This window comes from Esox lucius, chromosome 2 (genome assembly GCF_011004845.1).
Source record: "Esox lucius isolate fEsoLuc1 chromosome 2, fEsoLuc1.pri, whole genome shotgun sequence".
In the NCBI taxonomy this organism is placed as follows: Eukaryota; Metazoa; Chordata; class Actinopteri; order Esociformes; family Esocidae; genus Esox; species Esox lucius.
Genome location: NC_047570.1, coordinates 11,428,774 through 11,572,952, shown reverse-complemented (window position 1 = coordinate 11,572,952; position 144,179 = coordinate 11,428,774). Strand labels below are relative to the sequence as shown.

At 40.4% G+C, this 144,179-nt stretch overlaps 4 protein-coding genes, 2 long non-coding RNA genes and 1 pseudogene across 32 annotated transcripts; 2 read left to right on the top strand and 5 right to left on the bottom strand.

Annotated features, from left to right (window-relative positions):
* LOC114828927 overlaps nucleotides 1-6,281 on the bottom strand; it is a 9,170-nt pseudogene extending 2,889 nt beyond the window's left edge.
* A 1,900-nt stretch (nucleotides 6,282-8,181) lies between these two features.
* Nucleotides 8,182-9,437, top strand: LOC114828937. Its single transcript, XR_003777291.2, has 2 exons — nucleotides 8,182-8,214; nucleotides 9,255-9,437. It is a non-coding gene; the product is annotated as an uncharacterized LOC114828937 (long non-coding RNA).
* Nucleotides 9,438-25,178: 15,741 nt separating this feature from the next.
* LOC114840462 lies at nucleotides 25,179-30,755 on the bottom strand. 25 transcript variants are annotated; one of them, XR_004576592.1, is made up of 14 exons: nucleotides 30,647-30,755; nucleotides 30,312-30,424; nucleotides 30,069-30,162; nucleotides 29,940-30,001; nucleotides 29,484-29,596; nucleotides 28,648-29,326; nucleotides 28,397-28,490; nucleotides 27,812-27,924; nucleotides 27,440-27,662; nucleotides 26,984-27,096; nucleotides 26,491-26,826; nucleotides 26,148-26,260; nucleotides 25,897-25,990; nucleotides 25,179-25,744 (listed from the first exon to the last, which is right to left on the bottom strand). It is a non-coding gene; the product is annotated as an uncharacterized LOC114840462 (long non-coding RNA). The 25 variants fall into 25 exon arrangements; XR_004576582.1 differs by having other exon boundaries at nucleotides 29,940-30,162; XR_004576591.1 differs by lacking the exon at nucleotides 29,940-30,001.
* Nucleotides 30,756-36,597: 5,842 nt separating this feature from the next.
* On the top strand, nucleotides 36,598-40,494 carry tk2 (thymidine kinase 2). Of its 3 annotated transcripts, none has more exons than XM_010901735.4 (10): nucleotides 36,598-36,825; nucleotides 37,366-37,403; nucleotides 37,503-37,577; nucleotides 37,701-37,754; nucleotides 37,834-37,923; nucleotides 38,747-38,820; nucleotides 39,154-39,242; nucleotides 39,400-39,479; nucleotides 39,592-39,672; nucleotides 39,925-40,494. In XM_010901735.4, the coding sequence occupies exons 1-10, from the start codon at nucleotides 36,642-36,644 to the stop codon at nucleotides 40,009-40,011; spliced, it is 852 nt and encodes a 283-aa protein (XP_010900037.1). In that variant the 5' UTR covers nucleotides 36,598-36,641; the 3' UTR covers nucleotides 40,012-40,494. The 3 variants fall into 3 exon arrangements, with proteins under 3 accessions (XP_010900037.1, XP_010900038.1, XP_010900039.1); XM_010901736.4 differs by having other exon boundaries at nucleotides 36,713-36,825; nucleotides 37,277-37,403; XM_010901737.4 differs by lacking the exon at nucleotides 36,598-36,825 and adding an exon at nucleotides 36,844-36,926 and having other exon boundaries at nucleotides 37,277-37,403.
* A 701-nt stretch (nucleotides 40,495-41,195) lies between these two features.
* LOC105028771 lies at nucleotides 41,196-43,865 on the bottom strand. The gene is made up of 2 exons (XM_010901738.4): nucleotides 43,362-43,865; nucleotides 41,196-42,960 (listed from the first exon to the last, which is right to left on the bottom strand). The coding sequence occupies exons 1-2, from the start codon at nucleotides 43,695-43,697 to the stop codon at nucleotides 41,659-41,661; spliced, it is 1,638 nt and encodes a 545-aa protein (XP_010900040.1). The 5' UTR covers nucleotides 43,698-43,865; the 3' UTR covers nucleotides 41,196-41,658.
* A 1,394-nt stretch (nucleotides 43,866-45,259) lies between these two features.
* On the bottom strand, nucleotides 45,260-107,288 carry bean1 (brain expressed, associated with NEDD4, 1). The gene is made up of 7 exons (XM_020052058.2): nucleotides 107,269-107,288; nucleotides 107,115-107,176; nucleotides 105,429-105,503; nucleotides 104,230-104,358; nucleotides 72,483-72,680; nucleotides 68,362-68,503; nucleotides 45,260-48,270 (listed from the first exon to the last, which is right to left on the bottom strand). The coding sequence occupies exons 4-7, from the start codon at nucleotides 104,252-104,254 to the stop codon at nucleotides 47,877-47,879; spliced, it is 759 nt and encodes a 252-aa protein (XP_019907617.1). The 5' UTR covers nucleotides 104,255-104,358; nucleotides 105,429-105,503; nucleotides 107,115-107,176; nucleotides 107,269-107,288; the 3' UTR covers nucleotides 45,260-47,876.
* Nucleotides 107,289-121,515: 14,227 nt separating this feature from the next.
* cdh5 (cadherin 5) lies at nucleotides 121,516-133,349 on the bottom strand. Its single transcript, XM_010901740.5, has 12 exons — nucleotides 133,194-133,349; nucleotides 130,707-130,928; nucleotides 130,304-130,583; nucleotides 130,095-130,211; nucleotides 128,280-128,447; nucleotides 127,896-128,074; nucleotides 127,461-127,711; nucleotides 127,132-127,265; nucleotides 126,901-127,010; nucleotides 126,680-126,782; nucleotides 125,240-125,485; nucleotides 121,516-124,527 (listed from the first exon to the last, which is right to left on the bottom strand). Exons 2-12 carry the CDS (start codon nucleotides 130,926-130,928, stop codon nucleotides 124,034-124,036), a joined length of 2,304 nt encoding a protein of 767 aa, XP_010900042.2. The 5' UTR covers nucleotides 133,194-133,349; the 3' UTR covers nucleotides 121,516-124,033.
* Between the last annotated feature and the right edge of the window lie 10,830 nt (nucleotides 133,350-144,179).

The window sequence follows — 144,179 nt, the reverse complement described above, 5'->3', positions numbered from 1 at the left end:
CATATATGGGCAAAAACAATCTGAAATAGAGGAAAGTCATATTTCTCACTCTGATACTTTCAGATTGTGGTTAGTGCTATGGTAGTGCAATTAATAGATGTAGTTAATAAAAATGGCCAACATATGTTTGCCTTATCCATTGCAGTGGGTAAAAGAGGAGTCAAATAAATATACTTTCAAACCTTTTTAGTGAGTAATGGTGTGTAGATTGAATATTAATTGTTACTGGTGTGACAGTTCTGACTGTTATGTACATTTATGTGACAGATATGTACATTTAAAAATAGTTTATTATCACATAGCCTACTGTACATCCACCCTGGTGTACGTTAGCAGTTTAGGGTGCATATTTGCAGTGCAGCTCATATAAATAAACATGAATGTGATCAAAAAGATGACACATTAGTCTGCATATGAGTTTTTCAGTGAGAAGTGTTTCGCACCACCCCTATCACGACCCCTTTTTTACTTTTTTTTCCCACAGTTGAGATGAAAGTCTTTGCAAAAAACAATATGGAGAGGTTGATTTTGTTTAATTAGCCTTAAGCGGCCAAAAGTAATAGTAGTAGCTAATTAGCTAATTTATCATGGCAAAATCTTTGCGGTTAACAACAAGCAGCCCTGCAGAGTACCTGATGATCAGTCAATAAATTAATGGTAGGTTTATTTGAACAGTGAGAAACAGAGAAATCCAGAAAAACACATGTCAAAAATTATCTAAATTGATTTGCAGGTGTCTTTTATACAGGTAACAAGCAGAGATTAGGAGCACACTCTTAAAGGGTATAAAAAGAAACCTGTCCACAGTCGCAATCCATCAATCAGATTCCAAACTCTCCACCATTGCCAAGACCTGCCCAAGGATGTCAGGGACAAGATTGTAGACCTACACAAGGCTGGAACCTACACAAGACCATCGCCAAGCAATTTAGTGAGGAGGTGTCAACAGTTGGTGCGATTATTCGCAAATGGAAGAAACACAAAAGAACTGTCAATCTCCCTCGGTCTGGGGCTCCATGCAAGATCTCACCTTGTGGAGTTGCAATGAACATGAGAACGGTGAGGAATTAGCCCATAGTCACCAAGAAAACAATTGGTAACACACTACGCCGTGAAGGACTGAAATCCTGCAGCGCCTGCAAGGTCCCCCTGCTCAAGAAAACACATGTACAGGCCCGGATGAAGTTTGCCAATGAACTTCTGAATGATTCAGAGGATAGCTGGGTGAGTGTTGTGGTCAGATGAGACCAAAATCGAGCTCTTTGGCATCAACTCAACTCGGCTTGTATGGAGGAGGAATGCTGCCTAGGACCCCAAGAACACCATCCCCACCGTCAAACATGGAGGTGGAAACATTATGCTTTGGGGATGTTTTTCTGTTAAAGGGAGAGGACAACTTTACTGCATCAAAGAGACGATGGACGGGACCGTCAAATCTTGGGTGAGAACCACCTTCCCTCAGCCAGGGCATTGAAAATGGGTTGTGGATGGGTATTTCAGCATGACAATGACCCAAAACACATGGCTAAGGCAACAAATTAGTGTCTCAAAAAGAAGCACATTAAGGTCCTGGAGTGGCCTACCCAGTCTCCAGACCTTAATCCCATAGAAAATCTGTGGAGGGAACTGAAGGTTTGAATTGACAAACATCAGCCTCGAAACCTTAATGACTTGGAGAAGATCTGCAAAGAGGAGTGGGACAAAATCCCTCCTGAGATGTGTGCAAACCTGGTGGCCAACTACAAGAAACGTCTGACCTCTGTGATTGCCAACAAGGGTTTGCCACCAAGTACTAAGTCATGTTTTGCAGAGGGGTTAAATACTTATTTAACTAATTAAAATGCAAATAAATTAATAAAATTTTTGACATGCGTTTTTCTGTATTTTTCTGTTGTTATTCTGTCTCTCACTGTTCAAATAAACCTACCCATTAAAATTATATACTCATTATTTCTTTGTCAGTGGGCAAACGTACAAAATCAGCAGTGGATCTTAATGTTAAATGCCATTAAACTGAGGCGTCGCTAGGATCACAGTACATTCGGTCCACACTCCGCGCCCCGGACGGGACAGAAAGTACAGGGTTTTGAATGTACATGCAGATAATTTTGATGTACACACTAACAGTCTACACGTCTACTCATAATGTGCGATCGGAATTATAGATGAATTGATCAGGGGCTATTAATTTATTTTTGGTCAATTTGAGATCCGGGGCTATTCATAAAAGATGCAGGGCTATAGCCCCGGACACCCAGGCCTAACGACCCCACTGCCATTAAATGTCGTATCGCTGTGTAGCCGATTGACATTATTATCGTATTGCTGTGTAGCCTATTGAGCTCACTTGCTCCTCTCACTCGCCATTGGTGGGTATTACACAATATTTGTCCGCTGGCCGGTGCTGGGCTCATAATCCGCAACAACTGCTTGAATGCCAATAAATATTTTTAACCACGAGTGGAAAATGTGTTGCTTTTGATGAGTAGGTGCCAAAAAGCCCAAAAGAACAACTATAAGGTATTTAGTAGCCCGTTTGTTAAAGGAAATGTTGTGAGGCAAACCTACCGTGCACTGAAAGCTCATTGACTTTATGGGTTAGTACGGCATTGTGACGTAGAACAATTGGAATGTTTGGAACGTGTTCTGAAGAAGAGTTGGTGCCACGGTGCTCAACAATCAATCAAATGTATTTATAAAGCACTTTTTACATCAGCAGTTATCACAAAGTGCTACAAAACACCCGGCCTTAAACCCCAAGGCGCAAACAACAGTAGTGTTGAATTTCAGTGGCTAGGAAATCTCCCTAAGGCCAGAATTTAGGAAGTAACCTAGAGAGGAACCTGATTCAGAGGGGTAACCAGTCCTGGATGTGCCGGGTGAACATATTAAAGAGTACAAATTGTAATAATTAATAAATGCATGGGGAGTCAAGAGTCTATTTAAATTGAGTCCAGGTCGGAAGCATGACCAGATGGACAAGGACAGGGACAATACCGGGGAGGAGGGAGGTGTCTGCACAGTGGCAGCTGAAATCGTCCGGTATCGTCTTGATCTGCAAAACAACCAGGAGGACTTTGGACAGGGACGGCAACGGGTCTTTCAAGCCTGGTACTCCTCAGGTGTGGGCCAAGACCTCATGTCCTCCTAAGTTTAAAACGGCAGGAGACTGGAAAAATTTAGAAAAATGTCCTGCCTGAGGCGGTGAGTGTCCAAGGTGATGTAATCTTTGATGGTATTCTGGAGGATTCTGGCAGTGATGATGGGGAGAGTGTCCTGTTTGTGAAAAACCTTAACGTTTCGTGTATCCCAAATGGTCTGCTTAGTGGCGTTGATGACCCTCCAGCCATTCCTCTCCTGGGGTGATTGGAGTCCCGCTGATGGTCCGAAGAGGATGCCCTGGAGGGTCATCGCAACCGTGCCGGTCAACCTTGTGAGAAGAGCAGAGATCCTGAGCCAGATGTCTTGTGTCACCCTGTACCGCCAAAGGATGTGATCTTCATTTTCTGTCTCTCAGCAGCCGTGCGGGCATTGATCGGTTCTGGCTATACCCCTTTTGTACAGAAAATGCCGGTTGTGGAGGCAGCATATTCCTAGCCACTGAAATCCAACATTACTGTTGTTTGCTCCTTGGGGTTTAAGGCCGGGTGTCTCTGTAAAGCACTTTGTGACAACTGCTGTTGTAAAAAGGGCTTTATAAATACATTTGATTGATTGATATGGCAGTTATCCACGCTATGTCCGTGGGTTTATTACTAAGTGTAGGTAAAGCTATGTTTGTCCAGGCTGTAGTGCATTGCATTGTGGGATTGTTGACATGCTGTACTCTGCCTGATGTTACCTACCTGGCTACCTGCCAAAGTTTTTTCGAATTTACATTTTTAAGAGTTTTACCAATGCAATATTTATCTGTTGACTTCTTACCCAACTTTTCTACACCGGGACTCTTTTTGGACATAATCAACAGAACTACTCACCCCTGAACACCCGAGGCTAAGTATCATTACAATGCCTTATCACTGTAATTGTTGTAGCAACAACACGGAGGAGAATGTTCGTCTTAAGTTAAAGATAGCAGAGTTAGAGGCTCGGCTTCTGATGCAAATGTCAGGCAAGGATTATGCTAGTGTAGAAATAGAAAAATCTGCGTCAGTGCCACCAGGTAGAAACTATAGTTTTGTTAGCCCCCCGGCACAGCTCCTGCAGCCGGGCAATAACTTTCTCTTGGTCACTGGGAAGAAATGCAGTCGACCAGTGTAGATGTATTTATTGTATAAGTTAGTGAACTGTTATAAGCTGTTGTAATCAATGAAGCAAAATATTAATTGTTTGTAATATGAGCTGAAACTGAAGGAGCAAGTAGGAGAATAGGAAACCCTGTTCAAGCGGTTGCCGGGAAATAAAGATTTAGTATGTCTGTTTTGTGAGAAACAGGTCACAGGTCAGAGACACACACACATAGCCGGACAGACAAGACAGAAACCAGAAGGGGGGGGCAAGGGGATACTTGCAGTTATCCTATAAGGAATAAAACTGGGATTGGGCCAATGGCACACACTTTGTAAGTTAACACCTCTATCTTTTTGGGCGTAGTAGAAGTATAAAAATTATGTTTTGACTGTTGATCCTTAGACATTGTGCGGCGACACTTGTCTCCAAAAGCTTTTGTAATAAACGGAATAAGCGGTATGATAGTTGACCTGACTCCTGGTGTTTTATTCTCCTTTCCAACAAACCAACTCGGGGAAGTGTTAGACTTCAACACCAGTTAAACCTGAATCGTTGCAAAATCCAACTGAGACTTTGAACAGGTTTTCCCCACTGGAGTCGGAGTCAAGGCCCGAGCCGTCTTCGGAGGGGAATGATCGGCAGGCATTTTCTACCGGTGACCTTGAAAAACGAAAAACCTTAGTCATCGGCGATTCCATTACACGCAGTATTAGACTAAAGAATCAGCCGGCGATCGTACATTGTTTACTGGGGGGCAGAGCCACCGACGTAGCCGCAAATCTGGGGTTGGTGCTAGCGAAGTCTAAAACTGGCAAGTATAGAGAGTACAGAGATATTGTTATTCACGTTGGCACCAACGATGTTAGGATGAAACAGTCAGAGGTTACGAAGCAGAACATAGCATCAGCGTGTAAACTAGCTAGAAAGATGTGTCGGCATCGAGTAATTGTCTCTGGCCCCCTCCCAGCTAGGGGTGGTGACGAGCTCTACAGCAGACTTGCGCAACTCAATCGCTGGCTGAAAACGGAGTTCTGCCCGTCGCAGGAGGTAGAGTTTGTAGATAACTGGCCTTCTTTTTGGGACTCTCCCAGAAATAGGGCCAGGCCTGATCTGCTGAGGAGCGACGGACTCCATCCTAGCTGGAGTGGTGCGCTTCTTTTATCTAGGAACATTGACAGGAGTCTCACTCTTAAAGTTTTAACATGAGATAGGGTGCAGGTCAGGCTGCAGGCTGTTAGCCAGCCTACTGGCTGTTAGCCAGCCTGCTAGCATAGTGGAGTCTGTCAATAGCATAGCCAGAGTAGTTAGTACAGCTTTACCTATTGCCACTGTGACTCGTTCCAGGCTGAGAAAAGTTAAACAAGGTGCTAACAAAAACAACCTTATTAAGATAAAGCCTTCCTCCATCTCGGTCAAAAATAAAAATGATTTTATCACTTCGCATCTCAAAATGGGACTCCTAAATGTTAGATCCCTTGCTCCAAAGGCAGTTGCAGTAAATGAATTAATCTCTGATCATAAACTAGATGCTATTGGTTTATGTGAAACGTGGCTAAAGCCTAATGAATTCACTGCCTTAAATGAGGCCTCTCCTCCTGGTTATACTAGTGATCATATCCCTCGTGCGTCCCGAAAAGGAGGGGGTGTTGCTAATATTTATGACAGTAAATATAAACTTACTCTCAAACATATCACTGAGTTTCATTCTTTTGAAGTTTTACTCATGAAAGTTAACCAGGGCGATAAATCATTTTACATAGCTACTATAGGCCCCCCGGGCCATACACATTGTTTCTCAATGAGTTTCCAGAATTCTTGTCTAAACTTGTAGTCATGGCAGATAGTGTTCTAATTTTTGGCGATTTCAATATTCATATGGAAACTCCAATGATCCTCTTCAAAAATCCCTTGAAGCCATAATTGACTCAATTCGCCTTTTTCGAGAAGGGTCCAACTGCAGCTTGCAGCAGTCGCTCACGCCAGGCCCCCTGCTCATGCCACGCCCGCTCACGCCGCGCCCCGTTGGCACGCAACTTCCGACTTTCAGACATGTACGGTTTGTTTACAAGACGCAGATGTACCATATTGCCATATTGAGTCATGGCGGCAACAACTCCCGGGAAGCACCTGGTAAGTTACTGATAATAGAAATATGGAGTTATTTAGCCCGTTACGGTTTGTTTAAAATTAATATTAGGCTACTACCGATAGCTATTGATTTCAGGTTGACGATTGCTTATAGTTAAAAGGGTGTTTTAAAAGTATGCTAACGTTAGCTAAAATTACCTATGTGTATGCACATGTATGCTAGCGTAGTGTGTGTGTGTGTGTTAGTTAGAGAGAGGTACTTCGCATGATATTTTTGGCTTTGGCGACCGTTGTTATCATACCATCTTTAGGTTTCGTAACATGACAACAATCAGCCCTGTTCTGGGGCTTGTTCAGTATTGAAATCCTATAGAATTCATAGTACTCCAAAAATGCAGGTACAGATTGTCCAGATTTGGCCAATAACAAAATTCACAACCAACAGGTCTGCAACAGGGTACTATGATTTGTATTTGGATTCCATAAGCATGAAAGTAAAGCCTCGTTCAAAGGCTGTTTTAAAGTTTAGCCTCGTTCAATGGCTATATAAGTTAGTTTATTTTGTTTAAGCCCTGTGGGTGGCTATTGTAACTCTTCTATTTCAATAGCATACAGTGGTATTTTGAATATAAGGGAATCGAGTAATATGAATTGTCTTCAGTTTTCTGATACTATTACAAGTATAAGGTGTGTAATTTGTATTTCTGATTGATTTTGACAGTCACATTGCACTGGGCCAGTGGACAACTAAATTTGGCAAAGACATTGAGGTGCATCTCTCCAACAACTTATGTACCTGGATGCACATGTATATATTTCTGATTTGACCCAAAAACTTTTATATTGCTTATTTAACACTTTGCCCAATTGTTGCAGGGTTTCCCTCATCAAACTACTGTAAATTCTCGTGGCATCTTAATGTTGATGGTAAATTGCTTTGTAGTCTCTGATTAAAGTTTTTTTTTTTTTTTTTATATCTGAAAATGATATAACCTCACAGATCTTTGCCTTTTACACTTTACAGTATGCACTCAGCCTGAGCACAGAGGCTCCATTTTGGTTCATTGAGGTCAGTATTGTTCTTCTCACATAGGAGCAAGTATAAGAGGAACTTAAATCCACCCTAACATGACACTGACTTTGGTTAATTGTTTACAATTTCCAGAAGTCTAACTAAGCATGATCTATAAAGTACTTTGCACTACAGTATTAACCACACATCAAATAACTGTTTGTGGGACTATTTAACATGGCTCTATAACTTTTTGTACTCTGCTGTAATTGACATGCCAATGGTTTGCAGACAAATAGTGATTTGTGACTGAACATGAACATTACTCAACTTTAATATTCTATTTCTTTTAGAGGGACATGTATGGGCTGAAATATGTGCCACCAGAAACTGAATTTGAATAATTTATATTTGAATTGCTAAACTTGAATAATTGCATTGAAAAACTGAATTTGAATCACATAATTTGAAATTGTATTGTTTAATTTGAATAATTGCATTGAAAAACTGAATCTGAATTGTATAATTTGAAATTGAATTTATTCGTTTGGATCCGAAGTCCGATAAAAAGTGATCCTCACTGAAAATTAAACTCTCTATATATCTTCACATTCACTTCTCACAATTCAGATTCAGTTCTCAAATTCAATTTCAAGTTACTGAGACAGACATCCGGGTAGTTGGAGGATGAAGGAAGAGCAATCGAGCGCAGATCGATAGATAGCGTTCATTGGCGCACAGGACTCCTCTTGGGCCAATCAGCACCTACGTTTTGGAGCATAGTACATGAAACAAGGAAGAAGCTCTTGCCTTGCCAGTGGCCGGCCTTGACCCAGAACGCCCAGTCTGGCGTGACCACCATGGATTCGGCAGGGATAAATATGGTAATTACAATTTCACATATCTACGATCTTTTGTTTAACTGTCGTTAATGTTATAGCTGTTTTGTAGAAACGTTTCGTTTAGTCCGCGAGCATACACAAATCATGTTTACAATTACATTAGACGACTAGCTAGCACCATTGTTCTATATTTATGACTAGCACGTTAGCATTGTTTCTGCTATTATTTTAGCAACGCAGCTAGGAGGCTGGAGCTAGTCTACAAACAGCTGTGCGTACAATGACAACCCTTTTTTTTAATTTTATTTTTTTACTGTCAGTGAATAGCACCGAGTGAAAGTCAATGATTTATTTATATCTAGTGACAGTGATCATGTCGTTAGCTCAGATAAGTACCGGTAAACTTAGTAAGATCTAGAAATAGAAGGCATCGTGCTAGCTTACTTGCCAGTCCCACCTGTGACTTAAAACAACCCAGCTGTTCTTTTGGAGATACATTTTTGACCAACTTATGCTGTGATCTGCACAATGTTTAGCAAGGTGAAACTTAACGTTATAGTGATTATGGGCATGATCCAACCAGTTACAAATTAGTTTTTACTGTTAACATGGTATAGGAAACATATCTGGCAATATTGTTACATTCATAACTAGTTGGCTTGTAGTCACATAACAAATATAATTGGTTTCCTACTATTCCTTAATTTTGGTGGTTCCTCATCCATCACATTTGATATTAACTTGACATGAAATCCATAGCAATCAGTGATGATTGAATCTGTTTATGATAAAGCAATTACATTTCTTGGCAATGAAAACCTACTACTTTCAACCTTTACCACTTCTAGATTATGTATCCAGCTACCTCTCTGTAGCTCACATCTCCTATTTGGAATATTATTAGTTCCACAATAAACATTAATACCCTACTATTAATGTATGAAATAATGTCTAATCTAATACATAGTATGTCAGTGATTCTCAGTGACATACGAAAAGAATAGCTCCAGCTGATGAAATGGGTTGCATTACTAGATGATATATGTTAACAATTTATTAATACTATCTTCTGTTGGTTTTAGGGAATCCAAATTGAGGATTTTGATTGGGAGAGCTCAGGGCTCTCTCATACCTCTGCCAACACAGGTGTTACCATGCCAGAAATGGAATGTCCATTGAAGACCGAGGACATTGAATCTCTACGCGTTGCCATTGATCCCCTTTCTCATTCAAATAGTTTTGGAAAATACATTTATTTGACCACACTTGCACATGCATTGTACCTACTTCACCATCATTGACAGTCATGCCTGTGCCAATCAGAGGACTAAAGGCTTTTAATAATTCATGATTGCTTAAGTCCAGTCTAGGACCCCATGTATCCAGGCACCTTCCATTCACAGCAATTTTTTTTAAATCGGACTTCTGTCTTGCTGACACAACCACAGGGAAGCGGGAAAGAACGTAGTGAAGGACATCTTCTCTGACAAACATTGTAATGGTGCGATGCACATATGGAAATGCTTTTTGAAGTTTAACATTCAATGTGGCTAACAATGATTTATACTTTCTAAAATATCAAATCAATTAGCCATGCACACTGGGTCATTTAATGCACACTGGGTCATTTAATACACCCATGAACAGTGAATTGGGTTAACATATACAAACTGGATTTGACAAAAATAAGACTGCACAAATATCTTATCTATTACTATTTGAGTCTGAATGTACAGGTGCTGGTCATAAAACTAGAATATAATCAAAAAGTTGATTTATTTCAGTAATTCCATTCCAAAAGTGAAACTTGTATAATGTTTACATTCATTCCACACAGACTGATCTATTTCAAGTGTTTATTTCTTTTAATTTTGATGATTATAACTGACAACTTATGAAAACCCAAAATTCAGTATCCCAGAAAATTTGAATATTGTGAAAAGGTCCAATATTGAAGACACCTGGTGCCACACTAATCAGCTAATTAACTCAAAACACCTGCAAAGGCCATTAGATGGTCTCACTGTGTAGCCTACAGAACTAGACTATCATGGGGAAGACTGCTGACTTGACAGCTGTCCAAAAGATGACCATTGACACCTTGCACAAAGAGGGCAAGACACAAAAGGTCATTGCTAAAGAGGCTGGCTGTACACATAGCTCTGTGTCCAAGCACATTAATAGAGAGGCGAAGGGAAGGAAAAGATGTGGTAGAAAAAAGTGTACAAGCAATAGGGATAACCGCACCCTGGAGAGGATTGTGAAACAAAACCATTTCAAAAATGTGGGGGAGACTTACAAAGAGTGGACTGCAGTTGGAGTCAGTGCTTCAAGAACCACCACGCACAGACATGTGCAAGACATGGGTTTCAACTGTCGCATTCCTTGTGTCAAGCCACTCTTTAACAAAACACAGTGTCAGAAGCGTCTTGCCTGGGCTAAAGACAAAAAGGACTGGACTGCTGCTGAGTGGTCCAAAGTTATGTTCTCTGATGAAAGTACATTTTGCATTTCCTTTGGAAATCAAGGTCCTAGAGTCTGGAGGAAGAGAGGAGAGGCACAGAATCCACGTTGCTTGAAGTCCAGTGTAAAGTTTCCACAGTCCGTGATGGTTTGGGGTGCCATGTCATCTGCTGGTGTTGGTCCACTGTGTTTTCTGAGGTCCAAGGTCAACGCAGCCATCTACCAGGAAGTTTTAGAGCACCTTATGCTTCCTGCTGCTGACCAACTTTATGGAGATGCAGATTTCATTTTCCAACAGGACTTGGCACCTGCACACAGTGCCAAAGCTACCAGTACCTGGTTTAAGGACCATGGTATCCCTGTTCTTAATTGGCCAGCAAACTCGCCTGACCTTAAACCTATAGAAAATCTATGGGGTATTGTGAAGAGAAAGATGCGATACGCCAGACCCAACAATGCAGAAGAGCTGAAAGCCACTATCAGAGCAACCTGGGCTCTCATAACACCTGAGCAGTGCCACAGACTGATCGACGCCATGCCGCATTGCTGCAGTAATTCAGGCAAAAGGAGCTCCAATTAAGTATTGAGTGCTGTACATGCTCATACTTTTCATGTTCCTACTTTTCAGTTGGCTAACATTTCTAAAAATCCTTTTTTTGTATTGGTCTTAAGTAATATTCTAATTTTCAGAGATACTGAATTTGGGATTTTCATTAGTTGTCGGTTATAATCAAAATTAAAAGAAAAACACTTGAAATATAGTCTGTGTGTAATGAATGAATATAATATGCAAGTTTCACTTTTTGAATGGAATTACTGAAATAAATCTAATTTTATGACCAGCACCTGTATATGCATATTTGAAACTGCAACATTTCACTTAAACCTGATGAAATGCCTGCCCTAGATGGAAGGCCTCTGTCATCACTTGTTTGAACTCAGAAGTTTGCATATGCTTAACAGGCAGTAGGATTGTATTACTACATGCAGCAACTGTTGGGTGGCAAACTGTATGTGAACCATACAGGATGTCACAGGTGTGATTGAACTGCACAAAGACTGAAGTTTTCTTCTGGTAAGACAGGAATGTGGCCCTGTCCTGTGAGCCACTGGAGAAACGTGCTGGGGGACAGGTGACCTGGATAGTCTACTGTGTCACCCGCCTCTGGATGTTCACCTTTTCAGAGACCGAAAGCAAACAATCATGTTAAATATTTGGTTTACCTGTACAAGCACATAGTTACAATGATAATGAAATCTACATGGAAACTTAATTACCAAATAAAAAATTACAAAGTGGGATGTTTTCCATATTCCAAAGAAAATGTATTGCAAAAAGTTATTCAGGAAAATGGCTAGCTATATCAATATAAAACAACATTAATACAACAGGCACTATATTTATAGACCACAATACCATATGCACTATTACATTTAATGTAAACATGACTGTTTTTACACTAAGTTGACCAAGTATGATGTTATTATATAGTGGCAAGCACGGTTTTATAGCTACTAGCCCATATTTACCACTAGCTAGATAATACTCTCAACAAAATAATGAAAGCACTACTGGATTGCTAGTTTTAAAAACCATCACTTTTTATTTTCCCTGCAAATACGGAGAACAGCCAGCTTTCTTTCGAAGAGTAAATGTGCTATTTTTGTGTTCAAGTCAACCGGAATTAGCTATGCATTCAATTCAATTGAGTAGGGCTAGTGTTATGGTGTAATTGCCCGGAAGTTTATGGCCTTACATTATCCAAACACCTGCCAAACACAGCGACACAGACACGCTTACTACTCTCCCTCCCTCTCAGTAAGCAGTACCCTGACGGTGTCAATGACAATCACAAGGAGTAGTTATCGGAAATAATCATGCTGAAGACATGACCAGTCTACTTGGCGGCGGCTAGCACTAGCTACGTTTGCAACAACATTTTCACCGGAGGAAGAGGCAAACGCTTAGATATAATAAACACCAGGCAAAGATGTTGTTACCAGAAATAGTAGGCTACCATAAAAACGTGGGATAATAGCTACTGTGTTTGCAACGTCGAAAGAAAGATTTAATTTTCCCTGTTTCTATAAAAACAGCTATATCATTAACAACATTTAAACAAAAGATCGTAGATATGTTAAATTGTAATTACCGTATTTGTCCCAGCGAAATACATGGTGTTAACGCCGGTCTGGGTCAAGGCCGGCCACCTGCAAGGCAAGCGTTTCTTTCTTGTTTCATGGCGGGTACGTACTATGCTCCAAAACGTAGGTGCTGATTGGCCCAAGAGGAGTCCTGTGCGCCAATGAACGCTATCTATCGATCTGCGCTCGATTGCTCTTCCTTCATCCTCCATCCTCCAACTACCCTGATGTCTGTCTCAGTAACTTGAAATTGAATTTGAGAACTGAATCTGAATTGTGAGAAGTGAATGTGAAGATATATAGAGAGTTTAATTTTCAGTGAGGATCACTTTTTATCGGACTTCGGATCCAAACGAATAAATTCAATTTCAAATTATACAATTCAGATTCAGTTTTTCAATGCAATTATTCAAATTAAACAATACAATTTCAAATTCAGTTTTTCAATGCAATTATTCAAGTTTAGCAATTCAAATTCAAATATAAATTATTCAAATTCAGTTTCTGGTGGCACATATTTCAGCCCATAGAGCTGTACATTTATCATTTGTTAATATAATAATACAGACAGTCTGACTTTTCCATACCCACAGGATTAAAGGGCCTACATCTACGTACAGATACTGATCAGCATTAAGTCCTTTGGAATCACATGTAAACTGCAGTGGAGGATTTTTCTTTCAGTGCTTCGACCCAGAGAGAGCCTTCTAGTCCTCTTGTGACCAGCCCACTATGTGACAGTACTGTCACATTGTACATAACTTACATCCACATCCACTTATTAAGACTTATTATTTATTGTCATGTGTTTTTGCTTACTTCTAAATAGTTTTGTTGTTTGCAGTTCAATTTATTATACATTAGCAAATACAAAAACTAATCCAATACAACATTAACTGATTGTTTTTTTAATTGCATTCTGTAGTTCCATCCCAAACTATAAAGAACGGGCATTTATTTAGAAAAATACAATTTAGAAAAACACAATAATAAATACATTTTTTGTACAGCCAAAAAAAAGAAGGGGGCTTTTATTTTGAAGGCAAAGAAAACAAAGGGGCGCCGTGAGCGGGGGGCGGCTTGAGCGGGGGTGCGGCGTGAGCAGGGGGCGCGGCGTGAGCGACTGGTGCAAGCTGCAGTTAGACCCTATTGCCTTTTTCACCGCGCCTCCATCTTGAAATCCAAAACGAGGCTAGGGGGTACACTCTAAACCGGAAGTTCATTGACAGAGCGCAGCAGCGGGCGTCTGTCATCATGGCGATACCTGTGTGGACATCAAATCTTTCATGTCTTCCCGAAAGAACAATGGACTATGTCGAAAAAAATTGGCCAATTAGGACTGCATGATTCCCCGGGCTGTTTTTCTGAAAGGATACAGCAACTGGATCGAGGGATATGTGCACGACGTGGAAGGTAATGCACGGACGATCACTGCTTTTTTTCTGAAATCAACATTAGTTAACGTTACTTTTAAAGTTAGCTTGTTAGCCAGATAAAACAACAGGACGTGACAACATTACAAGCTAATGCTAAGCATTGTTAAGATATATTAACCACACCAGACTGGGTGTTATTGTGAGTGTTAACAATACATTTTACCGACAGTCAAGAGGAGCGAGACAGTCAGTGTGAGAGCTCAATGCGAAAAAACAAGGCACCTTACAACATTCAGGTATCATGACTGTGGATAAACTGCTCAGTTTGAGGAGTGGTGCCACTGCTAGAACAAATACGCTTGCTAAACCTTCAAATGTTCATATTGATCGTTCATATCAACAGTTCATCTTGATCGTTCATATCAACAGTTCATCTTTCCCTGCTAGACTAAAAATGTATTGGAACCATCAGTCAAAATAGCTTGTTTCCAATGTATCACTACAAAGCAAAGCAGGGTGCTACTGTTGGTTATTAAAATGATTAAATATTAAGTATAAGTTAATTTGTTTACAGGCATGGGTTGCTCAGTTCACGTAGCGATGTTACGTAGGGTTGGGGAAGGTACTATTCAGGTCTCACAGGTAACACAGATGCTAAAAACGAATCAGTAATGTCGTCTACTGGGATGCACAAACCCAGTAAAATGGATGTTACTGTTTATACGTAGTTGTGTGCTTAACATGGTCTAGATTAGCAATGGTTATTATCATAAACAGGCACAGATCACGTCTTGTTTATATTTTGCTGTAAGACACGGCTACCCATGGCAGGATGTTAGCTGACCAGGCTAGTAAAAAGAGCAACAACTTGCTTAACGTTACCCCCGAACCAGCCCTTCGCATGTTAACTTAAAAAGGACCGGTGTGTGGCTAATCAAATCATGTCTATTTAGCCGGAAGGTTTTGCTAGATATCTCTATGACAGTTAACGTAAATATGGCTAACGTTAGCATCGTAAACTAATGTTAATATCTTACCTTGAAATGGCGACCGGGATCTCTTCTTATTTTATTAATCCATTCACGGCAAAGTACAGGATCTTTGGGGAAACGATGGAAGGTTTGAACTGTATAGGATTTCTTTCTCTTTGAAGACGTACATTTGGGAACACAACAATGCTGCGGCATTGTAGGTAACGTTATGACAGAAGTCTACAGATGGGCGGGCCAACATTACTTCCGTACCCCACAGCCTCGTTTTGGTTTAAAGGAAGTGCCGTAGGTGAATAAGGCGAATGGGTTTCATTCAACATGTCTCAGGTCCAACCAAGCATGCCGCACAAGCCCTGAAAAGTGAAGCCAAAACGTCTCGATCGCCCCCTGGTGAGTGGTCCCAGTATAGGTCATAAACCCCGCCCTCCCCATGTTATTCAATGGGACGCGAGACCAACTAAACAATTAAATTACCCTTCAATTATCTTTTTTCCGAAGCTGGTTTCTGTCATTTACTGTAGTTTGTATCACGCTAATGTAAATTCAAGAGTTTGTTTTTAAAATAAGTTGGTTTTTAGTTAGTTATTTAATGCTCTAAAAACGGTGGTGTGACGTCGTGATTCACAGCTTTGATTGACAGCTATCTGAGCCAAGGAGCCACTGAAGCACCATCCTCCTTCGGAGGACTGAGGAGATTGGAGCTTAACATTTAATCTCTAAATTTCTATAATTGATATAATTTCACACGGACATAATGGGTTGTTCTGCAGTACATTGTGCTAACCGATCTGGCATTTCCAATCGATCTTTGAATTTTTTTCGGTATGTTAAATTTATAAGCTATTTAATTAGTAAATAAATGTAATGGGCTAGCTAACGTTAGCTAAAAGACAACAAGCCTCGTTAATAGCTAGCAGGTGATCGTTAGCTAGAAGTTACCAATTATTTTTGTATTAGGCCTATTCTAAATTAAGGTTAAACATGATGTAAGGTAGGCTATAACATATCGTCTAGGTTTAACAAGCAAAGGTTCTACTGTACTTGGACTTGCGATTGATTACGGTATGCGCATTCTGCGAGGGAGAGTGAGGGCGGGGCACAGGGGTGGGGCCGTTGATTTCGCGGCTTTACGGCTTTACTTCCTGCTCGCTACTGCGCATAACTACTGCGCAGAACTGGTCCCAAGATCGCTATCTGCGCAGACGCAAGTCCAAGATGTCAGCGCCGTATCGGGACACTGGCGGCTTCATTTTTCACCAATGGAAAAGAGCGAAAGGGCGTCGTCCATTTTTTTTTTACAGTCTATGGGTCCAACACATTGCCACAATCAAACCTTAGATTTAGTCCTGTCACGAGAAATAGATATTGTAGATCTAATAATTTACCCCCAAAATCCTGGATTATCGGATCACTGTCTTATTACATTTACTGTTAAAACAAGAAATCCACTTGCCCCCCAAACAATGAGTTTTAAAAGCCGTACTATAAATTCTCGGACTACAAATAAATTCCTTGATATTCTTACAAGTTCGCTCATTAACGACAGAGTAAATAAATCTGTAAACGATCAAATCGAGGATCTAAACTCAATACTGCGAAATACATTAGACACAGTTGCACCACTAAAAACTAAATAAATACGCAACAAGAAACTTGCTCCCTGGTACACAGACAACACTAGAGCACTTAAGCAAGCCTCCAGAAAATTGGAGCGAAAGTGGCGCTCCACCAAGTTGGAAGTATTTAGACTAGCCTGGATAGACCGTACCCTACAATAACGAAAATCACTCACGTCTGCTCGATCAGCTTATTTCTCCAACCTGATTGAGGCGAACAAAAACCATCCAAAATCTCTTTGATACAGTTGCAAAGTTAACAAAAAAGCAAAGCTTAGCAAGTGAAGTGGGTCTTCACTTTAGTTGTAATGAATACATGAACTACTTTGATGAAAAGATCATCACCATTAGAAAACAAATAACTGACTCCTTAAATAGTTATGGTCCTCAAAATCTCAGTTGTCCAAAAAATTTCCTGAACCTCCCTGACCAGGTGTCAATGGGGACACTTGAATTTTTTGATACCATATTGCTCGACACATTTACAAAATTTGTAATGAGTTCTAAACCCACAAACTCTCAGCTAGACTCGATTCCTACAAAATTACTTAAGGAGCTATTTCCTGTGTTAGGTCAGCCAATGCTGAACATAATAAATTGCTCCCTTTCCTCCGGATGCGTACACAAACTCACTAAAAATTGCGGAAATTAAGCCTCTTCTAAAAAAATCTAATCTGGATCCCGACATATTAAACAATTATAGGCCAATATCGAACCTCCCGTTCCTCTCAAAAATCTTAGAAAAATGTTTTTCCCAACAACTGAATGCCTTCCTAAAGACAAAAAACATTTATGAAATACTCCAGTCCGGTTTTAGATCCCATCATAGTACTGAGACTGCACTCGTGAAGGTCTTAGAGAGACTGGAAACCCATATTGGGCTACGTGGACATGTTCTAGCCTGGTTTAAATCTTATTTATCTGAAAGATATCAGTTCGTTTGTGTGGATGGCATATCCTCTGTCAAGTCAAAGGTATTCTTTGGTGTTCCTCAAGGCTCGGTTCTGGGCCCATTATTGTTCTCACTATATATGCTCCCTCTGGGCGATGTAATCCGAAATCACAATATTAACTTTCACTGTTATGCTGATGACACAGTTATATATTTCAATGAAGCATGGAGAAGCCCCTAAATTAGCTATTTTGGAAGCATGCGTTTCAGATATTAGGAAGTGGATGACAGAGAATTTCTTGCTCTTAAACTCAAATAAAACAGAAATGCTCCTTTTAGGACCCAAAAAACAAAGTGTTGTTAGCAGATCTCACTGTGAACCTCGACGGCTGCATGGTCGTATCCCAAAAAACTGTAAAAACCCTTGGCGTTACCCTTGACCCTGACCTCTTCTTTGAAGAACATATAAAATATGTCTCAAGAGTTGCTTATTTTCATCTTCGAAACATTGCAAAAATGTGAAACTTTCTATCAAAAACTGATGCAGAAAATGTAATCCATGCTTTCGTTACTTCTAGACTAGATTACTGCAATGCTCTTCTCTCAAAGAGATTATGTTCTTCTCACAAATTAATAAATAAACTTCAATTAGGGCTGCACACGGCTGCTAGAATCCTAAGTAGATTTTTTTTTTTTTAACACATTACTCCTGTCCTAGCGTCCTTACATTGGCTGCCTGTAAGGGTTAGGGCTGATTTTAAGGCTTTACTCTTAACCTATAAATTAATACATGGACTTGCTCCTACTTACCTTGCTGAAATGATCCAGCCATACATACCTACACGTAACATACGATCGCAAGATACAGGCCTTTTAATTGCACCTAGAATTTCTAAACAAACAGCTGGCGACAGAGCCTTTTCTCATAGAGCTCCACTCCTGTGGAATGATCTGCCAATTAAGGTTAGAAATGCAAACTCAGTGCAAACTTTCAAGTGTCTACTAAAAACTCATCTCTACAGCACATTTTATAATTAGGTGTAGCCAGGCACGGGGGCGTGAAGGTGACCAGTAGGCTTGATACTGTCCACCCTTGCTGTCTTGCCAGGTGGGCTCTCGTCGCCACTGGGATGCCCTCCCTCCAATGCCTTTCGGGGGAAGAGTCACTGGCTTGTTGTTGACTCTCTGTTGCGCATTTGTTTAATTGGGCTGTACGCTGCTAGCAATACTCTGCCCTCATTCAGGGGGGTTGCGGTTGGTGGGTGTCCCTTTGGTTGATGCCTGGCAATGTGGGTGGATTGATTTCCTGCCTGTTGGGCCCTGTCCGGGGCCTCCCCCGGGTAGGGCCACAGTGTCACCGGACCCCCCCGTCTCAGTTCCAAGGTGTTACACTGCTATATTATTGTGCTGGGGGATATGAAGGATGTACTATTAACTTTTCTCAGCCTCCTCCAGTTTTAAATTTTAGGAGGAGATGAGGTCCTGGTCCACACCTGCGGATTACCTGGTTTGGGGGGCCCGTTGCTGTCCCTGTCCGTGTCCACCTGGTCATACTTCTGACCTAGTCTAAAATCAAATAGACTCTGGATTTAGCCCAGAGAAATGTATTTATTATTCCAATTGGACTCTTAATATCTCACCCGGCACAGCCAGAAGAGAACTGGTCACCCCTCTGAGCCTGGGTCCTCTCTAGGTTTCTTCCTAAAATTCGACCTTCTTAGGGAGTTTTTCCTAGCCACTGAAATTCAACACTACTGTTGTTTGCTCCTTGGGGTTTAAGGCCGGGTGTCTCTGTAAAGCACTTTGTGACAACTGCTGTTGTAAAAAGGGCTTTATAAATAAATGTGATTGATTGTTCAGGTGTTAGTGATGGTATTGCTGTAACTGTGTCCCTGTCCATGAAGTGTTTTAAATTACCTGTCCTGACTTGTGTGGGCATGTAACTGTTGAGAGGTGATTACTTTTTTCAGTGCTTTGTTGTGCGTTGGCGGATCCCAGGAGTAAGGGGTCCCGTGGTTTAGGGTGCAGAGCCCCAGTGGTCAGATAGTTGTGGCCAAACATAATGTGTTAAAGGAACCCGCTTTATTGTGCTGTTTGCATATGTTGGAAATGGTGTAACTGAGACCCTGCACCGCTATGAAGAGTGGAATATTTGGGATCCCCTTACCCCCATTGTTCTATTTTTTCCACATTGGACTGACCGTCGGAACTCACCCAGGTGTAGCGGGGGGTACCATGTCCCTGCCTAGATCTTGTAGTCGGTATTCGTTGATAATGGCTGAGCTCCCTTAAAGGGAGTTCTCCTAATCTCAGCTTTGTTACATGTATAAAAGACACCTGTCCACACACGCAATCAAACAGACTCCAACATCTCCACAGTGGCCAAGACCAGAGAGCTGTGTAAGGACATCAGGGATAAAATTGTAGACCTGCACAAGGCTGGGATGGGCTACAGGACAATAAGCAAACAGCTTGGTGAGAAGGCAACAACTCTTGGCGCAATTATTAGAAAATGGAAGAAGTTCAAGATGACAGTCAGTCTCCCTCGGTCTGGGGCTCTATGCAAGATTTCACCTTGTTCAGCATCAATGATTATGAGAAAGGTGAGGGATCAGCCCAGAACTACACGGCAGGACCTAGTCAATGACCTGAAGAGAGCTGGGCCACAGTCTCAAAGAAAACCAGTAGTAACACACTACGCTGTCATGGATTAAAATCCTGCAAGTCCCCCAGCGCAAGTCCAGGCCCGTCTGAATTTTGCCAATGACTATCTGGATGATCCAGAGGAGGAATGGGAGAAGGTCTTGTGGTGGGTGAGACAAAAATAGAGCTTTTTGGTCTAAACTCCACTTGCCGTGTTTGGAGGAAGAAGAAGGATGAGTACAACCCCAGGAACACCATCCCAACCGTGAAGCACGGAGGTGGAAACATCATTCTTTGGGGATGCTTTTTATGCAAAGGGGACAGGACGACTTCACCGTATTGAGGGGAGGATGGATGGGGCCATGCATCGCGAGATCTTGGCCAACAACCTCCTTCCCTCAGTAAGAGCATTGAAGATGGGTCGTGGCTGGGTCTTCCAGCATGACAACGACCCGAAACACACAGCCAGGGCAACTAAGGAGTGTCTCCATAAAAAGCATCTCAAGGTCCTGGAGTGGCCAAACCAGTCTCCAGAACTGAACCCAATATAAAATCTTTGGAGGGAGCTGAAAGTCCGTATTGCCCAGCGACAGCCCCGTAACCTGAAGGATCTGGAGAAGGTCTGTATGGAGGAGTGGGCCAAAATCCCTGCTGCAGTGTGTGCTAAGCTGGTCAAGAACCACAGGAAACATATGATCTCTGTAATTGCAAACAAAGGTTTCTGTACCAAATATTAAGTTCTGCTTTTCTGATGTATCAAATACGTATGTCATGCAATAAAATGCAAATTAATTACTTAAAAATCATACAATGTGAAAAATCATACTTTTTAGATTTCGTCACTCACATTTGAAGAGTACCTATGATAAAAAGGTACAGACTTCTACATGCATTGTAAGTAGGAAAACCTGTAAAACCGGCAGTGTATCAAATACTTGTTCTCCCCACTGTACGTACTGACGTTAGGATAAACATATGTTTAATTACGTTATTATTTGCCTACTCTTAAGTTTTCTTCCTCTTTTCTATTTACCTTTCTCCCTTAATTTCAAGGGAGAAAAGTAAAAAGAAAGTGTATGGTCAGGGTGACACAGATTTCGCTGTTGCCTGGCAGAAATGGTGTCCCCCTCCTTAATGAATGAAGATATTATCCACATTGAATTAAACCTATTACATATGAGAGGATAATTAACTCTATGACATTGGTACATTTAACATTATTGAGGCTACCCTTAAGCACGATAAATATATAAGCCTGTTTCCAAAAATGCTGGGAGGCTGTGTAAAATGCTAATATAAAAGGAATTCAATGATGTGTAATCCTTTATCCCTAGATTTAATTGAAAATAATACAAATAAAAGATATCAAATGTTGAAACTGAGAAATCTTACTGTTTTTGGAAATATACATGCCCATTTTGAATTTGATGCCAGCAACATGTTTAAAAAAAGTTGGGACAGGGGTATGTTAACCACTGTGTTACATCACCTCTTCTTTTAACAATACTGTGAGTGTTTGGGAACTGTGGACACTGAGGACAATTTTAACTTGCATTTGTCAATGCAGTGATATACTGAGTTCACAGACAATGGTTTTCAAAAGTGTTCCTGAGCCCACGCAGTGATTTCCACTACAGAATCATGTCTGTTTTTAATGCAGTGCTGCCTGAGTGCCCAAACATTAAGGCCATCCAATACTGGTTTTTGGGCCTTTCCCTTGCGTACAGAGATTTCTGTGGATTTTCTGAATCTTTTAATGTTATTATGTATCATGGATGATGAGATCCCCAAACTCTCTGCAATTCTACATTGAGAAACATTGATCTTTAATTGTTGCACTATTACACAACATTCCAACTTTCAACTTGATTTCACAGCATTTCAAAATGTATAAATTCATTTAAATGTTGTCCAAATGTATTTCACTGACAAACATGGTCTCATTACAACATGAATTTTGTGTAGAAAATACATGAAAATGCATTTTTCACAATGATATGTACTTGTGACTCTGGATATGACTCTGAGCCTGGTTCCTCTCTCGATTTCTTTAAAAATGTCGGCATTTAGGGAGGTTTTCCTAGCCATTGAAATTCAACACTGTTGTTGTTTGCTCCTTGGGGTTTCAGACTGGGTGTTTTTGTAAAAGTACTTTGTGACAACTGCTGATGTAAAAAGGCCTTTATAAATCAATTTTATTTATTGATTTACCTTATGTTCCTGTTATGTTTGAGTGACCTTTGTCATAGGCTAGTGTATGTTCTAGGTATGTAAGCAATCATTTCCCATCTAGTTTTCTAACCCGATTAATTTTTTACATAAAATAGTGGGTTAGAATGGTGGAACATTTGATAAAAGACAAAAATTCTACCATTAAGGCTTATTTTATTATTAGTTGATTAATTTTGTGTAAACAGTCTTGCTAATTAATGATAATTCACATGTAAAGAACTATAAAAATGTGTATTTCACCTTGAGGTGCACATGATTAGTATACTGCATTAAAAATGACATTGATGTAAGGCTTGTTATATTTGTTATCACTTCACAGCAGACCTGAATATAGAACCACACGTTCAAAATGTTAATTAATGACATATTGATAACATCCCTTTGAGCTGTTTAAATACATTTTAGCAATACATGTACTAAAGATATTCTTACGTACTGCAACTAAGAGCTGTTCTTAGGCTGGCCTTGACACAGTACTTTGCCATGTTATATTGGCCATAATACCACACACCCTCAAGCCTTATTACATTTATTGATGAGCAGAGCTTTGGGTGCAGCCTTGTGCAGGTATTTAGTTAACAGTGACATGTCTGTGGGACAGTTGGCCCATTATGGAGAGTCACAGCACAGCCAAGGAACCTGTTCAGGTGTTGTGATTTTCTTCTGTTAATTGCTGACCAGTCTACTGAACCTTTGTTCTACACCTTCTGGTGGAGAGCTTCTGTAACCGTGGGTGACCGGGGTCGGGGGAGTGGCGTGAACGCTTCTCTCCTATGTAGTCTTACTAGCACATCACACATGAAACATCTCAGAAATTGGCCTCAAACTGTTTTAGGGCTATAATACAGTAGGTCTGTCATGTCTCCCCTTAGCCCAAAACTTAAAATGCTGGATATGAGCTCAGGAAAAGACTGAGACCTATCCACAGTTTCAAAAGCACTGCAACTGGCTTCTTCTGAGTGTGAATAAATAAAAAATCCTGCTTTCTTTTCAGCCCCAGATTCTCTAGGGCATCCCTCATGACCCATTTTCTGGGCGAGTGTGTTAATGCCCCATCGACACAGCCAATGTCCACCAGTGAGCCTGCGGGTGCCACTTCTTTTCATGAACTATGAGTGGAGACCAGTGCCCCCTGCCAGGCTGCTCTTAGCTTAAACCTCCACTTGGGTTTTTTACTCACTCCCAGTGATCATCCACTTAGCCCTCTCTGTTCCTGGCTTTGCAGGGGAGCTGGCTAGTAACTTTTATTGTTGCAAGTTAGGTTAGCCACAACTTATGCTACTCCCCGACCATGAAAAACCCACCTTGTCTGGGTTTTTCCTGGCTCAGAATGGGCCTTTGGGGGGTGACTACGCACGACAGTAAGCATGATTGGTCCGCGTACAGTAATGTCAGTTACCTTATGACAGAAATCAATGCATTTTCTTTTTATTTCTGAATAAATCTTGTAATTTATTACAACATTGGAATGGGGGAGGGTGTGAGTTTGAGGGACATGGGTGCGGGGCAAGGAGAGGCAGTCAGTTGCAGAGGTCACATCCTGCTTCAAGCACCCTCTTTTTATTAATCCGCCAGTCACAGACTAGCTAGCTCGTGCCGTCTTTGACAGTTGCCATTCCTTTTCTTGTTCGTTTTTCCTTAACAAGGTCAAGACGCCCATGTATGCATCAGCCGTTCCATGGTGCTCATCTCATGAACATGTTAAAATTTCACTTTATTTTTTAAATGTTGCCACTTTTGCCTGTCTCCTTCCCAAAATGGCACCGCTACACCAATGTTTCTCTAGAATCTTGTTGGCCAATGAGAATAACGCTTCCCCTTTTGCTCGCTGTCTCTGATATTCAGCACCTCAAACTGGGATATACGCCCGGGGAATGACTCATTTACTTACAGGCCTAATTCCAACCTTAGCTCCAAAGCCTAAAATAGCCCTTTTTGTTGGTGAAGACTGGCTATCTTCTGTGGTTTACTGCACACGTTAACATACCTCACACAAGTAGTAAAGCGTGGGCGCAGTCAACATCTACTAACACAACCATGTTTTTTTTTACCGATCTCCCAATCCATAAAAAAGAAATTACCTTTAAAATGCACTTCATAAAAAAAATATATATTTTACTGAGCAACAACTCAGTCAATGAGTCAATGAAACATACCTATAAGCAGTTTGTGTCCAAATGGTGTTTCTGTTATCTTCATATCAATTCATGAAACCAGGAGTTAATGGTGGTTTATGTATATGTTCAGTAGGCTAACATGGGGTAATCCCCCCCCTAAAATTCTTATTTTTTTTTAAATACATGTCCCTTTTTAATTAGCTGACTTCCACAGGACTTTGTTATAACTATAAAACCAACACTGGTTTTACAATTTATAAAGCACTGCCTAAAACTCAAAAAGAAAGACAAATCCTTATAGTTGTAAGCCTTGTGGCCACCCCCGATTTTGCCCCAAATACAATAGAACTTTTATATGACTGCACTTGTGCAATTTTATAGGGGTTTAATCACACTGGAATTGAATGTTTAATCTTTCAGAACTGTGTACTATAGACCTATCTTTTTGTGCAATTCCACTCAGAATCCAATATCCACCAAGACACATCACACCCATTTCCACTACAGAGATTTTGAGGCAAAACAACATCTGATGCAAGCAAGGAACAAACTTTATTTTATAAAGCAATTTTTATAATGTCTGTTATAACAAAATGCACAGATACACAGCATAGAAACCCCAAAGAGCAAGCAACAACAATAAATTGATGCACAGTGGCTAGGAAAAACTCCCAAGTAGGGTCAAAAACCTTGGAAGAAACCTAGAGAGGAACCAGACTCTGAGGGGCCAGTCCTCTTCTGGCTGTGCCGGGTAATCATTTTTAAGAATAATCTTACGCCAAGAGACATACAAAAAAAATTCAAATTTCATCTAAATTACATACAAAGAATTAAGATATTTTGGTCTACACACATTAACATTAACAAATTGCAGAACAGGACCGCCAAAATATCCCAGTTTTTTTTTTTTTGCTGAGTGGTCATGGTGCTCACAAGTGTACATATATACAAACACAGACAGGTTGAGGTGGATAGCCGGCACCCCATTGGAAGAAGTCTTGCCATGAACGCGGAAGTGGTATCAACAGGTGTAATACGGACGACCCCGTTTGAAGAGGACACGGAGATCAGCATAAGAATACACTGCAGTGGGATTCTGACAGAGAAAGATGAGGCAGAGAGAGACAACAGGGTGAGAGGTCTATCATCAACCCAGGTTTCTTTACACACAAAGCCCCAAAAGATGTGGGAGGGAAACCAGGTTGTCAGACAAAGTGTTAGATAATGAGTTGGATGACGCAGACCCACCTGGTTGACAGTCCAGGCTGCATGTTATCACAGGGGAACCCCAGGAAGAAGCTGAACTGGTCTTGTGTATCTGTCGTGGTTACAACACTGCCATCTACATACACACGCACAGACACACACGTTAAACCAGGGGACACAGAACATGTTAGATACTGTATTCTACGTACTCCATACAGACAGATGCATGCCGGGACTATTTATGTGGCATGCACGTGAAAACATTTGCTGAAGTACAGTTATGATGTACAAACATAGAGACGCCAAGGCAAAGTCAGGCAGCATGTCTACCAGTAGACGATGAACTCTTCATCTGAAGATTTGGTACAATACCCATCAGCAGGAAGCCTTTTCCTTCTAGACATTACTGAAAGAGAAACGGGGATGGGTGGAATTCCAATGTCAGGCTGAAGCTATACCAATTTTAGTTCATGTAAATAATACTCAGAGAACAAAATGTGTCACACTGCGACAATTGGGTCTTTGCAGCGTATGTTATAAATTTTCCCTTCCCATCAATTAACTGAAAATACCTAATTGAGCTATTAGAGATTATGTGCAGAAGAAAACACAAGATCTGGGTGGTCATCGACTTACCAGGGTCTGGAAGGTCAACTTGTACGTAAGTTGACCTTCCAGACCAGTCCCAGTCATAAAGTTGATAGTGTAAAACGTTGCATTGTAGATTTAAGGTGTCAGAGGCAACGCACATAGATGGCAAACTCTTGAGGCACTGATGATATGTCCATTTACCAGGCAGTGCTGGATGGCCCTATGGGAGGAAAATCGGGTTGTCAAAGTGTTAGACAGAGATAATGAGTTGGATGACGCAGACCCACCTGGTTGACAGTCCAGGCTGCATGTTATCACAGGGGAACCCCAGGAAGAAGCTGAACTGGTCTTGTGTATCTGTCGTGGTTACAACACTGCCATCTACATACACACGCACAGACACACACGTTAAACCAGGGGACACAGAACATGTTAGATACTGTATTCTACGTACTCCATACAGACAGATGCATGCCGGGACTATTTATGTGGCATGCACGTGAAAACATTTGCTGAAGTACAGTTATGATGTACAAACATAGAGACGCCAAGGCAAAGTCAGGCAGCATGTCTACCAGTAGACGATGAACTCTTCATCTGAAGATTTGGTACAATACCCATCAGCAGGAAGCCTTTTCCTTCTAGACATTACTGAAAGAGAAACGGGGATGGGTGGAATTCCAATGTCAGGCTGAAGCTATACCAATTTTAGTTCATGTAAATAATACTCAGAGAACAAAATGTGTCACACTGCGACAATTGGGTCTTTGCAGCGTATGTTATAAATTTTCCCTTCCCATCAATTAACTGAAAATACCTAATTGAGCTATTAGAGATTATGTGCAGAAGAAAACACAAGATCAGGGTGGTCATCGACTTACCAGGGTCTGGAAGGTCAACTTGTACGTAAGTTGACCTTCCAGACCAGTCCCAGTCATAAAGTTGATAGTGTAAAACGTTGCATTGTAGATTTAAGGTGTTAGAGGCAACGCACATAGATGGCAAACTCTTGAGGCACTGATGATATGTCCATTTACCAGGCAGTGCTGGATGGCCCTATGGGAGGAAAATCGGGTTGTCAAAGTGTTAGACAGAGATAATGAGTTGGATGACGCAGACCCACCTGGTTGACAGTCCAGGCTGCATGTTATCACAGGGGAACCCCAGGAAGAAGCTGAACTGGTCTTGTGTATCTGTCGTGGTTACAACACTGCCATCTACATACACACACACACATTAAACCAGGGGACACAGAACATGTTAGATACTGTATTCTACGTACTCCATACAGACAGATGCATGCCGGGACTATTTATGTGGCATGCACGTGAAAACATTTGCTGAAGTACAGTTATGATGTACAAACATAGAGACGCCAAGGCAAAGTCAGGCAGCATGTCTACCAGTAGACGATGAACTCTTCATCTGAAGATTTGGTACAATACCCATCAGCAAGAAGCCTTTTACTTCTAGACATTACTGAAAGAGAAACGGGGATGGGTGGAATTCCAATGTCAGGCTGAAGCTATACCAATTTTAGTTCATGTAAATAATACTCAGAGAACAAAATGTGTCACACTGCGACAATTGGGTCTTTGCAGCGTATGTTATAAATTTTCCCTTCCCATCAATTAACTGAAAATACCTAATTGAGCTATTAGAGATTATGTGCAGAAGAAAACACAAGATCAGGGTGGTCATCGACTTACCAGGGTCTGGAAGGTCAACTTGTACGTAAGTTGACCTTCCAGACCAGTCCCAGTCATAAAGTTGATAGTGTAAAACGTTGCATTGTAGATTTAAGGTGTCAGAGGCAACGCACATAGATGGCAAACTCTTGAGGCACTGATGATATGTCCATTTACCAGGCAGTGCTGGATGGCCCTGTGGGAGGAAAATCGGGTTGTCAAAGTGTTAGACAGAGATAATGAGTTGGATGACGCAGACCCACCTGGTTGACAGTCCAGGCTGCATGTTATCACAGGGGAACCCCAGGAAGAAGCTGAACTGGTCTTGTGTATCTGTCGTGGTTACAACACTGCCATCTACATACACACGCACAGACACACACGTTAAACCAGGGGACACAGAACATGTTAGATACTGTATTCTACGTACTCCATACAGACAGATGCATGCCGGGACTATTTATGTGGCATGCACGTGAAAACATTTGCTGAAGTACAGTTATGATGTACAAACATAGAGACGCCAAGGCAAAGTCAGGCAGCATGTCTACCAGTAGACGATGAACTCTTCATCTGAAGATTTGGTACAATACCCATCAGCAGGAAGCCTTTTCCTTCTAGACATTACTGAAAGAGAAACGGGGATGGGTGGAATTCCAATGTCAGGCTGAAGCTATACCAATTTTAGTTCATGTAAATAATACTCAGAGAACAAAATGTGTCACACTGCGACAATTGGGTCTTTGCAGCGTATGTTATAAATTTTCCCTTCCCATCAATTAACTGAAAATACCTAATTGAGCTATTAGAGATTATGTGCAGAAGAAAACACAAGATCAGGGTGGTCATCGACTTACCAGGGTCTGGAAGGTCAACTTGTACGTAAGTTGACCTTCCAGACCAGTCCCAGTCATAAAGTTGATAGTGTAAAACGTTGCATTGTAGATTTAAGGTGTCAGAGGCAACGCACATAGATGGCAAACTCTTGAGGCACTGATGATATGTCCATTTACCAGGCAGTGCTGGATGGCCCTATGGGAGGAAAATCGGGTTGTCAAAGTGTTAGACAGAGATAATGAGTTGGATGACGCAGACCCACCTGGTTGACAGTCCAGGCTGCATGTTATCACAGGGGAACCCCAGGAAGAAGCTGAACTGGTCTTGTGTATCTGTCGTGGTTACAACACTGCCATCTACATACACACGCACAGACACACACGTTAAACCAGGGGACACAGAACATGTTAGATACTGTATTCTACGTACTCCATACAGACAGATGCATGCCGGGACTATTTATGTGGCATGCACGTGAAAACATTTGCTGAAGTACAGTTATGATGTACAAACATAGAGACGCCAAGGCAAAGTCAGGCAGCATGTCTACCAGTAGACGATGAACTCTTCATCTGAAGATTTGGTACAATACCCATCAGCAGGAAGCCTTTTCCTTCTAGACATTACTGAAAGAGAAACGGGGATGGGTGGAATTCCAATGTCAGGCTGAAGCTATACCAATTTTAGTTCATGTAAATAATACTCAGAGAACAAAATGTGTCACACTGCGACAATTGGGTCTTTGCAGCGTATGTTATAAATTTTCCCTTCCCATCAATTAACTGAAAATACCTAATTGAGCTATTAGAGATTATGTGCAGAAGAAAACACAAGATCAGGGTGGTCATCGACTTACCAGGGTCTGGAAGGTCAACTTGTACGTAAGTTGACCTTCCAGACCAGTCCCAGTCATAAAGTTGATAGTGTAAAACGTTGCATTGTAGATTTAAGGTGTTAGAGGCAACGCACATAGATGGCAAACTCTTGAGGCACTGATGATATGTCCATTTACCAGGCAGTGCTGGATGGCCCTATGGGAGGAAAATCGGGTTGTCAAAGTGTTAGACAGAGATAATGAGTTGGATGACGCAGACCCACCTGGTTGACAGTCCAGGCTGCATGTTATCACAGGGGAACCCCAGGAAGAAGCTGAACTGGTCTTGTGTATCTGTCGTGGTTACAACACTGCCATCTACATACACACACACACATTAAACCAGGGGACACAGAACATGTTAGATACTGTATTCTATGTACTCCATACAGACAGATGCATGCTGGGACTATTTATGTGGCATGCACGTGAAAACATTTGCTGAAGTACAGTTATGATGTACAAACCTAGAGATGCCAAGGCAAAGTCAGGCAGCATGTCTACCAGTAGACGATGAACTCTTCATCTGAAGATTTGGTACAATACCCATCAGTAAGAAGCCTTTTACTTCTAGACATTACTGAAAGAGAAACGGGGATGGATGGAATTCCAATGTCAGGCTGAAGCTATATCAATTTTAGTTTATGTCCATAATACTCTGAGAACAAAATGTGTCACACTGTGACAATTGGGTCTTTGCAGCGAATGTTATACATTTTCCCTTCCCATTAATGACCTGAAAATACCTAATTAAGCTATTAGAGTTGAAGAAAACCCAGGATCAGAGTGGTTTTCCACTTACCAGGGTTTGGAAGGTCAACTTGTACGTAAGTTGAGTCAACTTGTAGGTAAGTTTACCTTCCAGACCAGACCCTGTCTTACAGTCTTAACGTAGGTAGTTTTGTAGATGAACGTTCAGTGTGGTTATGAACCGCTCTGCTGAAAGCACTTGCATTTACAGGTCTTTTACATTGTTGCGTCAAAACAACCACATTAACTGACTGGAGAACGGCGCTTACGTCATAATCGGCTCATCCCTGCGCATCAGGTGTAATGGATTCCTTTGAGTATGTGATTCCCTAATACATTCATACTTTATACAGTTTCTTTCGATTTTTATCATATGTCGCTTGTATGTCTGTGTATTCGACACACTATAACCACAAAAAGTAACAAGTAAATAGAAAGGGGGGAAGAACTTGAGAGTATGCTAATAATAACGACATTCGACATAGTCAGTACGTATGTTTATACTACGCGAATAGATTTAAGGTGGCCTCTTTTGGTACAATGGTCTATCGCTGACGCTGGTACAGCACACGAGACCTCTGTAGCAGGTGTTCAAATAGTAACCACCCTTTCACCGAAAAATAGACTACTATTTCTTCGTGCCAATGAAGCATAAAAATGCCTTAGAAATTATAATAACGCCAATTCCCAATAGATATATTGAACACATTTTTTTAATAAAAATCAAAGCACTAGAAAAGAACAAATTATCACTGGCCCAACTAACAGTGAAATATTGTACAACTGCCTGTAATAAAACCCGCGGGAAGCTATTTTATTCATGCTAATAATTATCATAGCTATTGTTACGCTTGCCGCAGCAGAGATCTGCAAATGCGTGTTGGGGGCATAACTTAATATGGGGTTCTTTAATATTAAATTACGCTAGTTTACGGTTTTCATTGCTGTGGTGTTTTTGATTTAGTGCATGCGTTTATGAAGGAAGAATTACAGGATCAATGAAGAAGATTTCGGTAAGTGCTTGCATATGACAACCTCTAGCTATATATTTAGGGCTAGTTAACGTGTTCACTAAGATAACTGATCTACTAAATTCTTTCAGTCTGAGATTCGAATAGCTTGCCAGTGACAGAACACAGAAAACACGACAACCCCTATGGCGACGTTTAAAAATAGCTTGCTACGCGACGAGGTAGCTACTTGTTAGTCAGCTCTAGTCAATTAGGGTACGTTATAACTAACTAAAAATGCATGATGTACCTGTCACCTAATGCAAGCAGGCAAGATCCATTTGTTTTTTTATCTTCATATACACTATGTTGTCATTATTTAGAAATGTAAAAAAAATGCATGGTCATCTTCTATGCAGTGATTTAAAAAGTAGAAGTATTTTGCTGTGTTCACCAGTTTTGGGAAGTTGCTAGGATGAGTTAAATTACCTAAACATAGTTCATAACTTACCAATGACCTTAATTTTTCATTTATACTCTTCCCTTTTATTTTATTGATCACTGGTTAGGTTTGAACTCCCTTTACCTGGTTACTTAGATCTTAATTAGATATTTCCCTCAAGTGGTGTACACAGCCGAACCAAGTTGAGTACTTTTACTTTGTATTTTGTACACCTCTACTTCTATGTGATTGTTGTGATCTTTCATTTCAGTTGCCAAGATGCATTCTTGACCTGGCGGAAGCTGTTGCCTGGGTAAATGCCAACATGGGCCTCTTCTGAGACTGGGTGGAATGATGAGGAAATACAGGGTGCTCTGCAGATGCTCAGAGAGGCCTCAACTCTAGAGGAAGAACAAGAAGCTCTCTCCCCATTCATGTTTTTGTTTAATAATTTTGAAGACACAAACATTAATGGATGAAATAGAGAAAAGAGGACTTAGTGATCATTTTGAGCTTCTCTTTTAATTCTTTTTTTTGATGAGGATACCTATTAGCGGTCTTTAAACCATCAGTTAATGCTGGTTTCCACACAACAAAAATTATAAGATCCAGAAAACACAATATAGTTTGACGAGACAAAGAGACAAGAAAAATATGTTGTTTAGCAAGAGTAAACTGGACAGTCTTTTGGAAGTGTTCACCTGGCCATACAACATGATAGGATAAAACCAAAGCCTACAGAATCTGGGCAAAGCTGAATACACAGTACATAAAGAAACAGTTTAGTTTTTTTCAGTGTTGGAATGTAAAGTTTTGAATATTTGATCGGGTGATTAAATGTTTAATTGTCTAACTGGCATATCATTTAATTTTGTATTTTTAGGTTATGCCATTAACTTCATTCTTTTGGACTACATTAATTGACTTTCAGTAATGTTTTGTGCTCTTTTGGACCTGTTCTACTTGTAATTTATGTTATTGAATCAACTTTTAGGATAAGGGTTAAATTAGACCTCAGAAAATCAATTCCAAGTAACACTTACAGTCCTAACAATGTTTTAAGTCCATAACCACGTCATTACTCTAGAATTAAAAATGTGCTTGTTCCAGGCACCCCCAGAAACATTAATATTTCTGTAAACAGATGTTGACCTGACCTCTACATGATGCACATTGAAACTTGCCACCTTTCTGCAACAGGCTATAGAAAATGTAACACTTCCAGTTACCAATTTCAACTTTCTAGAACAATGCTGTTAAATTGAACAGTGCAAGTCAAAGGAAGGAAAAACCATTACAATGATTTGTATGAAAACTGGTCAGATCTACACAGCAGAACCCACAGGTCTCGGCAAATTACCTTCAGAACAGCTTAGCTGACACTGAAGTTGTTGCTCACAGGTCCACAGCACAATGTTCCTTACACAGCATGTTAACATTTGTGTAATATGTTGAATCTATGGAAAATGCATAAATGGTAACCCTTTATAAACTTTGTAACATGTAGAGCTCTAACATTGCAGTTACAACTATATTATAACTGCAATAAGCATCATTCTCAACCATCAACCTCCTAATGATGGCCCTCTACAGTATCACATATAACCAAGAAATGGCTACTCAAAGAAAAACTCACCATTGCAGGCATAGTGAGTATGACTGCATGTGTATGTATGCATGTCTTATAACTGCACTTTCTAAACCACCAGTGTCTCATTCTTGACTGTAACCAAAACATTTAAAACAATTTTTTGAGGCCCTTCAGTCTTCAAGTTAATATATTTCAGTTGTATGTTATCAAACAATTTAATCTTGAAACAATGTACAATGAAATAGTATTGGAAAATACCATTTAATTTTACATAATCAGACTAGTGCGCTTCTTCAACATGTAGTCAAAGCAAATACACTTCTATATCAGTGCTTGAACCGCTTGAACCTAGTGTTATATCTTGACAAAAGATTTAGAATGAAATTACATGGACTCTGAAATAAAGTTGTAACGTTAGTTAACTCTTCTTCCTCCATTAGCACACTCAACGTAATGATGTCATACCCATACATGACATGTAGCGTCAAACCGTGTGTCATACCAGGATGTCTCCAAAGTGACCAATGGCGAACATCAATGGGCGTAACTTAATATTCAGTGTGCGTAACTTAATATTCAGGAACCCCCATATTACGTAACGCCCCCGACACTCAGCAGGTGGCGTAGTGGTGAAAGACACAGCCTTTCACGTAGGCTAACTGCTTTCGAAACTCGGGTGGGCATCAACGATCAACGTTTGTTATTGCAGGCCGGCTGAACTAGACTTGTCTGGTTTCTTGTTTTGTCTCAAAGGGGCACCGGCGTGCACTGGGTTTGTCCTCTGCACACGCAGCTTGTGTTTCTGCTCTCTAGACTCTATTTATTCTTCTTGAAGTGGCAAATGCGTACACATTAGTTTTGAGACTGATGTGACGCCATATACAACCCTTTTTCCAAGAACGTTGGGACGCTGCGTAAAATGTAAAGATTAACAGATGGTAATGATGTGCAAATCAATTAAACCCTATATTCATAGAAAATTGTGCAAAATCAAATGTTGAAGCTGAGAAATGTTATTGTTTCTAGAAAAATGCATGCTCACTTCGAATTTGTATGTTCAGCAACTTGTTTAAAAAAAATCTGGGTCAGAGGCACCAAAAGACTGGAAATATGTGTAATTTCACAACGTAAAATTGCGAAGAGTTTGGGGATCTCATTATCTACAGTACACTATATCATTAAAAGGTTCAGAGAATCTGGAGTAATCTCTGTATGCAAGGGACATGGGCGAAAACCAATATATGATGGCCGTTATCTTTGGGCCCTCAGTCGGCACTGCATTAAAAACAGATACGATTCTGTAGTGGAAATCGATCACTGCAAATGCGCAGGAACACTTCTGAAAACCATTGGCTGTGAACAGGATCCATAAATGCAAGTTAAAACTCTATCATGCAAAGAAGAATCCATACATAAACAACAACCAGAAACCCAGCACCTTCTCTGGGCCCGAGCTCATTTTCAATGGACTGAGGCAAAGTCCTGTGGTCTGACAGATCAAAATTTGAGATAATTTGCAGGAATCATGGACACTGCATCCACCGGGGCTAAAGAGGTAATGGGCCATTGCGCACAGTGCAAAAGTCAGCATCCGTGATGGTATGGGGGTGCATTAGTGCATATGGCATGGGGGCTTGTACATACAGTGGGGAGAACAAGTATTTGATACACTGCCGATTTTGCAGGTTTTCCCACATACAAAGCATGTAGAACTCTGTCTTTTTTATCATTGGTACTCTTCAACTGTGAGTGACCGATTCAAAAACAAAAATCCAGAAATTCACATTGTATGATTTTTAAGTAATTAATTAGCATTTTATTGCAGTGTATCGGCAGTGTATCAAATACTTGTATCAAATACTTGTTCTCCCCACTGTATGTGAAGGCACCATTAATGCTGAACAAAATATACAGGTTGTGGAGCAACATCTTTTTCAGGGAAGCCCTTGATTATTTTAGCAGGACAATGCCAAACCACATTCTGCACCTATCACAACAGCATGGCTCTGTAGTAAAAAGAGTCCGGGTGCTAAACTGGCTGCTGACATTTTTAAAAGAAGTGGTGATGGAACACAGTGGTAAACATGCCCCTTTCCCAACTTTTTTGACAGGTGTTGCTGGCATCAAATTCAAAATGGGCATGTATTTTTCCAAAAGCAATATAATTTGTCATGTTGTCTTTATACTATTTCCAATTAATTATAGGGATAAATGATTTGCACATTTATCCCTATTTTGGAAACGGGTTTTACTATAAATCATTCATTTTATGAAAAACAAATCTTCTGCCATAAAACTTTGTCAATGAATAGGAGACTTTGATGTGTGGACCTCTAGTCATTAATTGTTTAGCTAATTTCTTTATTCCTTTATTCTTACTGTCTATTCATGCCACCTATATGCTCAATTTCCTTAGGGATATGTTAGAATGCTGATTATGCCTAATATTTTAAATGTTGTAAAAAAATCATCAACCAGGAAGAGTTTATTCGACACGGAACTGGTCATTTGCATTGTGGCCAATGGTATTGACGGAGTGAAACGCCATCAACAATTGCAATTACATAGTGCTCAATGATTTTCCAGCATAATTTGAGTCTACTCATTCTTCTGTGCAATACATTCACTTCTACAATACATTCACTGCGGCGTATAGAATTGTTCTTTCTATGAAGCAATGTCTATCCCATATACAGTATATTACAGTGTATTGCATTGGGGGTTGAATAGGGTGTTCAAAATATTGTGTTGCTAAATGTAGCACATCGTTCCCCTTGATAAGACAGTTTTGTCTTTACACACTCTCCTGAACATTTCCTACAATGCTTTCATTGTGGCACATACTATAGTTTTCCTGCTATGAGGCAGTATGTATTCCATTTCTTAAATATGAACAAATATTAGTTGTTAATGTTTTTAGAGGTACATTTTCATTAACATTAAATTCAATTTATGTCCGATTTTAATTAATACGTTGGCCTCTTATTATGAAATATTCCAAATGTTTGTGACCCGGAAGTGTTTCTTTAATGTTGCTTACAAGATGCTGATATGATCATTTGAGATGACCTTCGCTTATCTTTGTGTTAACATTTTGTGCAGATCTGCCCCTCAGCTATATTCTCATTCTGCTGTCACATCATGGCGATTGGTGGCTTTTCGCTGCAAAGCATTTGGCGATAGAACCGGTGCGTTTTTTCGGACAAGAGCCTATAGCAACAATTGCTACAATACACAGCACGACTCAAGTAGGTTTCCATGCAAGATGTCCATTTTGTTTTGGGTTGGGTTCTGAAGCACTGTCATTTCGGTGCGATGAAGTGTATCACCTTGTTGTAGACAGGTTATTGTATGTGTCAATATTGCATCCGAGCAAAACAGTATGGGTTTACATTCTGTTAAAGTTACAACGTATACCCTTTAGCCATAAAACAACGTTATTCCAAAGTGTTAATAACTGCTTCGCGTTAGAATATTCCTTATCGTTTAATATGACTACAAATGTTGCTGATTGATGTTATTCGGCTTGTCTATCCTCCATTTCTAGTTGCAGCATGTTGCGTTTTCTTTATACTAAATATATTTTATTAAAAAGGACATATCAAATTTACATCATACACGAACACTGCTATTTCTTAACACTTTGCTACAGTCATTGAGGAAGACTTAATAATAATCAATTTGCTCTTACCAAACTAGGCCAGAAAATTACCACTACCTTGATAGCTACAAACAAGCTGAAACCAAGAAGTCAAGTTATCTGACAATGTTGTCTTACTCCTCCCAAGGAAAGCTGGTTCGAAATGGGCAAGAGAAAAAATTAGTGGTATGAACTGTCATTTGTAATCTTTGAAATATGTAAGACATTTGCTGCCTAGTGTATATATGATCATTAAATATAATGTATATTGTTCTCCTGCTTTAGATCTGTGTAGAGGGGAATATTGCCAGTGGGAAGACAACATGCCTCGAGTATTTCAGTAAAACCAGTAACATTGAGGTAAAAACAAAATACATGTAGACCTGCTTGTTCGACATTATTGCATTCCTTCTTTTTCCCCTCAGGCAGCACTGTTTGAAACAACAGGTAAAATGAAACCACACTGGCGTTTGTCTTTCTCAGGTGCTGACTGAACCCGTTTCTAAATGGAGGAATGTTCGTGGCCACAACCCGCTGGTATGAGACCATTATAAACGGCAGGGCTGATATTGATACGTGTTATTTGCAGGCTAACATCAGATATTCCATCCTGCAGGGGTTAATGTATCAGGACCCTGCGCGATGGGGCATCACCCTACAGACCTATGTTCAGCTAACCATGTTGGACAGGCACCTCTCAACAATAGTAAGTAATTTAAACATTGCATTGAGCAGCATACACTTCTATCTTTCTGGATGAGAGTTTCTGCTAAACTACCAAAATGTAATTAGTACATATTTGTGTGTTACCCTATACAAAGATTTGCGTTAAACATTGAATAATTCAGTGGTTCACAAACAGGGAGGGATTGGTGGGGGTCTGCAACTAGATGCAGATATGTTTTATTTTCTTCGTACAACTACAGTTTAAGCTGATTTTGGCGAAGCGATCTGTGGATTAAGTTAAAGGATTTCACAAGTAATAATTATTAATGAATGTTAACTGATACATTGGTATCCATAGTACTCCACCCCTGCAAAGATTTTAACATATTTGCTGTAATTTAGTTTTTAAAAGTCTGCCTCGTCGTTAGGGATGCAATGATTATTGATAGTGATGGTATGATTATAGTCTGAGGAATAATCACGGTTTCATGATTATTATGCATTAATTCATGTGAAAACACTAGGGATGTATAAAATCACATGAGAATTCTTTAATTTAATTCTTTAATTTTAAATCGTGGTAAATAGTGAAAGAGGTTAAATGCTGCATATTTACTCATGGTACAAGTTGTGGAATTAGCAGAATATAAAGCAGTAACGTTTTCAATTGCCAAGGGGTGGGAGTTTCCAGGGCCCTTTCCAGGGCCCAAGACTTGGTTAATTCACCCATGGACTGGCAAAGTCAAAGTGAAACTCTTTGAATACTAATTGGGTTTCGCTTGGAGTGCATTCTCATTATGAGTGGGCCCCTCATGAACCACATGCATTATCAACATGTTCTATTTTGTGTTTCTTGATTCCAGTCAGCCCCAGTGAGAATGATGGAAAGGTCCATCTACAGTGCCAAGTATATCTTTGTAGAGAATCTTTACAGAAGGTAACACACACTGCTTTTTAACTGGGATTCATGTGTTCCGTGTAGTTCATTTTATACTTCAGTGGTTCTCAACCCTCTCCTGGGATCCCCATCTGCTTCCTGTATTAAAAGTTTTTCCGAAGCTAGCAACTTGTCAACTAGTTATAAAGCCCATGTCTATACTTTTTCTTGTGTAATCGTGACGTTGTAAAGCAACTTGTCTTTGACGCGTATAAGTCTCATGTATCATTATTATTTGCTTCAGGCTGTGACCAAACTGCCTGATGTATGGGGGTTCCCAGGAGAGGTTTGAGATCAACTAAAATATACCTGTCAATATTTTGCTGTCTGCAGTGGGAAGATGCCAGAAGTGGACTTTGCGGTTCTTAGTGAGTGGTTTGAGTGGATCACTCAGAACATCACCATTCCTGTGGATCTTATCGGTAAGCGGAACTGCTGCACTGCTTTATTCAGATTTTGTTGGGTTCTTAGTAGGACCTTGTTCCAATTCTGTTGACTTATATTGTATATAACTGAATGTAATCTTTGTAGAGTTTGTATTTTGTCTACTGGTAGCACTCCTCTACTCCTCTGTTTCAGTTTACCTCCAGACATCTCCACAGACCTGCCTCGAGAGGCTGAAAGTGAGATGCAGGGAGGAGGAGAAGGTCATTCCTTTGGTGAGAGTAGAACAATGACAGAAACTCCAGGATGCTGTTGGGCTAATGTCACAGGAGTTTTACGACTTTGATTTCTGATCTCTCACCCTAACGTCTTTTTCTCTTTTTTTAGGAATATTTAGAAGTCGTTCATCAGCTGTATGAAGACTGGCTGATAAAGAAGACATCCTTCCATATTCCTGCACCAGTACTTGTGAGTGATGTTAATTTTAACCAATGTGGGTTGGGCTGTCAGAGGTCTATACATGAGGAACTGTGTTTATATGCTATTCTGCCATGGGCATGTCCTGCTGTCTCTGCCCCCGCCAAGGAATTATTGTTAAAAGAACAAAAGACAGAAATGCACCAATGTAATTGCTGAGCACTTCTTTGTTTTCGCATGACTGTAATCCGTAAAGGAAGGTTTACAAAATGTAATGACTCTATATTCTTGCTTGTTTTTAAGGTCATTTCAGCAGATGATGACATGCAGAAAATGCTCCACCAATATGAGGAGAACAGAGAGAAGATTATAGCAGCAAGGAATGTATAATGAAGGTGTATGTAGAAAAGCATCCCTTACTAACTTTACTCAACTCTTAAGAGCCATTGTTTTAGTCAAAATTCCTAAGCGCTCTGTAAAATGCGTGTGTTTGTATGTGTGTGTGTGTGTTAGATCTAGACCAAATGTCCCCATGAGTATAGTAAAACCAGAAACAATTTGACTCATGGGTACCTTTTGCAGGGTTTCTTTAAGGTCCAGGTGTTGTTGGTTAAGTTTTGGGTTAAGGTTGGGCATTACATTTAGGTTTAGGCACAAATATTACTTTATTGAGGTTGAGGTTAAGGGTAGGGTTAGGGTGAGGTTTAGGGTTAAGATTAGGGCAAGGGAGCATGCAATTTAAAGTTTCTGGTTCCCATGAGGATAACCATACAAACGAGAGTGTGTTTGAGAGTGTGTGCGTTTGAGAGTGTGTGCGTGCGTTTGAGAGTGTGTGCGTGCGTTTGAGAGGGTGTGCGTGCGTTTGAGAGGGTGTGCGTGCGTTTGAGAGGGTGTGCGTGCGTTTGAGAGGGTGTGCGTGCGTTTGAGAGGGTGTGCGTGTGAGAGTGTGTGTGTGTGAGAGTGTGTGAGAGTGAGAGTGTGTGTGTGTGTGTGTGTGTGTGAGGGAGTGTGCACGTATTTATGTATCAATATCAGTAGATGCTGTTTGTCTGCTGTCTGTGAGAGAAATTCCAGGAAAGCACACCAGAATGAGCTAGTGTCATTCCAGTTATTTTGTCATTTAACACAATAACTTTACAAATATATCTGACGATTTAAATTTTTTCTGTCCAAAATGTCTGGTACATGATTATTTACTTATTTGTAAATATAGTTATAACTGTAGTAAATTCTTTCTAAATGGGAATAAGATATTTGTTACTTCTGTTACTTAATGATGATTGTGATGTCATTCCTGAAATAATGTCAACATTTTCCAACTGCAGGGACAGCCTCTATACTGTACTTTACAATTTCTGTTAGTAACCACCTTATTCATTTTAGAAGGCTGCCAAACAAGATCTGGTTTTGTCATGTTAATATTATTAGCCATGTTGTTAGTATGGAAAAGCACTTAAGTTATGAACAGGAGTAACAGTTATGACATTAAATGTTTTTTTTATAAATTATTTATGTTGTAGCTTAATACATGTATTTTAATTGTCAATTTTGAATGATCCATTTCAGCTTCTGAAGACCATTAATCCTTTCCATGGATGTTGTTTATTTTAGATTAAAAAGGTTAATAACATTCTGCTTTCTGTTGCACATTTACATAAACATTACAAAAGATTGTAGTCTTGAATGACTGTGCAAAGACCAGGGAAGCTAAGTGCAGGATTGGCATTTCATTCATTACAGTAAGGCACTATCTCCGTAAGATGATACTTTGGGAAAAAATACTTCCACCTCAAATGAGCTCAAGCATAACCAACATTGTAGAAGAAAAATCACCTGAGAAATGGTACAAAGCAATGATCAGGAAATACTGAAAACTTCAATAAAAATACATTCTAATTGTCACATTCATACATTGAATTGGGCCCAGGCTAAAAGAAATTATTGGCATGTAATGTTTCTGACCTAAACTCATGTGTCAATCAATTTCCCTTGCAAATTAACCCTAACCCTAAATGGTCTGGGATCCCTGGCATTCAGTTATGACCTCACTTCCTCTAAAGGCTCGTCCACCATGACATAGGTCTTAAGCAGTTCTTCCTCTGTGGGCTGAGGGCTGAGGCCTTCCTGGTCTTTCTGCGGAGGATCCAAGACTGGGGGCTCCAGGAGGCTGGTTGGGACGTAGAAGGAGTTTGGTGGCTCCTTGATGGTGTCCCCACTAGAACTGTCCTTGTGGGGGCTGCCTGCTCCGTCACAGCAGCCACAGCCTGCGATGGTACAGACATTCAGCAAAGATGGATGGCACATGATGGGCTGGTTCTGGCACCTGGTGGAACCTTGGTGATGGAACACATGGCCACTGGGATTTGGCGGCACAGTCTCTTCAACCGGGTATTTCAGGTTTTCTTCCCCTGGCTCCTGGACATGCTGCTGGCCCATCTTCTCAGCTAGCTTGTTTAGCTCATCTGTATCATCGGCGTCATCCACCGTCCGACCTTCTACGGTCACTCCGATCTGTGGAGCGGTTGGTCCGTGGATTGTGACGGTGGTCTTGTAGGCCTTCCCTTCCAGAGGCTGGGGTTTTGCAACTGCCTCTGTGAGATGGGTTTTTGGTACTGTTGTGGTGTGTATAGAGATGGACTGGGGACCACTTGTATCACTGCTAGCTGATTTGGTTAAACCACTACCCTCCTCAGATGGGTTCTCTTTGATACGTCGCCCCCCCAGTCCCTGCAGTGGCTTTCTGAATATTAGCTTCTGCCTTATGGCAAGGTCTGGGTAATTCTGCCGTATTTCCATGAGAGACTGGTCTTCGTTCAAGAATGTCCTAGATGTTTCAATTCCTGAAGTGTGTGTCGTATCAATGGACTGAACCTCCAGATTGGTGAGTACCTGTCCATCTTCCTGTTGCCTGCTTGGTGTAGCATTGGTGGGCTTCACCTCGGTCAAGTCTACCTCATCTGCCTCCAGGGGTCCTGGGTCTACCAAAGGACAACCATTAGGGAGCACCTCATCATCCTCCTCTTTTTGCTTTTGTAAATACTCAGCTGCAGTCTCTTCAGTGGCTCTATGGGAGTGAGGTAGCGGTGTAGCTCTCCTTTGTAAAATCTCCAGACACTCAGATGGTGACTGTTGACCCATGAGCTCCAGCAGGTACTCACACTCTATTCGGGCCATGAAAAGCTCAAAGCCCATTTTCTTTGCTGTCTCAGGGTCCGCTTTGTTTGTCAGTCGGTATTCTGTGTCAGTCTCAAGATGATATCCTATTGTTTCGAGGATACTCTTTGTAGCACTCTTGGACAGCACTGGTTGAATGCAGTAGACAAATGGGCCGGTGAAAGTCTTGAGTGGGAGATGAGGGTTAAACAACTTTAATTAAACAAAAACTTAAAACTAATGTACAGAGAAATGTAAGAACAACCTATCATGGTTTCAAATCCTTCAGACATTTCACAAAGCCTGCTAAGTAATATAGCCTCTGTTTACATCACTTCCTGATGTGACAGCTGCAGTTAAAAATGGAGCACTGTAGAAAAACGTGATTCAACTTAATATAGTATTAACAGTTAGTATTAACCATTCATTTATTACTGTCATAATACTAAGTTGTACTTGTGTATTAGGTTACCAACCTTGTCTAGACTATAAACAACTCAACCTCCTGCCCACTTGCTTGGGAGCACTGCGCAAGATGAAAGTACATTTCAAAATGGAAATAAAGGCATATCGCGTTATGTTTTTACCTTAAGCACCTTGATTTCCTTCTTCCATGGGTAAAGAAACAGATTTACACAGAATATCTCTAACATTTCTGTGGCTTTGATGAGCGTACTGAAGAATGTCCGACAATCTTTAAAACCTTTTACGCATTCGGATGCAGTAAGATAGAAGTCAAAGGTAAAAAATCTTTTTCCAGGGTCTGTCTCTAAAAGCAAAAAGCGCTTAGCTCCTCCAATAACGTGATTCTCTTGACATAGTTTAATGTTACCCTTGCACCAAATCTCATTATAATAATTTAAATACTCGTTGAAGACCTCTTTACGCACGACAGGCGTTTGGTCACCGACACCGTCCTTCATGATTGTTAGAGAAAGACAGTTTAGTTAGGCTCCACGCTACTCATCGAAATTAGCATTTATTGCATAGCAGCAAGGAGATATTGAAACAGTGAAAATGAAACTTCATACTTGACATGACATGCTAGTGAAATTGACTATGGTAAGAAAGATAGAATCCGGAAGCATGACTGTCTTTCGTTTATAGGTGCCCCACGTGGAAGGTTGGTGAATTACAAGAAGTCAGTAAGAAAAATGGCAACCAATCACAACACAGGCGGGTTAGTGTGAATCATAACTCTAATATTACTGCAGTATAAACAAACATTTTCAAATTACAATGCCACAATTCTATATAATCCCATGTGTAGGATTATGTAAGAGGTAATTTACGGTGTCGTTTTAGTAGTTATGTATCAACAATCTCTGCCAGTATCGGGTTTGTGTGGATTTGTAGCATATTTTAATGCTGACAACTGTTTAAGACCATTGCGTTGCCATTGTAGCACGGACATACTGACACCACATTTGTCTTCCAACAGGTGGTGCTATAGGAGAGGAAATCAAATGTAACATTTTAACCAAGTCTAGTCTACCACAGATGATGCTGAAAAGGTTTTGGCAGTGCTTGTCTGTAATGCAAATTAATCACTTCTAGTGAATCTCTCCATAAGGTTGTTTTTCTGTGCTGTTACAGGTGATTTATGTTACCCATCCCAACCAAAAAACACGCACAGCGAGAGAGGGACAGAATATGATGACGGAATTGGAAGAGGGAGAGAGAAACCCTTTTCTGTATTGTGAATGAACACCTGCATTTTCTCCATATTTTGGAACAGCCTAATTGAGAAAAGGGTTCTGCTCTATAGTGATAGGTTGAAACACATTTGCAGTGGCACGGTGGGTGTTTAGGAGTTTTGAATACCACGCTTGTAAGGTATTTACAAGATGCTGTTCACTTGACCTATGGTAACTTGTCTTATGACTTCAAACTTGCTACGGAGACCAGACCTGCTCAAAGGGGTTCTTAGTTGTTTTGTCAGCCGCACCTGGAAGGAAACAACTGTTAAAATAATTCTACTCCTCAGTCAATAAGATCTGGGTAAGTGCAGTATTTACACAGCCTCAATGGATTCTGTAGACTTAATATCCAGAGTGCAGTTGCACTAGATGAAAATTAGCTCTCTATTGGCACGCCCTAATATGATTCTTCCACAGGGCAACCTGAGTAATTAGGAGCTGATCAACAGCCCAGACTATCTGCCCAGTCGGTTTTACATTAGCAATCTAGCTAGCTTGCTAGCCCTCTACGCAAACATCAGTCAGAGAATAGTAGAGCATAGAATGGATGGCTGTCAACAGACAGGTTATCACATATAAGCCTACGCATGCATCAACGATGGCAGCATTTAGTCCATCTAGATAATTATGCTACATTGTTTCTACGCTTTTGGGTGCTACATCCGCAACTCTTGTGACTCCTGTCTATTATTATTTATGCTCAGTCTTATTGCATTCCTACAACTCCCAGGAGAACATGGGGAACAGGTGCCCAGAACAGGAAAACCAGCTCCAAAAGTCACACAGATCATAGAGGTTACATTTATTTAGTTTTCCCAATATAAGAAATTAATAAAAGCTCTAATACAAAACATGGTTATACATTGACAACTGTGATTATAAGAACTTAATAATAATTGTCACCCAGGACAGTTGTGTACGACAGCGGGACATATAGGGAGACCATACATTGAAAGTGTATTACACATCATTTCACATTTCTGTTGGATATACAAATTGTGCTACGAAAAGGAAGTAAACAACAAAGACAAAACAGCATGTAAGACCAGAGTGAACTGCATTGCAGTTTTACCTCAACAGGTATTGGACTAGGCATTCCAACACATTAACAGTGCAGTTCTACTGACTTGTAAAGGCAGCTAAAGTTGCATTTCTAGATGTCCTCTTTGTGTGTCACAATGCACAAAATCTAAGATGATGTCCTATTCACCGCATTGCACTTTTAGATTTCAGTTAATGAAACACAAGCTCATCATTACTTTTGTATAGCCTTGCTACATGTGCAGCAGCTACATAACAATCAGCACAAATGCTCATTGTGAAGTTATCAACACAAATCATTTTCAGCCCAAACATAGCTTTATTTTTTGGGCACGAGATGACAACTTTGATCACAAATATACTATGTATTAACTAGGGCTGAGATCAGCATTAGATTTTTAACAGCCATTTAACAAACCCTCTCCAGGTAAAATCCAGTTGATGAATAATTGACACAAGAATGCAATGCAAGACAAATAACCTAGTATTATTATTTAATCTTTGGATGGTTCTCTAGTACGAAGCATCCGTGTTGTTGTACATTCTAGTGAATTTCACAAAAACTATTTGATAGTAGTCTTTCCACAGTAAAACACATTATTGATAAAGCTATTCTAAATAAATATTAATCTCGTTATAACTTCTATCCACAATGCCAGTGAAGCAATCATGCGTCTTAATCCTATAAAATATCCTTTAAGGGTTCATTCGTGAGGCTATCACTTCACAATAAAGGGTTTGGTAAGAGAAATGAGGGAGACAGTGAGAGAGAAGGGCAAAGGAACACAGCGATACCAATTGATGAGGCCAAATGCAAAGGTGTTAGGAGGTCATTACTCCACTAGTACATTTTTATACACAAGATATGGACCTAATATCACATTTTCTTTCTAAGAATTATTTTTCGGGGGTTTTGATGATGAACCCATAGTTTTACTGAATAACACAAACCTTGAAAAATGACAATATATTTGGAATAGAAAAGCTTTAGATTTGTTAATCTGTGTTTTATTAGGTTATTATTGTTAGCCTAACAGTCTTAGTGCTTGACAGGCACAGTCATTTTATATTATGTTCAAGAGGATGACAGACAGGTGAAAGCAGTTCAACTCAAGATATGTTATATGTACAATAAATCAAAATTACAAAAAGCATAAAACAGAAAATAATCAGGCAGCATTAAAATGATTCTGGCACATTGATAAATATAATGTAACTAAGGTGAATAATATTTCTCTAAATTTAATCGTAACATCGAAATGGTCAGTACTAAAGTCAATCCCTTATCACAGTAAACTGTGCAGTATTTTTGCCATTTCTGTCATTTGTCAATAACCATTTAGTTTCTGCAACCTGTTTTGTATTTTGATGTAGGATGGTGAATGGGATAGTACTTTACCTTGTTAAAAAAAAGCTCACAGTGATTCTGTTCACCAGAGAGTGGTGAGAAAAAAAGAGGAATCTGTGGCAGTGGATCTACAGAGACTGTAAACTAGCAGTCAGGATCAAACTGGACCTCATCCCCGAGAGGGAACACCTAATTATGGAGAACAGAGTTTTTTTCAGCTCCTTAATGTGTTTATATCAAGAAACCATATAGAACCTTATACCAGGAAAAAAAAGTATTTTAAATAATAGTACAAAAGTGGAGTATATTTATTTATTTAAAAAATACTGGACATTTCACTGACCGCTGTAGTACTAAAGTCATCTAAATATAAATAAAATATAATTTGCATGTACAAAATATAAATAAAACCGTATGGAGATATTTTTTGTAGAATCTGAAATTAGGCTCTCTTTCTATAGTCTGTTTCCCAAGACAAATGTAATTTCAACACAAAAGAATCAACATTACGGACAGAATATCTGTGTGAAACCACTTGAGGTTACCTCTAATGCTTTTCAGTGCTAATAACAGACTTTGATAATGCTTTGTAAATGCTTCAATGTCTCCTATATTGAGACCAAGTATAAGGTTAATCCCCCCTGGACAGAAAGACCACCACGTACCCTCAGCCCCATGTGATCAGTAGTAGCCCTCTGATTTCATGGCAGTACCCAGTAGTAAAGGGAGTGAGACTGTTGAGTGATCCGGGTCACCCCTTGGAATTGGGGAACAAGGCTTATCGAAGAGGTAGGGGGAGGAAATTCAGCTGCAGAATGAGTTCAGGTTCAACCCAAACATTCCGCTTTGGTCCAGAAAGTCTGTCTCCTTTGACACTCTGTCATGAACAAAGGGACACTGGTTGGAGCAGAACAAAGTTAGGCTGTCATACCGTCCTGTTCAGACCGGGTTCATGTACGGGGGGGTGGGTGTGTCTGGCTGTCTGCACACAGAGTGGCAGCGTTCAGACCGCTCTACAGGATCCTGTGAGCTAGGGCTGGGGCTCTCTGAGGACTGTGACTGTCCTCAGAGGGGTGTTTGAGCAGGTCCATCGGCATCAGAGGGATGGGCTGGTTCTGCCCTCTCACTACTGCTTCGTATGGGGGTGCCTCCTCCAGGGGGAACGCTGACAGGGAGATGGAGGCTATTGGCTGCTGCCTGAGCTCGGTTAGTCTGATTGGGTAGTGAGAGGCGGCAGCGCTGCTCGCGGACACCCAGGAAGCGCCGGCGGAGGGCTCCTCCATCTCCAGGGTGGTGTAGTCGGCTTGCTGGTGGCCCCTCTGGCAGGGGTCCGTGAGGGAGTACGGAGGGGGGTCGTCTGTGGGAACGTAGATCTGTGTTGCACCTGGTCCAACACATTGATCATAGCTGGAATAAAGAACAGTTCAACAGATTAATGGAGGCCAGAGAATACATATAACATACAAACAATCGGAGACCAAGTGTTTAATTAGCCCACACCAGTGGAGCTGAATTCCTTATTTCTGTAGATAGCGACATGAACTCCAACACAAAAAACACATTCAGTGTAAGTACAGAAAATAAATGACGTGAAATCAGTCATGACTGTATGGTGAATGGTAAAAAGAGTCACAAGCCCATCAGAGCCCATCAGAGACCGAGTCTGTCAGGTCACTTCCTGTGTGGTGGCTGCTAGTTGCGATTGGGTGCTTTCATGGGACAACCTGCCAATGAAACATTATTTTGGTTCTCCCATAACCCTCAACGACCACAACCTTACTAGAGCTATCAGGTTTTGTTGAAAAAAAAATTGAGAATGCGAGAAACAAAGATAATGTCAGTCAGGCCAACTGGCTTGAATAGCTTCATGTGAGATAGTGTACAGTTGCCAAAAGACTGGTAATATGTGTAAACCACTCTCTAAGGCGCTCTCTAGCACCCAACACTGAGCCAAGGGGATATCAGGGAGTTGAGAAAATACAGCAGGATAAATGAGTATGTGGAATCACCTGCTCAGAGAGGTTGTGGAGGAGAAAAGGTAAGTGACTTAGAGAGTCAGCACAGTGGGAGACTATCACCTCCAGGCAGAGCAGGAATAAGCAGGAAGGACTTTGGGAGCCAGAATGAATTTTTATTGATGATAGAATGGATGAGAGTTTCACAGGGCTGAGGCAGGATTCTGCACAGGGCTGACGCAGGGCTCATCTGCACAGGGCTGAGGCAGGGCTTCTCTGCACAGGGCTGAGGCAGGGCTTCTCTGCACAGAGCTGAGGCAGGGCTTCTCTGCACAGGGCTGAGGCAGGGCTTCTCTGCACAGGGCTGAGGCAGGGCTTCTCTGCACAGGGCTGAGGCAGGGCTTCTCTGCATAGGGCTGAGGCAGGGCTTCTCTGCACAGGGCTGAGGCAGGGATTCTCTGCACAGAGCTGAGGCAGGGCTTCTCTGCACAGGGCTGAGGCAGGGCTTCTCTGCATAGGGCTGAGGCAGGGCTTCTCTGCACAGGGCTGAGGCAGGGCTTCTCTGCACAGGACTGAGGCAGGGCTCAGCACAGGCTGAGAAAACAATTCTTCCAGTAACAACCGTAGCGGAACAGTAGGAACATTCACAATTGCCCTCATATTACATCAGATAAGAGTAAAGCAATATATGATATTTTTCTGCCACCTCATACCTTCAATTATTATTCGTTTCTTTTGGAATTATACTCTTTTAAGTTAAAGAGTTTTGGGGGAAATGTTTCTGGTTAAAAATTGCAACATAGGACCATTTACAGTTCAAAATGTTTCCTTATGGGACCCCTTTAAAAGGGTATTGGAAGAATCCCTGGTTAACATTTACGGTCAACATTTGAACCTGTTTGCAATGGGTTTCATTTTGGACCTGTTTAATAATATACACTGCTCAAAAAAAATTAAGGAATACAATCATCACAGTATAACACCAAGTCAGTTAAACATCAGGGATATCAATCTGTCCAGTTAGGAAGCATAAGCGAACATCAATGTCATATATTTTGTGCAAATGAAAGTGACAACAGGTGCACTGGAGAGGCAACAGCAAGACAACCTCGAAAAAGGGAATGGTTTTACAGGTGGTGGCCACAGACAATTGCTCTCTCCTTATCCTTCCTGACTGATTCTTCTCTAGTTTTGTGTTTTTCTAGTGTCCTTGTCTACTGGTAGCATGAGATGGTACCTGCAGCCCATTCAGGTTACATATGTAGTCCAGCTCCTCCAGGATGGCACATCCACACATGCCGTTGCAAGGTTTGCTGTGTCTCCCAGTACAGTCTCAAGAACATGGCAGAGATTACATGAGAAGAGCTGGACAGGGCCATAAAATGGCATCAACCCAGCAGCAGGACCGGCATCTGCTTCTTTGTGTGAGGAGGAACAGGAGGAGCACTGCCAGAGACCTACAAAATTACCTCCAGCAGGCTACTGGTGTGAATGTTTCTGACCAAACTGTCAGAAACAGACACCATGAGGGTGGCATGAGAGCCCGACATCCTCTAGTGGGACCTGTGCTCACAGCCCAGCACTGTGCAGCTCGATTGGCATTCGCCAGAGAACACTAGAATTGGCAGGTCTGCCATTGGCGCCTCATTCTCTTCACAGAGGAGAGCAGGTTCACACTGAGCACATGTGACAGATGTGAAAGAGACTGGAGATACCGTGGTGAACGTTATGCTGCAACATCGTCCAGTTTGGCGGTGGGTCAGTGATGGGTAAGTGATGGTCTGGGAAGGCATATCCTTGGAGGGTGGCACAGACCTCCACGTGCTAGCCAACAGCACCCTGACTGTTGTTAAGTACAGGGATGAAATCCTCAGACCCATCGTCAGACCCTACGCTGGTGCAATGGGACCTGGGTTCCTCCTGGTGCAGGACAATGTCTGGCCTCATGTGGCCAGAGTGTGTAGGCAGATCCTGGATGACAAAGGCATTGATGCCATTGACTGGCCCTCACGGTCCCCAGACCTGAAACCAATTGAGCACCTCTGGGATGTTATGTTTCAGTGCATCCGATGCCACCAATTAGAGCCACAGACTGTCCAGGAACTCACTGATGTGCTGATCCTGGTCTGGGAGGAGATTCTCCAGGACACCACCCAGGGGTCTCATCAGAAGCATGCCAAGATGTTGTCGAGGGTGCATACAGGCACGAGGGGGCCATACACACTACTCAGTCACATTATGAGTTGCCGTGATGAAATTCACTCAATTTGAAACAGCCTGTGATTTCAATTGTTCACTTTAATTTTCAGTGTAAGTTTGAATCCAGCCCTCAATTGGTTGGAGGCATGGTTTATTGGCAATGGGTTACATAATTATTTCTGTCCATCCATTAGAATACATTTCGGTGTACATGTTTTTACACTGCAAATTTAAAATGATCTTGAATATTCATAAATATTCAAATGTATTATTTATTATAACAACATTGCTGGTTCCATATTCTTTAAAATTTTCTTTTACTTTTCCAACTTTGAAGATTTGCGTCGGTTCTTAAGAAAGTTCTACACCTCTACAGAGCTCATTGTAAACCTATGAAATCAAACTGATAGCTGGTCGGTTCACCTCCCTACTGGTGCTCCCTGCTCCGTGGGACAGTAAAGGATGCAGCTCAGTGATGACTGCTTGATTTGAAAGGGGCCGTGTAGCTGACTAACTCCCTGGCCTCCACTCCCTCCTCCTGCAATCACTGTGCTGAGCTATTTTAGACTCCGGCGGCGCTCCGGCTCAGTCAGACAGACTTAATGTCCCCAGAGCGCAGCGGGACAGAAACATTTTACATGATCCAGTGTTACAGATAAAGACAGCGCTCGCAATTAGTCGGCGCAATAGTGCAAAAATAGTTCATAAGTGCATTTGCTACGCAGAACAACTGTGGGCCCTTCATTCGCCATGAAGCAGTGCAAAGTGTAAAGAGAAAGTTGCCATGTTTTTAACCCTGACTCCATTCTCATCAGACGAAAACATCGACACATCTTTATTTACGATTTTGAGTGAAATGTGTTAGTGATCTTCTATAATGTAAAAAGAGGATTTTATAGATACTTTGCAAACTGTGTAACCAAAGCAAAAATAACAAACGTGTTCTCTGCCTCTGGCACTGCCTGTATAAAGTTCAATACTGTACCATGCTGTTATGTAATGCCTGCATAACACAGTAACGTTGAAAAGCAGTGGGCACAGAAACTCCAGCTTACTATTATGAGGCAATTACACAACTGGCAGTCAGTGGTGAGGCATACAGTACTTCTCAAATGCTTTATTCTTACTGTTGACCAAGAGGATGATGCCCACTTCCTGTTAGTAAATTATATATTGTTATTTGTTCAAATTCTCTCTTGTAATGTTACGTTACTGTGTGGATTGTATTCTATATTCTCATGCATTCGTTGGTTCCAGCTATGCTGGACAGTATGAGAACAGACTGCTCAGGGTTCACCTTACCACTTTACCCTGATGTGGGTAGATATATATTCAGGGTTCATATTACCACTTTACCCTGATGTGGGTAGATATATATTCAGGGTTCACATTACCACTTTACCCTGATGTGGGTAGATATATATTCAGGGCTCACATTACCACTTTACCCTGTTGTGGGTAGATATACAGTACAGGCCAAAAGTTTGGACACACCTTATCATTCAATGCGTTTCCTTTATTTTCATGACTATTTACATTGTAGATTCTCACTGAAGGCATCTAAACTATGAATGAACACATGTGGAATTAAGTAATTAACAAAAAAGTGTGAAATAACTGAAAACATGTCTTATATTCTAGTTTCTTCAAAGTAGCCACCATTTGCTCTGATTACTGCTTTGCACACTCTTGGCATTCTCTTGATGAGCTTCAAGAGGTAGTAACCTGAAATTATTTTCCAACAGTCTTGAAGGAGTTCCTAGAGATGCTTAGCCCTTGTTGGCCCTTTTGCCTTCACTCAGCGGGCCAGCTCACCCCAAACCATCTTGATTGGGTTCAGGTCCAGTGACTGTGGAGGCCAGGTCATCTGGCGCAGCACTCCATCACTCTCCTTCCTGGTCAAATAGCCCTTACACAGCCTGGTGGTGTGTTTGGGGTCATTGTCCTGTTGAAAAATAAATGATGGTCCAACTAAACGCAAACCGGATGGGATGGCATGTCGCTGAAGGATGCCTTAAATTTTGAATAAATCCCCAACAGTGTCACCAGCAAAGCACCCCTACACCATCACACCTCCTCCTCCATGCTTCACGGTGGGAACCAGGCATGTAGAATCCATCCGTTCACCTTTTCTGCGTTGCACAAAGACACGGCGGTTGGAACCAAAAATCTAAAATTTAGACTCATCAGACCAATACACAGATTTCCACTGGTCTAATGTCCATTCCTTTTGTTTCTTGGCCCAAACAAATCTCTTCTGCTTGTTGCCTCTCCTTAGCAGTGGTTTCCTAGCAGCTACTCGACCATGAAGGCCTGATTCGCGCAGTCTCCTCTTAACAGTTGTTCTAGAGATGTCTGCTGCTAGAAATCTGTGTGGCATTCAGCTGGTCTCTAATCTGAGCTGCTGTTAACCTGTGATTTCTGAGGCTGGTGACTCGGATGAACTTATCCTCAGCAGCAGAGGTGACTCTTGGTCTTCCTTTCCTGGGGCGGTCCTCATGTGAGCCAGTTTTGTTGTGGCGCTAGATGGTTTTTGCGACTGCACTTGCGGACACATTCAAAGTTTTCGCAATTTTCCGGACTGACTGACCTTCATTTGTTAAAGTAATGATGGCCACTCGTTTCCCTTTACTTAGCTGATTGGTTCTTGCCATAATATGAATTCTAACAGTTGTCCAATAGGGCTGTCAGCTGTGTATCAACCTGACTTCTGCACAACACAACTGATGGTTCCAATCAAAAAAAAAGTCCACTAATTAACCCTGACAAGGCACACCAGTGAAGTGAAAACCATTTCAGGTGACTACCTCATGAAGCTCATTGAGAGAACACCAAGGGTTTGCAGCGCTATCAAAAAAGCAAAGGGTGGCTACTTTGAGGAATCTAAAATATAAGACGTGTTTTCAGTTATTTCACACTTTTTTGTTAAGTACATTATTCCACATGTGTTCATTCATAGTTTTGATGCCTTCAGTGAGAATCTACAATGTAAATAGTCATGAAAATAAAGAAAACGCATTGAATGAGAAGGTATGTCCAAACTTTTGGCCTGTACTGTTTATTCAGGGCTCTTTACCTTACCACTTTACCCTGATGTGGGTATATATTCCCTCCACTATTAATGTGGAACGTTTTCACTCCAGGACCTTAATGTGCTTCTTCTTGAGCTACTCCTTTGTTGCCTTGGCCGTGTGTTTTGGGTCACTGTCATGCTGGAATACATCCAAGATTTGACGGTACGTGGCTCTGTCCATCTTCCCTTTGATGCAGTGAATTTGTCCTGTCCCTTTAGCAGAAAAACAGCCCCAAAGCATAATGTTTCCACCTCCATGTTTGACGGTGGGGATGGTGTTCTTGTGGTCATAGACAGCATTCATCCTCCTCCAAAAATTGCGAGTTGAGTTGATGCCAAAGAGATTTTGGTCTCATCTGACCACAACACTTTTGCCCAGTTCTCTTCTGAATCATTCAGATGTTCATTGGCAATCTTCTGGCGGGCCTGTACATGTGCTTTCTTGAGCAGGGAGACCTTGCGGGCGCTTCAGGATTTCAGTCCTTCATGGTGTAGTGCTTTACCAATTGTTTTCTTGGTGACTATGGTCCCAGCTGCATTGAGATCATTGACAAGATCCTCCTGTGTAGTTCTGGGCTGATTCCTCATCGTTCTCATGATCATTGCAACTCCACAAGGTGAGATCTTGCATGGAGCCCCAGACCGAGGGAGATTGACAGTTCTTTTGTGTTTCTTTCCATTTGCGAATAATAACTGTTGTCACCTTCCCACCACGGGGTGGGAAGGATTTTGTTGTTGTTATTCTGTCTCTCACTGTTCAAATAAACCTACCATTATAATTATAGACTGATCATTTCTTGGTCAGTGGGCAAACGTACAAAATCAGCAGGGGATCAAATATTTTTTTTCCTCACTGTAGTAGCGCTCATGTGGTATTGGTAGTTTTTAAAAACATGTATTTTGGTTAAATTAATACTATTCGAATTACAACACATACTATTCAGATAGTAAAATATGGTCCAATGCACATCCCTACTTTAAACATGGCCCTATCATAGGATGCCAACTTTGAAGTCAGTTCATTACATTTCTGGAAGACTCACAGTGGGGCTGCCAAGTGCTGAAGCATGTAGCGCTTCTCAAACTAGACACTAATGTATTTGCCCTCTTGCTCAGTTGTGCACCAGGGCCTCCCACTCCTCTTTCTATTCTGATTGATGGTATTGGCCAGGAAATGAGTGGTGCCTAATATCCTCTAGAGGTGACACTTGGCACTCAGGCCAAAGAGTTCAATCTTGGTTTCATTAGATCAGAGAATTGTGTTTCTCATGGTCTGAGAGTCCTTTAGGTGCCATTTGACAAACTCCAACTGGGCTGTCATAGGCATTTTATTGAGGAATTACTTTCATTTTGCCACTCTACTATAAAGGCCTGATTGGTGGAGTGCTGCAGAGATGGTTGTCCTCCTGGAAGATTCTGACAACCCTACACAGGAACTCTGGAGGTCTGTCAGAGTGACCACTGGGTTCTTGGTCACCCCAGAACAATCAATCCAGTCTCAGAGCTCTATGGAGAATACCTGGCTTGGATTTTGCTCTGACATGCACTGTCAACTGTGGGATCTTATTTAGACAAGTGTGTGCCTTTCGGAATCATGTCCAATCAACTAAAACAGGATGCATCTGAGTTGAGTTATATACATACAGTATGTACACATACACACATACACATAACACTTCAGCCTATCTTGATCACTCCTGCTTCTAGAACGTTACCGCAAAAAACATGTAAGCAGGTTTTTAATCTTTTGTCCAGTTCTAGTACCTTCAGATCTTTCTCCTTAAATTACCAGTAATTTACAGTACTTTAATAGCCATGCTATTGTAATTTGTGCAGAATGTGGTTTGGCACTGTCTTGCTGAAATCAGCAAGTCCTTCTCTGAAAAAGATGCAGTCTGGATGGCCGTGTATGTTGCTCTAAAACCTGTATATATTGTTTAGTATTAGTGGTGCCTTCACAGAAGTGCAAGTGCATGTGCACTAATGCACCCCCATACCATCATGGATGCTGGCCTTTGAACTGAGCACTGATAACAAGCCGCATGGTCCCTCTCAGCATCCATTGTTCCCAAAAATAATTTCGATTTGTCAGACCACAGGGCAGCTTTTCACTTCACCTCAGTCTCAGTCTAAATGAGCTCAGGCCCAAGGAAGGCAGCAGCATTTCTGGATCTTGTTTATATCTGGTTTATTCTTTGCATGCTAAAGTTTTAACTTGCAATTGTGGATTAAACAACCTACTATGTTCACAGACAATGGTTTTCTAGACAAAAGTGTTCCTGAGCCCATGCAGTGATGTCCACTACAAAATCTGTTCATGCCACCAGTGGGCCTGAAGATCACAGCCATCCAATATTGGTTTTCAGCCTTGTTCCTTGCATAAAGAGATATTCTCCAGATTCTCTGAATCTTTTAATGATATTATGTACTGCAGATGATGAGATCGCCAAACTCTGTAATTTTACTTTGAGAAGCGTTTCACTATTTGCCTGTCTTGGTGGTGAACCCCACCCCATCTTTACTTCTGAAAGACTCACCCTCTCTGGGATATTATTTTTATACCCAATCATGTTACTGACCTGTTGCCAATTTTTGCATTACACAACTTTTTCAGTCTTTTGTTGCCCCTGTCCCTGCTTTTTTGTAATGTGTTAGCTGGCATCAAATTAAAATTGGGCATATATTTTTCAAGAAACTAAAACATTTCTCAGTTTCACAATTTGATGTTGTCTTTGTACTATTTTCTATTGAATATAGGGTATAAATGATTTGCACATCATTGCATTCTGTTTTCTTTACATTTTACACAGTGTCCCAACAATTATTCAAATGGGGTTTTGTAACCTCTTATTAATTGTTTGATTTCAAATCCAGACGTTTACAGTATAGTCAAAAAAAGAAAACACGATTTACTGTCCCAGCACTGTAAGGGATACAAAGGGCAGAATCCTGAGCACAACAGAATGGAAGGAACTAGTTCTATCATATAATTAAATATGCGACAGCAACAAACAAGTACAGTAGCACTATAGACACACATGTTTACAACAACAATAATATTACCATACTTTTGCATGCACTCCATCTTGCAAGGGCAAATAACGAAACTAGCCTGAATAGTCAGAAAAGCTCTCACGTGTCCTGCCCACAACCAACATGCTTAGCAACAATCAGGGCCCAGGTCACGACAGGCACGTTCGGTACCCCTTAGACGTTCAGCCACCAGTAATGGAGGAGCAGGAGTGTGCAGCTAAAAAAAGGGTGGGATTTGCTGATAAGAGTCACCAACAGGGATTTCAGTAACAGTGTGTGTGTGTGTGTGTGTGTGTGTGTGTGTTTGTTTCTGATATTCATCAAACAGCTCAGCAATGTTACTAATCCCTTCAGGGTGCAATAAAACTACCAGCTCCACATAAACATCTGAAAATATTACTTTTCTCTACATAAACACGCTGATGCAGATATTTGTTCAGCATCACTCCAGAAAGAGTTTGCCAGGTACCGTAGAACTGTGGACACCTGAGGGCCTGGCTGTTTCTTGCCAAGGTTTCTTGAGTGATAGACCAAGCCAAGAATATCCCTCTGATTACACTTTCAAACGTTTACTGTCTTATAAGTCACATACGCATAGCAGATGTTGTTGTGGGTTTAGCAAAATCCTTGTCTCCTAAATCAATGCAGTCGATTACAAACTAGCGTAAATGACCCAAAGAAAGTAGAAACATTTTAAATATAAATTCCAGAAATGACAGGAAATTAAACAAACAAGATAAAAAGTGACAACACACATAGTACATCAGCGATGCCCCTTACTGCGCGTTTGGCCACCCTGGGAAGGGGCATATGGTAGTCAGCACAGCAGATGCTGGACCAGGCAGCGATAAAGCCTGAGCATATGCTCTTTACTGTGCATCCATAGGACTTTGTGAGGGACTTCTGGGATGCATTCTTTCAGCCATCCAGATGTGTAGAGGTGTGGCTATGTCTCCTTAACAACAGTTTTGGTGCAGATGCACATTTACATTTTAGTCATTTAGCTGACACCCTTATCCTATGTACTGTGTGCATACATTTCTGACTTGGTCTTGAGGGAATCAAACCCACAACCCTCTGACGTTGCAAATGCCACATGCTCTACCAACAGAGCTACACGGGACAGATATCACGTTATTTAAAATTCCCTCTGTTAAAGTCTCTGACCACAACAGAAGCGGCCAACATGAGTTCATTGGTTTCAGGTTTTTCAGAGTTCTGTGTAATTCCATAAGAGAATCTTCTACACTTTGCAGTCCCTAGCCCAAAAATAATGAATTATCAAATGTACTGTAATACTGCTACAGCCAAGCGCATTTGGGATAGTCTAATACATTTTGCCTGCAGTGTGCTGTCGTTCTTAATCATCTATGGTGTATGTACACTTACACATTAATTTCACTGAGCACTGCTATATAATTTGTCATGTAGGCATGGCCTCTCTTATAGGATGGTGTTACAATAGGGTAGACTATAGAGGGCCTCTCATATGACACAGATCACATTGTTTTTCATTGCCTGGACACATTTACAACTATGATACAAGAACGCAGGGATGTTAAGCTGTCGAAAGGTTAACTGTAAAATGCAAGACTAAATACATCTATATGAGTATTTAAGAGCGGTGTCGGTCACTAGAGGGATGACCTCTGCCTTCTGCACCCTGTGATGGCCTGTAGCTCTGGAAAGATTACAGCACTGGTTGGAGCATATGGTCAGGTGTGTCCTCTGCACTGTGACGCTGGCGCAAGGTGCTTCATTTCTCCGCTCCTGGCCCATATTCAGAAGCAACAGGGTCTGTGGTTATGCATGTCCTGTGCATACAACACTGTGAATTTACCAATAGATGTTTATGTGTGCATAGATTACTATTTACAGTATGTACATGCTATAACCGTGTCTCTGTGTGTAAACACGTGTTTGTGATTAGATTATTATACAGTATGTACATGCTATAACCGTGTCACTGTGTGTAAACATGTGTTTGTGTTTAGATTATTATACAGTATGTACATGCTATAACCATGTCTCTGTGTGTAAACATGTGTTTGTGTTTAGATTATTATACAGTATGTACATGCTATAACCGTGTCTCTGTGTGTAAACACGTGTTTGTGTTTACATTATTATACAGTATGTACATGCTATAACCATGTCTCTGTGTGTAAACACGTGTTTGTGTTTAGATTAGTATGTAAATGCTGTTACCCTGTGTGTGTGTGATTCAGGTATGTCAATGTATCTGAGGACCAAAAAATATCCCCATAAAGATACTACATTCTGATAAATCAGTTCCAACAAGTGTTTTTTGCCGATTCCCACTATAAAAGGCTATTTCCGGCTCAGGGGTTAGGTTTGGGGTAAATGTACTATTGAGGTTAGTGAATTTGGGTTATTTTAAGAGGATTAGGGTTACAGTTAGGGATAGTGATTATGGACAGAAAAACACACACTAAAGTTATGTTAAGGTTAAGATTTAGGGTTATGTTAGGGTCAGGTTTAAGGTTAAGGATATTGAACATGGATTTTCTGTTTTCATCTGTTACTTCGGTCTCCGTGAGGATAGAAAAACAAACATGCAAGCATGTGTCCGTGTGAATGTATCTTTGTGCTTGGATTTGCCCAGTTCTCCTTCCGCGGAAGTGAGTTCCTTCACAGCCTCCACAGGTGAGCCACTGATCTGGTGGTATAAGCGCAGTAGTTTCCCTGAGCCATCTGTGGCTGTGGCAGCACTGCGCAGCATCACATGCCTTTCCCCTTCAACCACCCCTGGCCGCTCCCTTCCCACTGACTCCTACAGAATCACTGACTAGATATACCCACATATGCAAACACACTATGGAATCTTCTACACAAGTCCACCACCACCATACCAACACCATACTAACTGGAGATAAATATATATATTAACTCACCTAAAGGATTATTAGGAACACCATACTAATACTGTGTTTGACCCCCTTTTGCCTTCAGAACTGCCTTAATTCTATGTGGCATTGATTCAACAAGGTGCTGAAAGCATTCTTTAGAAATGTTGGCCCATATTGATAGGATAGCATCTTGCAGTTGATGGAAATTTGTGGGATGCACATCCAGGGCACGAAGCTCCCGTTCCACCACATCCCAAAGATGCTCTATTGGGTTGAGATCTGGTGACTGTGGGGGCCATTTCAGTACAGTGAACTCATTGCATGTTCAAGAAACCAATTTGAAATTATTCGAGCTTTGTGACATTATCCTGCTGGAAGTAGCCATCAGAGGATGGGTACATGGTGGTCATGAAGGGATGGACATGGTCAGAAACAATGCTCAGGTAAGCCGTGGCATTTAAACGATGCCCAATTGGCACTAAGGGGCCTAAAGTGTGCCAAGAAAACATCCCCCACACCATTACACCACCACCACCAGCCTGCACAATGGTAACAAGGCATGATGGATCCATGTTCTCATTCTGTTTCGCCAAATTCTGACTCTACCATCTGAATGTCTCAACAGAAATCGAGACTCATCAGACCAGGCAACATTCTTCCAGTCTTCAACTGTCCAATTTTGGTGAGCTCGTGCAAATTGTAGCCTCTTTATCCTATTTGTAGTGGAGATGAGTGGTACCCGCTGGGGTCTTATGCTGTTGTAGCCCATCTGCCTCAAGGTTGTGCATGTTGTGGCTTCACAAATGCTTTGAGGCATACCTCGGTTGTAACGAGTGGTTATTTCAGTCAAAGTTGCTCTTCTATCAGCTTGAATCAGTTGGCCCATTCTCCTCTGACCTCTAGCATCAACAAGGCATTCTCGCCCACAGGACTGCCGCATACTGGATGTTTTTCCCTTTTCACACCATTCTTTGTAAACCCTAGAAATGGTTGTGCGTGAAAATCCCAGTAACTGAGCAGATTGTGAAATACTCAGACCGGCCCGTCTGGCACCAACAACCATGCCACGCTGAAAATTGCTTAAATCACCTTTCTTTCCCATTCTGACATTCAGTTTGGAGTTCAGGAGATTGTCTTGACCAGGACCACACCCGTAAATGCATTGAAGCAACTGCGATGTGATTGGTTGATTAGATTGCATTAATGAGAAATTGAACAGGTGTTCCTAATAATCCTTTAGGTGAGTGTATATATGTACAGTTGTAATCATAAGTTTGCATACCCTGGCAGAAACGGTGGAATTTTGACTGATCATGCAAAAAACTGTCTTTTATTTAAAGATAGTGATCATATGAAGCCATTTATTAACACATAGTTGTTTTGGCTCATAATGATAACATAAATCACGCAAATGGCCCGGATAAAAAGTTAATATACCTTTGAATTTTTGACCATGTTACATATACACAAGATGACACACACAGGTGAAAATGGCAATTAAAGGTGCATTTCCCACACCTGTGGCTTTTAAATTGCAATTAGTGTCGGTGTATAAATAGTCAATGAGTGTGTTAGTTCTCACGTGGATGCACTGAGCCATGAGGAGCAGAAAAGAACGGTCTAAAGACCTGCATTACACGGTAATGGAACTTTATAAAGATGGAAAAGGATATAGAAACATATCAAAAGCCTTGGAAATGCCAGTCAGTACTGTTCAATCACTTATTAAGAAGTGGAAAATTCGGGGATCTCTTGATAGCAAGCTATTATCAGATAGACCAAGTTTTCAGCCAAAACTGCAGGAAGAATTGTTCGAGATACAAAGAAAAACCCATAGGTAACCTCAGGAGAAATACAGGCTGCTCTGGAGAAAGACGGTGTGAGCACAATACTATGATACTTGAACAAAAATGAGCTGCATGGTCGAGTTGCCAGAAAGAAGCCTTCACTGTGCCAATGACACAAAAATCCCAGCTACAATATGCCCGACATCACCTTGACATGTCTCACAGCCACTGGCACACTGTAATTTGGAGTGACAAGACCAAGATAGGGCTTTATGGTCACAACCAAAAGCGCAATGTTTGGAGAGAGGTCAACAAGGCCTATAGTGAACAGAATACCATCCCCACTGTGAAGCATGGTGGTGGCTCACTGATGTTTTGGGGGTGTGTGAGCTCTAAAGGCAAAGGGAATCTTGTGAAAATTTATGGCAAGATGAATGCAGCATGTTATCAGATAATACTGGCAGACAATTTGCATTCTTCTGCACGAATGCTGCGCATGGGACACTCTTGGACTTTCCAGCACAACAATGACCCTAAGTACAAGGTCAAGTTGACCGTCCAGTGGTTACAGCAGAAAAGGTGAAGGTTCTGGAGTGGCCATCACAGTCTCCTGACCTTAATATCATCGAGCCACTCTGGGGAGATCTCAAACGTGCGGTTCTTGCAAGATGACCAAAGACTTTTCATTACCTGGAGGCATTTTGCCTACAGGAATGGGCAGCTATACCACCTACAAGAATTTGGGGCCTCATAGACAACTATAACAAAATACTGCATGCTGTCATTGATGCTAAAGGGGGCAATACACAGTATAAAGAACTAAGTGTATGCAGACTTTTGAACAGGAGTCTGTTAATTTATTTCTTTGTTTTTCTTTTATGATTTAGCCATTCTGTTATGACCTACTGTTGAATGAGAATCCCATACGAAATAAAAGACATTTGGTTTTGCCTGCTCACTCATGTTTTCTTTACATATGGTACATATATTACCAAATCTCCAAGAATATGCAAACTTTTGAGCACAATAGTGCATATATATATATATATATATATGTCATTTGCGAGTAACATATAGGAAAATATGTCATTTGGGAGTAACAAATGCACATCAGGCCTCAGGCAGGACTTGTGCCTTTGTTAATATGAGGAGTGATTTCCCTCCCTCCACAATGTAGCAGAGATGGATGAAGGTTTGGAGAGGCAGAGCCAGTGACAGAGTGCTTTGTTCAGCACTAACAACCGAGCCCACCGACACGACCACCACTACCACCACCACCACCTGGAGCCCAACATACAAGCCAATAACACAAGCTCTCCACAACCTAAACACAGTAGAAATTCATGACAATTAGTAGCTAATAATTCTGCCTGGTCTAACGCGTTGTTTTACTTCAACATTCTACAGACACAGTGAGGACGGAACAAGACTAACACTTTTCAAGACACAATTGACTAAAACTTATTTTCCTCTCTCTGATGTTCAGTCTTGTTCTTTTTAGGTTTTTTTTAGTGGCACTGTAGATCTGGGGGCGACCTGATATATTTCATTGCTATTTTACCAGTGGAAATGATAGGCGAAGTTGTAGGTGTGTCATAGCTTGACCACTCACTGGCCAATTCGAACATTAGCTTCATTATACATTAATTGTAGTCAGGCTAGAGTAAGCATCCCAGTGTGATAAATAACCAAATGTACAGTACAGGTCAAAGGTTTGAACACACCGCCTTATTCAAGGGTATTTCTTAATTTTGTTTTACTATTTTCCACATTGTAGAATAATAGTGAAGCCATCAGAACTATGAAATGACACGTATGGAGTCATGTAGCAACTAAAAAAGTGTTAATATACATTTATATTAGATTCTTCAAAGGAGCCCCCTTCTGCCTTGATGACAGTTATGCACACTCTTGGCATTAGACAAATTCAGAATTAGTTAGAAGTTCAATTTGTCCAATTTACTTTTTCCCCACTATTCATTCAGTTGAGTTTGAATCATTTCATGATAAGTGGATATACAAAAGGAGAAAACAAATTATATTATTAAAAGATAATTTTAATGTGGTCTCAAATTAAAGATGAATATGTGATCTTTTAAACAAGTAAACTAAACTAAGTAATTTATTCTTGTTTTTTTGTTAGTTTGAAATATGATTTATTTTCAAAACTCTCAATAATCCACATAGTCTAATGTTCAATTTAGCAGTCCCTGCACTTATATTAGCCCAAGTCTAGCGCTGGTTAATATCAATAAAACTTCCGTAGTGTGAATAGTTAGATTGTGAAATTATACAGACAATTTGGAACATCAGGACTGATGAAGACAAGAAAGTTCAAAATCTATTATTTGTAAATGTGTCTACAACGGACAACAGAAAAACCACTAAACCACTGGGTAAAAACAGGTACAATTACACTTTAAATCTCACCATTTGTGCTCCATGAAATTGTCATTCCTTACATTACCAAATTGTCCACTAGACTGCATGTAACACAAAGGTTGATCTGATGGAAAAGGCCAGTAAATGAATGAGGCGGGACATTGCTATCTGAACAGAAATTGAGCAGGCGGCAATACCTCCAAACTGAATTACACACTGTTCAGTGACATTAATAGCCCTGTCTATGGCAGTAATATTCTCTATTCTTCATAATTTCTTCAACAGGAAAGGGTCTGATTTTTCAGATGGCTTCTACTCTGGGGGAGAGGTAATTTCACCCTCTTCAGAGGCCCCTCACAGGGCCGGTACACAAGGGCCAGGTCTAATGGAACTGTCATATAAATGTAAATAACATTGTGACTCTGAAACAAACCTTGAAGGGCAAGCAGGCAGAGTTAAGCCAGATAAACAAACACACACATGCACACTTGGACACACACAAACACACACACACACACAAACAATCTGTCACACCCGAAGTGCTTTACACCTTTCCGTGGGGAAAAGACGGGTTTCAAGCCAGACCTATTCCGTTTAGTCTCTCTGTTCTTATGATTATCATTCAATTCGCAAGTGGCTAAATCTCTACCAGAGAAGAGATGATCCGAGATGATGGAAGAAAACAGCACCCCTCTGTCTCATGTTTAAGCCATGTATCTGATTCTATTGGGCCAGAAGACTATGACGGTTACGCCGCATGTAACCGTTGACTGTCGCCAGTTAAGAAAGTAATTAGCTAATAATCTTTAAGCAAAGACTCTTCTGTCGGTAGTGCATCACAAGAAAACAACCCTAAAGAGAATCCCGCTTGGATTTGGCATCACACCAGTCACATCAAATCAGTCAAAACATAATTGACAGAAAAACAATTACATCTCATCTTGATGTTGTCCTTTGGTGGCAAGCTTAAATTTGCCCTTTCCAAAATAGCCACCGATGGCGATAAGGATATGGACTTGTGGTTGTACTGAAATCTCCCTACTGGTCAGCGATTCATTTAACAGCCTATGTTGTGCCCCAGACCTGAGAGGATCGATGTGGATGTTCAGCGTAAATTAGCTGGGTCGGCATTGCTGTAAAATGCTAGACAGAGTGTTTTGTTAGGTAATGTTAGCCTCTAGGAAGAAAATAAATGCTAAATGTGTGTCTGTTACCTAAATGCTACACTAGAGCCATCAAGCACCTGATATTGCCATCAGGCATTAAGGAAAGCCTCCTTTAAAAAAAATGACAGCAGATACACTAAAAGCATTGCGTTGCCTTGCCATCAGCATTGTGTCAATGTGATTTTCTAGAGCAGAAAACTTTTTTCTTTCTAAAGACAAAATAAAAGCCATCAAGAATTGAACCCAGGCAATTCCTGAAGTTTGGACACTGCCACTGGACATGACAATACGCAGGTAGTACAGCAGCTGTAATTTATTTCAAAGGAGTCCTTCTTTAATGGCTGATGGCAATGCCAGAAGGCGATGGCTATAGTCTAGCTTAAGCATTAGTGGTAAATTTATTCAAATACTGTGACTGTTGTCTTCATAGGTTACAAATAGAGTTTGTAATATGGCTGGTTTCCCCAGGCTTAACTTCCCCAGGGATTTTAGCCATGCACCACCACAGTACATTAGTCAGTCCATGTAGTTACAGAAAGGTTGCGTTTCCTCAGATGTAATACATGGCTGCCTCTCCTCAGATGTAAATACATGGGCTAAACACTAGATAGTGACATCATCGGGAACCCTACAGGATGTAATCAAAGCCCTGCGGTGAGTAAGCATGTCAGCCAGGGATCAGAGTGGAGATGATGTGGTCGCTGGCAGGAGGATTCCTAGACCTGCAGATAGAGCCTGTGGAGGTTCAGAGGACTGTCAGGATTACGTCTCATCCTCCCCGTCAGCCCACCTTTGTAATCCAATCACAGTGAGGAGAGAGTGCATTAACTAGACAGCACACTGAACTAAACAGGGGATAAAGAACTGCTGCTCGGTAGCCTATCTTCCCTGTTTTAGGGAACGACTGTCAGGAATGTGCTCAGGTGGAGCTGGCAAAACACAAAGCCAAGGTGATCCTCCCCTCTCACTGACAAAGTAATGTTCTTTACACTCCAATTAAATGTATTTCTCTTTGTTTAATATTAAACTTTGATAACTGTGGTGTAAAACAAAGAACAACTACAGGTGTCAAGATCCTTGTTAGTCTTTGGTTTGCGCTTGTGTCCTGCCATTTTCAATTCAGACCACAGGTTTTCAATCCGAAACTGAGATTGCCATTGTGAAACATAGATTTTGTAGTCCCGCAACTATTTCTATTAATTTATTTGGCTAAGACTCACTACTGACAAAAATAACCTGGTATTTAATGAAATTCATTATGCCATTGATCTTAACAAAATCCTCTGGACCACTAGTAGCAAAACATCTCAAAAGCATCAACGATTCACTGCCATATTTTACTGAGGGTGTCAGGTGCTTTACTTTGAATGCAAACCCCTTTTGTTGTGCATGGCCAAAAAGAAAAATGTATGTTTCAACTGACCACAGCACACAATTGGAGTTCTAATGCTAGACATGACAGGGCCGGGGTGGGAACCAAGCGTGGACAGAGTGGCAGAGAGGCGATGTCGTGCACAGATGTTTATTGCAGGAATGGGCCGTCTCGTGGTTGGCAGGCAGGCAGAGGTCAGACAATGAATCAGAATCCTGAGGAATTGACTGGTTCGAGGTCGGGGGCAGGCAAAGGTCGTAACGATGTGGTCCACAAGGCAAAACACGTGTTGACATGGAGATGGTGTCTTACAGTTGATTTTGAGACTTGATAACACCAATATTCCACCAGACTGTGCCCTGAGTATGCTTAGTGGTATTTTCAACTGCTTATGTATATTTTTATACCCTTTATCTGATCTGTGCCAGTCAACAACCAACTGTTCAGTTGAAAGCTCTTTGATTATACACATGACGATGGATAACAAAAGGATTTTACAATCATGCAACCTGATATTTATATTGTTATACTCAATTGAATATGTTATGTTTGAGAAATGATTGTGCAGAAATTAAAGTACATGGTGAGTAGACTGCACCTTAGTATTCTGCCTAGTTGCGTGCACAGTTCATCATGATCGACACATTTGCAAAAACTATGAGAATCACCGGAAAAAGTCTAATCTGTAGCCACTCCCAACTTATTTGACCTTCTTTCATCAGCCGGCATCATCATTTCATGTGTTTCTCTGAAAGGACAGCAAACCAAACTGCAAGACATAGGAATGTGGCTGAATTATTAAAGACGCCAATTAGCTGGGCTGCCATTTAGATCAAACACACAAGGTGTCTTTCACTGCAAAGCAGTGGCATTTACCAGCAGCACTAGAGGCTTGTTAGAGGAGCAGAGTGGGCTGGGTGCCGGGCGGAGAGAGCAGAGTGTGAGGCGGAGCATCAAGCCATTAAAGAGTTGAGCTGTGCAACAGTGCTCTAACGAACGACTTGACACAACAGCATGGCTCAACTCAACCTCTGAGATGTTACTGCGGCCTGAACATACTCAGCAAGCATGCAGGAGAACAAACTCTTAAGACTAGTGTGGAGCGTTATTAGGTCTTATTTTGCTTCTCTTTCTCTCCCACTCTTTCTTTCTCTAATGTATGTCTTCAAAAGAGCGTAGTGGATGACCCCAGTCAACATAACTGTGAGCTGCTGATAAGGTTTGCACGGCTTACAGCAAGGTTAAAGTTATTGCATGGAAATGAGCAAAAGCAAATTAAATACATATATTTTAAAAACCCTTTACATTTCAATCATAGCTGCAGGACGGCATTAACTACAAAAAGCAAATGTGTCCCTCCACCATGGTAGATGATAATGGGATCTTCAGTTTGATTAGAGATCTCAGCCTTAACCACTTGTCACATCTGCTCCCCAGTACAACTCTCAATTCCACAGCAACACACACACCCACACACACACACAGAGGTACCCATCCAGAACAATAGTGGTGATTATGATAATTATTCATGCTTCATGTATCATAATGTATGAAGATAACCGCAAAAGGACCATCATTAAACTCCCTTTATCTTGCCATAATGGGGACTACAGGAAGGAAGATGATCCTGAGCTTTGGCTATATGAAGTTAAATGACTTACTGAGGCGGGGAGTCTGGATACATCACATTGACTTGTGATAGAGTCTCCACGTAGGAGTCAAAGTCAAATGCTGGAGGAAATTCCTCAATACAAGTCGACCTCAGCTCTCCGATGGAGCCGCCATACGAGAAGCCATCTGGTGCTGTTGAGAGGAAGCATAGATGAACACAAAAATATAGTTTTGAATAATACTTTTCCATTTTTCCATTGTTGACCTTTATTGATCTTACACCTGGCAAGATGTTTAAGTATTGCAGATTTCTTAAAAATGTGTTCCCATTTTGAAGTATTTGGCTTTAATTGGAAATGTCTGCTAAGATAATGGAAGTGTTTTAGGGTGTTGAAGTGTTTGTAAAGATTTAGCAATTTCATTTAAAGTTTTAAGACATACAGTCATGTGAAAAAGTAAGTACACTTCCTGGACAGTTGTCTTTTGTTTTATATTTGGAGACATGAATATCTGAGCTAAATACCAACCTCAAGGTCAATTTTATTTTAGGTTTTAAGACAAAGTCATTTGAAAAAGTATGAACACTTCTACATTTACCATCATTTAAACAATTCAAATTAGAATCAGGTGCAACAAAACTGGTGCAAATCATTAGAAAATAATTCCAGAATCACTCATAAAGTTTAGAAAGGTCATCTGTTTCTCCCATATGGGTGTGTGGTAACAGATCATGCCCAGATCAAAATACCTATCTGAGCCCCTCAGAAGAAAGATCATGGATGCTCATGAGTCTGGAAGAGGTTACAAAGTCACTTCCATGGTATTATAAATGCATCATTCCACTTACTGACCATCATGGAATTCATTCCAGAACATAAAATTCAGGCCAAGACCTGGTTTGAAAGAGTTAGAAATCTCTAATAACCCTAGGTAACATCAGCCTTATAAAATAACATTATTTAAATGATTTACAATTTAGACATTTCCGCCTGTGTTACTAAGCAGACCTAATGGTCCTAAAGACCATTGCCACAATCACTGAATCAATGTGTACTGTAAGTGTACAGTATGAGTCAACTGTCAGAAAGAGACTACAAAAACCTATAATTACCTATACTTTCAAAAAATATGTCTAATGTTTGCCAGCCAACACCTATGTAAAGACCAAAGCTACTGGAACAGTCTGCTCTGGATAGATTACTTTAATGTGGAGTTGTTTGGCCTCAATGCTTGACACCATATTAGGCATAAACTAATTATTGTCTCTGAACAGACTAACCTCCTACCAACTGTAAAGCACGGAGACAGTGGCATTATGGATTGGGGCTACTTTAGTGCCTTTGGCCTACTTTCAGGGCCTGGACAACATGCCATCATTGAGTTAACAAAAAATGTCATATTCTACCAGAGAATTCTTAAGAAGAATGTGTAGCCATCTGTCAAAAAGCTGAAGCTAAAACAAACATGGATCTTACAACAGGACAATGATGCAAAACACACAAGCAACAACAGAATGGCTCAAAAATAAATAAAGATATGGAATAAGCCCATATCTAAATGTTGTGGGGGGACTTCATCGAAACTGACACAGTCGAAGCAGTCCTTTAAAGAAGGGCCAAAAATTCCTCTCAGTCACTGTAGGAGACTGAGAGACAGTTACAAGATGCCAAAATGGGCGACACCAACTATTGAAGCATTGGGAGGACCTACTTTTTCTGCACTATAAAATTGCATTTCTGTGGATCTTTGATGAATAAATTATTGCAAAGTATAATCTTTCACAGTAATTTGTAAAATTAGGTATTTTTTATGTCAGTAGTGTCGAAGGGAACACATACACTCACCTAAAGGATTATTAGGAACACCATACTAATACTGTGTTTGACCCCCTTTCGCCTTCAGAACTGCCTTAAATCTATGTGGCATTGATTCAACAAGGTGCTGAAAGCTTTCTTTAGAAATTTTGGTCCATATTGATAGGATAGCCTTTTGCAGTTGATGGAGATTTGTGGGATGCACATCCAGGGCACAAAGCTCCCGTTCCACCACATCCCAAAGATGCTCTATTGGGTTGAGATCTGGTCAGTGTGGGGGTCATTTCAGTACAGTGAACTCATTGCATGTTCAAGAAACCAATTTGAAATGATTCGAGCTTTGTGACATGGTGCATTATCCTGCTGGAAGTAGCCATCAGAGGATGGGTACATGGTGGTCATAAAGAGATGGACATGGTCAGAAACAATGCTCAGGTAGGCCATGGCATTTAAACAATGCCCAATTGGCACTAAGGGGCCTAAAGTGTGCCAAGAAAACATCCCCCACACCATTACACCACCACCACCAGCCTGCACAATGGTAACAAGGCATGATGGATCCATGTTCTCATTCTGTTTACGCCAAATTCTGACTCTACCATCTGAATGTCTCAACAGAAATCGAGACTCATCAGACCAGGCAACATTCTTCCAGTCTTCAACTGTCCAATTTTGGTGAGCTCGTGCAAATTGTAGCCTCTTTATCCTATTTGTAGTGGAGATGAGTGGTACCCGCTGGGGTCTTCTGCTGTTGTAGCCCATCTGCCTCAAGGTTGTGCATGTTGTGGCTTCACAAATGCTTTGCTGCATACCTCGGTTGTAACGAGTGGTTATTTCAGTCAAAGTTGCTCTTCTATCAGCTTGAATCAGTCGGCCCATTCTCCTCTGACCTCTAGCATCAACAAGGCATTCTCGCCCACAGGACTGCCGCATACTGGATGTTTTTCCCTTTTCACACCATTCTTTGTAAACCCTAGAAATGGTTGTGCGTGAAAATCCCAGTAACTGAGCAGATTGTGAAATACTCAGACCGGCCCGTCTGGCACCAACAACCATGCCACGTTCAAAATTGCTTAAATCACCTTTCTTTCCCATTCTGACATTCAGTTTGGAGTTCAGGAGATTGTCTTGACCAGGACCACACCTCTAAATGCATTGAAGCAACTGCCATGTGATTGGTTGATTAGATAATTGCATTCATGAGAAATTGAACAGGTGTTCCTAATAATCCTTTAGGTGAGTGTACATATTCATGTCCTAATATGTTAAAAAAAAATCAGGGGGTTTACTTTTTCACATGACTGTATACAAACATTGTTATACAGAATCTGAAATAATAGCGACATTTCCTTTTACTGCTAAGGTGCATTGAATCACTAATCATCTCTTTATCCTCTGTTTGGTACTAATCAGTCATTATCCAAGTCTGACTACAGCAACAGTACTTAGCTTGCTGCCATGTTACTGTTACAGTAGTTAACTTACCTTTAGATTACCTTCAAGCTCAATGGTTGTTGTTGGCAAGATAATGTGTAACTTTCAAGCAGACATATATACAGGTGAATACTTCTTTGAACAAGAAGAATGAACGGCTTGACGAGACGTGCAGAAAACACCTCATGATTTCCGACTTTCCAGAACCAGCAGTGAAGTTGCTCCAACGAGGCAAGTTAATGATTGTTAAATGTGAGGGGAATTTTTGTTATTATATTTTTACATTATCTTCCTGAAATATTGTAACACACAATATGCAACGTGGCATTTTACTGTACCTAGAATGTCAATTATGTTTATGAAACCTGTCTAAGGGCTGACTGAAGATCCATGTATAGGGCTTTGATTTATGCCAGTGTGATATCATCTGGGTGCATCAGCCTTTGACCAGACAGAGGGAGAATGTTGCTGTCCTCAAACAAAGGATGCTCTTTCAGCTTTTTGTACAGTCTCTGTGTGGACTGACAATGGAAACCAGTCTACTTGACCAATAGCCTCCCAAAGACAGGTCTGGCTGGCTATGTACATACATTTGATTTAGCACAATAAATTGCTATTTTATCATGAAGTTATTAATTTATAAAAGGTTGTCTGCAGAAGAGCACTGGTTGGTTAAAATACCAGCTCTGAATAATGCCAAATTTGGCATAGAATTGTCATGTGGGTGAAATGAGTGCATTGAAGAACTGTACTTTATATATTCTATTAAATCAACCCAGAGAAATGTATCATGGGAAATGCCTGTGCCGTGTAAATTAGACCTATGAAATCAATCTGTCTGTAACTGACAACCTATAAAGAGAAGCCCATACAACGGGCTTTGACACAACCACAGTATTTGTGGTTAGCTGCCTGTAACTCACCATAGCTAGCGCGCAGGTGGGGGTTGCGCAGACGGCTGTCTTTGCGCAAGCTGCCCACGATGATAGTAACGCAGGACAGGAAGAGCACCAGGCCGATGACGATGCCAGCAACCACCAGTGGAGACACCAGCAGGCTGGCTTCACTGCCCCCATCGCGACAGTCTGGGTACTCATGGGCACTGCTCTGGTTCGAGCTCACTGCACGGTCCACCCACCACAGGTTCGGGCACAGCCACAGAACAGAGATGTGTTTTGAATGACAGAGGGAGAGATGTGAACAAGAAGAGGGAGGAAAGAGAGACCAGGGGGAGATGATGGAGAGAGGGGACAGGTGAAGAACAGTCATTCTTTAGTTAGTGATGAAGCAGAAATTCTAGACCTTTAGTGCACTGCAAACAATGACTGTCAAAGAAAAATAATATTTAGACAAAATGGCAGGTATCTTGAAATTAGTTGAAAAAATATTTTTTTGCAATTCAGACTTAAAATAAGGTGTGGTTTTCATTCGGGAAAGATTATTAATATTGAGCTGATATTGTTTCAGTGTCTCTCTTAAGTCAAAATAACTTGTCTCACCAAAAACATAACTCAAAACAAGATATTTAAGGCATATTTATTGAAACCGAGTGTTATTATATAATACAAATTTAGCTTGTTAAGGAAATATATCTTATTTTAAGGACTGTTCGACTTTAACTAGGAAACAGGATAAATATACTTGATAAGACTTAGATTTTTTTTTGCAGTGTGGCAGTGTAGATGTGAAATTATGCCTCTGTGACCATAAGGAGAGAGAGATATGAGTTGATACTTCTCATCATTCAAACACCTCACTGTGGAGTGCAGGTCAGGAACATTCCCCAGATTTTCATTCCTCAGTGGAGGAACAGATTCTCAAGTCTGCAGTGTTAAATATTTAATCCTCAACCCATTTGAATTTTTAAATACATGGAGTGGAACTTCCTGTCAGCTCAGGAGGCAGAAACCCAACTTCAACCATTAGCGGCTCTTCTTAAATCCATTTCATCCTTTTCGTCAGAACTAGAAAGAAACCAAAGTAAGGGAGTGCACACACGGACACACGAAAAAAAAGGAAAATCACTCAACACAACACAGATAGTGACACAGATTAAATATCCACCTGCGGCCTGATAATACACGCAGCCATGTACACTCGCCACGTCTGACCTCAAACAATCCTTTTGGGGGTCATCAACAAGAGACATGAAATCTAATCAATTTATTTATGAGTCTGTTTGTCCGAATGCTAATCGTATTTCCCTTTATTCATCTTTTCCCTGCTGAGGAATTCCTGTAAAATGGAATTAATACAATATTTGGGTTGATCGTAATTGATGTTAATCTTTTAATATGGGGTGTGTCAATTTGAAAACCTACAATAGCGGAGCAGTCTATAGCTGCAAGCTGTTGATGTATCTGTAGCTATGTTGGCGTAGCTTTGTGCCTCCCTGCAGTACCAATTCTCTTTGGCTGGTGGAGACATTGACATCACTGCAATGATGGCATCCACTGCAATGATGCAAACATTGACATCACTGCTAATTGTTGCTCCTCTTCTGTTGCTTTCGGGCTGATCTAGCTAAGTAGAATGATTCTACAAGCTTCTGAGTGCCTTACGCAACCCAACAAGCTAACAGGATGAAGTGATTCCTGTATTCCTTTATTGAGGTAAATTCCATCCCAGGACTTCCACCTCTAATTTAAAGGAGTGGTGAAGTTATCCTAAGGGTAATACATGTACAGTGTCTGTGAAGTGTGCAAGTCCAAAGTCTGTCATTAATACTGATCTGTAAAAGCTCTGAGGACAGCGTGCTAATCCAGTGAAAGGTCTGAAGGCAATAAAAGACAATATCACAGCATAGGTTAATGGAATTATACTACAGAGCAACTCATTATGGTTCTATGATTCACGGACTTGCTCACATACTCTTTTTCCAGGACTGTTTCCCCTGAGCTGATGCTTTATAAAGATTGATTTTATCTCAAAGGTGGCAGGCAAAATAAATGAGCAGAGAGTTGAGACATCAAAATCAATCATCAGATCAGTGATGCATTGAAATTACACACTCTTTCAAATAATTACCATATTATCTGATATGATTTCTGATTGGAGAGAGAAAGAGAGAAATGGTGAGTAATGGAGTGAAGAGATAAATATTGTTGCTATAGTCATCAGGTCAAAAAGCTCACTTAAAAACCAACTAAAACTGCATGATTAGCCTCATTGTAATTTAATGAGATTCTTCATTGCCCAAAACAGAGATAATTAGTTAGCCCTTGTGGTTTTGTTATTTCTATGCCTTTTAGACACATCATTACAGCAAACTGCTGCTGCTGAGTTTCAGAAATGTTCAACACAGAGCAGCATAAAACCATACAAGCTGTGCTAAAAATGTAAGTGGTGGATGATGATAAGTAACCTCCTAAACCCCAAGTTGACATTAAGCCCTTGACAATATTACTGAGAGAACAATAATGTAGCCTAATAAAATTACTTGCAAACAGTAAAGATTAGGTTTTCCTTATTAGATGGAACTGGTAAAATATACAACCTAATTTACCTAATAAACAAGTACACAATTACTATAATGTATAGGCTACATTTAATGTTAGTTACTTCTTGACTTCTAATCATTTGCACCGGTTTTGTTGCACCTGATTCTGATTTGAAAACAAATAAACCTGCATAAATTAGAAAGAAAAGTGAGATCTGAATAATCTGCATACAGAATATGGCTAAAGTCCATATATTTAGCCAGTCTGAAATTAGGTTTAATCTGACACAGGATCTTGAATTGATTATACAACAAGAAAAAGCAAGAGAATTGCCTGATGAGTGGAAAGTAGAATTGAAAAAGAGGACAACAGTATTCAGTACTATGTATCTTTTCCATTTAAGGGCAGAAGCTTTGACTGCTGATGTCCCACTTCCATGGCAATGGGTATATGGAATAATATACAAAACAAGTTTTGATGTTTCAATTCATTCCTTCTTGTTTAAACTATATTGCAAAACTATTTTTTAAAACAATTCTGAAAATGTGGGGAATTGAAGCATTGGTACTGTGAAGACTTGCCACAATGAAATAGAATCAGTGGACAATCTGTTCTAGTGCAGTCCAATGGCGGCAGACTTCTGGAGTCAAGTTCAGAATCGGTTGTTAGGTCATGGTATCTCTATATGAACATACAAACAGTACAAATTGGTGATTTAAAACTCATGGTCAATCAATGGAATTTATGGTTCTTATATGCTGCATCTGAAGAGATGTTATGACCGGAAATTTTCAAATATTTAGTAAAGCATCATAGCAAGACAGAGAGATATTGCAGAAGAAAACGATAAAATGCTAGAGTACTTTTAAAGATTGTTAAATCTCTGGAGTTTGGAGGGCTGGAGTTAAAGAGAACTTGAGGGTTATTTTTTAGGGTTTACACATTATCCTATGGGGCTATATATATATATGTGGCCAGTGAAGAGGGCTGGTTAGCCAAAGAAGGGTAAGATTAATATGATTATTATTAAACCTTTATTCTAACATGGAGCACAGACTGAGACCACAGTCTCTTTTACAGCTGGGCCCTGCGGTTACACAGGGTTCAGGTTCAATTATTAAAAACAAACATTAAACAAAAACACAGGGTACAGACAAAACAAAAATACACAGAGAACAGACAAAAACCAACATGCTCTCAGATAGCGCAAGACAAAGTACACTGACTTAAACACTGAGGTTATTCCCTTAGAGGCCTCAGGTTTTATAGTGGATATTGGGCTTAACGAGGTATGCAATGTCCCTTAAGTGTAATAAACTAAACAAATGCAGCACACAAGTCTTCACACAGTGGAAAGAGTTTACGAAGCATACATATATACTGAATACCCGACATAAAAGTAGCTTGCATAATTTGTTTTCTATTTGTTCTGTTTCTATAGAGGAAGACTAGCTTGATCTTTACCCATTTTACAGAGTTCATCAACAAGTATTTTAAAAGACAGTTCATCATCAAGCCATATCCCTAAGTATTTATATGCAGAGACTTGATTAATTCAAGAGCCATCTAAGCGCAAGTGTGCAATTGTATTTTCAACCAACTTTTTGGACATATTTAAAATCAGAAATGTGTTTTCTTTGCATTTAAAACCAGTTCAAGTTGTAAAAAAGAACCTTGCAGTGTCTTAAAATCTGTCTCCAGCTGCAATATTGCTTGATCAGCTGTGGAAGCAGTAGAGTACATGACAGTGTTGTCAGCGTATAGATGAATTTTACTCTCTTATCTCATCACCAACATTGTTTATGTAGAGAGTGAACCGGAGATTGTGGGACCCCTTTAACCAACTCCAGCTCCGACTGGGTGCCGTCTACTCTAACAGTCTGACTTCTTTCTGTAAGATAATCATGAAACCACAGGCATCCGGTCCTAGTCCTATTGATGTTAGCTTACTCAAAAATGTCACATGGTCTAGTGTCAAAGGCTTTAGACAAATCTACAAACATGGCGGCACAGCACTTACTGTTGTCTAGGACATTAGCAATATCATTTACAACACGTACAGTAGCCGTAGTTGTACTGTGTTTAGGTCTGAATCCTGACTGAATGTGGGTTCCCTTTGATATAGGGACAACATTATATGTACGTATGTCTGCACGCATTTAAAAATGTAAATAAAGTGTTAGGAGCTAATCCCCGGTGAAGACTTTTGACGACCGATTAAACAGTGGTTCATATTGATACTTTTCAATACTGTGCTTCTACTACTTTTGACTTATGTGGACACTCTGAAATAGACTTTTTACACAGTGTTTGGGATTTATTAGTGTTTGGAATTCCTGATCCTCTATTGGCTGAATTCAACGGTTTTCAGGGGGCAATATAAATAACAAAATATGTTTGGCCTGCAACAAAATTCAGTCAAAAAGCTGTTTAGTTTACAAGCTCTGTATTCTCATAAACAAATGAATAAACATTTTGGAATCCTGTCTTAATGTACATAGTACCCTTCTGTCAAATTCAATCTCTTTCATTTGGTTGTTAGTTAAAATTTGTATCATTATAATTATTATAATTATGTTCCAGCCACCCAACCATCGGTTCTAACAAACTTTTCTCCACCGCTGATTCTAGATGGCTAGCTTTGGTGGTATGGACATCCCTGAGAGCGCAGGCAGCAGCAGGGCCCAGAGCGCCACATGGCCCTGTCTCCAGGGCCCAGAGCGCCACATGGCCCTGTCTCCAGGGCCCAGAGCGCCACATGGCCCTGTCTCCAGGGCCTAGAGCGCCACATGGCCCTGTCTCCAGGGCCCAGAGCTGTAGCTAACGCCTCATGGATGCCTGGGGTCATCCAGCCGACGTACTTCACATTCGGAGACATGTCTGGGACATCATATTGTCTGTGTGCCCGAAAAGAATGTGCTGTGGAGACTTCTTCAGAGAATGTGACAGAGGGCGGGGGGAGTTGAATGATCAGCATTGATATTGGGGTAAAACATTTATCATTTTTAATCCCTGAATTTGTTTTTCTCATCCCTAACCTTTATTTAATCTTTTATTTCTTGTTGCTACACCCTCCCACCCTCACCCTCCCATCCTCACCCTCAGGGTATGGAAGCCTGCAGGGAAGATCATTGCTGACCTCTCCCATTCCAGTCACCCACAGCTCCATGTACTCCCCCGCAGGCAGGTGCCGGTGAGCAGTACAAGTCAACCAAGACCACCTGACCAGTTTCTGTCCCAGAGCTGTGGCCCGCAGCAACCGGCCATCTGTCCCACAGAGACTAATAAGACTATTCATCACAGCAAGCCACCTCTTCCTCAAACTGTACGAAATCCACTATATAAATGAAAATATTCTAATTAAAATATAAAGGGTGTTGGGGGAAAGATTTTATTTGAAATGGAGTACTTCATAAATAAATTAATATTGTCAGCGTAATCATGCTCATACAGTCGGTTTCTTTGCAATGATTTTGTCTTGTTTATTTTTGTCTGGACTTTTGAACAATTGAAATATAGGCATCGCCTTCAAACGATGGAAGAATACATGGGCTGATGGGGACCTTAAAACAAGCTGTGGGCCATATTTCTCCATCTCCAGCTCCATCTGAGCAGCAAGCTAGCTGCCAAATAGTAGTAAGCTACCCACATATCCCTGTCCAAAGCCACTAGACTGGGCATTTGTTCTTTACAGTTTAAACATTGGCAGGGAAGACAGTAAAAACAATGTGCACATCAACTAATTAATGTATACCATATACTATAATACCTCTCATATTCTTTTTTTATATATACTCACCTCCTATTGAATGTCAGTGTAACTATGTCAACATTGTGTAGATTTTGTGTCGTCTCTAAAACTATTTTTTTTATTCGAGAAACAAATATGGTCTACCACTAGCATCACCATTACACCAAGCAAAACTGAATGAGTAAATTGACAATGGGATTAAAGGTAATTCTGAAACTCCCAGTCCGCACTGTATCTGCCTAAATTGCCCAGAAAATAAACACAATGGAGCAGTTAAATTTCTTACTGATTTATTGGTCTTCAGATCAATAAGTTGCAGATCCAATGACATTCTTGGAGTTGGCTTATGAATGTATCAAAATGTAGCAACCGATGGACATTATCCGAAGAAATTATCCAATGATTTTTCTTTGTGGCAAAGTCTGCAGAGCCTCGACGGTTCTATTAGTTTTCTTTTTGAAAGACATGGCTGGAAGTGTGGACTCTTATTTAACACTGTATATCATAGACCCAATGCCATGATTTTGGTATTTTGTAAACAAATCTGTATTTTATACGGTATAGCTGTCAAACTGTTTGACCTTAAATAAAACTGATACATTTCACCATGTCTAGTTTTTATACTAGTTCACTCCTTTCTCTCTAGAGTAATTGCCTCTTCCAGTTTTGTGGTACAGCTGCAAAGAGTCGATAATACTTCTTTAATGTTCATACCTTTATCTCCATAACACTTTCTTAACTGCCTGTGTGGCATGAATTCCAAGAACAGTGTTCTTCATGAATGTCTTGGGTTTAGCCATATTACCATGTTGTAGTATTACAGCCTTTTCTTGTATTTTTCTTGAAATTTGAAATGTAATGTAACCGACAACGTATTGCTTCATTTAGAAATAATATTTAGAAAAACAGCCGTTTTGTTTTGGAGTAAGATAGTTAACCCTAATTGTTCACTGTGGCAACTCACCACACCTATTCAAAGGGGTTGGTTATTCTCAATTAGAACTAGTGTGCAAACTGACAAATATCTGTTTCCTTAAATGCAGAGGTATAGTAGGGGTAAGTTAGTTTTATATTTCTGGGGAAATCTAAATGTTCAGAAAAGTAACAATTCTGTTTTGGATTTACATAAAAAAAATTGGTGCCAAATCAAAAAGCATTCTCTTATGCCCGATTAACTGAATTCTCCTATTGCTCAATTGTTCAAAGTTGTCTCTGATATTTTTTTTTAAGATTCCAGTCTGATCATCATTAGTAAAGTTCCATATTACCTTTTTAATTCTGTGCACAATAAATTTTGTCAATATTTTAGTGCTGCAACACTGAAGGTTTATGGGCATCAATTTTTTTTTATAGAGACGGTATCTTGATACGGGCCTTCTGGCATCTGCTGCATTAGGAGAGATGATCACCCTTTTTCTGTGTGTCTGACGGTTGCCATTTATATATGAGTAATTCAAATGTAACAGTAATGGATTTTTCAGGAGTTCAGAAAAAGTTTGATTTATTTATTTTGGGATGCCATCAACACAAAAGGTTTTCTCAGTTTGAAAAAATCTATACGGGTCACACTCTCCACCCACTCGATGGTTCAGGAAATTAAACGGCCACTCATTTATCCCACAGACATTTTGACAAATGTTTTAGTTATAGTGCTTCCAAACACTGAATAGGTCGAACATCTCAGTAGCAAATCATTAATAGAAAATATTATATTTGTTATTTATCTTTTCTTAGAAAATGTAGGTTGCAAAACCATTCATTCATTTCACTATATATTTATTTAAGAGGCGGTGCCTTTACAAGAGATCTGTCAATCCGTCTAGCTTGACTAAGCATCCTCCAAGTGCACCTTACATATTCATAGTTTTGAAGCCTCCAAATGTTTGACAATCCTCCTAGGTTGCTACTGTAAAAAAGTATCTGTCCTTAGCATACTTACCTGGTAAAATAATAATTTGGAGGGAAAAACCTGTGTGGTTAAAACCACCACCACAACAATATAATAGAATTATATACATCGTGGAGACTTAGATGGTGATACAAAATAATTTTGGTTGTTATTATTATTACTATAGATTAGCCACATTGCTCTTTCCTCAACTAATGTATTTATGCCAATCCATCTTCCATGCAGATCTACCTAAATGGATTGGACCTTAGGATTGAGATTTTTTTTTTAATAGGATTACTCTTGAATTCCTTAATCCATTAATCCATTTGAGCCTGTCAACAGTAAATATGGTATTTCTTCTCTTTTTGTCATTTCCACTTCTTTTTTATTATAAAACAAAAATAATAGAACTAGCCTTAGTGAATTCATCCATCACTATGAGTTGTGTTTGAGATGCTTTCCATTAGGCTTACTGATATTCATTACCAATATCACCAGAATCCTGCTCTGTCAACTTCCCTTATTGTACTCTGATGGATGTTTTATTAAACATATAGCACCAACTGGCTCTAGTTATACTCTGATTATTCTTCAGTACATGTCCCAAAATACTATCCCCCCATCAAGGTGGTGTAGTTCACTAAGAGAGAGGAAGAAAGAAGGAAATGGAGCCAGTGTGTGTGTACGGCTGTGTGGGTCTGTGGTGCAGATGACTGAGTGACATATTGTCAGGGCCTGGGTCTATGGAGCATTATTATTATGTTTGATTGCTGCTCCTCCATGCAGCAGTAAGTGGTGCTGACCTTCTCCAAACTGCCCTTGGGCTCTATAGGCCTTGCTGTGACACAGGAGGACCTCACAGAGAGCACGCAGCCAGCCCACCCGGAGCTGAGGGTCGTACCAGGCCAATCACCAGTATTATATAATCAACTCTCCTTGTAAATATTGGAACCTATTTAAATGAGAGACAATTAGCGCCCCTTTGATTACCAGCAGTACATCTGCAAAATTGATGCTTACATAATATGTCCAAAGAATTTGTGTTATTAGATCATTAATTCAGCAAAGGTCTCAACATGATGGTGAGGAATCTAGTTAAATGTTAGAGAAAAGACTAGACCAATTGATATACAAGTTAAACGTTGACACGCTAATTACTAAAATAGGTGAGACATGAATGAGGTAAAACACAAAGAGTTTAGGACAAACTCTTGTTTTGGTTCAGCCTACGACTCTAGATCCACAGTTAAGAACACTGCCACAATACACTGCATCATTGTGGCAGTACTGATTCCTGCTCTGCTCCTGAATGACTAAAGTGAACATTTCGCAAATCAAAAGTTGTTGCTGTTTTTCATTTTCTTACACACATTCATTTCGCTGTCCTTTCATTGGTGTTGAACACACCATTTCCTTTCCATTCTCGTTCACCCTCCCTTTCTCCTGTGGGACTCATTCCAGTTTTGTAGGACATATTACAGTAATTATAGCCCACATATAGTCCAAACACAATGTCCTCATGCTCTACCAATGAGGGGAGTTGATTCCCTAGTCAAGAGTCATGAGATTGCAAAGCATTTCTCAGTGTTGTTTGCTCCCATAGTACCTTGCTCCAATCCTTCCACCCCTGCTATCCATTGAGCAATAACTTGAAACATTGATAAAGCTGTCATTTAAATTCACAATATAATTCCTCCTCAAGTTCAGTGTAATCCAAACAGAGCCAAGAAATGCACACAAATACTACAGTATATCATTGTCCTTTCTATGATAATATCAACTGCTTTATGGTAATTCCTTGAATATGAATGGTAGTGCATGAGTGTGTATCTGTGTGTGTGTGTGATGAACCAAGGCAAGGAGAGAGAGAAAAATGAGTTTGTGTGAAAGAGAGGGAAGAGGGTGATAGAGCTGGATAGGTGATTGTAATAAATTGTGTCTGTGTGATGTTTGTGCGCCCTGTGGGGTTTGCAGGCCTGGCCCCAGCTGCAGAGAGAGTGGGAGAAGAAAACAGAGCGAGGGCATCTTTCCTGGCACATTATTCTGGTTAGACAGAGGAACTCAGAGGCTGTACTCTCATGAGATGCAAGAATAAAGAAGTGTTGAACAGCATTGCTGCTAGGAGCATAATATAAAACTGGGATGTGAACCAAACAATATTAAAAGGAACATTACCAGCATCTCTAGCTTGCTCTCAGAGGAGAGATAACAGAAACAAACATGTCTTTAAAATCTTATGAAGTCATTTGTTTCTCTAATGATGGATTTATGTTATAATACACATAACTTTAATGTAAATTCAGTGATTTTTTTGTGTCACAAAAGGGCTATCATAGTAAATACGTTAATGATGTGTGACATTTTGAATCCATTTGTTAATTTGACTATGTTAATCGTATGTCATGAAGAGGCCCTTTTAAGCAAAACACACAACATGAAGAATTGCTTCATAGTAATGCTTACAAGCTTATATAACTGAATACTGGGAAGCTCTTGCCTAAATAATACAATGGTTATGCACAATAATTCCAGACCTATGTTTTGCTTTCTGACAAGGACTTCTGCATATTGTTGTTTGGGTAGCTACATTGATAATTACATCACATTAAGATAATTTAACTAATATCACCTTTAAAAAAGTATAGCTTAATTAAATACTGTATATTTACTCTGACAAAGTATTTCACTGCAACCCAACTGGTAAAAGAATAATTCATCTGAAATGTCATAGACTACAGATAGCAAGAAAATAACACTTACGATTCATATGTTAACATAATGGTATGTAATGTTTCAAGTTAGAATTGGGCTGTTGTGATTCTGAAAAAGAAAACAACTGCCTACGCTACTCCATCCATATTTTCCTTTCTTGTAGCAGTTTTAATTACATTATTAGTTGAAATGCACATAGTTATGGCATGGGCATGTTTGGCTGCCAATGGAACTGGTTCCTTTCCTTGTATTATATAGTATGTTGTGACTGCTGACAAAAGAAGTAGGATGAATTCTGAAGTGTTTAGGGTTGTATTATCTGCTCAGATTCTGCCAAATGCTTCAAAACTCATTGGATGGCGCTTCACAGTGCATATGGACAAGGGCCCGAAGCATAATGCAAAAGCAGTAAGACAAAGAAGTGGAATGTTCTGCAATTGCCAAGTCAATGACCTGAGTCCAATTGAGCTTGCTGAAGGCAAAGCCGAAGGCAGAACCCCCCAAGGACAAGCAAGAACTGAAGACAGCTGCAGTGAAGACCTGGCAGAACATCACCTGAGAAGAAACCCAGAATCTGAGGATGCCTATGGGTTCCAGACTTGAGGCAGTCATTGATTGCAAAGGATTTGCACCAAGTATTAAAACTCACATTTTAAATTATAATTGTGAGTTTGCCCAATTACTTTTGAGTCCCTAAAACTCGGGGGCTTTGTATAAAAATAGTTTTAAGTTCTACACGGTTCATACAATAATTTTGAAAGAAAAACTTACATTAAAGATGAAAGTCTATCTTTAAAGCACATCATGATTGCTTCTTTTCAAAACTGTTTTGGTGGCGTGCAGAGCCAAAATACTAAATTGTGTCACTGTCCAAAAAAGTACAGACCAGACTGTATGAGCAAAACGGGCTGTGAATTTTTTTTATTTATAGTACAACCTCTTAATCTTTCATTCAAAAAATTTACAAAATTCACCATGTGATGTAAAACAACTGAAAAAAAAAATCTTAACATAAAACAAATATAATTCTCAAATATTTGTGTGCTAAATATTCGCTCCCCTTCATTTAATATTTTGTGCAACCTGAATTTTCTCCAACCTGACTTTTCTCTGAGTCTTCTCCTATAATGGGTAATGAGGTTGGAGAAGACATAAGGCATCTGGGACCATTCCTCCATACAGAACCCCTCGAGTTTCATTTCTTGGACATTGTTCTTCAGCTCATCTCACAGGTTTTCTTTGGGGTTTAGGTCTGGGTACTTGGATGGCCATGGCAAAACCTGGATTATGTGGTCAGTTAACCATTTTAATGATTATGAGGTGTGCTTTGGATCCTTGTCCTGCTGAAAGATCCAACCCAGGCCCAGTTAAGGTTTGGTGGCAGAGGCAGTCAGGTTTTGATTTAATAGCTGTTGGTACTTGATGGAGTCCATGATACCACGTACAGTGGGGAGAACAAGTATTTGATACCCTGCCGATTTTGCAGGTTTTCCAACTTACAAAGCATGTAGAGGTCTGTAATTTTTTTTTATCATAGGTACACTTCAACTGTGAGAGATGGAATCTAAAACAAAAATCCAGAAAATCACATTGTATGATTTTTAAATAATTAATTAGTATTTTATTGCATGACATAAGTATTTTATCACCTACCAACCAGTAAGAATTCTGGCTCTCACAGATCTGTTTGTTTTTCTTTAAGAAGCCCTCCTGTTCTCCACTCATTACCTGTATTAACTGCACCTGTTTGAACTCGTTACCTGTATAAAAGACACCTGTCCACACACTCAATCAAACAGACTCCAACCTCTCCACTATGGCCAAGACCAGAGAGGTGTGTAAGGACATCAGGGATAAAATTGTAGACCTGAACAAGGCTGGGATGGGCTACAGGACAATAGGCAAGCAGCTTGGTGAGAAGGCAACAACTGTTGGCGCAATTGTTAGAAAATGGAAGAAGTTCAAGATGACGGTCAATCTCCCTCGGTCTGGGGCTCTATGCAAGAACTCACCTCGTGCGGCATCAATGATCATGAAGAAGGTGAGGGATCAGCCCAGAACTACACAGCAGGACCTAGTCAATGACCTGAAGAGAGTTGGGACCACAGTCTCAAAGAAAACCATTAGTAACACACTATGCCACCATGGATTAAAATCCTGCAGCGCATGCAAGGTCCCCCTGCTCAAACCAGTGCATGTCCAGGCCCGTCTGAAGTTTGCCAATGACCATCTGGATGATCCAGAGGAGGAATGGTAGAAGGTCATGTGGTCTGATGAGACAAAAATGTAGCTTTTTGGTCTAAACTCCACTCGCCGTGTTTGGAGGAAAAAGAAGGATGAGTACAGCCCCAAGAGTGGCTCCGTAAGAAGCATCTCAAGGTCCTGGAGTGGCCTAGCCAGTCTGCAGACCTGAACCCAATAGAAAATCTTTGGAGGGAGCTGGAAGTCCGTATGATAAAAATTACAGACTTCTACATGCTTTGTAAGTGGGAAACACTGCCGATTTTGCAGGTTATCAAATACTTGTTCTCCCCACTGTAGCTGGTATGGTATGGTTTATAATGTCAGTTACTTTATTGGCAGTTTTCACATGACATCACGGCAAATGGGAATGCACACTTCGCAGGCAAAACAAACTCTCCTTCCATTGCCCATCATCGCCAATTCAAAAACCTTTACTAGTTATATACTTCAAAATGCCAGATGGTTGCAGTTCCATTGGATGCTCTAACCACATACATACTGTATTTGCAATCATATCTACATTTCATTCATCAAAATACAATTATTAGCAAACATTATTAGCTAACATTAGTGAGGCTAGCTAAACTTTCTTGTTAAACATATAGCGTTAATAACAAAGATAATAGGTGAGAAAATCGCACCAATCCAAACTTTTCCACAGCAACCCAGACTTGGTGGGTCATTTAAAAAGTAGGAATGGTTTACCTGACATTGGGAAAACGTATTTTATTACCGGTATTTGTCACACGATTCTGTGTTATACTGGCTGCACTACGCTACACTTACCACCCATAGAACCAATGGTAATTTAGGTAAATTAGCACTAAACTTCGCTTTGACAATTAAGAATTTCTTCTCCTTCACCTCCCAAACAATTGCATTATTGTAGCAGTGTAACGGGATGAATTCTCCTCAAGCTATATGTACACATCCCCAAAGTTCCGATCCGGCAGAGATGGTGCTGTTTAAATGATATAAATAACGCAGCGGGTGCTGTATATGGGTCACAAGTGCCTAAGACTTGCAGTGTGTTTGCATACCTTTGTTTTTCATGTTTTGTAAGGTGATTTAAACGCTCATGGGCTATAAAAGTATTTGACCCACTTGTGCAGTAGCTCCATAAAATTCTGAGTGTTAGCCGCCATGTTTCAACAATTTTTTGCCCGCCAGGCTGTCAGAGCAAACACGTGACTGAAAACTATGAATTTGTCAACGATGAGCTGATGATAATTCTGACATGAACTTCCATATCCTTGCTTTTACTGAGCTTACATTAGCTGGCAATTTTGTTAACTTTTACAAACAATTTCTCTTTCTAGTAATATAATGCAATGTTTTTTTATCATCATACAGCAATCAGTTTGTAAAGCATGTTATCTTTTGAATCAAAGGGCTAAAACCCATTTGCTGTGTGATGATAAAGACATTGTATAACTAGAAATGGAAATAATTTGTTAAAGTTAAGCAATATGCATGGTGGATGTGGCATGATGTTTATCTGATGGATGTCTACAACATTTATAGAAAGAGGAAGATCTCGAAAACCAGAATACAGAACATAACTCTTAAAAGATAAACATAAAAATACAGATCAGGTTAGAAGTCTATGTTTTGTGACACAAATTAACCACTGTGCAACACAAATAACGATTTACAAACATTGGAACATCCTGGAAGCCGAACCCACTCTTAAAGACGTATGCAAGACTCCTTCCTGTTTGGCTTTCCGACAAGCACCAACCATCAGAGACTGCGCGGTAAAAACAAACCCGCCCAAAACGTAATCTACCTGGCTCTCGGTCAAAGGAATGTATGGATGTGGCGGATGTGCCTGTTGCAACAACACAGCAAATAAAACATCCTGCAACCACCCATTCACCGGTAAAAAGATTGCTATATGCCAATACATTAATTGTAAATCCATCCACGTTATTCACATGCCCGTGCGGACTTGCTTACATTAGACAAGACAACAAGATCGTTAAAACTACGTATTGCAGAACACAAAACAGCGATCCGTACAGCAACATGGACTACGCAATAGCAAAACATCACCGGAGGCAAACCATGGATCACCAGCAACTCTAAGATTCACGGGCATAGAAAGGATAATCCCTTCAAACAGGGGTGGCAACATCTTGAGAAGACTGACGCAAAGAGAGATTTATGACCCCCAATGGTTTAAATGATGATTTCACATTAAAATTGTTTTTATAAAAAAACATTAGCAATTTTCGAAATGAGTGCTTAGCACTAGAAAATTATTAAAGCTGTGGGCCTACTGTATTTGTTACTATTTACAATAGTATATACGAAAGTCTGGTTCTCTATTTCTATGTCTCTATGATTCTATAATTGATTGGGAACGTGATGCCTTGACGAACTTGGTTTGATTTCAGCTGTAGCTGTATATGTGTATATATAGGTTTAGACCTTGCTCAGCATAACTTGCTCTGAAGAAGGCTCCTTATAGCCGAAACGCGTCAGCTTTTGTGTCCTCAGATGTGACCAATAAAACAAATTAGTTAAATGTTTATACGCCATCTGTGTATTTACTGGGATGTGGTACCTTACTCATTTTTGAGTTACTATTATTTTGTGGTCTGTCTGATGATATGGTTGTCCATTATGCTTTCCATAGAACTACACAATCCACAAGATAATGTCTGTCCTCTTGTTATTCTACATACATGCCAAGGCCACATCCAGTACATGATTTGGCCGCATGAGTAATTACTGGGACTGTTGTAATGGGACTACTGGAACTATTATCATCCCAATAAATTACATCAATGTCAGTTTTAAATAGAATATATAAAGACTATACAACAAAAGTCATAGTGACCAAGACATTGAGACATCAGACTGAGCCTGTTGATCAACCTTGACTGGATGTCTGGATGTGTTCTGGTAACTGTACTACAGACGACAATGAATATGTATAAGTCACATCCATCATTGAGTATATTGAGTGATCTGTCGTGATGGGCACTGAACCAGCGGGAATACTCAGGAGTAGATGAAGGTTGTTGAGTCACATGTGTATTATTATTTAAATGTTTTATTTGTATCCTATATTTATCCAGAGGTCACTTTAAGACTGTCATCCGTTTTTAAGTGAGTCCTGGTAAAGAAACCAGCATGCAGAGTAAAAAACATGACAAACCATAATATGAAAACACTACATAAAAAGCAATGATGCAATGGGAGAGTTTATAAGAGCAGGTTTGCAGTGGCTCTCCAGTCTGTGAATTAAAATCTACAATCGAAATGAAATGATCTAATTTCAGGCCCTTCTGCCATTTTTCTATTGGGGACATTACATCAAATTGAGTTTTGAGACACTAGGCATAATATCCATGACAGTAATGTGAATAAAGTGCCTACAAATATTGGCAGTCGTCCTAGAATTGCCTGAAATATTCTAGTATCTTTCGCCTTACAGCTAAGGATGGTAATTCTGCTAACTGAGTGTGTAACATATATTGTGTTTGTTACAAATCTGAGAGCAGTGTGTTTAGCGTTGAATTTGAACTCAAACAATGAATAACAGGTTAAGTGTCAGCTTTTATTAGAGGGTATTTACATCCATAAACCATGAATCATAGTTTATTCAGATACCAGCAATGAACTCCAAAGACAAATGCAAAGACAAAGCCTATAATCAAGGCTAGACATTGACTGCTCTCCTGTGCATGTTCTAATGATGCAAACGAACACACCTGTTTAAGAGAAAGATGTGAAGCCAATTTGTACAAATACTCTGTCCATTAAACTGGAGGTACTATGTACAAACATGCTGTTTTATAAATGGATGATCCAATATGAATAAAATGTCCTAATATCAAAGCTGACATTCAGTTATTTAAACCAAACAGCATTGTATAGTTTCAAAGTGCTGGTATACAGAATATCCTCTCAGGGCGATAACAGTATTCCCTGACCCTGTGGACATCCTCTCAGGGCGATAACAGTATTCCCTGACCCAGTGGACATCCTCTCAGGGCGATAACAGTATTCCCTGACCCAGTGGACATCCTCTCAGGGCGATAACAGTATTCCCTGACCCTGTGGACATCCTCTCAGGGCGATAACAGTATTCCCTGACCCTGTGGACATCCTCTCAGGGCGATAACAGTATTCCCTGACCCTGTGGACATCCTCTCCGGGCGATAACAGTATTCCCTGACCCTGTGGACATCCTCTCAGGGCGATAACAGTATTCCCTGACCCAGTGGACATCCTCTCAGGGCAATAACAGTATTCCCTGACCCAGTGGACATCCTCTCAGGGCAATAACAGTATTCCCTGACCCTGTGGACAGGGCGTTGGGTCTCACTGGCAGGCCCGCAGTGCCAGGATGTGAAAACATTGTTCAGATTTCTGCACTAAGCACTAAGAAGTTTCTACTGTATATTAATTCTATTGTATATTGACATTAACAATACGAAAATATCTCTCTTCAGTCACCTCTAAGAATGTATATTTTGAAAAAAAAGGGACTATGGGAATCTTTTTGTTTACATGGATAATTATTAGATTGCCCTGTTACAAATCAGCTATCCCCACAAACTTAAATTACCACAATCTCCCCTTAGCAAGAAGTAAACCACTCTTAGAGTGGAAGACCATCTGATGTCCGAGGCCCGAGCATTGACTAACCGAGAGGGCAGTTCTGTGTCTCACATCATGCAAGTGTTCTTACTGACCTTCCTACTCAGTGCAAGCAACACAGCATCCCCACGGGACTCTGATTCACAGAGATTTGTCACTTGCATTAATAAATGGCACAACTATTTGCTCTTTCCCTGAGTGTGTCCCACGTGGCACTGCCAAACGGGGGAGGTAACAGAGGCGACAGGCAGGGACACATCCACAATTTCCCTCTCCTATTAACAAGAAAACGTGTCGGAAGTCCACAGTGCTTACCAAAAGAGGTAGGTGGGGGGAGAAAAAGAAAAGTGTAAATAAAGCAGAGTGAGAGGAGAGGACTGTCGAGGGAAGGAGCCAAATGATTGCCCTGCCTTTGCCGGGTGACAGCATTTCTCCTCTAATCACAAATGTGTTCCTTCAATGCCATGAGGGGGCGAGATGAAGTCTTATGAAGACAGACACAGAGAGGAAATAGGCCTTTATGACCAGTCTGGATGATGGACAGCACTGCGTGGAAAAGCACCGCCGACTTTTATAAATGCTTTCCCCACAATCCATTCTTCTAATGTAAGGTAGAGCCTGCTTTATTGAGCAGAAATTGATCATAGACACACAACAAAGCACACACAATGCAGTGGACTGCACTTCGAGAAGCCATGTTTTCTACTTAAAACGACAGACAATAATAAAGGCAGTGCCACGGGTACATCTTAAAGTGTTGCTACAAGGCACCAGGGATACAAGGCAACACAACACGACTCTACTGTTAAAATGTCATAATTTTTTTCAGGTTAAAATTAGTCCAAATAAACAGCAGTTTACTGATGGATGCTTCTACCTCAAGGTGTTTTACTTCAGGATGCCGTTCTGTAGTTGACAAAGGAAGGGCTATTCTGTTTCTGTCTGGTCCGATCTGTTTGTGAGTTGGCAGTAGCCGGTCGGCAGGCGCTAAGCACTGTAGCATCCTGCGGTATTGAGGAGATGTCAGGTCTGATTCTGGGCCCTTGGCTAAAGCAGTCATTAGGCAGTCATGTCAAATCAAATCACCAGTGAAGCAACAGAGGATCTCTGGGTACCAGAGCCTCTCATACCCCAACCACTACTCTACTGCAAGATCAGGCAGCCAGGAGATGGGCATAACACTTGGGGGCGGATGGGTCATTTATGAGCAGGGCACTACAGGATTTGACACCTACTAGCAGGAATACAGAAACCTGTTACAACTGACACTCCCACAGCACATGCTTGACAACAGCAGTTTGGGGTGTGATGGGACATACTAATGTTCATATGGAGATACTACATCTGTTTATATGTAGTGAGCCTCCACCAGACACACTACATCTGTTTATATGTAATGAGCCTCCACTGGACACACTACATCTGTTTATATGTAGTGAGCCTCCACCAGACACACTACATCTGTTTATATGTAATGAGCCTCCACTGGAAACACTACATCTGTTTATATGTAATGAGCCTCCACTGGACACACTACATCTGTTTATATGTAGTGAGCCTCCACCAGACACACTACATCTGTTTATAAATACTTAGTAGGTCTCCACCACAAATACAAATCCAAGCCACATTAAAACTGTAGTCACATTAAGTCTGTAACCAATACTGTCATGAAAGCTTTAGTCACGTGTGATAACAATATTTGATAATTTCACCCATTACTTGCAGGTTACTAGTGGGTGGTAAGGAGTCATTCTCACACCTGGTGGGAGATGAACTCTGTTGGCTGGCTGGGTGAAGGATGGTTTATAATGGATCTGATAGTGGCAGTGATGTCCCCTTATTTCACATTCTGAAGGAAGCCGCTGGGGCTGCGATGTCATGTCACTGTTGCTCCCTGACGTGACTGTTCCTGGGGATGGGACTGCTGTTACTGGGCAGTCTATCTGTCTGTCAGCCAGGCAACCATCTCCACAGCAACCCGCCCAAATCAATTTAGCATGAGACTGATTCAGCAGCTCAAGGTCGTCCTGCAGCACAGCCATCAGATTCATGTCTCGCATAACAGCTGCTGACCGGGCCAGGGCACAGTGTGACTGGACCGAGCAACAGCTCCAGCAGACCAAACACTGAAGAACACACGCCCAGAAGACATCTCCCTCTCTCCATTAGCCACTCTCCAGATCTCTCTCCATTTCCCTCTATTTCCCTCGCTCTGTTACCCAAATTGCCAGGACACAAAAACGAAGTTATGTAGAAAGAGTAGACAGACATGTGAAGCCAGATTTCTTATTGCTTCTCGAGTCAATGTGATAAAGAGAGCCAACCACAGTGTGTTTTAAACTGCACATGGTGTGACCTATTTACTGTTTACTGCAGGGGTCTTTGCTGTTTTGTGGCGTTAAGAAAGGACCCCCGATATCCGACAGTGAAACCCAGAGGCTGGTGTAAAAACAGAGCAAAGAGTCCACAGAACAACAGAAAGCCAATAGACATTAGTCTCTACCACTTCGGCACTGCAACACCATCGATCACTATGATATCCCAACCGATATACACGAAAGAGATAGATAGCAATGGACGCTATTTTGCAAATACACATATGAAAGATTCATTGAAATTGTTCATTGAGATAAGCCACAGATAACGGTTTATACAAAAATGAGTAATCTACGGTATACTGAACAACAAATTAATCCTGCCTGTCTCAGAAGATACAAACTAGTACTGTGTTTCTGGAGACAATGCCTTTTATCAAACAGGGTAATAGTAACTATCTTTTTCACAGCCCAATATAAAATGAATATAAAGGGAAGTTGGATATGATTGGATGTGGGTCACAGAGCCATGGAGGGAGAATGAATATCTGGGTCAAACTGGATGATAAAGGCTTCAGTCCCTGTGTTTTCAGTCTCACCTATTTAAAAAACATAGAAGGGATGATCATTATTATGACAATACTACTCGTTCATTTACCAGGTTTGTTGTGTTGTTGTGTGTGTGTGTTTACATACGTGCACATGTCATGGTGACATCACCATGTATGAAAAGGCCAACACCATTTGATTACTTCACTATTAACGTAATGACAAAACTCAGTGTAACAGTATTAGAGTAATAAGATTTTTTTTTTCTTCTTTTTTTTTCATTAGATACAAGTCCTGCTATACACTGTATATTTTCTATTCTGACAAAAGTTTGAGAAGACTCCAAATCCCTACAACATCTCTACTGAACTGCTCACTTTCAAAGGGATGTTAGAACATTTCAAAATCCCCCTTAGTAAACATCTCTTTTACTGTTCTGTTAACTCCTGCCAAAATAATGTACATTTACCTATATTAACATTGCAAATGACAGTTTATTTTGGCCATCTTAACTTAGTTTTATAGAGTGAACTACAGATTAGACAGTGACACATTTTCTGGGCTCTGTATTCAAGAACTTGGAAAGATAAAATAAAAAAAGTGTGGGTTTAGAAATGCAAACTGCTAGCTTTAATGTCAGGGTATTTTCATTCATATCAGATTTACAAATTAGAGCATGTTTCCCACATAGTCCACCCCATTTTAGGCTACCAGGATAGTTGGCTTAACCGCTGTTTTTAATTAGGAGGGTATGCTGGTTTGCGGTGTAAGTTCATGCACATGTGAGCTGTCAATTTCTAGCCTTGAAACTAGACATTTTGCATTTGGAGTCTATTGCTGATGTCTGACAACAAAGAAGTGTCAATGCAAGTCCAGATGGCCATCATGAAGCAGACTAATCAGAATAAAGCCAAAACATAAGGTGTGTCAAAATCAAATATTTGTTGAGAAGAAAGCAAGCACTTGTGAGCTCAGCAATTGCAAACAACCTGGTAGGCCAAAGGAAACTTGATGCCCAAATAATGATCAACATAATGACGACTAGACTAAGACAAAAGTACAGAAACCACTGGGAACTAAAGTTGGCTGCAGTACAGGCCAGGCAGAACATCACCAGGAACTTCAGGCAATAAATCCATGCAATGGATATGTGCCCAAACACTAAACATGACTACTTCATTATGAATAATGTTAATCTGTCCAACTACTTTTCATATCCTAAAATGGTGAGTGTATGAACAAAGCGCGCTGACAATCTAAAGTCTAAAACCCCAGCATTAAAACCCCATTGTTCCAGTCTCATTTCAAATACAAAGTATTTGAATACAGAGAGAAAATATGTACAGATTGAAACCCCTGCTACAGCAACACACCTGTACCATAAGCAGCAAGTGCTGGACCATTCCTAGAAAAAAATGTATAAAAATCTTCACTTGTATCTCAAGCAGCCCATTTAAGAAATGGTTCCTATTTCCTCACAGGCCAATCAGCGTTCAAGTGGCAGGTGAGACGCCAAATCAGTGGGTTCCGTGGTTGAGGTACCACCACTTCATTTCAACACAGAAAAGCAGCACAAGGAATAGAAATCTGGAAACACGGGCCAGTTTCTTCAACAGACAGTACAACACAGAACCCCTCCTGATACATTTTGAGCTCTGAGAAACCGAGCTCTGAGAAGTGGCATCCCAGTACAGCAGAGCCCTCTTCATCTGCCAATGAGTCACCAATCCAGACTCTAACGGTGTAGAAAATAAAGCGGCCGACCCTTCCCTTGAGGCTGCCATGGTGAAAACAAGAACATTAATTGCGATTAGTTTGTCTCTTCTGTGAGGTGGAGGTGGGACTGTGCTACTTTCCCGGAAGCCCAGACTTCATTAGTCTAAAGAGGCTCAATGGGTTTAGAGCTGAATTAGTTATTTCCTGTGCTAGTCTGGGTCTCACCTTGTCGGACTGCCTGCAGATCTGGTCACGGTAACAGCACAGTAGGCGTAGTATGAGATAACAGCTACAGAAAATAATGTTTACCCAAAGTAGTGAAATAGCTACATCATTTTAACTTGAATTCAGCACCAATTGTTATCAACACATGGTTCATATCTGATTTATCCCAAACACTGCCACCAATGAAGAACTTTTGATTATATTAATTCAATAGAAGATTGAGTCCATTGACTGACTGTGCTCCTGCTAAGCAACTGACACTTAATCCTGTTTCGGCACTTGGCCTAGCCTTGATCTGAGGACCTCTGCTGCATATTGCCTAGTGACTGTCTCAAAAGCCCATGGGTAGATGGACAGTTAAGTCTGAGGACTATGTTTCACACATCTCCATGTGCTACATTCACCACTCAAACATAGTAAACAGTGACCCCAGCTCAACCGTTCATCAGGGTCATGGCACAACCGTAATGCTGCCTGTTCATCAGATATTCATCAGGGTCACGGTACGTCTGAGAACGAAATCATGCTCCCTGCTTAGCGAGTTGGAATTCCTCTCGATTTGGCACTCTTGAGCAGAGCGAACACAGACATTTAAGTCTGAGGAGTACATTTCACACATTTTCATGTGCTACACCTCCCTCCAGCATGCCTGGTTTTAAAATAAAATAAACCCACTTTCTTCTCTTTCTTGACTTGGGTTAACCTCAGACTTTATATCCATTCATATTGTGGATTATTCAGCCTCTGTGGATTTAGGCAACGGAAGCTGCTACACTCAAACACTGTTGTGGAAACTGTCAGGAAAATTTGAAATGGTGAAAATTGCAAAAATCTGTGAAAATGTATGTCGGCTACGCCCTAATCGGCTGAGACTTTGAGGTGTCTGAGAGCACAGGCATCCTGTCCTTATCCACGCCCTGCCAGAGGTTCCAGCAGGAAACTTCATAAGGAGATCCTTCAGAGGGGGATCCGTGGAGACACCAACCCCCGAAAGGAAGTGAGTGAATAACTGAGCTGCACTCATTCTGGATCAAACTAGTTTGGTTTGCCTGTGTTTCTTGGCCAGCTAAACCTCTACAGAGTTCCTCAAAAGGTTCACTGTGCTAACATGCTAAAGGCAGACAGGCATGCCGGGGGGACTGGTTTTGGGTCAACGTTATGAGTATCCTTGATAAAATTATTCAAGCAACCTCAGAAGAAAAGTTCATTACTACAGATACACAAAGCCTCAGTGAAATGATTTTACAGTTAATGATCTTCAAAAGGAGTGTTTAAAGTCATAAGACTTTCGAGACTGCGTTAGCCTATTAGATACAAAATGGTTTATGCATCGAGACTCCATCATACGGTAACATTTTCATTTTAGGTATTTACAGGCGCCCTTATCCAGAGCAATACATCAGTGATGACATATTCAGTAAGTACCAGACAATACTTTACATTTCAGCTGTTAACTGTTCTAAAAAGATTTGTGTACATTATTCTGTCGCATTCACTGCACTTTATCACTCTGAGATAATGAAACAGTTTGGGAGAAGCAGCCATTTAAAGACAACCTATTCCCATGTCATTTAACCCAGATTAGTACTAAGGATAAACCTCAACGTGTATGGACCATGGCTGCGGCACTGCACATCCCAAACAAACGGACAGCCAGGGGATTAGACCCGACCCTCCATTATCCGTACCTCTGAGGTTTAGTGGGTCAAGAGAGCCAACAGAAGGGGCCCATTTCAGCTGGATTTGGCTGCTGTGATCCCACTCCCACTGGCACACTCAGCCCAGGGGATGAGGCTGCACTGCAGTTCATAATAATCTGGTTAAAGCAGCTCCAATATGCGGCTCCTCTTCTGTATCTGTCGGCCCCTGACATCTCAACTGACATGGAGGCGCCTGTCCATGCCCAACACGCTGTACACAATAGTCCTGCATCTGAAACCCAGGAAAGGTCACAACACACAGGGGTGCCACAACACCACCTTGAGTAGGGAGAAGCAAGCTTTGCCATAAGACACCATGACCTTCGTATGTTGCATTCATACCTACGATTTGAGCGGGACATCTATAAGCACATTACTTGCGTTGAGAAATCCTGTTTCTGTTGCGATGTGTAGAGGAACAGATTCTACACGGGAACAAAACAACACTTCGTCATGTTTTCTCTAACAACAGCGTTCTGGAGCCTTGTTCCCGGCACTGTTTTCACAGACACATTCATTCTCATATTGTCTCCTGCTTGGACTAATACAGTATGTCCACCATACTGGGGTTGTATAACTAAATTAATGGATCTATTTACTGTAGATGGTGAATAGAGCGATCAAAAGAATGAGCATGAAGCAAAGTGATAGATTAAAGGAGAATGCCTTAAGAAAAAGGTGACACATTTGCCAATTAATTTGAATGAAGGCACCATAAGACATTCTCTCCATCCTTCTTCTCCTCCTCTCTCACTTACTCTACCACACAGCCGTTTGCCATGGCAATTAATAGATACTATTAAGAAAGGCTTGGCCACTAATTGCAAAGAAAATAGCTTTTCTTCCGAAAGGCACAGGGAGAATTCACCTGACATCTGCCACCACTGTCTGGGAACTTGCAATGCCTTTAATTGTTTTTTTTCTCCTGTGGCAAGGGAACTGAAGCAGAACTGTCTTGGTATTTTATTCCCAGCATCCATATTCTAAAATATCTATACCACATAGACCCAGCCTGATATGCATATAGATGGTCATATTTAGAAAATGTGAAAATGCAACTAACAGTTGCAAATATGCACATTTCTAATATTTTTATAATTCAAAATATAGCTTTCTTTCTGATGGCTAAGGGGAAATGCATTTTTGCAAAATACTCATGGGGACCATGGCACTCGTAAATCATGTGCACTGAACTGAAACCGAGCATTTCTATTCTGGTCCCTTTTTTACTGACACAGGTGTTTACATTTCAGAATACTTGATTTGCTAGCAGTACAATACAAATACAACTTCTTAACACTCAGAATGTGCGATGGGATTGGCTTCTTGACGAAAAAATAAAGGGAGGAAATAAGTAAATACATTATCGATACATCTAAAAAGCTTCTGAGGTTCAGTTAACTGAAAGTGTTTACAGAGCTAACAACCAGATCGGCTACAGATTGTTCTATAAAATATACATGCATGAGAATAATGTATAGAAAAACCAGGTGCCTGAAATGCAAAGGTGTCACTCGAACATTCCATAAACCTGGTGGAGAAAAGCTAATGTCTCTGTGGATGTTTAGGAACAGCTAATGTAGAGACTAGAAGATCTAGCCCAAGCAGGGCCACAGCAAAGCCACCGTTACAACCACAGGCCCTAGGTCTGACAGAAAGGTCTTGCAGGTTTTGGAAGTGGTGAGAAGGTCAAATCAGGAGAGGAGCACAACGACAAATTGGCAACACAGAAGCCGATTAGTCAGCCACTTGCTGCTCTTTACATTATTTATCTGCTTAGCAGATGCCCTGATCCACCGGGAGATGGATGGATTTACATATCATATCACAACAGGATATTTACACAAACAATTTGGGCAAGGTGTCCTTCATCAAGGATAGAGCACCAATGTCCCATGTGTAGCCTTTACCCTTCATGAAGCTATCCTTCACTAAAGCCCTGTTCTCAATCCCATTGATGAAATGAAAGACAAACGTACTACTGTATTGCTGCCCCACTTGGTTGTTGATTACAATGACAAAGAATAAACAGAGCAGTGAAAAGGATAGTGCTGTATCCATGAAAACCATTTGACTATTTGATTTGCCATGGTAGCAACGGGCCCTTGCGTCTATTTGAGAGCTAAAGCAGATATATGTCTTGTGACTAATGGAAGGTTAGCAGGAGATGCAGGATCCTGGCAGCTATCTATTCACTGCAAACAATGCAAATGATTACTCTTGGTAATAAAGTGTAAAGCAGGAAATATCTGAATTAATACAATCCGCAATAAATATGCACATCAAAATTAGAGGGTCCATCCACTGAATTAAAGGACAATTTAATATTTTTTCAACTAAATCTGTATTTTTATACAGACCATATATAAACTTCCTAAAGCTTATTCTACAATGCCAAGGCAAAGATAAAACATGAACATATCGTTTTAAACAATAATGCTCTCACTAGTGAATGATTCATGTATCGAGTGTCTATAGGCTCTGTGCACAAGCGTATATGGACGAACTTCCGCTTTAGCCAGATGTCGGCAAATCATTTTCCGGTTTACTTAAGGCGATCACCCGCCTCGCCCAAAATTTTAGTTTTTAGTAGATGTCTCCAAGACCTGCCTAAAATAAGCATTAGTGATGTCCATCGAATTGTTGATGCCTGGTCCCCTGCTCCAACAAACAAGCGGAACAAGGGATTCAAACTCTACGTATCGAGTTATCTGCACAACTACGAGGGTAAGTAGTTTACTGTGGTGTGCCGGTCGGCAATCGGCTAAGCTAGTTAGCGACGTGTTCCTTTATAGTGTAGTATTAGGCAGGACAATAGAACACATAAAAATTCACCCTAGCCTAAAAAACGGCAAAAGAACGCTGGCTGAGCTGGAACGCTAGCGCGTCCCCATAGCAAGTGAATTGAAACAAACCTTCGTTCAGCCTCTTCAACCTGAATGAAGTTTAAAATTCCAGTCTCAAAAAAGCACCAAAACAGGTCTCCTCTTTTATTTTACTACTGTAACCTCCTTTCACAACTAAACAGAAAAATAACAACTGGCATAGGAAATAAACATCTGGTCCTATATGGTATTAATTGCGCTTAAACCTGCATTACGTGGAAGTATATAAAAAGGATAATGGTCACTCGGCACAGGCAGCAGACTCTTTAACGCAGTAGGCATGGCGTCAGCCTCATATCTCTAGGCTGTGAATTTTATCCTTATAGGGGGCGCTTGGCTTTTACTGCATTTTGTTGTACTGTACTTGTACTTGTTCAATGTACAAGTACATACACATGTTGATAGCTACGTGCCTCAACTGTTGCAGGTGCCAAAGGGGGATTCAATTCAAAAAGGTAGACTACAATAAACACAAAATATATCCTTTTCAACAACATTGTGTTTTCTCATTGTTTGTATAATTAAACTGAAATTATCCAGTGTGCAAACTTCTATGGTTAGCTATGCCCAGCTAATTTAGCAAATGTTAAATGTTAGCCAAGTAATTCAGCAAATGTTAGCCAGCAATGATGAAGGCATATAGTAATTTTGCTAACTAGTAGCGTTAGTGCTACTGTAGCTAGCTAGCTCTAACTGGCTACAGCTGAACATGCTTGGGCAAAATGTGAAACTTTCACATCTCCTGCAGTTAATCGAAATACTCTGCTGTGTTGACATATAGCTATATTAAGTTTTTAACCACCAAAAACAGGGATAATGGTTCGATTTTAGACTGTAGTAACAGATTTGGCCAATGATGTTAGCACTGGGGAAATGGAGAATTTACATACATATTATCAAAGTTTCAAAGCTGCATTTGATGTCCTGAATTAGACTATACATTGGTTATTGTGACATATAGGATTAATAATTACAAGGCTAGGCACAGATATGTATGTTTTGTGCTAGGCCAAAGTGTGAGTATAGTGCTCGTGTGCATCATACAATATATGGCTCACAACAGGCAGAACTAATACTAGGTATTCTGGGTGTTTTTTTATATTAGTGACATGCATTACACAGGCTGTAGTAATACACCTGAAACTTATAGATGAAGTCATTACCTCACCAAATCATAGGGTGTATACCATGTAATAGTCAAAGTAAATGTAGATCGATGCAAATAGTATTGGGGTGTGATTAATTTTAGTATTTGCACTCAGGTAGTTGGCTAAGGACACATGGGTACAAATTGTCTGCCATCATATAGATACATGGGCTATTTTCACCAAGGTGCACATATTGTTGGCTATGGACACCTGGGTGCAAATTGCATTCTTGGCTATGGGCACCTGGGTGCAAATAGCCTTGTTGTCTATGGACAGCTGGCTGCAAATAGCATCTGTCTTAATGTACTCAGATGCTGAACACATGCAATTATGACAATATGAACATTAACTTCCAGGTTTGGAAATAAACTCCTTATTCCAGCACAAAACTACTCTACGCCACGCCCAAGGACGAAAGTGACTCCTCTGCAAGGAGTCTCAACCTGAATACCTCCAAGATTTCTAGAATGCAAAAACTATCTAAATCTTCTGATTGGTCTGAAAAACTGTGTTACAGTTGATTGGTCCCAGATTCTGATGGATGACATTTTGATTTGGTTTGAGATGAGCCAAATACTGATCCAATTTGCTTTGCTAAAGAAAATGTTGATGCCATGCCTGTAAGATGTTTCAGACTAAAATATGATGTTGCAATGAAAGATTGCAATCTGAGTTGTCAGGCAAGCAAATAACTATGTTGAGATACAGCATCTTTAAATGTGCTTCCATTAGTCCAATTTGAGGTGAGACATTTAAAAGAAAAAGTGACATATTAAGATTTTTATTATCATTATCATAGATTTCACTGCAATTATAACAGTACAAAATATTGTCCATATCGTCTGATATACCACAGCTCTGTATAGTGCAAATGGTATATAAAGATGTTTTACAATCTTCTATTACTTTAGGACAGTATGGTATTAGACACATTTACACATCAATGAATATTAAAGAGGAAAAACACTTGACGAGCCACATCAAACAGTTCTCAGCTTTAAAATTACTGATAGTAAGCAACAGTACATCCATAAACTTACAAAGATTCTGCCTATTATTTTTTCTAAGTTTTCTTTTAAAGCTGGGCCGGGAGTGGGGAGTCTGTTCCCTGAAAGTAATTTCACAGCACAGGCACTGGTGACATTTCAGGTGTGAGGGGGATGAGCTATGAATTATAGAGGGAGTGTTGAAATTGGTGAGTATTGCTTTGTGAGAGGAGCTTTGATCATTAAAGCAGTCTATGTAGGTTCAGCCATTTCCTTCACCGGGACAACTCACTTTACTTCTCCGATTATTAGCAAAAACATAAACGTTTGTGCTATGCCTACACATGTTGAACACTCCCTAGAGAGTTAAAAAATGTCCTCCCCTTTTGATGTTTCTTTATTGCAATTTAAATGTATATTAATGTACAATATGGTGAGGTGTTACAGGCACAAGTTCCTCTCTGATCCCAGCAGACCCAGCACAGCAGTTGTTTTCATTATGATTTGTAGAAACTCAAACTGCTTTTGAGGGAACACAGTTACTTTGGAGGAAGGTGACTTCACCTAATAAAATCCCCCCTTTTTTACTACTTGAATACAGATCTCAGAAACTATGGAATACTGCCAACAAATTCAAATACATTTTCAAACATTTCAGAAAGCAAAGTTGGATGCTTAGCAAAATGGACACTTTCAAACTCAAATCCCCCTGAGAGCAAATGTTCTTCAAACACACAAACTGACCTTTGTCTTCTCTAGATTATTATTGTCCTGTTGACAATCTTTATTATTACTTCAATGAAAAAAAACGAATTACATTGGCAGAAGTTGAAATAAGAAGTCAGTTTTTGGATATTTAGGTTCCTTTCAACACTTACAATAAAATATGTTACTGTTAGCATTCTCCGTAACACTTGAAATGTCTGTTGCTTTAACTATGTTATGTTAGTTATTTTATTCTGTAACTGCAATGGGAGTTTAATGTAAGGCTAAGGTGATACCATGTCTTCTCTGTGTAGGCCAGGGGTTTGGAAGGCAGCTAACTTTAGCTGACGGTCGACTTTTGTCTGATAAAATAATTATTTGGACAGTGCAAATCGATCACTACCAAAATGTATTTGATAATGTAATTGGGATGTACTATTATGGTTAAGTACAGTCACATGATGTCTCTTATTTTATTAGTTTGAATACCCACTCCCCATAAACATACTATAAATGTTGTGTTGATGTTTTAGGTGGCCAAAATTATTAATTTCTGTTGACCCATTTGCCGACCCTTACATTAAGATACATACAGTAATAAAATATTAATTGGTTCTCAAAAACCTGCATTTTAATGTAACTGAAAATAGTTGTCTTCTATAAGTGATTAACCAGTATCACAATTGACTCATTTTTTAATCAATGACTATTTTTAAATAAAACACGTTTTCAGCACATTTTCAGTACAGATCAAGATCCCAGTCTTCATGAGATTGATGCTGTGGCTGGTTGGGGAACCCTCTGTGGCTCATTAGAGCTGTTCTGGAAAGTGCCAGGGAACACATGACATACCCAGGTTCCACAGACTGACTGCAGCCATTTGTGGGCACAATTCTCTCCCTGTGCACACAGTTTAGTGAAAGGTCAGGCTGCATTAGTGGCGTGTGTAAACACACCATGGCCGAAAGGACAAGCTGTTCACCGGAACGGTGCTTAAGGAAGGCCGAGGCTACCTAGTTGCCAATAAGATCATATTTCAGAGATGGAGGTGTTATACCAATTGCAAAATGGCACTGTCTTCCCCTGAAGCTGCCTTTTAACACAATGAGGGAACCCATGGTCAATACTGACAAGCAAATAATGTTAAACATTCAAAAATAGACACTGATTGAAGAGCAACCAATCAGGGTCTATTGGTTGTTATTACTGCATTGAAACAGGAGGTATCCAGGAGGTTACTGCTTTGTAATAGGCGGTGCGTGCCTCCCAGCCACGTGATGGCTCAAACATTATTACAATCTAAAATTCATGTTTGTTTGTTTCTGTCATTTTGACAGTTTGAGATGTCTTGCCGTTACGCTGTACCTGTGAAATAATGAAGTCACGTCAGTTAACACAACGAACATTAACAGCTACAGCTTCTGAAAGCCACTAGACATCTGAGACACCTGAGGTAGTTATTTAAGTGGTTTACACAGTTGTCTGGACATTAGCCCCCGGGTCTGCATTTCTGTCAGGTAAATTGACGATTTAAAGCGGAGCACCAGAGGCAGATTACATCCACACCACTACATCAACCAGGTCCAGAAACAGATGGTCTCAGTCAAACCCCAGACCCGTGTTGCCATAGCTTGTTTTGTTTCTTTAAAGAGACAGTCACATGTTCTTGCAAATCCTACAAATCACATTGCGTGGATAATCTGTGTACGGTACGCAGTGACTAGATCTATTAAGACCGTTCCAATCAGAATGAACAGTGGAAAACATTCAAGGATGTTACTCTTACCTGAACAGATTAATTTCATCAACATGTACTCCCCTCCACAGTCCTTCTTATAGTAACATTTCAACCAGTTAATGAGGCAGGTGCCGAACTTGAGCTCCTCTCCTCTGCACAGAAGGGCGATGTCCTCATCTGGAAGGGCAAGCAGAAGGGAGGGAGATTGTGTGAAACAGAGAGAGAGAGGGAGAGGGAGAGAGAACAGAGAGGATGGTGATGTGAGTGACAGGCATGCTGTTGTTTATAAAGCCCCAGGCCGATGTATGTGTGTGTGTGTGGTGTGTAGAGAAGACCACCCACACTGGCCCATGTTCCCCAGCCTCTCTTGTACATGACCACATGTTCTGAACGTTCCGATCACTGCAAGGACCCCTTCCACGTACGTCAGTAATATGTTCTGACTGGTTACTGGACTGGAATGATAAGGACAAAATCAGCTTCTGTTTGGTTGGTTATCTTGAAATGTTCCATAGACGTTTGGTTTCTTGTTAGAAGAAATCAGGATGTAAATATGCAAATGGTTTAGCCAATCTGTTATATGTGTCCTTTTATATTGTTTTGTTTTGTTTGTATTCATATGAGGTGTATAATATCAAGAACTTGCATTTGCACGCAGTAAGAATAATGACTGTACTTCCTGCCATCACAAAGCCATGCCATGGTGAATTTGTTCATAAACCAGAGTTTTTAACATTACGCTAAACTGAGGTGCAAAGTGAACTTTAAGATGCATTCCGGGGCATTTGCGAAAAACAAACTATTATGTGAAACCTTGCATCTCAGGCTAGATGTGTAATGTTGTTTATATGTGAATAATCCATGAGTAGAATCACCATAAGAAGTTAGTTCACTATGACATTCATGGTTTGATGACATGGGGCAAGTATCGGCACATGATGTAGTGCACCATTTATGGGGACCAGTTTTGGCTCCACAGTGCAAAGTTTATTACCAGTGGACAAAATTCCTAGAATGCATCTTTAAGTTATGCTGCACCGCCTAGGCAGCAGCCAAAATATGTTAGATTTCAACCTCGGTTCCCAGGCCATGAGCAGACACCAAGCCTGTATTATGCATTAGACACGCCATACATTGATATACCCACATCCATGAACGATACGGCTTGTGTCTTACTTGTTTCAAAAGCCATGGTTAAGTGCTGCACTGTGAATTGGGGCGTCATGTAAAACACAGAGAAAACTCACAGGCTTGGGAGTAGTTCCTGCCAACTTCAGTTGCATTTGAGGCGCCACAGATGAGGAGAGAGTGCAACGCTAGAGCTTGGGAGGACCAGGGGAGGAGTGAAGCAGAGAGATAGGAAGCATTAATCTCATTTTGTAGTCCTGTCAGCTGTGTTTTATGGTGACTGGGTTGGGCTGACTCTGACATCACGCCATGCCTTCGTGGCATGTTTGCCCAGGCCTGATGAGGCTAATGCGTAGCCATGGATTGGCTTGGCATTTCAGGTCCAAGGGAATGTGGGACTAAGCCAGGCAGTAACAACATACGCATCGTGGCTTTGGTCACCAGGCTGCCACGACTAATACTGTCAGAGACAGAACGAAAGTGGAGTTTCTACAGGGCAGAGAGTAAGACAGCCATTCTAGTTATCTTGCAACATCAAGGCATAAACTATGTGATGAAGTGCCAGAGTTATTGACAAACTAAAATGGGAAAATCAAGATAAGACCTTGTTATCGCCCACAGAAAATCCATAGCTCTAAATTAATTTACTTTGCTCATGGAACTTTTTCATTTAATAAAGGTAGAAATTCAGCTGATTAGTTGGGCAACAAACCAGGTATCAGACAGTTTACAGATACTCAGATCAATATGTTGTTAAAAAGAACACAGAGGAGTATGGGAATGAGGACAATTAATGAAATTGCTATATATTCTCAGGAAAATTATGTAACCTGATCAGTGGGTGAACCTCAACCTCTACAACTATAGTGCATCAAAACAGAAGCTTTTATTTCACAAAATCTGATTTAAACTGCCCCCACCTTAACAAATACATTTTAAATGCAGATAATCCCTTTAAATGGGACAAGTATAGTATCAGGCAGAGCAGTTTCAATGCCATATCGATTCTGAGGATGCTTGGAAGAGAATTATAATGTTCTTAGATGCTCCTAACTCTCCTAAGAGGCAGGTGCACAGCACTTGGTGCCTGTACCGTTCTCATCAATCTTGGGCTAGCCCTGTGTGACAGGCTGGCCTCTTTTGGGTCAGTCATCATTCATAATATTCCTTGGACAAAAATCTAAGTCATGACGTAATATCATGAAATATTATTGACTACCAATTAGTAAGTAATTTCACTTTGTTGGAAACAGTTAATGAAAAACCATACATGGTGCCCCTATGTAACAAACTCAGCGAAGAAAACATTTAAAGGGGAGGTCCTGAGTTTGAACAAAATTACAAAGCGCACACCTTGCCACTGATTTAGTCAAGAGCTGAGGGATATGGCATCAGTATGAATTCAGGAACTGACCAACAATTATATCAAGATGATAGCTTTAACCATACTATGAGGAGTGTTGTTTAATTTTTTCACATTTAGGCTCACATTGTTTTCAAACGATATTGAGGCCTTTCTTATTTAATAAAAAAAATATACGTCCGTTGCAGAACAAAAAAATTATACATCTGATGAGGCATTTACAAGTAATGCTGATCAATAATAAATGGGCATATCGTTAATTTAAAAACCAATGTATTCAGCAACTGCAGATTGCCCCTTCAAAGGTGTCAAAACAACATGGCTAAAAAGCTACAGCTCAAGCTGAAATAGAGTACGCTGATCATAGGTCGTTACTGTAAACCTAAATTCAACAGCTTATCAGACAAGGACGGAGTGGTATATAGCCACAGTACGTACCTACCGACAGGTATAACAATATCCCCATGCGATGCAGGTGTCTTCTTTCCTTCGATTTCGAACAGTCTAGCCAAAGGCAGCAGAAATACTGTTTATCTAACTCAAAGAAAACATCGTGGTTAAAAGGGTTGCGTTATCTTACGGTGACACATAAATACCTTCGAATAATTCCCCTCAAATGCGCGTGCCGTCGACGGAAGACACGGCCCACCTTCCCAAAATTGCAAGTATATCACTCATTAAACTCCTGTTAATACAGTAGATACGAGAACATACTCGAGTTATTCTAATATGTCCTAAGTCGACATCGAGAATGTAAATCAAAATGCCATCAAAAGCTCAGAAATCAAACACTCGGCAGCAAGAAACATCTTCTATCCCGCCGTGGCAGCGAACGGGGTAGGTCGTTTGCACCACTTGTACGGCATATTATTATGCCATGATATTTCATTTAGATGACAGGAGGGCAGCGGCAGTCATGTGCCGAGCCTGGCATTAGTTTACACATTTCCTTATAGTAGTTTGATGGATACTACATCCCAGACCACCGGTAATATAAAATTATAAATTCACAGAATGTACGAGCGCTAAAATGGTCTGTGTAATCTCGCTTTAAGTTAACAGTATTTTTTGTTTTCGGGTTACAGCACACGAAAGCTATCAGCCCGTGCTGTAAAATTTCATCTGACTCACACTGAACGCATTTTAACTTTTATCCACTTTATTTCACGGTTGATTCATTTATTACTTAATAAGATCTTCAAAAATGAGTCTTCACGTGAGTTTTAACCAATTAGATGCATTTCTATTCAGAATGTACTGATTGTCATTTAATATAATAGCCTATAATGTTTTTAGGCTACACTGAAGTGTTGCTAGCAAAAATACACTCTATAGACCATTTATGAATAAAGTAGAATTCATGAAGTTGATGTAGGTTACCACATATTTCTTAATTAGAGTGTTAGCTACCCCTACTGGTGATATGCCAAAAAGGCTTGTGGAGTGCTAATTTTTTTATTGATAATCAAAACCTCAGTCATGGCAGATATTGTGAGTTATAATACATTGTTGCACATCATTTCTGTAAGCTGAAGGATTCTGTAATTCCAAACATCATAAGGACATGGTATTCAAAACCATAATTGATAGCATATGGATTTTTAAATGAATGAAGTGTGAATGAGTCATGCCTGCTCAGAAACATGTTTAATCAATATCTACAGGGGCCTGTCAAAGCTTCAGTAAATTCTGTTTGGATCAATAACCTCAGTGACAAACTGTTGTTTTCCTCCATGGTTGTAATATAAGAGTTTAAACACATTCAAAGCAGCAGGTTCAGCAAAGGGTCAACTACATTGTCGCCATTTGTATAGTTTGGTGGAAGTAAACCTGATAATCTCTATCCTCCTTGTGTTATGATATATTCAGAGGCTTTGAGAAAAGAAAAGAAAGAAAAACCAGACAATATTACTATTCTGCCAATCTAGTCTAGCTTTCATTTACAGTTCAGCCTGGTGATATAGTATCAATGCAAAAAGGTGATTGTCCAAAGGATTTAATTACATTTACATAACGTGTAGGTCATTGGATAAGCAAATATCCTTAATACAAGCCAGTCCACTAGACTGAATAAACCACAATGCCAAGAACAGCCGGAAACGGGCATGTCACGCATTGACCTGAAGGACAACTAGGGAGCTAGCCATTGTCAGAGCCATTGAAGTGATCCATGATTTCTGTAGCCTTGTTCTTGTCCAACTCATCGGTTTCCTAGCAGACCAATCGGAATGATCAAAAGACTTACATTCTACAACATGTCATCCAAATGTAATATTAATACATGAAATATCCTACTTGTGACAATAATAATTCATGTCATCATTTTCATTTAATTTGAAAATTTTTAATGGAATGCCGGAAATAAGATATTATGTGCCATTTTCCCGTACGCATACTTAACCTAGTCCAGCAAAAAACATTTAAAGATACATGGCCACTGGTTGTAAAAGTGGCGCTGTGGAGCCAAAACAGGTGCCCAAAAGTTGTGTACTATGTAATGTATGTCATGTATGTCATGTACGTGACCCATAACATCAACAGACCACTTATAAACTTGGAATGTCATAGCTAAGTGAGGTATGATAGTGGTTCTACTTATGGTGTATGCACAAGTAATCAGCATATTACACATCCAGCCCAAAATGGGAGGTTTAAAAAAGGTTGTTTTTTGCTAAAGTTGCAGAAACTTGTTTGTGTGATCTGTTATTGATTCATTTATCCAATTGTCTGTTGCAGAAAAACTTATGGATACCATTTTGATGTTTCAGCATGAAGTTTGAAGGAAGATTCTATTAAATGTAATACAATTAGCATTAGTTCAGTGACAAAGTATTTAGGTATTCCAGACCTGCTTGTGAAATTACCTCTTACTTCCTTTATAATGGAAACAGACAGTGTCCATAGTTCCTCTGACTCGGGGGAACTAGATAAATGGTCTCAATGCTAAAATAAACTATACACCCCTCACATTTTTGCAAATATTTGATTATATCTTTTCATGTGACAACACTGAAGAAATAACATTTTGCTACAATGTAAAGTAGTGAGTGTACAGTTTGTATAACACTGTAAAATTGACGTCCCCTCAAAATAACTCAACATACAACCAATAATGTCTAAACTGCTGGCAACAAAAGTGATTACACCCCTACGTGAAAATGTCCAAATTGGGCCCAATTTTCCATTTTCCCTCCCCGGTGTCATGTGACTCGTTAGTGTTACAAAGTCTCAGGTGTGAATGGGGAGCAGGTGTGTTACATTTTGTGTTATCGCTCCCACACTCCCTCATACTGGTCACTGGAAGTTCAACGTGGTACCTCATGGCAAAGAACTTTCTGAGGAGCTGAAAAAAAGAATTGTTGCTCTACTAAAGATGGCCTAGGCTATAAGAAGATTGCCAAGACCCTGAAACTGAGCTGCGGCACGGTAGCCAAGACCATAACGCGGTTTAACAGGACAGGTTCCAATCAGAACAGGCCTTGCCATGGTCGACCAAAGAAGTTGAGTGCACCTGCTCAGCGTCATAACAAGAGGTTGTCTTTGGGAAATAGATGTATGAGTGCTGCCAGCATTGCTGCAGAGGTTGAAGGGGTGGGGGGTCAGCCTGTCAGTGCTCAGACCATACGCCGCACACTGCATCAAATTGGTCTGCAATGCTGTCGTCCCAGAAGGAAGCCTCTTCTAAAGATGATGCACAAGAAAGCGCGCAAATAGTTTGGTTAAGACAAGCAGACTAAGGACATGGATTACTGGAACCATGTCCTTTGGTCTGATGAGACCAAGATAAACTTATTTGGTTCAGATGGTTTCAAGCGTGTGTTGCGGCAACCAGGTGAGGAGTACAAAGACAAGTGTGTCTTGCCTACAGTCAAGCATTGTGGTGGGAGTGTCATGGTCTGGGGCTGCATGAGTGCTGCCAGCACTGGGGAGCTACAGTTCATTAAGGGAACCATGAATGCCAACATGTACTCTGACATACTGAAGCAGAGCATGATCCCCACCCTTCGGAGACCGGGCTGCAGGGCAGTATTCAAAGATGACAACGACCCCAAAACACACCTCCAAGAGGACCACTGCCTTGCTAAAGAAACTGGGGGTAAAGGTGATGGACTGGCTAAGCATGTCTCCAGACCTAAACCTTATTGAGCATCTGTGGGGCATCCTCAGATGGAAGGTGGAGGAGCGCAAGGTCTCTAACATCCACCAGCAAGTGATGTCGTCATGGAGTGGAAGAGGACTTCATTGGTAACCTGTGAAGCTCTGGTGAGCTCCATGCCCAAGAGGGTTAAGGCAGTGCTGGAAAATAATGGTGGCCACACAAAATATTGACACTTTGGGCCCAAGTTGGACATTTTCACTTAGGGGTGTACTCACTTTTTTGGTGCCAGTGGTTTAGACATTAATGGCTGTGTGTTGTGTTATTTTGAGGGGGCAGCAAATGTATGCTTTTATACAAGCTGTACACTCACTACTTTACATTGTAGCAAAGTGTCGTTTCTTCAGTGTTGTCACATGAAAAGATATAATCAAATATTTACAAAAATGTGAGAGGTGTACTCACTTTTGTGAGATACTGTGTACCTGTAACGTTTTATTTTTATGATATCCATTATGTGTAAGCAACCTTTAGTGAAGCTGGCATGCAATCAGTGACAGACAAGTTGGAATCCTTATAGATTCCATTTAATCACAGATAATAATGAGGAAACTATACTCAGGGGCATTACACAATGGCAAACAACAGAGCATATCCCATATGCCGCAAAACACTGTTGTCATTTTAGGAGTATAACAACTTCCTGTTTACACCTAAGAAGTGTTGTGAATGTTAGAAAGCTTGGAAGGATCTCAAATTTCCTGTTCATCAGTATGTTCATTCTGTGGATCATGTTGATCCTGTTTTGCTGTGTGCAAGGGAAGTGGAATTTTGATTGCGTCCACTTTATCATGAATAACAGAGGCGAATAGGATCATGTGTGATGACATTTCCTTGAAAGTACAGACATATTTTTCTGGCTTATTGTTGGTGCTTTCAGATTTCAATCATTGTTGTTGTCCATAGTTGTCTACTTTTGGCTTACCACTCAAACATGCCCAGTTTGTTAGAGAGTTCCATTTGTGTTTGGCACACAAATGGTAGGCTATGCTGTGACATCCACACAGTAATAGGTTATTTCACTACAACAGCACTCAGTTTTCTTTTTATGTCGTTTGGTGTCTCTTTGGTGGTCTGGTGCATGACAAAGTGGGTGGAGCTATTTTCTTCATGGTTGCCCATATCCGGGGTTGTCTTCGGACAGGGCCACAGTTTGGAACGAGCAGCCTGGTTGTCCATGACCTTGCCTGCCTGGTTGTGAAGCTGATCTGGATTCTGCCTAAACATTATATGCAGTAGTAATGGTGTGGCCTTAAAAGATTATGTACTCTTAATCCAACACAGCCAGAAGAAGACTAGTCACTCCTCAGAGTCTACCTCCTCTCTAAATTTCTTCCTAGGTTTCTGACCTGATGAGAGCATTTTCCTTGCCTATTTCTTGTTGTTGCTTGCTCTTTGGCTTCCGTATAAGCACTTTGTGACAATGTTAAAAGAACTTCACAAAAAACATTTGATTAAATTTGATGTTGGAACATAGCCTACTGTAGTTTCAGGTAATTTATAAGGCAGCATTAATTGGAAATCAGACGTATTGTGATTAAAATTTGCTAGTGAGATACCCAATACGCAGACCAGATTGGCCCCAACAAGATAAACAAATAATTAACCTGAGTAGGATATCTCCTTTCTGATAATAAGTAGCTTACCAGTTTGCCCCTTTTAATCTCTTCCTGGATTGTCTTCAGACATCAGCTTGACTTGTTTAGTTGGATGTCACAGTTTGGACCAGCTTTAATTAACGCTAATACATTCTAACAGAGTTAGGATCAATAGGGCTATTGTTCTGTCTCCAATATTTGATTATGACCTTGCTTAATTCCAGCTGCTACTTACCAAGATGTGCAGTTTCTTATTGCACCACTTGCTCAGCCATTCTTGAACCACCATGCATGGAGATCACCTTTCCCAGTCAACAGCCCCAGTTTGCAGAAGCCCAACCTGCCACAAGGAGTTGCTGGAGCGCAACAAGGCAAGGCAGTCCTGTTCGGCATCCACCCCGCCTAGCGTAAATTCTCCCCGCCCTCTCCCTTATGCATTATCCTGCTGAAAGAGGCCACTGCCATCAGGGAATACCATTGCCATGAAGGGGTGTTCCTGGTCTTCAACAATGTTTAGGTAGGTGGCATGGGTCAAGTTGATGTCCACACAAATGCCCAAACCCAGGGTTTCCCAACAAAACATTGCCCAGAGCATAATTTTTGTCCTTCCTTGGACCACTGTCAGTAAGTACTCACCACTGCTGACCGGGAGGACCCCACAAAAGCCTTGATGTTTCAAAGATGCTCTGACCCAGTCATCCCGCCATAACAATTTGGCCCTTGTCAAAGTCACTCAGTTCTTTACTCCTGCCCATTTCTCCTGCATCCGACATGTTGACAATGGGAACTGATTGTTCGCTCTCCATCTAATCTCCCCAGACCTTGACATGTGACTTTAGAGATTGCCTTGGTAGGTGACTGTATGTAGGTCACTGTGGATGTTAAAACTGCAACAGGCTGACAGGCAGGCAGGCAAACAGGATGGCAGTAAACAGTGATCAGGGAATTGTAAGGTGGTGACTGGGGTCTAAAGTGGGCCTGCTCGTCAGTCTCTACAAGTCCTGTTTGTTCTGCCCCACTGCAGCATCTAGGTCAAACAACTGTAAATATTTTAGCCTGTTAAACAACTAGTGGCTGCGAAGTTTCCCTGCTCATCACTGAAAGGACACCTTCACCCAAACATTCCATTCCAAAGAAAGGTGTACTATGTGCATTTTGAATGTTATTATGTAAAAGATGAAATGATTTTGGAGAGTGGAAAAGTAATGTGCATTGAAATATACAGTAGGCTACCGTACGGGGGAAGAAGGAGATGGGTTTCTATGCTGGAAATACTAATAGTACATTATATTTGTTTTGTTATTAGTAGGGGCACTCCGAGGAGCTGTGATGTTAATGTTTTTCCTCAGAATTTGGTGAATTCCAATGTGTGGACAATTTTGGAAGAGCGGAAGATCAAGATGTGTTTTCCGTAGTATATATCAGCAAATAGTTTTGCTTATTATCCAAAGTATTTCCAGAGCCTACATGCTTGGAACTTATGCTTAAAGCAACTACCAACCACCACCACTGATATTGCAGTCTCCCAGTCTACCATAATGACTTGCTGGTGCTCTATAAGGCAAGGCCACTTTCTCTGATACCAACCCCAGCTGCAGACCTGTGCTGAGATAATTTGCACTTCTCTGTTGGCTAAATCACTTACATAGGACCATTTTTATGTAAGATGTCCTTTAGTGTTTTGAAAGGCATCCCCCAAATAATTTTTTATTTTATAATTCTGCATAGAAAGGCCCAAGGTCATTGTCGAAATGCTGCAACCAGGATTTGAACTCCTGTCAAGAATGATGGTGTACTACATAGCTATGACTTCACCACTGTGCTATTTGGTAGCCCTCTATGTAAGTAATCACGTTATAGAGACAATATGTTATAATATGTTTAATAACATGAACTCCAGTTTAATACAAGAAAACGTGAATTACAATTAGTAAAGAACTGAATGATCTATATAAAAAAATATGCAATTATTCACAAAGCTCTGCAAAATAACTTCAACTGTACACGCCTCAGTCGGTTATTGGCTATGAAACTATAGACCAATGAGGGCCTTCAAAACATCACAGAGGTCAAATCCACCGAGGGAATAGTCTATGCAGATCAAAAGCTAAAAGCTCTTTTTACTCATTAATTGTACTCATCTCAGATTGAACAGGATGACAATGATTGCACCAAGTTTCTTAATAATTTACGAGTCAGACATCTCCATAATTCTGTTGCATCACAATTAGATGCTCCCATCCCCTTGGTTGAGGTTATTAAAGAGCCAATACTAAACATGCATATTTGAAAATCACCAGGCTTTAGAAGGAATACCCCCAGGGTTATTGATGGCTTTTTACCCCCAGTTCTCTGTTGAAATGCACATTTCTGAGAGATTAAACACAGGAAATATTTTACTTTAACTAAAGAAAAATAGAAATTACAATACACCAATAATTGCCCACTATCACTGTTAAATTCAGATGGTAAATTATATGGAAAATTAACTATATGTTAAATGACACATCAGGTTCAAAAGGCTTGATAATAATCTGGCCTTTGACAACATCCACAGTGTCTTACATGTTGTTGATGCAGCTTCAGATCAATCAATCAATCAAATGTTTTTATAAAGCCCTTTTTACATCAGCAGCTGTCACAAAGTGCTTTTACTAAACACCCGGCCTTAAACCCCAAGGAGCAAACAACAGTAGTGTTGAATTTCAGTGGCTAGGAAAAACGCCCTAAGAAGGCCAAAATTTGGAAGAAACCTAGAGAGGACACAGACTCAGAGGGGTGACCAGTCCTCTTCTGGCTGTGCCGGGTGAACATAATACAAATTGTAATAATTAATAAAAGTATGTGGGCTGAGTCCAGAGTCTATTTAAACTTAGTCCAGGTCGGAAGCATGACCAGATGGACAAGGACAGGGACAACACGGGGAGGGGGAGGTGTCAGCACAGTGGCAGATGTGAAACACTCTGCTGCTGTTCTCTCACTTGATTCTGAAAAGGCTTTTCCATCACGTAGTGTTGCCATTCTTTTGGATATCAGTCAAGCGTGTGGGATTTGGGGATTGTTTATTCAATATGATCAAAGTGCTGTATTCCAAGACACCCCCCTTGGTTCTTACTGGGAAACTGCTCACAACTCCAATAATCATATCTTACTTTATGATGATATTTAAAGTTTAAAACAATCCTCCTTTTCACTATATTTAACAACTTCAGTTCAGTTATAACAGTTGTTGATCAATATTTCTGTTGATTGAAGTGATAAGAAATACCTCTCTGTCCCCTAACAGCCCAGTTTTAAGTCATTTTAAATATCAAGATATTGATGCGTATCAGTCCTAACAAAAGTTATTTTCTATTAATAAACAGAAATAATCCTTCAAAGATGATTTCAAAGATTACATTTTAACTCATTTCAAAACATGCATTTCCTTTATTTAGAAGAACATAAAAATTTGCAAAATTAACAGTTATGACTCCTCTACAACTGCTACATGGATGGAATGTGTACTTTAGGGGGACAGACATTTTTTGGACGCCCCAAACCTCCCAAATCATACTAAAACAAAATGGCCTTTATGCTGTGGCCATTGTGTATGTGGTTGATCCCTAATTATCTAGTTACCTGGCGCCCTCTAGAGGAGAACATAGTACATAGAACAGGCTCAAACAGCGGGTGTATTCTAGCATTTCAATTGTTAAAAGCCAAACTCTAATTTTGCCACATCCTTATGCAAATGCTTAGAATATGAGGCTTAATGGGGAGCCTTTCCTATACGGTCGTCCCTTCATGAATTGTTTAAATATCACATTCTCTTGGGATGAACTTCTTCCATTTATGATCTCCCCAGAGGTAAACAACATAAACATCTTCCCTATGTAAAACAAACTTTCCCCTCTGATGTAAAAACTCAAAGCAAACATAACATTTTGAAGAATAACCCTATATACATACCTAAGCCCTTTTATGAAATTATCAACCAATTCATTTTGGATTATAAAACACAGGATTTGTTAAAAGAACCCCTGTATACACAAGGTGGACGGAGAATTGGCTCTCCAAAATGTTATACCACACCGCTAACATCAGTGCTGTCACATTTTGCATGCATTGGGGAGGGACGATTACAAGTGTTTCTTTGTGTTAAGTCTGTTTGATTTTGGTTTGGTTCATGAAGGTCTGTTTCTGTCTCCTCTCTTTGTATTTTTTACCTTAACTAAATCATAACAGACATGTTATACTTTCTGTCAATCGCCTGATCAACTTTTTACTTTGTGTTCTATGAAAAACATTTTTCATTGAAACACTGAAACAGATGGTGGGTTGTTGTGTACACTGTAGATGTGTGCATGTGGACTACATTCACTGAGCTCATGTATCTGAGCTGCATGCCTGAGGGGGAACTTGAGAAAGAGAAACATGTTTCCCAGAGTTCTGAAATTTTAAAGTAATATTGAGTAAGACTTTAGTTTCATTAATCTATTTCATCCAGATATGTTTGATATTAAGTTGACTTTGACTTTGATAAATATTCTCTCAAATATAAAGAGTAACTTTTTCTTTAACAATAATTTACCTAAGGTCTCTAGCAGTTATTGATGAGTCATATTGAAGCACCATGACCTCAGGTGCATGTGCTCTGACATATCAGGACGTTGTTATTTAGAGTAGAACAACTTATATCACAGTATTCATATTTAATAATTCCTACTAAGTATGTAGGTTATGTTCGTAATCTTTGCACAACTACATAAGACAGAACAATACATATTTAGCTGACACACTTTTGAACTTAAATACACTCTATTTCCTTCGCTGGGACTGTGAGCTGAGTCCATATTATGACCATATGTTCAGAAGAATAGGGTCAAAGAAGGGCATCTCACTGCCCCCAGTAATGACATGTCTTGGCCTCGCTGGAGCTGTGGTGAACACACTCCATGTGGAAAGACACATGATAGACAGGTATGACCCAGACTGTCCACTCAGGGCACATAGGCACACATGGCCATCTGACCTGATCAATCTCTGTCCAGATTCTCACACTGTGGATTTGGTATACAGGAAGAATTTTACTGTCTGGGTGAGAGAGGGAAAAAGTGTTTTTTGAGACAGAGGATATATTTTCCTTGTAGTAATATCTGAGATCTGGTACTTCTAGATAAGATGCCGTGTATATCTGACATCTCTGTCAGGGTGCAGAGCTTAGTACTGTATGTGTATGAACATCTGTGTAAGGAGAGACGAAAGACTTAACTACAGGAGGCCATCTTGTTGCACTCAGGGAGGCCATTCGGGTGGAAAATACATGACGGGAGATAGGAAAGAGAGATATAAAGAGAGAGGAAAGAGACAAAAATAGAAGAAGACTGAGAAAGAGCGAGGGAGCGTATCTGTGTGTTAGCTTATGCAAGCAAATGTCCCACGTAGGACTGTCATCCGTTGTAAAAACCCGGTCATCATTTAAAGGATTAATAGCATATTGTAAGTAACACTGTTCTGTTGTGGATGAAAGGGAGCATGACATGGTACGTGTGATAAGGAGGCCGATGTACTGAAGAGATAACATTCGGGAACAGCGAGACAGGATCTAACGCCGTAACAAAATCCCTTCTCTTGTCATTTTGCTCCAGTCATTGCCCCCACCTCCTTTTCCTTGGAGAGATTAAATCTAATACATTTTCGGGCCAGGAGCCATTTGCAAGCATGTAGTATTCTGTAAAGAATGGCCTATCCATATAGAGGAATGGTGTATTTTTTACTAAATTTGTATCGCATGTGTGTGTATGTTTATACATATATATACATATATATGGAAGTTATATTGAATGATTTATGTATACTGCGTTAGACAGCAGGTATGTATGAATAGCCTGGTGGTCGAGCTAGCCCTGGGCCCCCTGGTGGTGTTCACTGGGTAATGGGCGTCCTCTCCAAGGCTCCTTTTAGTTTCCTCGTCTCAGCCATTAGTCCTGCTTTAGCCCACTGAGGCTGAAACAACCCTGTATGGCAGCACTAGGGCATCTTCCCTCAGGTAGTTGTCTCCACAGCTCCATATCGGAGGCCGGTGTCATCTTAGTTCGCCGGCGTCTGTTTGATCTGTCAATCTACTGGGCTGGGGCGTCGGCCTGGCAGGCGGGCGTTGCCCCCATGGGTGCTGTTGATGTGACAACAAATTTAGAGGCGCTGATGGTTGTCGGGGCCTGATGTTGAATAATTGATATCCCTGTCTCATTAATCAGACAGGAACCACCACAGTGTCAGTGTGTTTATATCGCACATGCTTCTAAGTGAGGAATTTGTCTTCCAGGGGTAATTAGAAGAGGGAGAATTTAAGACATTCAACTGTCTATTTAAAACAATGCAGACATGTACAAATAGGACTGCCACATTAGATATTTCCTCAACCGTGTTTATCTATGCAGTTGTAATAAGAATGAGACGTGGATGTTGGCTCCTTTATCCTCATTCCTCTGAGGCACAAAATAAATAAATATATTTGGAAGAGATAATTATTAAAACCATGAAAATCTGTATAAACAATTAGATTTTGCATTCAATTGAGGTTTATCTTAATGTAATTTGTTATTTGTATGTCAGTGTGTGTGCGTGTGCGCTTGTGTGCGTGTGCGTGCGTGTGCTCTGGCTGCGTCAGTGTGTGTGCGCTTGTGTGCGTGTGCGTGCGTGTGCGCGTGCGTGTGTGTGTGTGAGCTCTGGCTGCGTCCAACAGTAACAGGCCAATCTCATTTGTTGTATTTATCCTTTTGCAAACACAGACTTCTTCTGAGGTGGAGGAAACAGGTGGAGTGGTCAGATAATCTGTGGGTAAGAAGGGTGAATGGCCAGACATAGAAGACGTACCCTAACTAACTGTATTGTTGCCTTCCCTAGCTGTATGGACTGGACAGGAAACGGGATATCCCCTAAGGTTGCTCAACATTCTCCTGGTTTTGGTTGTAATTTACTGTTTGGATGCCATGGCATGTCATTGTTCTATAATGTAGCCATTACACTGTCTCTGTGCTGGTTAATGCTAGAGTTGGAGTTTTGGATGATGTTATGTTGAATAACAAAGACTGTTAATAAAGAAGTGTTGGCAAGTAAAAAGCAACAGTTTGTGGCCTGGGGTGAGCTAAGGTGGGCTATCTGTATTTTGTTGCTGACTTGGACACACATCTGTAAGTCAGCATTTGTTTGAATAGAGCCCACTGTCACTCCCTTTTCTGTTTCTTCACCATCATTCCAACACTCTTCTATCCCGGCAATTAAAATTACGATTATTCAGTGGGACTGCCCTCCTCCTTAAAAAATAGATAATAATAATAATATATACTGCTCTGGAAAAAGACCACTGCACCTTTTTCTTTCCTTTCAAAAAAGTAGAAAATAAAGGTTTTGAGTGAGGAACAGAAGGGTTAAAATTAAGAGACCACCGCAAATTGAACGCTTCTGTTCCTCATTCCACTTTGTTGGAAAGGAAAGAAAAAGGGGGTTTCTTAATTTTTTCCTGATCTGTATATATGTACTTCAGTATTCTGATCTCTTCACTTTCTCCTTAAAGACTTAATTTGTAGTTGTTAGGTTTAGAAATGCCCAAATAACTCATGTAGTATATGGTATTAGGCAAGTATATGTTTTTAATTTTTTATTAGGCAAGGCCAGTACTGTAAGTCATCTGTAATTTGTCCTGAAAAAATTGTACTGATTGGTTCATAGGTGGCTCATTTCTTTACGTCTTCCCCGACTGCCCTGTTTCATGTACAGGCCTGGATTTGTGTGTGCTGTTCTCCCTGGTCATGATGAACAAATTTACCTCAAAAACATATCCATGCCATGACAGATTTTTCACCATTTCTAACTTTTGGAAAAAAGTTTTAAAAAACTCCTTTACTTGTGATTTTGCATGTGAACTACAGTTTAAACAATACTATGAAATGCGTTCTAAAATGCAGGAAAATATGGCAAATTACAGATTATTTTTACTCTGTTATAAGCAGCAAATGGCACATTTATTGTGATTTTGTTTTATTTTGTCATCCCTGAATGATTTGAGAGGATTTTGCTACTGTTGAACTATATCTGTTTTAGTAAATGTTTGGATGATAAAGCTAATGTCAGGCTTGGTCAGAGGTGAATAATGGCTTCTTGTGAACAATTATTCCATGGTCCTTCAAGAACAACATGGGGGTAAGTGGAATTTCACACAAAAATGGATGTAGGTCAACTGTCCCTTTAACTCTGGCACTATGTTGGTAATGTTACTGCCACCAGTGTTCAATTATGGCAACTACACCTGTCTACCGGTGTTCACTTAGGTCAACTACACCTGTCTACTGATGTTCAATTAGAGAAACTACACCTGTCTGCCGATGTTCAATTAGAGAAACTACATCTGTCTACCGATGTTCACTTAGGTCAACTACACCTGTCTACTGATGTTCAATTAGAGAAACTACACCTGTCTACCGGTGTTCAATTAGAGAAACTACACTTGTCTACCAATGTTCAATTATTGCAACTACACCTGTCTACTGATATTCAATTAGAGAAACTACACCTGTCTGCCGATGTTCAATTAGAGAAACTACACCTGTCTACCGGTGTTCAATTAGAGAAACTACACCTGTCTACCGATGTTCACTTAGGTCAACTACACCTGTCTACCGATGTTCAATTAGAGAAACTACACCTGTCTACCGGTGTTCAATTAGAGAAACTACACCTGTCTACCGATGTTCAATTAGAGAAACTACACCTGTCTACCGGTGTTCAATTAGAGAAACTACACCTGTCTACCGATGTTCACTTAGGTCAACTACACCTGTCTACCGATGTTCAGTAAGAGAAACTACACCTGTCTACCGGTGTTCAATTAGAGAAACTACACCTGTCTACCGATGTTCAATTAGAGAAACTACACCTGTCTACCATTATTCTGGTCCGGATCCTGACTGAATTTAAAATTTGTCTCTCTCACTCACACACATTCTCTCTCACTCACAGACTCTAGATATTTATGCACACATGAAAAAATATGTTTTATTTGCCAAGTTGTGAACACTTAAGGCAAAATGACATATGATCCCTTTGGCCCTCTGGAACTTCCTGTGCTGTAGAATATTTCTACATCATAATCAGCAAGCCATGTTCACAGTGAGCGTAAAGGTCAACTTGGCTGTTGACCGTTAGAAAATGTAATGCAGTATTTTTTGAAGCCTCCAGGGAAGCTTCATCCGGTCCATAATACAAATCCCAACTGAGTCTAAAAATCCTCTTAAACCCGGTTCCAAGTATTTTTGGTGCATAGCTTTCTAGGCATTGTAATGACTCAACGCTCAGTGGAACACATCAGATATCAAAAACACTTTCTGGTCCTTTTAAAAATGTGAGTACTTGGGGAGCTTCAGGAAGTTCCCTACTGGCTGTTTTCTTTAGACTTTGCTAGCGTGTGATCATTGAGGCATTTCTCCTAGTCTCTGTTATCATTACAATCTTACACACACCCACTCCTCCCATTTACTGATGTTAGATATAAACTGAGCATCTATAGACTGAGCATCACCTGAATGTACACTAATGACTTGACAAACATGAGATACCAATTTAGGTGGTAAGGAAGACATTATGGTACAGTTCTTTATCTTAGAGTAAACAGAGAAAACAAAATGTATGATGGGCTGTGATTTGTGTCAAGAATCAAAGCAAACTATGACAATCTAGTCCACTCTTCACTTTAGCGAAAAATAAAGCTCACTTTTTGGACTTTGAGTGTTAATTTTATTTTACATATACAAAATTGGTACAAACTATAGAAAAGATTGTGTTCACCATCAAGAGAATCATCATAAACCAAGGCACATTTTGTTCCCCTATGAAATTATCTAGCCGCATACAAAAGGAATGCATTGGAATTTCTCTTTTGTTCAATACCGACACCCACTAGAGTGTACAGTATTTACACGGATAGATTCACACATACAGGATCAACCAAAGCACAATTATACATCAATTATAATACAAGTGACATTAAATAAAATCACATTTTACACGTTGGAGATTAAGACGTGTTGAATAGAATAATCTTCAAATAATATGAAAAAAGGATGGGGCAAAAGTCAATATTGAGGCACATTTTCTATATACAGTGTAGACAGAATGACGTTTCCAGTACTCACAATCTCAATAACTTGGATTTAGTATGCCACGTTATTTATTGCCAGTGAAGAAAAATAAACCATGAGGTGTACACATGATTTAACAGAGCACCACAATAATCATTAATAACATGAAGCAAAATGGAGCGGGTGTGTTATCCAGGAACGGAGTACTGAGGACATAACATTACAGCACAGTTCACCAGCACTACTGAAACTAGTGGAAGCTGAGATTTCATCGTACTGATCTTTGGTAGATGGTTGACACAGATGTGAAATGTTGCCTGATGGTAAAGTCTTCATGGCTCTTTCATTGTTTTCTATCTATTTTTTCCCTGTCTGAATGTTTTCCCAGGCAAGAAAACAGGAAGTGGGTCACAATGTGTTGCTTAAGATAACAGGACAGGAAGAAGGCTTCCTGACACCCATATGTGCAGGAAGTTGATTCCAGTGTTATTTTTTGTTGGTAATTTGTAGGGGCTGTGTGTTTAAAGAAAGGATGGGGTCCAGCTCTCCTTGTATATGATCCAACCAGGAAAATGGTAAGATGGTTTCCACATATTGTATCCATGGTTTATGACAAGTAGTCCCAAGAAGGGCAAACTTCAATATACAACAGACCGAAAAACCCAATGAAAACAGGGTTAAACCTTTGCTGTTGTGTTGTTGTGTCAATAAGTATTTGTGACAGATGTTCCCGCTACATGATGCATGGTATCTGTAGCTCTAGGAGTAAAGGTTAAAGTTATTCAGACAATTGTTGTCATTTCACTATTCAACTACTTCACATTTCCTGAGTTGACTGTAATACTTCTGTTATAGTGGACCTCAGAGACTTAGGCTTTGTCCACATCAATTGATGTGTTGATGAGTTCTGTCAAATAAACTCTGAATAGACTTCAATTCTTTCAGACCTTTTGTTATCATTGTTTCCTGCCGGGCTCCCTGGGTAACAGTAGCTCCCGATGACAAGTGTGACACTGACTGAAAGACAAGACAGTCCACCACTGTGATTCATTTAATAACTCACCACTCACTAAATAGATATACAGCTGGTATAGTCAACTGAAGAGAAAAATCATGATTAGAAATTTAAAAAGCACACGTTTCTGTGACCAAAATAATTTGATTTTTCTTTCTCAATTCCCAATAAAGAATCAAATAAATGAAGCACAGTTGTGGACAACAAATTTCCCTTTATCACCCCCTTTACAAATTAATTAAATGAAAATGTCATTCTCAGTTCTCTTAAAGAAGTATTATCAAAATCAGAAAAGGAGCATTAAGAGGAGGGAATAGCAGAAGAGGATAATTACTTAAAATTGGCACAGGCTTGAGTGGACCTTATCATAGTGTGCTATGATTGGACAGATTAGTGGAAGAAAATAATCCAGATGTGTTTTTGGCCAGAGGAAGATTGAGCTGAGGGACTCCTGGTCTTTAGGCTTCTGTGTGCTCAATATGGTGAGTCACTTCCATCAGACCCATCCACCCCGTAGAGCTCAGCCAGGGTTCTGAAGCGAGGACCCCAGTCATTTAGGAAGTCGTAGTCAAGGTTTGATCCAGTGGAGGAACTATCCAGTGAACTGAGACTACCAGCTAGGGACTCCGGCCCCTCGTAGCCGTAGATGTGCAAAGTATCGTAGGGGATCCCATCTCGATCATGGTCGGCCTCGTCTTTCTTCACGTCAATCATCATGGCCATGTCTCCTTTGCACGCGCTCTGTGGTGGTTTCTTCACCACGGCGTAAAGGCTGGGGCCCTGCCTCATGCTCATGCTGCCGTCGTTCCGAGCTGAGGTTAGGATGGACACGTCATAGCCGTTGGTGTCCATCTCCCCGCCACCCTCCTCGTCGTACGTCACCAGCTGCTCGTGGATCTCACTCTTACCAAGGGTGACCAGGGTGTCCTTCTGGTAACGCTTTCTCATGACGATCAGAATTACTATGACTGGAAAAAGGGAATATGTTTCTTTCAATATCCATGTCATACACTTAAGGGATTTCAAAAGTACTGGAGCATATGAGAAGATTATTCTTTTTTTTTTTTTTTGTGAAGCAAATAAAAATTGGGTGTGAGAAAATACTTTGTTGAATGTATATCTATATTCAGTATTTTGCTTTGGGATTCATAAGATAATGACTTTAGCGTTTAATAGTTAATCACCACTTCATTCTGTGTCTTTGATAACAGGACAGCTGAATAACTGATCATCTTCTCATTAGCTTCCCCATTCTTCTCATGTTTTTCCCACATATCCGCTTTTGTTTAAGTTGACTGCAGCAGTGCAAGTGCTCTCTGGTTCAGTTAGGAGCTTTTGACAAAACAACTTTGGCCCATGGCTCATCTAATATGACAAATGGCTTTCTCCCAAGAACACAAAGCTGAAAGAGTATCAAAGATGATATTCAGCTTAATGCTTACTGTTCTTGGCACTATTTACTTAACTTGTACTGCATATTTGTATATTATTTATACCACCAGCCCCTTTAACTTTGTCCATATTAGAAACGGACAAAAGAACTATGAGTCGGCCGTCGCCCATCGTCAGAATTATTCCCATTCATCATGAATCAAGTCTTTTGTCGTAAATACTTAACGTGTTTTGCGCATAAACACCTAGAGGTTTGAGAATTAAAGTACGTCTGTAAAATTCACTAACCCAGAATAGTCAGGATACACAACAGTATAGCGATCAGGGCGTGGACACTGACGCCCACTTGACGTTTGGCTGCTTTGCACTGGGTGTGGCTCCTCTTGTTGTCACACCGGCACACATTGATTGGCAGATGGGTGGTGCTGCTCAGGGGCGGAGTGCCTCCGTCGGAGATCCCAATCTCTATTGAGTAATCCCTTGGGTCTTCCAGGCTGAAGCCTCCCTGTTTCAGAACGACCCTGGCTGTGTTGTCTAGGAGAGGGGGGGCATGAAACAACATTGGTTATCAGAGGTTTGCACTGGCTAGATTTGGAGGACTTTTATATACATGAGTCTTCATAGATATTCCACTTTGCTTCAGTTTACTTAGGCGTCCACTTTGCATTAACTAATAAGCAGACTGTTGAATCTGTGGGTTCATGTGTTAATATAACTTTTCTGCACTAAAATCCCTAATATCCTAGTAGGGAAAAATCCTCAAAGCAGGATAATTGAATGTGCTCCAAAAGTAGGCATACGAATTAGGCTTTTCCCACATTGTTAGTCCCATGTGGATTGGACATGATTATCTTCGTAAGCTTAGCATATGACTTGATAGATACTGTGCATACTCAATGATACATGTTCAACTTGGTTGGCCTAATTTTGAGTTAAAGTATATATCCATCAACAAAATATAGCTGTCATGGATGCATAAGGCTTAAATGCATCAAAGCCAGAGATGTGGCCTTTGCATGTGTATCATCACATTAAGTGAGCAACTTTTCCAATTTCTTCTGCTCTCCCGGTGGTATGACCTTCTCTCTGGTTGCACACTGCTAATGTGTGTGATTCGTGTTTCTGGCTGATCATTACATGGTGAAATATCATATTGATTTATGATGCATTGCAGCCAGTGAGGCAGCACAGGACCAGGACACCCCAGGCAATGAGGCAGCACAGGACCAGGACACCCCAGGCAATGAGGCAGCACAAGACCAGGACACCCAAGGCAATGAGGCAGCACAGAACCAGGACACCCCAGCCAATGAGGCAGCACAGGACCAGGACACCCCAGTGCTGCACATAAAAATATTCCCCCCCAAGCCAGAGCTCAATATGTAATGAATGTCTGTGGGTTTTAAAGAGCTTGTACAGTCATGAATATTTCAGGGGCTCTCAGCGGTATGTTGCTGTTCTCGTTCCAAACGACTAGGTGGAGAACGTCAGATTAGAACGGAGTGCTGCCCCGGGCTGATTTGTTTGCCACTGAGGAGCACAGTGGTATCTTGAGCCCAAGTGTGAACTAGTCATCCCCAGCTTGTCTCTGTTATTACCCCCTCACTGACCCCGGCACTGGCCAACAGCTTAGCACTAGCCCAATGGGTCTGCCCGCTCTGCCCTGGGTGCTGTAGACCAAGTATAACATAATGAATGTCCGTGCATAGAAATGATCAGTTTTCTCACCATCGTTATTTATGACTGAGAAGTTGACGCTCGGGTTGACCAATGTGAAGCTGAATGTGGGCAATTGATCGTCTTTGTCAGTGGCTTTGACTATCCCAATTATCTGCATGAGAACAGATACATACATAGAAGCATGTCAAAGAAGATACCACAATGCACAATATCCAGAACGTGTTAGGGATTAACGGCTTACATTACATCTAACTGGGGAAACAACCTACCGTGCCAGCCATATCATTCTCACAGACGTAGATCTCTTCAGTGAACAGCTCTGGTTCGTTGTCGTTGACGTCAGTGACCATTATCTTGACATTCACAAAAGATTCCAGTCCTGAAGGGTAAGGCATACTTGACGTTATGATTTGGAAGCCGGGTGAGCATACTTGTTATTAAGATTTAAAAAACAAATTGGATGTTTATAACATTTTCACCAAATACGGTGATAGTCTTACCATCTGGTTCCTCCTTTGCTTTAACCTGGACTATGTGATTGGGTACAAGCTCCCGATCCAACTTCCTGACTGTGAACAGTTGACCAGTTATGGTGTTGATACCAATGGGACTGTCCTTGTCCACAATGAAGTACCTGCAGAGGACACGTTGATATTTTGAGAAATTGTGAAGAGAAATTACCTCTCATATAACAAGAGGCCATTTTGTGATTGTTTAGGCCAAGTATTGGCTAGCAGATTAAGCTGTGGTCAGTTCATTAATAATTAATTTTGTAGAATTCCTAGCTCCAATAATCAAAGGGTTTTAACTTTGGTTGGTGCAGTCCTACCGTATGCTTTTGTTGGATTTATCAGGATCTCTGGCTGAAACCATTCCAATATTATTGACCATCATCTCCTCCATTACATTGAAGTTGTAGGAGCTCTTGCTGAATTCTGGCTTCTCATCAACATCTAGCACGTGAATGGTCACCTGGGCCTTGGTGACAGCCTGAGCCTTATTATCCGCAGGGTGTTGCAAGTTGTTCTCCGTCACATCCACAGAGAAGGTGTAGCTGCTCTTGGTTTCATAGTCAAGTCCCTAAAAGGAAGTTAAAAGAGAGACTATATAGCTGCTCAACACTATATATCATATTGTGTTGAGCAGCACTCTTTCTAACCTCTAACCTCTAGAGATCAGTCTGTTTTAGGAAAGCATTAATAATGGTTGATTTATTGAAAATGTCCCATGATAGAAAAGTGTATGTCTAAAATCAGTAGGTTACCTTTTTCAGAATGAGGTTGGCGTCTTTGGTCTGACTACTTTCTATTGCAAAGACGTCACGGAATGCTTCCAAGTTGAATTTGGGGTCTTTATTCTGGATCTCATCTCTGTCTTCCAGGACTACTGTGTCTATTCTTTGTCCTGGCTTCATGTCCTCTTTCACTGTAAATTCATAGGAGCCTGGGAGCAAAATACACTCCACATTTTAGTAGGAGAACCGTCTAAACCGGAATTTCATTATGGAATAATCCTTAATCTGTGGCTGAGAACTCTGACAATCATTCATATTTAGGCCATCATTCATATAGTTGATCTATAAGACTGATATTTGTCAATTTGCTGCTCAAATATCTGTCAGGGAGTTTCTATACTGTATTGCCCTTACCTTTGGTGAATGAGACCATGTTATCGTTGATATCGCTGACTGTGATGGTGACAGAGGTGGTGGCGGTGCCCCCTTGTTTAATTCCTCTCAAATCTTGGGCTTGAACCACAACCACATAGCTACCCTGGGTCTCACGATCCAGGTTCTCATACTTGGTGGTGATGACACCTGAAATAAAGAAGTCCGTCTTGTTGATTTGTGACTTCTTCAGAGGTCGGAACACAGCAATGAACATGGCATTGGCAAACAAGTCTGCCCGCAAATAAAGCAGTGAACCCTTTGGTGCAATATAGATGTTATATTATACTAATAATATATATATATATATATATATATTGTCAGTAAGTATCACCCTTACCCTCGGCCCAATCACTATAATTATTAATTAGTATCGCCCTTACCCTCAGGCCAATCACTGTAATTGTTCATTAGTATCGCCCTTACCCTCGGGTCAATCACTGTAATTGTTAATGCCATGACTGTGGCAAGATGCGTCATTCTTCTAGGTTATGTCAAAATCGGACTTGTGGTGTGGTAGAGGCGAGCAGTTTTCAACCCTCTTCTCAATGACCACTAGCTGTTCCATTTGCTCACCAATACATACAGTAGGATCCCTGATTTGATTTTTCAGCTAATCATCAAGCCATCAGTGAATCAGCAATTACAAAAAATATTATTTTAGTTCAAGGTATTTTTTTTACGACATGCGGTCCATCATGTATGTTTTTTTTTACACTGGTCAATCAAAGCATTATGTGGAAAACCGTAATATATATTGTTAGCAAATCGATGACATGTCACAAACTCAAGGGAAAGTGGAATACATTTATGGAAATATATGTAACCAATGAAATTATTTGGTCTATGTCTATGTGAAGGTTAGGCAGTTGATAAAAAATAGCGTCATCATCAAAAAATAGCATAAATTTTCAAGTCAGTTGATTGAAATAGCGTCATAATACAGAGTCATAATCCCCATAAAACCTTTTTGCAAAACTGGAAAAGCAGCTCTTTGTGTTCTTAAACCATTCATCTTCCATTGAAGATTTTTAGATCCACTTCAGATAAGGTCAGTTTTGGGGGACAGCTAGCGCTGTAGAGGTGTAGAAGAGAGTGGCGCAAAATTGGAAATATTACTGGTATCATGTCTAAAAGCTGCTGCTTTGTGTTATGCGCGTCGAATATGAGAAAAAAACGCTAGTTTATGCTTTTCTTTACTGCACCCAAAAAAAGCGAAGGAGAGCAAAAGAGATCTGTGGCCTCAGGCCATCTGCAGAGAGGATGAAAATGGTCAACTATGGAACTCGTCCTGTCAACACGTTTATGTCTGTGGCAAACACTTCATCACAGGTCAAAGTGAATGTTGATGCTGTATTGAAAAGGAAGCACATAGAACAGTACATAGAACATTCTGAAAATTCACTTCCCTCAAATGATTTCATGATTATCGTTACAATAATCACAATTCAAAGTGTGTCTAAATGCTGCTGTTTGTGCTCCTAATGGCTAAAAAGCAATATGGTTTTCTTATTTTGTATGAATGAATCGGCAAAGACGTTGGATTTTGTATTCACAGCCAGTCAAATTCAACGGGCTGCTTACCCCCAAAAAGGGGCGGGAGCATGACCCGAAGGCAAAGTACCCGGATGGGCTGCTCTCATCTATAGCTGGCTAGCTTGACAAACTAGCTTCTCTGACTTCTCTTCTTATCCAAGAAAGGTGCTCATTCAGATCCACTGTTCCGTCCCCAATTCAATTATGGGGGAGTTTTTAAATACAAAGGCCTTCATGTCATATCGGTTGAAAATGTCTTACCTTTTGTGCTATCTATATTGAAGAAATTTCCTCCTTCTAACAACTTGTAGGCAAGTTCTCCATTAGCAGTCGTTGGGTCATCTGCATCTGTTGCAGTGACTTCAATGACTTTAGTTCCTGCTCATGCGAGAAAGGAATAAACAAAATTTAGCAACAGCACTTTTTACATTTCCAGCCATCCATAGAGTGCATTTCGGATGTGCCTGTACCTCTTTTGGATCTCTCTTTGATTGAAGCGTTGAATGTTTTGGTGAACACTGGGTCGTTGTCATTAATGTCATTAACCTGGATCACAAACTCTTCCACTTTCTCCAGCAAGTTGTCGCTGCTGTCAAAAAGCTGAGCCCTTAGACGGTAATTGCTTTTAACCTCTCGATCCAGTCTCTCATAGGCATAGATGTCCCCTTTTTGATCCACTTTGAAGATTGTATTGGCACCTTCTCCGTCAATGACGTAGTGTGTGTCGCCACCAGACTTAGTTGACTTTAACTACAAAAAGAAAAAAAACACATGATGCTAAGTTAGGACATCCCCGTTCAACGCTCGTTCAGTTGTCATTTCTCTTCTGCACTCCAAGGGTAACTAATGTTACGAGGTAACATAACGTCATACCTTTCCAACATAGTTTGGGCTGTCGGCAGGCTTTTCCTCCTCTATGTAAAGGGAGTTCCACACCCAATCCCTCTTTTGCCTGTGAAGAACTGAGCTGGCTCTGAGTGAAGGCCTCTGATCCATGTTTTCAGCCATGGTAAGGCTGAGGGTGAGGGCCAAAGTGAAGAGGCTCATCCCCAGCTCTGGCCCAGTCATCGTCCTCCATGCAGACTGCTTCATCATCTGAAGGAAGGAAGTGAGAAGCACACAGATGGAGAAGCAGATAATTAGATTCTGCCCATTGTGACCAACCTTTGCCTCAGGCACCACACCTGGTAAAACAATTATTTGTTTTCTTTCAACTGCTATTACTTTAGTTGCCTTTGCCTGGCATGCCCAGTGGGCAGGGTTGGCACTTCTCCGCTAGAAAGGTTTAACGTAAATGGACACTTTGTGTTCAAGAGGACTATGCAGTCCATCCCAGATAACATGGTTTATCTGGATTATTCCACTTTTATTGTTGTATTCCACTTTTATTGCTGCCTTAATGGATATTAAAATGAGGTGGATTATAATTCCTTAATGTTCCCAAATAACTTCCCAAATAATCTCATTCTGATGTACAACAACTACTCCAATAAAATGACTTTGTTACAACCCCATACAGAAAAGAAAGTATCTTAACACTGACTATTGGTTTATCTTGGCCTTTGAGGTAATAAATTGAGAAAAGGTGGACAAATCATTACGCTTTGATAATCCATATCTTACTGAATCCTGTCTTCAGCTACTATCAAAAGAGTTAAACTAATTTGTTAGAAAACATTTGACCAGCTATGCTCTTAAAGAGTCAAACCAATTAGTTACCATGAACGGTATTCAGTCCTAGTTGTATGTTATCTGTGCGTCATCAGAAGTCCTTCCTGACATGCCCTAATGTTTTTCCCTAAATTCCACACTATTCAGTCATCTATGTGTAGTCTTTGCAGAGGGTAAATGGCGCACTACATAACAAGTGTCACTTGTGTCTCCTTCTAACCGGTTATACAGTAGCTCAAGTCATCTCGCTGAGGTCATGTTGTGAAGCCTGGAGAGGAAGTGTAAACACAATGCCCCCGGGAAATAACATTCTCATTTTCAATGAAGGGTCATCATTACACTAATGTTACTGTGGCCTCACACCCTTCCTGCAATTCAAAATTTCCCCCTGTTCCAGCTCCTGTCTTTCACAATCTTTCTTTTTCTTGCTCTCTATTTCTCTGACAGATTTCTTGGAGCAGTGGCTACAGTTGAGACAACATTTCTTTTTCAATGTTCTTGTTATATTGGGTTGATTGGATTGCCATTTTAAATTATTTTCACGCAAATTACTGATTTCATGACCATGTAGTTACTTCTCTGCAAAGTTTCTTAGCTTGTAGAAAAAATAGGAATACTTTACTGTACTTTGTTGAATAGGCTGTATATTTATTGACTGGCATTAATATCAGTATATATCAAACTGTTCCCATGTTGTTTGAGACCGGTGGTCCTACATTTAGAAATAGCACAGAAAGCTATATGGAATATCCTAATCAGGTCATCAGTGTCAGCCTCACCAGATGCACCTGTAATCTTGAATCACTGATCTGTAACATTTAATTCAAGAAATTGGTAACATTTTGGTATAATCAAAGCAGGCACCCAACATGCACATTACCCCATATTTTGACACACAGCCCAGTATCAACTATGATGCAATACTGTAAGGATTCTGTAGAATTAAATGATGGATAATGTGTGGGTGTATGTTTGCCCACAGCAGATTAAAATTGCTTTAATCACTGAGCAGCTTCAAACAATCTGTCAGTCTACTCCCTCTGTGAAACCCTGTCTGTCACTGTCACTGGGGGAACCATCTCCTTGGCTCTGTCAGCTCTGGTTCTACTGGTCTGACAGATTGAAAAAACGTTCTTTTGGTCACACCTGAACTCTGAGCTCATTTAGCAAATTTCTTTTATTTGATATTCTTGCTAAAAGTGATATTTCAGTATCCGCTGTATGTTCTGCACCATGTTTTGCTGTGTGTTCTGCTCTGTTTCATTCTCTCGATTTCAAGCTCGAACAATTGTTCAGTAATAGCCGCCGCAATTTAAACTGGATATCTATCTTGCTACTGTATGTATCAGTAGCTTTGTTGAGCTGTTATCTACTTTTCGCAGAACAAGGAATCCTGTGAACTTACATGTTCATAGAATACCAGAGCAGATGGTTTAAGGATGTATTTTCCCTTCTCTTAGGTACTAGAGTAGCACTAAAACATAATCAATCTGGTATCAGAGTTATTCCTTACATATATTCCTACTGTCATCAAATCAATTGTTATCTGTAGTATGAAATCAGTTTCACACAACCAGATACAACATTCTTAAGGTTTTTCATAATTAATTTGATACATCTGTAAAGAGTTCTGTGTCACCAAAAACCTACAGTAGAAAACAAACAAATGTAAACGCTGTAATGACTTACTAGAGATGAACTATTTGCTGATCTCTTTCTTTCTAGCTTGTCCAGTGATGATGTGGGTAGATCACAGGCAGGTGGGTCCTGGACAAAGAGCGCCAGCGATGTCAACGGTAATCCCCCCGTTAGCCGTGGAACCGTCTGAAGTGGACTCTCAGAGGGGGGCACTCAGGACTTCCAGGCCAGCCCAGTGACCACAGAGATCAGCCCAGTTCCCCTGGTCATGTTTCCTGTTATTGTCCGTCTCCTCTCCTCCTGTTGGGAGTCCAGTTTGTGGCCCCTGATGTGGAGAGTTGGTCACATACACAGAGAGAATCAGTTAGCTCCTAATTGGAGCCTGAAGAGCAGAGCTGGGCTGAGGGGGGGACCAACAGGCGGAGGCGTGCGATGTGTGTATCACAGGGGCGCACGTTGCTGCCGAAGTGACGGGAGGAGACGGGAGCACCAGCTACACGTTAGGCAGACAGATTGTGGCGCACGGAGGGGCAGGGCGATGTGAGGAGCGTTAACATTTCTTCTCTCGCCTCCATGGTGGAAACACAAAAAGGAAAGAAATTAAAGCGATTCATTATTCATACCTATTGGATAAAGATTACGATAAACAGGTTACAGAAGATAATCCCGGGAGTTTTCCCACATAGTGGTATTACATTTTCCAGATCTGTGGCAGGAATATCTGCCTCCAGATCTTGTCTAAGCCGGTAAGTGAGATGAGTCGGCTTTCTCCACTGCTATGGGTCTTGTCCCTGGAGTATCATCTGTAATTTGGGGAATTGGACTGGAGCTGGATGTGTTTTTTTTTATCAAAGCCCCTTCAGCAACACATCCTGTAGATCTGAAGGGAGGCAGTCAATTTAGTGAGATTAGTCTTAAAAAGAGTGCGAGCCTATTTGACAGAAGACCTCAAACAGAGAGATGGAGACCAATATGGGAGAGAAAACTGCCTATTTTACTTTTGTTTATTTGTTGTTTTCACTGCTTGGCAACCATTACTCTTCTCAACGTCTTCACGGACCAGACAGCAGATAGACACGTAGCAGAATGATGGAGCTGTCCCTGGAGTGAGGGCAAATCATCCTCCTGTCTGCCTTCTTTCACACGCTTGTATTCCTCTATTGTAATTCACCTTTTCTGACCTCACTTTACATTTCAAATCGTTCTTTGATGGATACTTGTAGCTTTTAAAGTAGCCTTCATTATAATCAAACGGGTAGGTAGCACAAGAAAATGATGCCATCTTTTGTCACAGCAGGGGGTCATGGTTCCAAATGTAGAATGAAGAAAATCTGCTTCTGTATATTTTCTATAGGATTCAGCACAAAAAGAGATAATATTATGCACATTGCTGTTTAGCTGTGTATATATTAGATATAGACTCATCTACAGGTTCCCTTTAGACAAACTGTGCTTACGGCACAGCTGATTGAAAAAAATAGATTTTAATAATTCAGTCCCCTAGATGCCATGCAGACCAAAGATGCATTGGCGCAATGACAGACACAAATCCTTGTTAGAGCAGTGGATATTTAATCTTAGATATTATAACAAATGTATGTCTGACTTTACATTAATGAGAATCTGCCTAAATGGCCGAATTGGGAGCTGAACTATGTAACTCTATAGGGCACAGGAGGGACTCCTGGGAAGGAAGGCTTTCAAAGGACTGTGCTGTTTAGTTTTTTCCTTACACTCACACAGTTGATTTCACTTAACCAACTTGCCGTCAATCCTTGAAATCATGTGTGTGAATGTCAAAAAGAGAAAACGGCACAGCTCTTTGGATCACCAGAATCAGTAAACACTGATGGAAGCTATGCAGAGACTAAAATACTCTGTGTAATAAAAGCCTAGCTACTGAAATATAATAAAGGCCTATCTGTGCGACTCGGGGGACACTCTGGGACACTCTGACCGAAAGATATTATGGAAGCTCTTCTCGTTTTCCATCTGGGCGGCATTTCTATTTCATGTGGTCAGCAGCAGTAGCTGTGTTAAACTGACTGTGTTGACCATTGAGACAGTTTAACCCTGTCCAGTCCTTTACATGGGATCCTAGATGTTCAGCGCAGTCAGTGAAGGGGAGTCAAAGCTCAGTGAAGTGTGCTTTTTGAAAATAGCAAGGTTCATCTCATGGTTCATTTGTTTTGGGCAAGCAGTATGCTGGTTAATCCCAGAGAGAATGGTGACGTAGAGCTTTCAAGAACCCGTTTGACTGATCTAAATTTGAATTGGGGATTCAGCCTGGGGCTGGGATTGGGGAGAAAGCTTACTTCATAACACCCCCCCATCCCAAATTCCCATATCAAAACATCTCCTCCGCCCATCTCTAACACTACACATATTCTTCATCATCTTAAAGTGAGACTTCTGAGTTTCGGTAATAAGGCCCTTTATCCACTCCCCAGATGTAGATGAACTCGTGGTTACATTTTTGTGTCATGCTAGCCGATACCAATTGCCATATGAGCTTCCAGTTATTGTGCTAATGATAGTTTACAGTTGTGGTAGCTCGAGTTAGCCACTTGATTTAAATTGCATACAGAGTCATACAAAGGATATCATAATTTCATCTGACCACGGGCAAGTAGTTAAAAGGCCTCATTGGCAAAAAAAACTGAAGTATCCCAGAAGCAAAGAACCAGCATCCCACTGCCCTATTTATTTATGCTGATTTTGAGGTATTGCCTATTTTGTGTTATATTCACTCCTCTGATTTCACCTGACTCTGTTTGATTGCCTTCCACTTTCATCATTCTTCCAGGCTCTTGGTCAATCCAGCCTGCAAGAGGTTATTTCAGCGTCAATATGAAAAAAAAAAACTGCCCCTCTCACTGTCTAGTGCTTGTGGGTGTTACCTTTAGATTTAGATTTTTTATGGATCACAGTCAGTTATACAACAACATGGATGCATATTTATTCACGGCACTATGATTAACTCTTCAGGTTTGAAAATGTTAATGTTTCTAACAGAGTCCGTTTTAATTACACTCAGCTAGGCTGGACTTTCACTCTAAATAAAGCACAATACAAGACAAAGTTGAGTGGACATTGAGTGCATTCATTGATAAATGCAATGTGGTGTGGTGTTTTGAACACTGTTAGTGAATACATACAATTATGAAAAAAGACAAATACAGTAAGTCTTAGTCTAACTAGTACAACTAGGATATAATTCACCAATTCAGTATGGGTTGGTACAGTTCCTCTAAAACTAAAAACAAGTTGACACTACTCTGTTAACACCAACAACAATCCAAACAAATAAGACAGTCTTTTATGATAGCAAGACGTGTGATGTTGGAAAAACCTGAAGCAATGCTTGAAAAAAATGAAGGGAAAAAAGCCACTTGGTTGTTTGAGAAAATAGACTTAGGCAACACTTTCATGTTGCTTTCCTTAGACTCACATGTTGAAACCATTAATTCCCAGAATATATTCCCTTCAGGTTCTTAGACTTGAGAGAGTTTAAATTGCCATAGAGTTTCATCATGGTGCTGTACTTTGCCCTTCATACCTCTCAATAACAAACTGTGCAGGCACTGCATCATGGGTACCTACACAAGAAAGTCATTCATGTTGCAAAACAGCTGTAATATTTCATTAATGGAAGCAAAAACAACTGCAAGAAAAACTATTGATATTACTTTAATATCCCAATTGATATTTTATTCTCTAAATAGCTGATTTAAGTCATAAATCAGAAGCAGAAGTTATAAATCATACAGAGTGCGCCTTTACGACGTTGTATCAATCTTTAATAAAGATTTTATAAAGAAGGGACACCAAAAGGGAGAAAAAAAACATTGTCAGAATAGTTGGTGTGGTTCATCAAATATCTGCCTTTCGCTCATGACATCAAAAGTCCCATGATGCATAGGACCGTACTGAATAATGCATGTCCTGACTCACTTCCCCCTGCTCACATCAGAGGTGATAGCTAGCTACAATACAACAATCTCTTTTTCGTCATATTACCCGTTTTGAAAATCAGTAGTTCTGGTAATCTCATCTGTTCAGTCCTAATCAAGGAGCTCCAGGCCTCACAGTCATTTCCGTAGTGTCAAGCTTTGGCTTCCTCCCTAACCTAAACTAATCGGGAGCTCATGTCCTGTGTTTGAACCTTTTGAAAGTGGTCGCAGCGGGGCACGTTTTTCTGCTCTCCATGTTTAATCAGGGAGCAGATTTTCACTGTAGCACTTGATTACCTCAACATAACCTCTGTGGTAAATGGGCTGGGCAGACCTGAAAGTAGGCTTTTTATTTCTGACTGTGAAAAGAAACCGAGATGTAACATGACTCTTTGCTTAGCAGTGTATATTATGTCTGTATGATGTGTAAAGTGATTTGTTTAAGCATTTTGCTTGCTGGCTGGAAAATGCTCACTACAGTTTACACACATGCACACTCACAGACATGCTCACAGACATGCTCAAAGTCCTATTCACAGACACACTCATAAACACGCTCACAGACAGACCAAAAAAACTTGGCCCTAGCATATCTACGACAGACAAACACAGACTGACAAATATTCAGAGTCCCAATCCTTCGCCACTGGCATTATCCTGCCTGTCTGTGGGAACAAAGGTTCTCAGCTGGCCAGCTGTGCGCCATCCAAAGGATTTCCATTTTCTCTACAGGAAGATCAAGGTTAAAGATTAAGGGAGGATGTAGCTACTGATTCTATGGGAAGAAGTGGGATGACACAGCGACAAATTCCTCTGCTGCAGGTGAAAAGTTATTTCTACATTATCTGTTGGGACCCTCTTATCTGATCCACACATACCCATCTATATGCTGACCTATGGTTAGCTGTGCTTGAATTGGACTGGAGTTGTCTTGACTGTGAAACTGGTCCTTCACATTTTTGAGGAATGGGGAGTTGGTTCCCTTTTTAGTGCTTGACTTGTTCTGGAGCGTTGTGACTTTTGAGGAAACGTTTAAGCTACCAATTGCTTCATAAAACATTTAGCTTAGCATATCACTGGCCTAAATTCACACACAGAGGCAAAAAATCTATGTAACGTTGATCAAAGCCAAATAAATTTGGGATTTGCATAGCAATGAATAGCCATCCCAGCGTCATTACATTTTAAGTTCACCCGCCGCTCGCCTGTGAATCTAGTCTTTCCCTGCCAGGACACTTTGAGATTAGGATGCGCTGTTCCCAGTTCCAAATAGTGAACATCTCTCATCGTGTCCCAACTCCCTATCTTCCTCCCAAAACTCGCCGAGTGAGAAAGACACTGTTGCTTCCTTTAGCTGGCCAACAATTACCAGTAGACATCTGCCGTTCATGTTTTAAGTTATGATTTCAAATAATATTTTTCTATAAAAATGTACTGACATGTTACCTCCTGAACTGAATCGTTTTTTCAGTACTTGGTATTTGGTTTTAATGTTTTTTTTTAATGTTTTTTAATGTAAGTATTTTGTTTTAATATGGCACTATTTTCTTTCTTTAAACTATTCACCAGGAGAGCTACTGGGTGCTCAGGACCACCTCATGCGAGCTAGTAAATGAAAATATTCAAAAGTAATCATCAATCCAATTCAGTTTCCTCTGACAGGTTCTTGCCTTTGTGACATCTGTTGATTCCACCTGCTTTCAAATAGCTTTTAAAATGTAAATGACAGGGACTCATGTGAAGATAATATAACAAACAATTGGCTGATCAGACTATTAGAGAAAATGTAATCAAGATAGAACTGCTCACTACCGTTTTTTTCCCAGCCTAATTTAGTGACCTAGTCATCCAAAACAAAAAAGGAGACTCCATTAGGGTGGAAAAGGTTAGATGGGGGCTACCCTTTATCTCTTTTAATCTTGCTTGCTCTCCACTCTCACGTGTACTAACACACACACGAACACACACACGCAAATCCCCATTTCACACTCATAGTGGGAGTCTTTACGTCATTTCATCTCAATACCTTTAAGCTTTATTGCATTGGTCCTCTACTTCTACATATTAGTTTACTGTCACCAAGAAAGCTTCTGAACTTCAACATTTGTATGCTACACTAAGGCGAAACACATCCATATGAAAATTTACCAAGTATTTTCTTGGATTTCAGATGAAACACCCAACTCTCTGCTGGAAAGCTCCTTGGTCCTAGAGCAACACACTAGCAGCTTGCATCACTTGTATATTCAGGGGAGTAATTTGGCCAGGATGGAGTCACTTGTTCATTAAGGTTTTCTGTCAGAAAAAATGTCTAAGCCTGTAAGGTGATATTGGAGGTTTTCCTTTGGAGGGGATATTCAAAGAGTCATAACCAGCCATTAACTTGTGTAAATGTTTGTTCCTCTTTACTATTTTTCCCTGTATTTTCTAACCACTATTTCCAGGAAACATTGTTATTTTACCCTGGCTTTTGGAAATGTATGCCTCAAGTGGATTTTTGATGTATGTTATTTATGAAGTCTCTAAACCAAAGCAACACATTGGTCTTTCTTCCTTAGTCTTAAGGCAAATGGCTAATCTTTTTGTTTATCACATGCCACATGAGATGCCATGTTGGGGCATCGACAGAAAATGAAAGGGAAAACGAACAGCAACATCACAAGAGCTGATCTTTCTGTGCATGTCCCCGAAAGCTTGGGGCAGAAAGGTTGAGCTGACTGTTAATGATCAGACACATTCACTTACAGTGGCAGGATACCCCAGGCCCTTGTCAGTCACCCCAGGCTGCTGTCTTAATGGAAGCATGATTAATAAATAAACCTAACTCCTACTGATTGTGGATTATCTCTATAAATATGCATAATTAATCTGACATTTAAGTCAATAAGTGAGTATTTTTCCATTTCTTGAAAAGATCTTGCCTCATTGGTTTCTGCCTGAGAGGGGCGTTGTTTTAACTTGAGTGATGGCTTTCATTATGAATTGCCTAAATGTCGGTTGAAACAGAAAACAAGAGCTTTCCAACAGTGGATTTGATTATTTTCTAGATGTCTATTGCATCCACAAAGATGCATCCACAAAGCTTGTTGATGGAAAATAATAAAATACTTTTGCCTTGGTGAGAAAAGCTATTTGAGAGGATAATGTTTCACTTTTTTCATCTCTCAGTGTTGGCAACAAATTTAGTTCCCTCAGAGACAGAGAGGGGGAGGGGGGTGCATATCGAGAGAGAAAGACCGAGCAACTGGCACTCCATTCCAATTTACCCACTCACCATGAAGTTACAGCCATGCAAAACACAAACTCATGCATAATGAACGCCAAAACAGAAGAATAAAATTAAACCCACTCACACTGCCTCGTATCCCCGATGTCAAGCATAAAATTGTCTCTGAGAAGCTTGGTGAAGAGCGTCAGAAGGACATCAATAACTTAACACACGACAATTAAAATATAGAACAAAAACAGCATGGAAGTCTGTGAAAGACAAAGTACGATTGTAGAAAAAAATAAGACCTCCTTCTCTTCTTGTGGACTGGAGTTGTGTGGCTTGCTAAAAGAATGGGTTCTTTTTAGAGTCCGGAATTAATAGTCTTATTAATGAGCGCCAATCAGTAAGAATAGCAATGGGTGCACTGTTTAGTTTTCCACGCATAGATTGCGTACGTACGCTCCACATGTTACTCAAGCATGACGGGCCCCTAGCTCCCTGGGGAATAAATGTGCTCGGACGCTGAGGAGGCAGTAGACCTGAGGTCACTTCTCCCTGCTAAGGTCATTAGGAGTGAAACAGAAAAAGGAAATGAAAGAGGCCTTGTTGCATACCTTAAAATATGATGCAAGTTCACTGACCCATTGCTTGATTCAGGACTTTTCTTAATAAGTGAACATGGCTACTCTGATACAAAACATAGGAGTCAGTTAAGGTTCATTGAAATAGTTCTGTGATAGTGAATGCTTAATATATAAAGTTAATATTCAGTTAGGGGTACTTAACACAATGCTTATCATATTTAACATTTTTACTTAAAGACTTCCATAATTCATTTGTATTGTTCTGTTTGTTCCACTCATTTGTGTTAACGGTTGATGGTTACAAGGATTGATCCTACCTGTTATTCTACACTCCTGCTGGTACTGGTTGATGTCAGAGTGGAGGTATCCTGTCATTCTTCTGTAGACATTCTGTGACCTCTCCTCGCTGTCTCCCATCCTCTTGGGCAAAATTTAGTATGGTCTGACTGAAGGTCTGACTGATGGTCCCTTCTTATTAAACACAGTGTATTCTGTTAATACAGTAGACATGTCTGCTTCTGTGCTGGAGGTGTTTTCCTGTTGCAACATGTTCCAGACCAAATGTATTCAAATGTATCGATTATATCTGTGATTGTTTGTCTTCTGTTCACCGACAAATACACTTTTCATGCACTGTACAGTATATTGTGTTATGATGCTATAGCCTGCTGCTTTTCTATAGTCAGAATATCTCTTTCATTTGCAGGAGTTCCATTATCCCTCATATCAAAAGTAGACAATAACATTGGAAATGAAAAATAGAAACAAAAACCCAAGCAGCCCATGTCAAGTAGAAGATTATATTGAGATATTTAATCCCTTTATCTTTTCACATCTCTTGATTGCTTGGCCAAGCCACTTCTCCCCACACTTTACAGTGTCCACACCTTTCGACCTGTTTATCGCTTTTATTCCAGATTAAGTCTGCCCGCAATCCTATTGAGAGGAATCTGATTAAACCACCACAAGAGTGGCTGTAACACATAAGTGATTTTCTTTGTTTTTCGACATCCAACCCCCCTGAGATTATGAGGAGGAAACTGGTCCTTTGTGCTTGCTCACATGAAAATATGTTGAATATGCTCACTGGAAAAGGAAAAATGCAATGGTAAACATATGAACAAGTCAACTGTAAACATATGTCATCCCCTATGCATGATGTACAGGCCTGCTAAGCCAGTCAGGGGTTTTCTGTGTGTGTAAAGGCCAGATCTCTAAGACAAGCCCCATCTTTCTGCAACTTTAGTGAAAATCATGACAGTGCTGTGTCTGAGGTATTGTGTAGGTTTGTGAGACCTTGTATCACTCGGTGTGGTTGCAAAATGTTGTGTGTCCATCACAGCGCCACTGTGTGGTCGATATTAATATCCACACAAATGATGACTGCCAATACAGTGTGTGTAAATCGGGTAAAATATTGTTACAATAAGTATTTGACTGCTTGATGTGGATTTATGTGCCAGGAATAGCTGTCTGTTATGTCCTTCTGTTATGGGCCTCTTCAAATGTCTCAGAGTTGACTGAAAATGAGTCATTGCAGTTTATGAGTCCCACACCATTAACTGTGTTCATTACAAGACTCAGAACTTCCAGAGCCTAAGACTCAGTTTTTACTACTGTAGAGAGGGTGATAAGTAAAGGAAAACTGCAGACATCAAGTATTATTATTATGAGATACTGCTCTGGACTCCTACAAAGCCCAAAGTCGCCATCTTGTGGATTTATTTGCCATTAAAGCAGCTTCCATGCGTTGCAGTTATCTTATACTGCCTATAGCAGTTCTGCTGACAGCAGCGATAGGTATGAGACATTTAATCATTGTGATTTTCCCTGTAAAGTAATAATCAGAGCATCCTTGGATGAAGACAATGATTACAATTTAAGTGCTTGATACACCTTCATCAGCAGTATTCTTCTGGCTATAGGTCCCTGTCCACATATTCCCAGCCCCTTCTGGAACGTCTCCAAAATGGCCCAGCTGTTAAATTTGAAGAGGCAGAGTACTGGGCTGTATAATTATCACTGCTGTGTTTGCTTGTCATGGAGTAGTACGCTGGGAAATGTAAAGGTATTCAGGGACATTAAGCCAGACCACTCTTGAGATAGACAAAAAGGGCGATGGGTTTAGTCGGCTGTAGGATCACAAATTTGTGATCTGCAAGGTTATGAATTACAACTGCACTTAAAGTAAATGAGAATTTAATGATTTATGAATGATCTGCAATCTAAGGCAGAACAATATATTTCTCTAAGTGTTCTGCTCTGATTTGGGTACTTAGAAGATAAAGAACATTCAACCTTTTTCTGATTGTTTAAAAAGAAGTCCATTTGGTCTAGTTTTAACAGGATAGATCTAAGCTTCAAAAGCTGTTGTTGTTCTGGGTTCAAAAGCTATTTCATATATATATATTTTTTTTTACAAGAAGATCAAAAAAAGCAGTTAGATGACTTCTATAGATAATAAGTATTTTGATTGTTGAATGTTTTTAATAATATTACTTGGGTACTTGGAATGTATTTGCAATGACTGTATGTCCAAGATAAAATAGTTTAAAATATTTTGATTTTGAATATGTAAGATTTTTACTGTACTAGGCTAAAAAAGCAGAAATTACCAAAGACATTGAACGTTATTGGTTAAAATTATTTTTTCAAATAATATTTTTCCACAAAAATTATTCAAAGTGACTGACATGTTCCCCATTTAAACTTTCTAGCCGCTCCGTCTATCAGTTTGCTTGTTGTTTGACTTGTTTTGTCGTTATACTCGCTTTAGCGTCTCACAGTACTATCCTTTATGCCCAAAGCCACCCTGGACTAGCTAGTATACTGGTCTCGTTTGGTAAGGGAGATTGCCAAATCATAATAATGTTAAGAGGCAGGATTCTACACAGTGCCCCTTTAAGTATACAGCTCTGGAAAAAATTAAGAGAGAACTGCACCTTCTTCTTTCCTTTCCAAAAAAGTTGAAAAGGAAAGTTTTGAGTGAGGAACAGAAGCGTTCAATTTGCAGTGGTCTCTTAATTCTAACCCTTCTGTTCCTCACTCAAAACCTTCCTTTTGGACTTTTTTGGAAAGGAAAGAAAAAGGTGCAGTGGTCTCTTAATATTTTCCGGAGCTGTATGTTTCAAGTATTTGGTATGTACGTTATTGAACGTTATTGGTTAAAATTATTTTTTCAAATAATATTTTTCCACAAAAATTATTCAAAGTGACTGACATGTTCCCCATTTAAACTTTCTAGCCGGTCCGTCTATCAGTTTGCTTGTTGTTTGACTTGTTTTGTCGT

What these genes read in the sequence shown, in the direction of transcription:
- tk2 (XM_010901735.4), top strand. Translation starts at nt 36,642, where the DNA reads ATGACCTTCGCTTATCTTTGTGTTAACATTTTGTGCAGATCTGCCCCT. An exon ending in CAATACACAGCACGACTCAA is followed by an intron (nt 36,826 to 37,365) that starts GTAGGTTTCCAT and finishes ACTCCTCCCAAG; the next exon opens with GAAAGCTGGTTCGAAATGGG. An exon ending in CATTCCTGTGGATCTTATCG is followed by an intron (nt 39,243 to 39,399) that starts GTAAGCGGAACT and finishes CCTCTGTTTCAG; the next exon opens with TTTACCTCCAGACATCTCCA.
- LOC105028771 (XM_010901738.4), bottom strand. Translation starts at nt 43,697, where the DNA reads ATGAAGGACGGTGTCGGTGACCAAACGCCTGTCGTGCGTAAAGAGGTC. An exon ending in AGGAAATCAAGGTGCTTAAG is followed by an intron (nt 42,961 to 43,361) that starts GTAAAAACATAA and finishes CTCCCACTCAAG; the next exon opens with ACTTTCACCGGCCCATTTGT.
- bean1 (XM_020052058.2), bottom strand. Translation starts at nt 104,254, where the DNA reads ATGTTGATGAAATTAATCTGTTCAG. An exon ending in CCACCTGCGCGCTAGCTATG is followed by an intron (nt 68,504 to 72,482) that starts GTGAGTTACAGG and finishes TCCTCTCAACAG; the next exon opens with CACCAGATGGCTTCTCGTAT. An exon ending in TATCCAGACTCCCCGCCTCA is followed by an intron (nt 48,271 to 68,361) that starts GTAAGTCATTTA and finishes TCTTTATTCCAG; the next exon opens with CTATGATCAATGTGTTGGAC.
- cdh5 (XM_010901740.5), bottom strand. Translation starts at nt 130,928, where the DNA reads ATGATGAAGCAGTCTGCATGGAGGACGATGACTGGGCCAGAGCTGGGG. An exon ending in CAAAGAGAGATCCAAAAGAG is followed by an intron (nt 130,212 to 130,303) that starts GTACAGGCACAT and finishes TCGCATGAGCAG; the next exon opens with GAACTAAAGTCATTGAAGTC. An exon ending in CCAACCTCATTCTGAAAAAG is followed by an intron (nt 127,712 to 127,895) that starts GTAACCTACTGA and finishes ACTTCCTTTTAG; the next exon opens with GGACTTGACTATGAAACCAA.